At 46.2% G+C, this 144179-nt stretch overlaps 1 long non-coding RNA gene, 6 other non-coding genes and 1 pseudogene across 9 annotated transcripts; 5 read left to right on the top strand and 3 right to left on the bottom strand.

The window, feature by feature from the left end:
- Window positions 1-1980: 1980 nt before the first annotated feature.
- Window positions 1981-2076, top strand: trnai-uau. The gene is made up of 2 exons: window positions 1981-2018; window positions 2041-2076. It is a non-coding gene; the product is annotated as a tRNA-Ile (tRNA).
- An 18554-nt stretch (window positions 2077-20630) lies between these two features.
- Window positions 20631-20702, bottom strand: trnat-cgu. The gene has a single exon. It is a non-coding gene; the product is annotated as a tRNA-Thr (tRNA).
- A 15772-nt stretch (window positions 20703-36474) lies between these two features.
- On the bottom strand, window positions 36475-36546 carry trnat-cgu. Its single transcript has one exon. It is a non-coding gene; the product is annotated as a tRNA-Thr (tRNA).
- A 10044-nt stretch (window positions 36547-46590) lies between these two features.
- trnap-cgg lies at window positions 46591-46681 on the top strand. Its single transcript is given in 2 exon segments — window positions 46591-46626; window positions 46646-46681. It is a non-coding gene; the product is annotated as a tRNA-Pro (tRNA).
- Window positions 46682-59749: 13068 nt separating this feature from the next.
- Window positions 59750-59840, top strand: trnap-cgg. Its single transcript is given in 2 exon segments — window positions 59750-59785; window positions 59805-59840. It is a non-coding gene; the product is annotated as a tRNA-Pro (tRNA).
- A 2288-nt stretch (window positions 59841-62128) lies between these two features.
- On the top strand, window positions 62129-62200 carry trnah-gug. The gene has a single exon. It is a non-coding gene; the product is annotated as a tRNA-His (tRNA).
- A 14759-nt stretch (window positions 62201-76959) lies between these two features.
- LOC119975792 lies at window positions 76960-94957 on the bottom strand. Of its 3 annotated transcripts, none has more exons than XR_005462800.1 (6): window positions 94356-94957; window positions 93239-93356; window positions 83965-84088; window positions 79301-79461; window positions 77434-77546; window positions 76960-77021 (listed from the first exon to the last, which is right to left on the bottom strand). It is a non-coding gene; the product is annotated as an uncharacterized LOC119975792 (long non-coding RNA). The 3 variants fall into 3 exon arrangements; XR_005462801.1 differs by having other exon boundaries at window positions 76960-77018; XR_005462802.1 differs by lacking the exon at window positions 94356-94957 and adding an exon at window positions 93862-94219.
- A 16259-nt stretch (window positions 94958-111216) lies between these two features.
- On the top strand, window positions 111217-143653 carry LOC119975559 (annotated as a pseudogene).
- The last annotated feature ends 526 nt before the right edge of the window (window positions 143654-144179 follow it).

The following is a 144179-nucleotide window of genomic DNA, read 5'->3' as shown; positions in this document are numbered from 1 at the left end:
AGGAATGGAAGTGAAACTTGTTTTTTATTGTCTGCAAAGATTAACCAGCTCGTCTCATGTTGTACGATTTCTTCCAATTTGATCAGATATTAAAAAACAACGTCGCGGTGATCATGAAACCAAGCTAAACCAGATGATCTACAACTATAAAGGTACTATAAACTGTTGGAGTTCAATTCAAACATTTCTGGAAGGAATTAACGGCTCCGGTTAAACTCATCGATATTAAACTGTTACTTAATAGCAGAGAAAATGTGACAACTGTTTCCAGGGTGTGATCCACATTGCGGGCATTGTGTTGACTGAATTGGTGAGATGCCGAGGGTTAAAATCCAATGTGATCTACTTCGTCCTGTCACTTACCACCGAATGTAATTTATTATTAAACTTTCTGCAGAGCATCAGGATATATTGTCTTTTCGCGTGTTTCGCTTCACCAGCACAAACTCTGTGAGCGATGTCATCCAAGACCTTAAAACGGTCATTCTCGGACCTGATGACAACAATGGTGTGAGGAGGCGCAGGTACGCAGTGGACAAACAGCTGAGCGAACCGCTGCTCGGAGCCAATTCCCCATTTGCAGTGTTAATGTAAGCCTAATTATGACAATAATGAAGATAATTAATTACTATTGGCCGCAAGCACCCCACCCCCTCGCCCGCCTCCAACCCTCCCGAGATCTGGAGCCCCACCGTGAGCCGTCTCTCGGAAATGTCCTCCGTTAACTTTCCTGCTGCACGGAACAGTTTCCTGTATTAGTTGGGCACAGTAAGAAGTCTTACAACACCAGGTTAAAGTCCAACAGGTTTGTTTCAAACACGAGCTTTCGGAGCACGGCTCCTGTATTAGTTGCTACAACACACACTTCACTTCCTTGCCCTTGCCCATCACGCGGACACCCCTGTTGCCGTCCAGCGGCTGCTGTCACCGGTGGAGGTCCCTCTACGGAGGAGTTCTCCCCATTACCATCCGATATCTAGGGTGGTGGGTGGTTGCACGCAACAGTCCCACAGAATCGCTTCAGAGACCCAAGATCTTGTGGAGTCCGTGGACCGCGTTTATATAGGTTGTGGTCGGCTGCTGTCCCTATTTTGTAATTTAACAATGATGTTTTGTTTGCACTTCAGCGCCACACTACTCATCTGCAGGCACCTGGCGCGGAGAGGCGCAAGTCGGGAGGAGGAGTTGTAACTGCTCCTGGGCCTGGCAAAGCTTGCCATCAACAAGTCCAGGTAGCAGGCGATCGAGGGGGTTCTCCGTCATGACTGCCTTCCCCTCTTCCACGGCTAACTTCACGGTCGGGTGTCTCTGGAGGGAGAGCCAGCGGCTTCCATGGGCATCCTTGAAACATTCCGTGCACGTTGGAGATCGCAGGTGCTGCCTGTCTTATCGACGCCATTAATCGCATTTTAATTTAATGTCTTAAGTTTCTTTTGCAATTCGTTTTTGTTTATGGTATTTTCCATTTGGAACTGTCCCTTTGTTTTGTCTCTCAGTTAATTTGGTCTAATTTGCTTGGTTATATCTGTTCCACAAAATACTTGGAGGGCAATTAATAGAATGGTTGAGTGGGATTGTTCTCCTTAATATCGCGGCACTGTTTTAAAAATTGTAGTAAGCAAACATACTCCAAACGTGTATACAAACGGAGTATGAAGTATAATAATGAGAGCCAAGGCGGATTAGTGAATCTATGACAATGGTTATCCATCAATGAATGGATTTAACGCATCTTGCTAAAACAAAAAATATGTTGCCTTTTCTTCACGTGATTGTTTTTTTGATCCATTGTCGCTGGTATTATTTTGGTCTTAGGATAAACCCGTCAAAGCATACTTCAGCAATAAACCTATTTTAACATTAGATCTATCACCAGCTCATAGAGACAAAACTAAATTCTGCCCCACATTCTGCACACATTCAGAAGAAAGGTTTTATAATGCAACCTAAAATCTGTATTGAAGCGGGCGCTACCATGTCGCTCCAGTGGCGCAATCGGTTAGCGCGTGGTACTTATATGGCAGTATAACAGCGTATGATATGCCGAGGTTGTGAGTTCAATCCTCACCTGGAGCATTTTTTGACCACAGTAATAACAAATTTATTGTGGGAAATGACATGGGACAATCACGAGCACAAAAAGAATAATAATTTGAAAGGACACAGATAGGTTGGAGCCTTGGGCACAGGAATGGCAAAGGTGAGGTACTGCATTTTAGTATGTCCAACATAGAGTAGAAATATACCGTAAATGGCAAAACTCTGAGCAATATAGATCAGAGAGATCGGGCGTGCAGGTCCACCCATATTTGAAAGTGGCAACACAAGTGGATATGATAGTCAAGAAAGCATATGGAATGCTTGCCTTCATTTGATGGGACATTGGGTATAAAAACTAGCAAGTTATGCTGCAGTTGTCCAGAACACTGATAAGTCCGCACTTGGAATATTGCACGCAATACTGCTCTCCACGCTACCAAAAGTATGTGGCGGCTTTGGAGAGGGGAAAGCAGGTTCACCAGGATGTTGCCTGGTCTGGATGGTGTTCGCTCTGTGGAGAGGCCGAATAGACTCAGAATGTTTTCATTAGAACGACGAGGGTTGAGGGGTGACCTGTTAGAGCTCTACAAGATAATGGGGGGCATGGATAGAGTGGAAGGGCAGGCTTATTTTCCAGCGTTTAGGGGTCAGTAACATGGGGGCATAGGTTTAAGGTTCAGGGGGCAAAGTGTAGAGGAGACGTGCGCGGCAGGACTTTTACACAAAGGGTGGTGAGTGCCTGGAAGTCATTGCCACGGGAGGTTGTGGAAGCAGATACATTAACGACGTTCCAAAGGCATCTTGACAAATGCATGGATAGGATGAGTATAGAGGCATAGGTTTGCTATGTGTCACACGGGAGGGATTAAACTAGTATGGCAGCGGGGTGGGTACCGGAGCAATAGTCAGAAGGTGAAAGCATTCAGGTAGAATTAGGGAATAGGGCCAATATGGCTCTGAGGAAGAGAAGACAGGGAGATGTTGCTAAAAACTGCGGGTCTGGGGGCCTGAAGTGTATACCTTTTAATGGAATAAGTATTACGGGTAAACCAGATCAACGTAGAGCTTGGATTAGTACTTGGAACTATGATGTTGTTGCCATTAGAGGCCTGGTTCAGAGAACGACAGGATTGGCAGCTAAACGTTCCAGGATTTAGATGTTTCAGGCAGGATAGAGGGGGATGTAAAAGGGGTGGAGGAGTTGCGCTACTGGTTCGGGAGGATATCACCTCTGTACTACTGGTGGGTACCTCAGAGGGCAGCGAGGCTATAAGGGCAGAGATCAGGAATAAGAAGGGTGCCGTCACAATGTTAGGGGTTTACTACAGGCTTCCCAACAGCCAGCGGGAGATAGAGGAGCAGTTAGGTAGACAGATTCTGGAAACGAGTAAAAACAACAGGGTTGTTGTGATGGGAGACTTCAAATTCCCAAATATTGACTGGGACTCACTTAGTGCTAGGGGCTTAGACGGGGCAGAGTTTGTAAGGAGCATTCAGGGGGGCTTCTTAAAACAATATGTAGACAGTCCAACTAGGGAAGGGGCTGTACTGCACCTGGTATTGGGGAATGAGCCCGGCCAGATGGCAGAAGTTTCAGTAGGTGAGCATTTCGGGAACAGTGACCACAATTCTGTAAGTTTTAAAGTGCTGCTGGAGAAGGATAAGAGTGGTCCCAGGGTTAATGTGCTAAATTGGGGGAAGGCAAATTATAACAACATTAGGCAGGAACTGAAGAACCTAGATTGGGGGCGGATGTTTGAGGGTAAATCATCATCTGACATGTGGGAGGCTTTCATATGTCAGTTGAAAGGAATTCAGGACCGGCATGTTCCTGTGTGAATGAAGGATAAATATGGCAAATTTCTGGAACCTTGGATAACGAGAGATATTGTAGGCCTCGTCAAAAATAAAAAGGAGGCATTTGTCAGGGCTAGAAGGCTGGAAACAGACAAAGCCTCTGTGGAATGTAAGGAAAGTAGGAAGGAACTTAAGCAAGGAGTCAGGAGGGATAGAAGGGGTCACGAAAAGTCATCGCCAAATAGGGTTAAGGAAAATCCCAAGGCTTTTTACACAGACAGAAAAAGCAAGAGGGTAGCCAGGGAAAGGGTTGGCCCACTGAATGATAAGCACGGGAATCTATGTGTGGAGCCAGAGGAATTGGGCGAGGTACTATATGATTACTTTGCATCAGTATTCATCAAAGAGAAGGAGTTGGTGGATGTTCAGTCTGGAGAAGGGTGTGTAGACAGCCTGGGTCACATTGAGATCCAAAAAGACGAGGTATTTGACGTCTTGAAAAATATTAAGTTAGACAAGTCCCAAGGCCTGATGGGATCTACCCCAGAATACTGGAGGAGGCTCGAAAGGATATTGTTGAGGCCTTGACATAAATCTTTGGATCCTCAATGTCTTCAGGTGATGTCCCAGAGGACTGACGAATAGCCAATGTTGTTCCTTTGTTTAAGAAGGGTAGCAAGGATAATCCAGGGAACTACAGGCTGGTGAGCCTTATGTCAGTGGGAGGGAAATTACTGGAGAGAATTCTTCGAGACAGAATCTACTCCCATTTGGAAGCAAGTGGACGTATTAGTGAGATGATGTGGAGATGCCAGTGTTGGACTGGGGTGAGCACATTAAGAAGTCTTACAACACCAGGTTAAAGTCCAACAGTTTTGTTTCAAACATAAGCTTTCGGAGCACAGCTCCTTCCTCAGGTGAATGGCAACCTCTCCATTCACCTGAGGAAGGAGCTGCGCTCCGAAAGCTCGTGTTTGAAACAAACCAGTTGGACTTTAACCTGGTGTTGTAAGACTTCTTACTGTATTAGTGAGAGGCAGCATGGTTTTGTGAACGGGAGGTCGTGTCTCACTAACTTGATGGAGTTTTTCAAAGACGTCACAAAGATGACTGATGCAGGCAGGGCAGTGGACGTTGTCTATATGGACTTCAGTAATGCCTTTGACAAGGTCCCTCATGGCAGACTGGTACAAAAGGTGAAGTCACACAGGATCAGGGGTGAGCTGGCAAGGTGGATACAGAACTGGCTAAGTCATAGAGTAGCAATGGAAGGGTGGTTTTCTACTTGGAGGGCTGTGACTAGTGGTGTTCCGCAGGGATCAGTGCTGGGACCATTGCTATTCATAGTCTATATAAATGATTTGGAGGAAAATGGAACTAGTCTGATTAGTAAGTTTGCAGACGACACAAAGTTTGGTGGAATTGCGGATAGTGATGAGGACTGTCAGAGGATACAGCAGAATTTACATCATTTGGAGACATGGGCTGAGAGATGGCAGATGGAGTTTAATCCGGACAAATGTGAGGTAATGCATCTAATGCAGGTAGGGAATAAACAGTGAATGGTGGAACCCTCAGGAGTATTGAAAGTCAGAGAGATCTAGGTGTACAGGTCCACATGGCACTGAAAGAGGCAACACAGGTGGAGAAGGTAGTCAAGAAGGCATACGGCATGCTTCCCTTCATTGGCCGGGGCATTGAGTATAAGAATTGGCAAGTCACGTTGCAGCTTTATTGTACCTTAGTTGGGCCACACTTGAAGTATAGTGTTCAATTCTGGTCGCCCCACTACCAGAAGGCTATGGAGTCTTTAGAGAGGGTGCAGAAGAGATTTGCCAGGAGGTTGCCTGGTATGGACGGCATTAGCTATGAGGAGCGGGTGAATAAACTCGGTTTGTTCTCACTGGAACGACGGAGGTTGAGGGGCGACCTGATAGAGGTCTACAAAATTATGAGGGGCATAGACAGAGTGGATACTCATAGGCGTTTCCCCAGGGTAGAGGGTAAATTACTAAGGGCATAGTTTTAAAGTGCGAGGGTAGATGTAAGAGGCAAGTTTTTTACACAGAGGGTAGTGGGTGCCTGGAACCCGTTGCCGGCGGACGGGGTGGAAGCAGGGACGATAGTGACATTTAAGGGGCATCTGGACAAATACATGAATAGGATGGGAATAGAGGGGTACGGACCCAGAGAGTGTAGAAGATTTTTGTTTAGACGGGCAGCATGGTCGGTACGGGCCAGGAGGGCCGAAGGGCGTTCCTGTGCTGTACTTTTCTTTGTTCTTTGTTCTTTATAGGGCAAAAGGAAGTGCTGAGAGTTTTAGCCAATGTTAGTATCATAACTGGTGCAGGCTTGGAGGACCGAAGGGCCTGTTCCTGTGCTCTATGGTTCTTTGTTCTTTGATAATGCCGATTGAGAACGTGTATGTTCTTTGTCAATGTCTGAATTATCAAAATGGATGCTGCGAATTCTCAGCAGCAACTCTGCAGAGAGAAAGGAAAGTCAGCTTATAGGTGGATGAACTTCCTCGCCTGGATCAACCTGCAGCTACATTCAATCTTCCATAATACTTCGTCGCGTGTTGAACATTTTGCTGCTATTTATTCAAATTTATGAGGGAAAAGTCGGGATGGGGAGAGGGTGTGATTAGCTCCTCTCATGTTGTTCCATTTCCTGCTAATTTTTAAGTTTTGCAACAACCATTGGGGAAGGAGTAGGGGAGACTGGGGAAGGTGTGGTGCTTTATGTTGGCCAATTTAAATTGGTTGCAGTCCTGTGGCCTCGATGTATATTCCTTCACTTGAGAGACTTTCATTTCTGTCCCCCGTTACCGTCGCACGGCTTGTGTTCGATGTCTCCAAATCAAACCATCAAAGTTTAAAATCCTAAAATATCAGATAAGATGTTGGTTTGAATCACCGCACGTGTACACATTAGGGGGTCATGTTTAGATGGAACAAATCGGTTCTCGTAATTAATATTCCTGCTCAGCCAATGCACGATCTTGGGTATTAATGCTTCCCAAAATTCTGTCCTTCACGAACTTTCAGTCTGAAGAAACTGTAACACTAACACTTAATAAAGGATTGACTAACACTTTGACACTGGCTGCCAGGCTATCGGTTTTAATCTTGGCTGACTTTGCTGCGCCTATGTTTTCTTGGAGCTGGATTACCGAATAGCAAATCATGGCACAATTCCCCTTACGTCCAAACCATTAAAAAGCAAGGCAAATTTGTTCAAATGCAATTCAAACGGTGAAATTCCAACATTATCAGGCTGCTTTTTGTTCCAGTTAAGACGACTATTGATCAAATTCAGCAAGATACCGAAGCCGGTTTGGAAAGTGGTCAGGCATAAACTCACACTTCTCTTTTTAGAGTAAACGTCCATGATGGTTTTCTATCATTTTCTTCATATAATTTCCGTTGATAAACTATCAGCCTGTGTCTTATGCTTCTCCAAACGTAGCCAGGGGAAATTCTGAATGGAAAAGATAAATCAGACCTAAAGAGCAACGATCCATGCTATACCAGAAATACATTGAATTACTTGATTGTAACTGAAAGCCGAACCACCCATTCAGGGAGCGGTAATAAAATGACGAAGTTCTGTAACTCTCACCAACTCAGGCAGCATCTGAGGAGCGGAAATCGGAGTTCTTCTTTCAGCTTCAAACCCTCAGACTGCATAACTTTGGAAAAATAATATATTTTAAAGGATCGTGAAAGGGAAGTAAAGGAAACATAGCAAAGCGGAAAGCTGTGTTCAGATGAAAGGCAGTGATATGAAGACCTTATGAAGTAAGGGCACAAGTCTGTCATTCTGACATTGAGTCTGTTCCACCATTGATTGATTAGATTTGATGTCACGTGTCCCGAGATACAATGAAAGTATTGTTCTGCGTAGAGTCAAGACAAATCGTTCAATACATGTAAAAAAAACATAGAACATATATAAATACACAATGTAAATACATAATTACAGGCAGCGGGTGAGTGCTACTCAGTAGAGAACGTGTGAAGAGATCAGTTCCGTCCATAAGAGTGTCAGTCAGGAGCCTGGCAACAGCGTGGAAGAAGCTGTTTCTGGAACTTTTAGTGAGGGTTCACAGACTTTTGTATAACCTGCCAGAAGGAAGAGAATTGGAGAGAGAATAACTTGGGTGGTCTTTGATCATGCTACCCGCTTTCCCAAGGCAGTGGGAGGTGTAGTCAGAGCCATTGGATGGGAGGCTGTTCCGCGAGTGATGGTCTGGGCTGTGTTTACGAATCTGTCGTTTCTTACGGTCTTGGGCCAGGCAGTTGCCATACTAGGCTGTAATGCAGTCAGATACAATACATTCGGTGGTGCATCTGTAAAAATTGAAACGAGCGGAACTTCCTATGTTTTCTGAGGAAGTATCGACGCTGTTATGCTTGCCTGGTCATAACGTCGACGTCGGTGGATGTGGACAGATTGTGGATGATGTGCACACCTCAGAATTTGAAGATGTCAACCATCGCCACCTCGGCACGATTAATGCAGAGAGGGGTGTACGATAGTTCGCTTCCTGAAGTCAATGACCAGCTCATTAGTTTAGCTGACGTTCAGGGAGAGATTGTTGTCGTTACACCACGCCACGAGGTTCCCTAACTTCCTCCTGAAATGAAATGAAAACCGCTTATTGTCACGAGTAGGCTTCAATGAAGTTACTGTGAAAAGCCCCTAGTCGCCACATTCCGGCGCCTGTCCGGGGAGGCTGGTACGGGATGTTCTCTGGCTCATCGTTTCTTCGAGATCCGACCCACTGCGGTCGACTCATTTATAATTTAAAAAGTAATTTCTAGGGCAATGTTAAAGGGAATGGTAAATACAGAATTATAGAATTGTAGAGTACCCACATCACAGAGTGAAATTATTCGCACAGTATATAGTTTCCAGTTCTCCAAGGGCAATGGAAAAACAAATAATACTTAGATTTCTCTGAACTAGGTATAAAAAACAATTCAATGAGAATCATAAAAAGTAAACAACCTAAAAACGACCGTAAAATCCGAATATCGATTGTATTGTTGATCTTCACCAGAAAGTCTGAAAAATTGGTTAGATTTGTTGTCACGTGTAACGAGATACAATGAAAGTATTGTTCTGCGTAGAGTCAAGACATATCGTTCAATACATGTAGAAAATATAGGACATATATAAATACACAATGTAAATACATAGTTACAGGCATTCGGTGAGTGCTACTCAGTAGAGAACATGTGTGAAGAGAACAATATCTAAAGTTAAAGAGAACGTGCTGTTCCTCGATCAGGCGGCCGAGGTCTGCAAGATCGGTGTTCAGAGCCAGATTGTCAGTCCCGTAATTTCATTCTTGTTATGGGAGAGGTGTATATCGTTCTCGCGCAACAAACTGCTCAAGGATGCGACTCTGACTTTATATCCATACATCCACTCGAGTGACCCCCATGCTGCCCAGGCCTCTCGCTACCAGTTATATTTTTGTTCTAAGAACATGCAGTCTCACAGAATTGGAAATTCCACAGTTAGATTTTCAGATCATCATTGTCCATTCGGGTTCATGGACCTGAGCGAGTGTTTTCGTGCAGCTGGACATCCGACTCAGAGGATGTAAACGCTCGACATGTGGGGAAGGTCAAAAACGAATAGCTGGCTTGCAATTTTCAAAGGCCCACATGCTTGACGCGCTACCTGTTGGAGCGGGAGTTGAGAATTTGCATCAGTTGCCTGATTGATTTTTTCAAATTATGAGGGACATAGATCGTGCATATGGAAGGAATCTTTCCTCTCAGTAGATGAGTCAATGACCAGGTGCATAGATTTAAGCTAACGGGCTGAAAAATTAAATGGATTTGAGGAAAACCTTTTTATCCAGACGTTGATGAGAATCTTGAAGTAACTGCGTGAAAGAGTGGCAGAGGTCGAATGTTCAGAACATTATATAAACATTTAGATGAGCACTCGAACTCAAGAGCATAGAAAGATTGGGACTCACAACTGGAAGTTGAAATTTTAATAGATAGGTGCTTGCTGCCTGGTGTAGCCGCGATGGGCCGAGTTGCCATTCTTTTTCTGTACATCTCTAATACTCTGGAATTGCTTGATAGAGGTCTTACCGTGAGGAATGAAACAACGAATGATTATCATTCGTTTTGTTTAACTGCATCAAGCTCAGCAGTGTACAGATATAGACTGTCTGAAACGAACCTGTGTTTTGATAAATGCTGCTTCTAGCAAAACCTCTACGCTGCAAGCCCGAATGGCAATCTACAATTGGTTATCAGTTTAACGAAGTCCAGCTGCCCGCTTGACAATCAGAAAAAATGCTTATCTATCTATCTCCATTAACCAGAATATTCTCTATATTTTAGAGTCAACTGGTCAACCTGTCAGCTTCTGTTGCAATATAAAGTTGTTGCTTCCCCTGACATTTGTATTTTTGCGATCGGCCAGATGAGTATAAGGCGAACATCATCGACATAAGGTATTTTCATCAGCAATACTTAAGTTCTTACTAATGGAGAACACAACCAAACCCGTCTGACATTTGACCCAGAAACAATAGGCATAGTCATTTACTGAAAACGCCTAAAGAGAATACACGTCTGTACCAATAATCCAACTGTGATTCAGGCATCATTAGTCGTATTAGTACATTGTAACACAAATCCTATTCGCAATCTTTGCTCCCCGATGTCGGCGCGGGGGAGGGGGCGTCAGCAAAAACAGAGTATTACACCATGCAGGATGAAGTCCTTCTCCGTAAGAGCAATGCAACAAGTCAATGATGCTCAGATATATTTGGAGGCGGTGTCATTGGCAGGTTGATGAACAAGCTGAAAACCCAAATCTGGAATAGAGCAAACAACAATAACTACAAGAGAAGAAGTAACCCATTCGGCCCATCGAGGTGCTCCACCATTTACTCGGATCATTTCTTATCTGATATGATAACCCTCAACTCCAATTGCCCGCATCTCTCCGTAACACTTGTTTCCTTTACTCATTAAAAATATGTCGAACTTAGCCTTGAACATAATTAAAGAAGCAACTTCTACAACCCTCTACGGTAAATAATTTAACAGATTCCCAACCCTCTGAGAGAAATTATTGGTCGTCTTCTCGTTCTACAAGTGGATGTCTCCTCCCTCGGAGAATATGCCCTCTGGTCTTAGAATCCCCATGAGGGAAAAACACCCTCTCTTCATCTACACTGTCAAGACCCTGAGAATCCTATACGTCTCAATAAGGCCATCTCTCATTCTTCTAAACTGTAATCTACCCAACTTACCCAACCAACCCCAACCGACTCAACCACTTCTCATAAAACAGCGCTCAGCACCCGGGGTCAACCTAGGGAACATTTTCAGGACTGCCTCCAATGCCACTATATCTTTCATTAGATATGGGACCAAAACTGTTCACAATATTACAGGGGTCTAACTAGTGCCTTGTATAGTTTTATCAAGACGTACCTTTTTTATATTCCATTCCCGTTTAAATAAAGCCAATATTCTATTTGCCTTCCATATCACCTACTGAACTAGCATGGCAGATTTTTGTGATTGATGCACGAGGACCTCCAAATCCCTTTTTTGCTGCAGTTTTCTGCAGTCCTTCTCCATTCAAAGAATAGCCAGCAGCTTTATTTTTCCTCCCAAAGTTCTTAACTTCAGATTTTCCGATATTACATTCCATCTGCCAGGATTTTCCCCCACTCACCTAATTAGCCTATATTCCTATCTGGCCTCTTTTTGTCATTTCAATCACTTGTCCTCCACCAATTTTTGTATCTCTCGTATACTTGACAATAGTACATTAACCTACCTCGTCCAAGTCATTAAGACATATTCTAAATAATTGTGGACCCAGCATTGATCCCCATGGCACTTCACGAGTTACAGGTTGCCATCCTGAAAATGCCCCCCTCATCCCAAGTCTCCAAATTATTTCAGTTAGACAACCCTATGTCCAGGTAATTATTTCACCACCAACACAATGAGCCCTTAACTTCTTAAACAACCTAGTGTTTGGTACGCTTTTTTGGAAAGCCAATTATCTTGCATCTAATAGTTTCACTGTATCCATCCAGCTAGTTACCTCGTCAAACTTTGCAACAAATTTGTCAGGCATGATATTTCTTTCATGAGGTCATGCTGGCTCTACCTGATTGTATTATGCAGCTCTCGGGCGACACGGTAGCACAGTTGCGTCATAATTCCAGGGTTCTAGGTTCGATTCCTGGCTTGGGTCACTGTCTGCACATTCATCCCGTGTTTGCGTGTGGTTCTTGCGGGTGCTCGGAAAACGGTTCAATTATGTTTTCTCCATAATATTTGAGAAAACGGTTCGGAACTTGTTGCAACCAAACGCACACCGTACTTCTAACAAAACAAGGGAAATTATGTAAAAATGGCGAGGGCACCTGCCTTTTCAACGGAATTATGATGCAAATTTACTGAGTACTGCAACAGCGTTTAGGGGCGGGATGGTCGACGCCGATGCTTCTAACGACATGAGCAACAGGTAATTTAACAGAGAACAATACGTTGAGCCAGTATTTCAAATAAACACGAATAACAATGTCTCACTTGAGATGTGATTCGGTAAATGGAAAGCAATTGCAGGGCTATCCTGATTGTGCGGATAATCAGGATGCAGATGACCTGTAACCCTCGGCGTTTAGAAGAACGAATGACGATCGTACTGGAAAATACTGGATCCTACGAAGACATGACAAATCGGACACGAAGAGGGCGACTTCCTCCATTGAAGAAGATAGAATTTTACTTCAGCAGAGTAGAGATTCATGTAGACAAAACAAATGTCGACGGTAAGTGCACGCATTTCCGGCAAGTCGCGCCGTGCATTTGCAGCACATCAGTGATTTCAGTCGGGCATTCTCCGGGAAGTTACAGGCCAAATTCAGTCACAATATTTGTAGATAGGAAGCCTCTCTTTCTAAGCTTATCCCTGACTGACGCTCAGCTTTACTCCCCCTGAGTTCCCTCTTGCTAGTTCCCGAGCTTGCCTGATCCGCTCCATTTTGTCAGAAATATGTTTCCGAAATACTGCGTACCCTTGGATATTCAATTTCCAGACCCAATTCCCAGACCCGGTTTCCCTGTAATCATGTTTCAGTAATTACCACCAAATCATACCCTTTTGTTTCTACTTGCGCTGTTAAATCATTAAGTTTGTTCCGAATGCTTTGTGCATTTAGATACACAACTTTCTTCTTTTTTCCACTGTTTAATTTCTCTTCTCTTCTATAATTCCTTCATGCATAAAGACATTCACTCGTTCTGTCCGTCACCTCACCTTTATTTTCCGGTAACCAACCACCACATCGCTAACTGTACTCTTATCTCCTCCTTTAATTTGGGTGTTCTAGGTACCCCGAGAACTGAATCCGCCCCCTACCCCACGCCATTCAGTTTAAAACCCTATCTACAGCCCCAGTTACTCAATTCGCGAAACGCGGTCCCAGATTGATTCAAGTGAAGACGTCACAACTGAACAGCAACATTCTTCCCCAGTACTGTTGCCAATGTCCCATGAAATCAAACCCATTTCTCCCACACCAACCGTTGAGCCATGCATTTACCTCACGGGTTTACCTCAATCTTACTGACACTGTGCCAATTCGTTCATTGCTCAGGTAGTTGGTGGGTGGGAGGAGGGGGGGGGGGGGGGGGGGGAGCTTTCGGGTGGTTTAGGTATCTGGTAGTGCAGATGGCTTTGGATTTCTTTGAACTTCGCCATTCTGATGGATAGGGTCAAGGTGGAATTGCTGAGGTGGGATAGACTTCCGCTCTCATTGGCAAGCCGGGGGCAGGAAGTTAGGATGAACATCCTGCCGTGGTTTTTATTTTTATTTCAGTGCCTAGCAGTCTTCACCAAAATGTGTTTTATGGTGGTGGATAGGTTAGTTTCATTGTTTGTGTGGGCAGGGAGGGTGCAGCGATTAGGAGGACGGTGCTTCAGGGGAGATGGTCTGGGGGCCTGGCCCTTCTGAACCTGTTATACAATTATTGCTGAGAGGATGTCGGTGCTGAGCAGGGAAACGGAGGCTTTGTGGGAGGATGGAGATAGGCTCTTGTAAGGGGTGGGGGTTGAGGGCACTGCCAACGGCACTGCTCCCGTTTTCTCCAGAGAGGTACTTATGGAATTGGTTGGTGGTGGCCACACTGAAAATATGGAGGCAATTTCGGCAGCACTTTAGCGTGCGGGCGGGGTCGAAGTTGATAATGATTCAAGGGAACATTGCGTTTGAGCCAGGGAGTATGGACGCAAGTCTTTGGGTATGGGAGGAGTGAGGGGTGATGGAAATGAAGGAAATAGTTTTAGACCCCTGGTCACGGTGTTAAAAAAACGATATTATTAAACTAGCAACATCGCAGAAAATATTTACTAAGACGCTAACGGGACTTGCTGGTTTGAGTTATAAGGAGAGGTTGGATATACTGGGATATTTGTCCCTGGAGCATAGGAGGCTTAGGGATGATCTTATCGTGTTCTATAAAATAACGAGAGGAAGAGATAAGGTAAATCGTCAACGCCTTTTCCCAAAGGCAGGGCAGTTTATAACTAGAGGGTATAGGTTTAAAGTGAGAGGGGAGAGATACAAAATGGTCCAAAAGGGCATTTGTTCCAAAGGGGCATTTGTTTCACACAGAGGGTGACGAGTGTCTGGAACGCGCTGCCAGAGGCAATAGTATAGGCGGGTACGATTTTGTATTTTAAAAAGCATTTGGACAGTTATATGGGTAAAATGAGCATAGAGTGATATGGGCCAAATGCGGGATATTGGGACTAGCTTAGTGGTAAAAACTAGGCGGTATGAACAAGTTGGGCCGAAGGCTTCTTTCCACGTTGGAAACCTCTTTGACCTCTATGATTATGAAATGAAAAATGTTGAATTTTGCCACGAACGACATGCCATGGGAAACTGATAATAAAAAATGTCTGATATGACGTGACAATAAAGTTCAAACAAAACTCAGGACACGCAGCGTCCAGTGATTGTCGACGGCGGAAGGCAGCCGGTTGAAAACCGACAAAATATAATCACTATATTTAGGGCAGGAAATTCGGGAGTACCTTCTGCAGTTTAAAGTGTATACTTTTTCCTTGGCGACTTGGAACAGAGAAATCTTTCTTAAAAGGAACGATGCAGGGATCTCAGCATTTCAACTTCTACCTGAACACTCTCTCTGAGTATATATAACATATGAACTTTTTTGATGTCTGCCTATTTACTTACTTCTTACTATTCAAATATATTGATGCGCAAGACAGATACACCCAAATACTTTGCTTAATAACGCACGTACACACAGACAGGCACACACGTTTATTGAGAGATAACAGTTAGTGACAGTTTTACAGCCACAATCAGCTTGCAAACATTGCAATATTAATCCTAAATATTCGAGTGAAATGATCGGTTTTACAGAATCTCTCATTGTCGGTTATCCCTATCACACGGCACGAATCCAGGGAGCTGTAGTTACACGACATGTGTTGAGTATTTATTTGTTCAAGCAACTCCATGACTACGTTCAACATTATTTGTGTTCACATCGCACTTCTATAAAATTACAACAATGATTCGTTATTCATACATTCCACCAGCGCTGGATTAAAGATTACGCAAAACTTGCCTCCTGAGTTGTTTGCTTTCCTTGCATGGTTGCTTTCTCCCAATCGTGCAATATGATATTCAGCTTTATTTCAATACCGTCAGTATATTCCTTTAACTTCACATTAATTTGAATTTGTACAACTTAAGTTTTTTCAACCAATCGTCCCTTAAAACCATAAGACAAAGGAGCAAAATTTGGCCAATCGACTCTGCTCCGCCATTCAATCATGGTGATATGTTTCTCATCCCCAATCTCCTGCCTTCTTCCCATAACCCCTGTTGAAGAACCGATCTATCTCTGTCTTAAAGACACTCAGTAATTTGACCTCCACAGTCTTCTGCGACAAAGGGTTCCACAGATTCGCCACTTTCTGGCTGAAGAAATTCCTCCACATCTCTGTTTTAAAGGACCGCCCCTTTAGTCTGAGATTGTGTCCTCTGCTTCTCACTTTTCCTATAAGTGGAAACACCCTCTCCACGTCCACTCTATCCTGTAAGCTTTAATAAGATTCTCCCTCATCCTTCTCAACTTCACGACTACAGACCCAGGTCCCTCAACCATTCCTCAAATGACAAGCTCCTCATTCCAGGTATCATTCTTGGGAACCTCCTCTGCACCCTTTCCATGGCCAGCACATCCTTCCTTAGACACTGGGCACAAAACTATTTAAAATATTCCAAATGGGGTCCGACGAGAGCCTTATATGGCCCCAGAAGTACATCCCTGGTCTTGTACTGCAGCCGTCTCGACATGAATGCTTCGACTGCATTTGCCTTCCTAACTGCCGACTGCACCTGCACGTTAAACTTTTTGTAATAAATATTTTTACTCAAGGCATTTTCATATACACGAACAGAAGCAGAAGAACAACCAAACAAGTAAACAAGCAACAACAACTCCCCCCCCCCCCCCCCTCCCCTGACGCCCGCCCCTCCTCACAGACCGCCTTCCGCATTTTAACACCGCACCCTCGACCCCCTCCCTCCTTTGATGACCTCTCAAACCTTAAAGAGAGCAATATACGGCTTCCAACTCCGGGTGAACCCATATGCCGACCGACCCAAGTCGAACTTCACCTTCTCAAGCCTCAGGAATTCTGCAGGTCTCTCACCCACACTCCCGCTTTTGTTGGCTTTGAGTTCTGCCACCCGAGCAAAATCCGTCTCCGGGCTCTTAGGGAGGGAAAGGCCAAAACATCGGCCACTATCATCCCCATGACCCCCGGGTATTCCGACATCCCAAAAATCACCACCTCCACACCCAGCACCTCAGACATAATGCACGATAACCCCTGACATAACCCCCTCAGTCCTGCACGCACCCAGAACACGTGGGCATGATTCGTGAGCCCCCCCCCCCCTTCCCGGCTTGCCCCCCACACCCCCCCCCCCCCCCCACCGCCACACATGTGTACTCTACACACACAAATAACCTGTTCCTCGCCTGCCTCATATGAGCAGATGTAACACTTTGAACGAGGATGCGTTTAACCTCCAGAAAGCCTTTCCCACGTCCCAACTCCCACCTCTCTTCCCAGCTCTTCATCCTATTCCGTCGTAATTTCCCAGACCAGGGCTCGGTCCCACTCTATCCTCCTTTTCATGCAGCACCAGGAAAGGACAGAATCACTCTCCTTCCAAAGTCCCGAACCTGCCGGGACCTAAAGCCATTCCCGCGGGGCAACTCATACACTTCCTCCAAGTCCTCCAACTCTGCAAATTAAACACGATAAACAAATTGCAAAAGCGTTAAATCCCAGCATGCTGCAAAACCTTACATCCCAAAACCTTACATCCAGCCCCACCGGTGCAAACCTATGGTTATTACAGATTGGTGCCCACATTGAGGCGTCCTCCAGCCCCAGATGCTGCCACTACTGCCCCTAAAACCTTCGGGCGGGCACCACCACGGAGTACTCAGCAGAACCGAACAATAAGGGCGCCAGCAACAAAGCCCTTAAACACGCACCCCTACATGGTGCCATCTCTATCCATCCCCACAACCACCCATCCCCCACCACCCATTATCTAACCAAAGCAATATTCGCCAAACCCTGAGGGACATCACTAGTCTCCTGCTGCCATTCTGAAAAATACCCCTTTAGCCCTTCTCTCGGCCTTCTGCCAGTCAGCCAATCATCTATCCAAGCCAGTATCTTACCCTTAACACCATTGGGGTTTAGCTTATTTAATAGCGTCCTAGAACTCACCTTATCAAATGCTTTCTGGAAATCAAAATCGATCACGTCCACTGGTTCCCCTTTGTCAAACTTCCTTGATATCTCCTCAAAGAACTCTAGCAGTTCTAGCAGGTCAGACATGACCTCCGCTTGATCAGGCCGTGCTGACTCATTCCAATTTTATCATGCACTTACAAGTACACCGTAATCTCATCCACAACAATAGACTCTAAAATCTTATCAATGACCTAAGTCAGGCTAACGGGGCAATAATTTCTCGTCTTCTGCCACCCTCCCTTCTTAAACGGGAGTGTTACATTCGCCATTTTCCAATCCTGCGTAACCGCCCCTGCCTCCAGTGATTCCTGAAAACTAGCACCAATGCCTCCACAATCTACTCAGCCATCTCTTTACAGCCCGAGTGTGTAGTGCATCCAGACCTGGTGATCCACCTTCACACCTTTTCGTTTCACCAGAACCTTCTTCTTTGTGATGGCGACTACACACAACTCTGTCCCTGATTCTCCTGAAGTTCTGATATTGCATTGGTGTCTTCCACTGTGAAGACTGATACAAAGTAACTATTCAGTTCCTCTGCCATTTCTTTGTTTCCTATTACTACAGCCTTATTTTCCAGTGGTTCAACGTCTATCTCGCCTCTTTTACCCTTTATATATTGAAAATAAACTCTTGCTATCTTCTTGTATATTAATAGCTAGCTTACACCCATATATCAGCTTCTCACCCAGCACCCCCCCCCCCCCCCCCACCCCCCACTCCGCCCGCTGACAGCTTATTGTTTTTTTTGGTTGTCCTTTCAATGCTTTTAAGTGCTTGGCAGTCCTCTGGCCTTCCACTAACCTCGCCACATTGTGTCTTTGATCTTTCGGTTTTCTGCTGGGCTTAACCTCTTTCGGCAGTCATGGATACCTCGTGCTCCTCTTGGCATGTTCCTCCTACATGGGATGGATTTTTGTTGTGCCTCCCGAATAACTGCCATAAAACCCTGCTCTTGATGTTCCACTGTATTCATTGCCAGGCTCTCCTTCCAATCGTCCATGGCCAGCTCCACCCTCATATCTTCGTAATTGCCTTTATTCAATTGTAATACCGTTACATTTGATTCTACCTTCACCCTCCCAACCTACAGGGTAACCTCTATCGTGTTGTGGTCAGTTAAGGGTTCCATTCACCTTGAGTTCTATAATCAGGGCTGCCTCATTAAACATCACCAAATCCAGAATTACTTGTTCCCTAGTGGGCTCTACCACGAGATGCTCCAAAACAATCATCTGATAGACATTCCACAAACTGATTTTCTTGGGATCGGCTACCAACCCGACTCCTAACGCCGTTGTTTCGCTATTTATGTCTTTCTGGTGGTTTTGTACCGCTGTCAGTGTACTGCAATTTGAAGGATGTATCGAAGGTGGTAGCATGCATCTCTTGAAAACTGGAATTCAATGACTTGTTTTATCCTTTCAAAGGATGCTGACGACATCACAAATCATTTTCTGGATCTGCTAGTGTTCGTGTACAGGATTTCAAAATTCTTCATTCCAATATAGGCAAATATAATGTTGACCGTTATTTCGAAGGTAATGGAGTATAAAAACAATGAAGTCTTGATAAAACTATACAAGACACAAGGGAGACCACACGTGGAACACTGTAAACATATATGGTCACCATACATAAGTAGACATATACTGGCACTGGCATGTACACTAGGTTGATTCCTGGTAAGGAGGGATTTTCTTAAAAGAACAGGTTGCCTGTGGCCACTGGTGTTTCAAATGAGAGGCGGTCTTCTTCATTTATATATGATTCCCACCCTTGGCATGGTAGATGCTGACAATGAGTTTCCTCTTGTAGGATGGTCTGGGATCAGAGTAAGGAGTCACCCTTTTAAAACCGAGATGAGAAGGAGTTTATTCTGTCAGAAGGTAGTGAACCTGTGATATTCTTTACCGTAGGGAGCCGTGGAGGCCGAGTCCTCAAGTGTGTTCATGGCTGAGACAAACAGATGTTTAATTATCAAGTCAAGCAAGGGTTATGATATGGTGTAATGGTAGCACTCTGGGCTTTGAATCAAGCGATCCGAGTTCAAAGTTCAGTGGGACCTTAGCAATAGTTTGCTTCGAGCAGAACGGTAGCACAGTGGTTAGCACTGATGCTTCACAGCTACGGCGTCCCTCGTTCAATCGTGGCTTGGATCAGTCTGTGTAGAGTCTGCCCGTTCTCCACGTGTCTGCGTGGGCTTCCTCCGGGTGCTCTGGTCTTCCTCCCACAAGGACGGAAAGACATGCTGTTCGGTAATTTGGATTATTTGGAGAGGATGTCATTGAACGGCGGAGAAGATCTGATGAGCTTCTGTGTGCTCCAAGTCTCGTGAAGCTGAAGGATATCAGACTCTTCAAATTTTACCCACAGTATGTTCTGCATCTGCTCTTGTACATTTTGGACTTTGACACGAGGGATTTTGATACCGAGTTGCATTCGGTAATTATACCTGAAGCAGATTGTGTGTGGTGAGGGCTGGAAACAGGAACTAAGGATGTCTCATTTCAGTTAATTAACTTATGGCCAAACACAAGCATGTGAAATTGGACGTTTGGCAAATATTAAGCAGGAGCCTTCAGTTTCTGTTTGCCCCCCACCCCCATTAAGGGGCAATTTGGCGTGGTCAATCCACACACCCTGCACATTTTTGCAAAGTGGTGGTGAGACCCATGCAGACACGAAGAGTATGTCCAAACTCCAGGCGGGCAGTGACTCGGGGTCGGTATGGAGGGTGGTCTACGGCATGGTGAGACAGCAGAACTGGGCCACAGTGCCGCACTGAGCCAACAGCTTCGAGTGAAGTGCTTTCTGCAGCGCAAACGTGAAAAGATTAAACCCAGCAGTGCCTGGAATAAAACTAGCCGTTGGGAGAACAACAAATGAGCAACGTCGTTGTTAGGTGTGGACGGGGATCGAACCCGCGATTTTTGGTTTACGAGACCAACGCCTTCCCACTTGGCCACCACACCTTCAATGCATGCGTAGGTTTACTCCTGTGACTACATTCTTGCGTTACGGAAAACAGCACGTTACTCTGAACAGAATAACTTGCATATCAATAATAAATTAGTTCTAGTTATATGGGAAATGCATTTTTGTCATTGATTGAAATTAATATTCATGTTGCATCCGGGCAGAATTGTCACGAACGAATGCCGCCCAGAAAAACGAGCCAAGCAAAGCATGGATACCTTCTTCGAATGACCATTTTGGGGAAACAATCGAAAGCTCTGAAAGGTTGCGCCCAAAGACTGCTATGGGGATGGGGCGGTGTGTGGACGCCTGCCAAGTTGGCGGGATGCAGGGACGAGGTGCGGTTGAAGGCCGGCTTGTGGAATGAGGGGGCTGGAACCCCCAAAGCAAAGTATTGGAACAATAAGTGTGGAAGCTCTCTGATTCTGCGCACTGCAGACGCGAACCGCCTCAGTGAACAAACTCTCCTCGAGCACCGGTCTCTGGCTTCCGCAATCTCATCTCAATTTATTTCACCAAATGTTCGGATTTCCTGGACGCCAAGAAGACTTCCTGATATGCGGTAAGAAAAATGAGTCAGGTAGTTAATTACAACAAAGGCTTCTGCGGCAGTTATCCAATGACATGAAGAAGGAAATCATGCCTCGTATTTCTCTGGTCATTCGTAAACTTTTCCCTACGATGGTTTCAAAGAACAATGAACCAAAATGGCTCAATGTTGTGTTTGGTTCGTGTTTCGACCTTCCGAACAAGGCGGTGCTCCTTCTCCCAGCGTACAAGCAGAAACGTAAGCGGGAGAAACCGGGTAAGAGGGCCGTACAGTGAAGAGCTACTTAGTCTTGGAGACAGTGGAAAGGCCATATTTAAGAACTCAGCGACTAATCTAAACGAGACTGCCACCACCGCCACAGACGACAGCAGCAATTGTGTGGACGACTGCGCACCAAAGAAAGCAGTATGTACGTTACCCAACTGCAAACCATGGCTTCATCGAATTGATCACCAAGATCTTTATTTAACTTACCAGAAATGTAAATCAGCAAATCCACAGTCGAAAGGGAGAATTGTGATGGCAGGCCTATGGTTTCCTTTTAGATTCGATTTTGTTTTCAGGTGAACGGGCTTGAAATTGAGGTCTTAATATGTTAAAGGTATAGGAATGGGCTGATACAAATAATACCTTCTGGTAGGTGAACCAACATGTGATGCCTGACCTGCTGAGTGTTGCCGGTGGTTGCTTCTTATAGATATGCTTTCACTATTTACCGAACAATCCACAACTGAGTTGAAAGGACGCAATTCCTTTATTGTAAAATTCTCACAGACAAGAGCGCTTTTAAGCTTGTCTGCAGTCGTCGCCGAGTGGTTATGGTGGTGGACTATAAATCCATTGGGTCTCTGCACGTAGCATCGAATCCTTCCGTCTACGCATGTTTGTTTTAGCAGCGGCGGTGTGATATTCGCTGGACCAGTGATACAGAGACGCAGGGTAAATCACCAGGGCAGATGGTGGAATTTGAATTCAACAGAAATCTGGAGTAAAAAGTCTAATAATGGCCATGAAACCATTGATAATTGCCCCAAAAAGGGTGCGAAGGAAAGTTAGAAGGAATAAAGCAGGTTATAAGGAGAGAATAAGAACAACAGGTTCGTTCTTTTTGAAGTTAGTTTTAATTTATAGTAGTTAATTAAAACAATGCATTTTGCTCAACGTATTCCTTCTATTCCAGTTATTTTTTGTAAGTGTGTCTGACGAGATGTGTGACTGTCTACTCGTTTTAGACTGTTATCACTCAAGCCTGTGTATTAAGTGAATGCATAAGGAGCCTACACTCTCTTATCTTTTTAAACACTGATCACTTCTCTGCACCTATATCTGTAACAAATTCAGCAAACTATTAAGTACTAACTTTTTTCATTTTTTAAAATATTGGTATGTTGTAATTTTATTTATTAATGTTCCAGATTATCAGCAACTTTTCTATTCTATCGTTTGTTTTAAATGTAAAATCACACCTTCCGAGTAAGCACTGAGATAAATCACATCACCCAAAATGGCTCTAAAAAAAGTCACTGACAGGTCTCTGACTTAACGCAAATTAAATGACGGCTGAGACGATAAGCTCATGATATCAATCATGAGGGCATAAAAATCTATTCCCTATCTTGAACAAATGCGCAGGGGAGATTCTTTAATCTTAGGAAGAGGTCATTAGAGTAGTAATGAAGACCCATTAATGAGAGCGATGGTCCCAGAAATAATAGAAACCTTCGGTGTCAGAAGGAAAGGTAAGTGAAAACAATAAATGCCCATCAATCTCGGGAAACCAACCCTAAATTGACCATGCACCTCTAAATCCTCACCTCATGATTGGCCAATCAGAATGCAACAACATCCTTGACGCTCTTGTTTGTGGATTGCAATGCATCAATAAACAGCAGCTGTCAATGAGAAAGTTGAGCATAATATTTGATTTTACTGAATCTCTCAATGTGGGTTATCCTTACGGTAACGAATCCAGGGAGCTTTAGTTGCAGGGCATGTAGTGAGTATTTATTTGTGCAGGTAACTCCATGGCTACATTCAACATTATTTGTGTTCACATCGCACTTCTATAAAATTACAACAAGAATTCGTTATTCATACATTGCACCAGCCCTGGATTGAAGGATTACACATGGTTGATGTCTCCCAATCATGCAATATGATATTCAGCTTTATTTGAATACCGTCAGTATATTTATTTAACATCCCATTAATTTGCATTTGTACAACATTTTTTTTTCAACAATCGTCCCATAAAACCATGAGACTTGGAGCAAAATTAGGCCACTGGGCTCATCGAGTCTGCTCTGCCACTCAATCATGACTGATATGTTTCTCATCCCCAATCTCCTGCCTTCTCCCCATAACCCCTGTTCAAGAACCGATCTATCTCTGTCTTAAAGACACTCAGTAATTTGACCTCCACAGTCTTTTGCGACAAAGTGTTCCACAGATTCACCACTTTCTGGCTGAAGAAATTCCTCCACATCTCTGTTTTAAAGGACCGCCCCTTTAGTCTGAGATTGTGTCCTCTGCTTCTCACTTTTCCTATAAGTGGAAACACACTCTCCACGTCCACTCTATCCTGTAAGCTTTAATAAGATTCTCCCTCATCCTTCTCAACTTCACGACTACAGACCCAGATCCCTCAACCATTCCTCAAATGACAAGCTCCTCATTCCAGGTATCATTCTTGGGAACCTCCTCTGCACCCTTTCCATGGCCAGCACATCCTTCCTTTGATACTGGGCACAAAACTATTTAAAATCCTCCAAATGGGGTCCGACGAGAGCCTTATTTGGCCCCAGAAGTACATCCGTGGTCTTGTACTGCCGTCTCGACATGAATGCTTCGACTGCATTTGCCTTCCTAACTGTCGACTGCACCTGCACGTTAAACTTTTTGTAATAAATATTTTTACTCAAGGCATTTTCATATACACGAACAGAAGCAGAAGAACAACCAAACAATTAAGTAAACAAGCAACAACATACCCCCCTGCTCCCCTGACGCCCACCCCTGCTCACAGACCGCCTTCCACATTTTAACACCGCACCCCAACCCCCTCCCTCCTTTGATGACCTCTCAAACCTTAAATAAAGCAATATATGGCAACATCCTCTCCTCGTCCACTCTATCCTGTAGGTTTTAATAAGATTCTCCTTCATCCTTCTCAACTTCAACGACTACAGACCCAGAGCCCTCACCCATTCCTCATATGCCAAACTCTTCACTCCAGGTATCATTCTTGGGAACCTCGTCTGCACCCTTTCCAAGGCCAGCACATCCTTCCTTAGATACTGGGCCCAAAACTGCTTAAAATACTCCAACTAGGAGAAGGGCTGGCTTCAATCGAGCGAAGGGGATGTAGTTTGGCATTCTACAGCCGGCTCGCCTCTGGGTCACTTACAAAGACCGGCTGCTCTATTGTGACTGTTCGGAGGAGGCCTGGGCTTTTGTCCAGGCAGAGAACTTGGACTCGAACTGAGGACTGGGGTGCTGGGGAAAAACGTACTTTGTTTGGAGGCTTTGGCCTCCTGGGTATTCTGTCGTTTATATTGGCTGTGTTTGCTGATTGATGTTGCCTGTTCGTTTTCTCTATTTTTGTTTTTTCGGGGTTGTTTTCTGGGCTGTTGTTTATTTACTGTGGTGTTTTTGTTTTTGTTTTTGTCCACTGGTGGGTTGGGAGTAGTTTGGGGTCCCAATGGGTCATGTGTCCGCCTTTTTCCCGCGTGTTGGGTTGAGGGGCGGAGCTCGGGTTGGAAGCGCGGGCTTTCTTCCCGCGCCAGAGGAATTGGGGGCGGGGCCGGTGCTGGTAGGGAGGGATTGGTGGCTGTGTTGCGTGGGGGGGGGGGGGTTGTGGTTATGGCGGGAGTAGCCGGGGTCAGCAGAAGTCAGCTGACTCACAGAAGCATAATGTTAGGGGTAACACAGCTAGGGGGGGCCCTAGCTTGGGGGGGGGGATTTGGGGGGGAAGAGGAAGGGAGGGGGGTATCGATTTGTTGCTGCAGGGACTGTGAGGGAATGGATGGTGAAGGAGGGGGTTGGGAGGGGTGTCTGCCACCGTGGGGAACAGGCTTGGGAGGTTCCCTGGGCGCATGGCGGGTTGAGGAAGAGCTATGGCTGATCAGCGGAGGGGGATGGCCCCCCATGTTCGGCTGATCACATGGAACGTGAGGGAGGTGAATGGTCCGGTGAAGCGATCCCGGGTCTTGGCTCACTTGAGGGGGTTGGGAGTGGATGTGGCTATGCTCCAGGAGATGCACCTCAGGGTTACAGATCAGGTGAGGCTGTGAAAAAGTTGGGTGAGACAGGTGTTTCACTCGGGGCTTCATGAGAAGAACCGTGGGGTGGCAATTTTGGTGGGTAAGAACCTGTTGTTCGTTGCATCCAAAGCGGTGGCGGATAGTGCAGGTAGATATGTGATGGTGAGTGGGAGACTTCAGGGGGAGCGGGTGGTTTTGGTTAATGTTTATGCTCCCAACTGGGATGATGCGGGCTTCATGCGGCGAATGCTGGGCCTGATCCCGGACCTGGAGACAGGGGGATTGATCCTGGGTGGGGACTTTAACACAGTGCTGGATCCGGCTCTGGATCGCACAAAGTCAAGGACGGGCAGGAGGCCGGCAGCGGCCTCGGTGCAGAGGGGGTTCATGGATCAGATGGGGGGGTGGACACTTGGAGGTGTTTGGAGCCGGGGAGATAGGGAGTTCTGCTTTTTCTCCCATGTTCATAAGGCGTACTCCCGGATTGAGATTTTTGTGCTTAGCAGGGCGCTAATCCAGAGAGTAGTGGGGGCGGAGTATTCGACGATAGCCATTTCTGATCATGCCCCACATTTAGTGGATCTGGAGCTGGGGAGGGGAAGGATCAGCGCCCGCTGTGGAGGCTGGAGGTGGGGCTTTTGGCAGATGAGGAAGTGTGCGGGCGGATCCGTAGGGGCATAGAGGGGTATCTAGAAACCAATGATAACGGGGAGGTGCAAGTTGGGGTGGTTTGGGAAGCGCTAAAGGCAGTAGTCAGAGGGGAGCTGATATCTATTCGGGCGCACAGGGAGAGGGGGGAGAGGGCCGAAAGGGAGAGGGTGGTGGAGGAAACGGTAAAGGTGGATAGGAGGTATGCAGACACCCTGGAGGAGGTGCTTTTGAGGAAGCGGCGCAATCTCCAAGCGGAATTTGACATTTTAACCACCCGGAAGGCAGAGGCGCAGTGGAAGAGGGCGCAGGGGGTGGTATATTAGTACGGGGAGAAGGCAAGTCCGATGTTGGCTCACCAGCTCCGAAAGCGGGAGGCATCTAGAGAAATTGGGGGAGCCACGGATGCAGGAGGGAACTTGGTGCGGGATGGAAAGGACATCAATGGGGTGTTCAGATCCCTTTACGAGGGGCTGTACCGGGCGGTGCCCCCCAGGGAAGCAGGTGTGATGGACCGCTTTTTGGATAGGCTGGAGTTCCCAAGAGTAGGGGACGAACGGGTGGAGGGTTTGGGGGCCCCAATCGAGTTGGAGGCATTGGGAAGTATGCAGACAGGGAAAGCGCCGGGGCCTGACGGGTTCCCGGTGGTATTTTACAAGAAATTTTCAGATTTGCTGGGCCCTCTGCTTGTGTGGACCCTGAATGAGGCTAGGGAGGGGGGCTGGCTCTGCCCCCAACGATGTCCAGGGCAATTATCTCTTTGCTCCTGAAGCGGGACAAGGACACCCTTCTGTGTGGGTCTTACAGGCCGATCTCGCTCCTTAATGTAGATGTCAAGTTGTTGGCAAAGGTGCTGTCCAGGAGGGTGGAAGATGTGGTCCCAATGGTGATTCATGAGGATCAAACGGGGTTTGTAAAGGGGAGACAACTGAATGCCAACGTGCCGAGGCTCCTTAATGTCATGATGATGGCGCCATCCATGGATGCGGAGAAAGCTTTTGATAGTGTGGAGTGGAGTTATCTGTGGGAGGTGTTGCAGAAGTTTGGGTTTCGTGAGGGGTTCATCAGCTGGGTGAGGTTGCTGTACAGCTCCCCGGTTGCGAGTGTGGTGACAAATGGGAGGAGGTCGGCGGACTTTCGGCTTTCCAGGGGGATGAGGCAGGGGTGCCCCTTGTCTCCCCTGCTCTTTGCGTTAGCTATTGAGCTCCTGGCCATGGCGCTGAGGCACTCGAAGAGTTGGAGGGGGATTCTGTGGGGGGGAGGGGGGAGGAGTGCCGGTTGTCGCTATACGCAGATGATCTGCTGTTGTATGTCGTGGATCCGGCTTAGGGGATGCCAGAGGTGCTGAAGATACTTGAGGAGTTTGGGGACTTTGCGGGCTATAAGCTCAGTGTGGGGAAAAGTGAGCTGTTTGTCCTGCACCCGGGGGATCAGGAGAGGGAGATAGGTGAACTCACGTTGAAGAGGGCTGAGAGGAGCTTTAGGTATCTTGGGGTCCAGGTGGCTAGGACCTGGGGGGCCATGCATAGGCTTAACTTTTCGTGGCTGGTGGGGCAGATGGAGGAGTTTAGCAGGTGGGGCGCGGTTCCACTTTCATTGGTGGGCAGGGTCCAGTCGATTAAGATGACGGTGCTCCCGAGGTTTTTGTTTCTTTCCCAGTGCCTCCCCATATTGATCCCAAAGGCTTTTATCAGAACGGTGAATAAGTCGATTCTGGGGTGTGTGTGGGCGCGGAAGGCCCCGAGAGTAAGGAGGGTATTTTTGGAGTGAAGAAGGGAGGTAGGGGGCCAGGCACTGCCCAACCTGTGTGGATATTATTGGGCAGCGAATGTGGCGATGATTCGCAGATGGGTGACGGAAGGGGAGGGTGACGCATGGCAGAGATTGGAGGTGGCATCCTGTGCGGGTACGAGTCTAGAGGCTTTGGTGATGGCCCCACTTCCAGTCCCCCCGGCAAAGTACTCCACAAGTCCGGTGGTGGTTGCGTCCCTTAAAATCTGGGGACAGTGGAGGCGGCATAGGGGGAATTGAAGGACTCAGTTTGGGCCCCGATATGGGGCAATCACGTTTTGCGCTGAACCACCACGGAGGGAGCCAAGAACAAAGCACTCATAGACGTACCCCTACACAATGCCATGTCTATCCATCCCCACAACCACCCACCCCCCACAACTCTTTCGCTAACCCAAGAAATATTCGCCATCCAATAATAATTCATCATATTCGGCAATATTTGGATCTAGTAAGGCTTTTTCCATTTAGACAATAGTCTATTGCCCCAATCTTCCCACCAAAGTGCTTAACTTTGCTTTTTCCCACATTGTATTCCTCGTGCGACGTCTTTGCCTACTGTACTTCACTGTCCAAGTCCTTCTGCACCCCCTCCCCCGTTTCCTCAATACTACCTGTCTTTCTGCATATATTTGTATATTCTGAAAGTTTGCAACACTGCCCTCATTTCCTTTTTCCAGATCGTTAATGTATATTGTGAAAGTAATGAAATGAAAATCGCTTATTATCACGAGTAGGCTTCAATGAAGTTAATGTGAAAAGCCCCTAGTCGCCACATTCCGGCGCCTGTTCGGGGAGGCTGTTACGGGAATCGAACCGCGCTGCTGGCCTGCTTGGTCTGCTTTCAAAGCCAGCGACTTAGCCCTGTGCTAAACAGTCCCTGTTGTGTTGTGGTCCCAACACCGAACCCCGAGGTACATCACTCGTCTCCTGCTGCCATTCTGAAAAATACCCCTTTATCCCTTCTCTGCCTTCTGCCAGTCAGCCAATCATCTATCCATGCCAGCATCTTACCCTTAACACCATGGGCGTTCAGCTAATTTAACAGTGTCCTAGAACTCACCTTGTCAAATGCTTTCTGGAAATCAAAATCGATCAAGTCCACTGGTTCCCCTTTGTCTAACTTCCATGATATCTCCTCAAAGAACTCTAGCAGGCTTGTCAGACATGACCTCCGCTTGATCAGGCCGTGCTGACTCATTCCAATTTTATCATGCACTTCCAAGTACTCCGTAATTTCATCCCCAACAGTAGACTCTAAAATCTTATCAATGGCGTAAGTCAGGCTAACGGGACAATAATTTCCCGTCTTCTGCCACCCTCCCTTCTTAAACGGGAGTGTTACATTAGCCATTTTCCAACCTGTGGGACCGTCCCTACCACCAGTGATTCGTGAAAACCAGCACCAATGCCTCCTCAATCTCCTCAGCCATCTCTTTACAACCCTGGGGTGTAGTGCATCCAGACCTGCTGATTTATCCACCTTCACACCTTTGCGTTTCACCAGAACCTTGTTCTTTGTCATGACGACTACACGCAACTGCCCCTGATTCTCCTGAAGTTCTGATATTGCATTGGCGTCTTCCACCATGAAGACTGATACAAAGCAACTATTAAGTTCCTCTGCCATTTCTTTGTTTCCTATTACTACAGCCTCATTTTCCAGTGGTTCAATGTCTATTCTTGCCTCTCTTTTACCCTTTATATATTGCAAATAAACTCTTTTGTATTAAAAGCTATCTTACACCCATATAGCAGCTTCTCACCCAGCCCCCCTCCCCCACTGCACCTCCGAAACCTTTTTTGTTTGGTTGTCCTTTCAATTCTTTTAAGGTCTTGGCATTCCTCTGGCTTTCCACTAACATCACCACCTTGTATCTTTGATCTTTCGGTTTTATGCTGCCCTTAACTTCTTTTGTCAGTCATGGATACCCTGTCCTCCTCTTCGCATGTTCCTCCTACATGGGATGAATTCCTGTTGTGCCTCCCGAATAACTGCCATAAAACCCTGCTTTTGCTGTGCCACTGTATTCACTGCTAGGTTCCCCTTTCAATCAGCTATGGCCAGCTCCTTCCTCATTTCTTCGTAATTGCCTTTACTCAATTGTAATACCGTTACATCTGATTCTACCTTCAACCTCTCAACCTGCAGGGTAACATCTACCGTGTTGTGGTCAGTGTCTGCGAAGGGTTCCATTCACCTTCAGTTCCCTAATCAGGTCTGCCTCATTACACATCACCAAATCCAGTATTACGTCTTCCCTAGTGGGCTCAACCACGAGCTGCTCCAAAAAAAAACCATTTCATAGACATTCCACAATTTGATTTTCTAGGGATTGGCTACCAACCCGACTCGTAACGCCGTTGTTTCGATATTTATGTCTTTATGGCGGTTTTGTCTCTGCTGTCAGAGTACTGACATTTGGAGGATGTATCGAAAGTGGTATCATACATCTCTTGAAAACTCTCACTCAATGAATTGTTTTATCCTTTCAAATGATGCTGAACAGTTCGAACTGGTCGAACAGTTCGGATGGGGCAGTTTTTGTACAGTGTGTGCAGGAGTTTCCAGACACAATATGTGGATAGGCCGACAAGATAGGGGGGCACATTGGATTTTGTATTGGGTACTGAACCAGGCCAAATGTTAGATCTGTTTGTGGGAGGGCACTTTGGAGATAGTGACCACAATTCCGTGTAATTCACTATTGCAATGGAGAGGGACAGGGCCATATGGCAGGGCAAGGTTTATAATTGGGGAGGGGTAATTATGATGCGATTAGGCAAGAATTTGGTAGCACAAGATGGGAACAGAAACTGTCAGGGAAAGGCACAAATGAAAATTGGAGCTTGTTCAATGAACAAATACTGCGTTTGCTTCATAGGTATTTCCCTGTTAGGCAGGAAGGAAATGGCCGTGTGAGGGAACCATGGTTCACAAAAGAGGTTGAATGTCTTGTCAAGAGGAAAAAGGAAGAGTATGTAAGGATGAGAAAACAAGGTTCAGGGTTTCAAGGTACCTTGAGGGTTACAAGGTAGCAAAGAATGAGCTAAAAGAAAAAGGGGCTTATGAGAGCTAGGAGGGAGCATGAGATGTCCTTGGCGGGTCGTATCAAGGTCATTTGATCATTTTGGAAGATGCAGCTTAATCCTGGATAGTCAACACGGATTCTTGAAGTGTAAGTGTTGCCTCACAGATTTTATTGAATTCTTTGAGGGGGTAACTCAGTGTGTAGAATAAGGTAGAGCAGTTGATGTCGTATACATGGATTTTAGTAAGGCGTTTGCCCATGGTCGGTTCATGAAGAAATTAAGGAGGTGTGGGATAGAGGGAAATTTGGCCAATTGGATAAATATCACCCTAGAAGACAGAGGGTGGTGCTGGATGGAAAATGTTCAGACTGGAGACCAGTTACCACGAATCAGTGCTGGGTCCTCTACTATTTGTGATTTTTATCAATGAGTGGAGGAGGAGGCTGAAGGGTGGGTCAGTAAGTTTGCTGATGACACCAAGATTGTGGAGTAATGGATGAGGTGGAGGGCCGTTGTAGGCTGCAAATAGACATTGATAGAATGCAGAGCTGGGCCGAAAAATGGCAGATGGAGTTTATCCCTAATAAGTGCGAGGTGATTCATTTTTGCAGTAAACATTTGAATGTGGATTACAGAGTCAACGGCAGGGTTCTGAGGATGTGGAGGAACAGAGAGATCTTGGGGTTCATGTCCACAGATCTCTGAAGGTTGCCAGTCAAGTGGATAGAGCCGTGAAGAAGGCTTATAGTGTGTTCGCGTTTATTAACGGGGGCTTGGGTTTAAGAGCCACAGGGTTATGCTGCAACTATACATGACCCTGGTGAGACCACATTTGGAGTATTGTGTGCAGTTCTGGTCACCTCATTATAGGAAGGATGTGGAAGCATTGGAAAGGGTGCAAAGAAGATTTACCAGGATGCTGCCTGGTTTGCAGGATAGGTCTTATGAGGAAAGGCTGAGGGAGCTGGGGCTTTTCTGTTTGGAGTGGAGGAGGATGAGAGATGACTTAATAACGGTTTATAGGATGATGAGGGGATAGATAGAGTGGACGTTCAGTGAATATTTCCTCGGGTGGATGTAGCTGTTACAAGGGGGCATAATGATAAGATTCAGGGTGGGAGATATAGGAGGGATATCCGAGGTAGGTTCTTTAATCAGAGAGTGGTTGGGGTGTGGAATGGACTGCCTGCTCTGATAGTGGAGTCGGACACTTTAGGAACTTTCAAGCGGTTATTGGATTGGCACATGGAGCACACCAGAATGACAGGGAGCAGGATAGCTTGATTTTGGTTTTGGACAATGCTCGGCACAACATCGAGAGCCGAAGGGCCTGTTCTGTGCTGTACTGTTCTATGGTCTATGACATCACAAATCATTTTCTGGGTCTGCTAATGTTAGTGAACAGGATCTCAAAATTCTTCATACCAATGTAGGCAAATATAACGTTCACCGTTATTTCGAAGGTAATGGAGTATAAAAACAAGGAAGTCTTGATACAACTATACAAGACACAAGGTAGACCACACTTGGAACACTGTAAACAAGTGTGGTCAACATACATAAGTAGAAACATACTGGCATTGAGGCAGTCCAGAGAATGTTCACTAGGTTGACCTCTGGTATGGAGGGATTTGCTTAAAAGAACAGGTTGCCTGAGCTCACTGGAGCTTCGAACGAGAGGCGGTCCTCATTTGAGGATGTTTGAGGATTCGTCTACTGAGGTAGTATGGGCCGAGGTTAGGAACAAGAGAGGAGAGGTCACTCTGTTAGGAGTTGTCTATAGACCTCTGAATAGTTCCAGAGATGTAGAGGAAAGGATTGCAAAGATGATTCTCGACAGGAGTGAGAGTAACAGGGTCGTTGTTATGGGGGACTTTAACTTTCCAAATATTGACTGGAAATATTATAGTTCGAGTACTATAGATGGGTCAGTTTTTGTGCAGTGTGTGCAGGAGGGTTTTCTGACACAGTATGTAGACAGGCCAACAAGGGGCGAGGCCACATTGGATTTGGTACTAGGTAATTAACCCGGCCAGGTGTTAGATTTAGATGTAGGTGAGTACTTTGGTGATAGTGATCACAATTCGGTTATGTTTACTTTAGCAATGGGCAGGGATAGGTATATACTGCAAGCCAAGAATTATAGCTGGGGGAAAGGCAATTATGATGCTATTCGGCAAGATTTAGGATGTATAGGGTGGAGAAGGAAACTGCAGGGATGGGTACAATAGAAATGTGGAGCTTTTTCAAGGAACAGCTACTGCGTGTCCTTGATAAGTATGTACCTGTCAGGCAGGGAGGAAGTTGTCGAGCAAGGGAACCGTGGTTTACTAAGGAAGTTGAAGCACTTGTCAAGAGGAAGAAGAAGGCTTATGTTAGGATGAGACATGAAGGCTCAGTTAGGGCACTTGAGAGTTACAAGTTAGCCAGGAAGGACCTAAAGGGAGAGTTAAGAAGAGCGAAGAGAGGACACGAAAAGTCGTTGGTGGATAGGATCAAGGAAAACCCAAAGGCTTCCTATTGGTATATCAGGAACAAAAGAATGACTAGAGTAAGATTAGGGCCAATCAAGGATAGTAGTGGAAAGTTGTGTGTGGAATCAGAGGAGATAGGGGAAGCGTTAAATGGATATTTTTCGCCAGTGTTTACACTGGAGAAAGACAATGTTGTCGAGGAGAATACTCAGGTTCAGTCGACCAGGCTAGATGGAATTGAGGTTCACAAGGAGGAGGTGTTAGCAATTTTTGAAAGTGTAAAAATAGATACGTCCTCTGGGCCAGATGGGAATTTTCCTAGGATTCTCTGGGAAGCCAGGGAGGAGATTGCAGAGCCTTTGTCCTTGATCTTTATGTCGTCTTTGTCGACAGGAATAGTGCCAGAAGACTGGAGGATAGCAAATATTGTCCCCTTGTTCATGAACGGGAGTAGAGTCAACCCTGGTAATTATAGACCTGTGAGCCTTACTTCGGTTGTGGGTAAAATGTTGGAAAAGGTTATAAGAGATAGGGTTTATAATCATCTTGAAAAGAACAAGTTGATTAGCGATAGTCAACACGGTTTTGTGAAGGGTAGGTCATGCCTCACAAACCTTATTGAGTTTTTTAAGAAGGTGACCAAACAGGTGGATGAGGGTAAAGCGGTTGATGTGGTGTATATGAATTTCAGTAAGGTGTTTGAAAAGGTTCCACGTGGTAGGCTATTGCAGAAAATAAGGAAGTATGGGATTGAAGGTGATTTAGCGGTTTGGATCAGTAATTGGCTAGCTGAAAGAAGACAGAGGGTGGTGGTTGATGGCAAATGTTCATCCTGGAGTTCAGTTACTAGTGATGTACCGGAAGGATCTGTTTTGGGGCCACTGCTGTTTGTCATTTTTATAAATGACCTGGAAGAGGGTGTAGAAGGATGGGTTAGTAAATTTGCAGATGACACGAAGGTCGGTGGAGTTGTGGATAGTGCTGAAGGATGTTATAGGATACAGAGGGACATAGATAAGCTGCAGAGCTGGGCTGAGTGGTGGCAGATGGAGTTTAATGCGGGAAAGTGTGAGGTGGTTCACTTTGGAAGGAGTAACAGGAATGCAGAGTACTGGGCTAATGGCAAGATTCTTGGTAGTGTAGATGAACAGAGAGATCTCGGCATCCAGGTACATAAATCCCTGAAAGTTGCCACCCAGGTTAATAGGGCTGTTAAGAAGGCATATGGTGTGCTAGCCTTTATCAGTAGGGGGATTGAGTTTCGGAGCCACAAGGTCATGCTGCAGCTGTACATAACTCTGGTGCGGCCACTCCTGGAGTACTGCGTGCAGTTCTGGTCACCACATTATAGGAAGGATGTGGAAGCTTTGGAAAGGGTTCAGAGGAGATTTACTAGGATGTTGCCTGGTATGGAGGGAAGGTCTTACGAGGAAAGGCTCAGGGACTTGAGGTTGTTTTCATTAAAGAGGAGAAGGCTGAGAGGTGACTTAATAGAGACATATACGATAGTCAGAGGGTTAGATAGGGTGGACAGTGAGAGTCTCTTTCCTCGGATGGTGATGACCAACACGAGGGGACATAGCTTTAAATTGAGGGGTAGTAGATATAGGATAGATGTCAGAGGCAGTTTCTTTACTCAGGGAGTAGTAGGGGTGTGGCACGCCCTGCCTGCAACAGTAGTAGACTCGCCAACTTTAAGGGCATTTAAGTGGTCACTGGATAGACATATGGATGAAAATGGAATAGTGTAGGTCAGATAGGCTTCAGATGGTTTCACAGGTCGGCGCAACATCGAGGGCCGAAGGGCCCGTACTGCGCTGTAATGTTCTATGTTCTATGTTCTATATATACATATATATTTCCCACGCTTGGCAGGGTGGAAGCGGACAAGTTGTTTCCTCTTGTAGGATGGTCTGGGATCAAAGTAAGGGGTTGCACTTTTAAAACCGAGATGAGGGGGAGTTTAGTCTGTCAGAAGGTAGTGAACCTGGAATGTTCTTTACCGCAGGAAGCTGTGGAGGCTGAGACTTCAAGTGTGTTCAGGGCTGACACAAGCATATATTTAATTGGTAAGGCAAGCAAGGGTTATGATATTGTGCAATCGTAGCACTCTAGGCTTTGAATCAAGCGATCTGAGTTCAAATCTCGGTGGGACCTCAACAATAATTTGTTTAGGGCAGCACGGTAGCATAGTGGATAGCACTGTTGCTTCACAGCTACAGCGTCCCTGATTCAATTCCCGGCTTGGGTCACTGTCTGAGTCTGCACGTTCTCCGCGTGTCTGCGTGGGCTTCCTCTGGGCGCTCTGGTTTCCTCCCACAAGTCCCGAAAGATATACTGTTGGGTCATTTGGATTATTTGGAAAGGATTATATCTGGTCAGACATGATCTCATTGAACGGCGGAGAAGATTTGATGGGCAGAGTGGCTTCCATATGCTCCAAGTCTCCTGATGAAGCAAATCTGACTCTTCAAATTTCACCCGCAGTATGTTCTACACCTGCTCTTGTACATTTTTGACTTTGACACGAGGGATTTTTGATACCGAGTTGCATTCGGTAATTATACCTGAAGTGTGTGGTGAGGGGTGGAAACAGGAACTAAGGATTTCTCATTTCAGTTAATAAATTAATAACCAAACACAAGCATTTAAATTGGACCAGATGCAAATATTAAGCAGGAGCCTTTAGTTTCCACTTGACCCCCATCCCCATTAAGGGGCAATTTGGCAAGATCAATCCACACACCCCGCACATTTTTCAAAGTGGTGGTGAGAGCCATGCAGACAGGGAGAGTATGTGCAAACTCAAGGTGCACTGTGACTCTGGGTCGGCATCGAAGGCGGGCGTTCGGCATGGTGAGACAGCAGAACTGGGCCACAGTGCGGCTCTGAGCCAACAGCTTCAAGTGAAGTGCTTTCTGCAGCGCAAACGTGAAAAGAAGGTTAAACCCAGCAGTGCGTGGAATAAAACTGGGCGTTGGGAGAACAATAAATGAGCAACGTTGTCGTTAGGTGCGGACGGGGATCGAACCCGCGATTTTTGGTTTACGAGACCAACGCCTTCCCACTTGGCCACCACACCTTCAACACATGGGTATGTTTAGTCCTGTGACTACATTCTTCCGCTACGGAAAACAAGTTACTTTGAACCGAATGACTTGCATATCGATAATAAATGAGTTCCAATTATATGGGAAATACATTTTTGTCATTGATTGAAATTAATATTCATGTAGCATCGGGGCAGAATTGTCACGAACGAATGCCGTCCTGAAAAACGAGGCAAGCAAAGCATGGATACCTTCTTCGAATGACCATTTTGGGGAAACCAGCGAAAGCTTTAATGAAAAATGAAAATCGTTTATTGCCATGAGTAGGCTTCAATTAAGTTACTGTGAAAAGCCCCTAGTCGCCAAATTCCGGCGCCTGTCCGGGGAGGCTGGTACAGGAATGGTGGTAATAGGTTGCACCCAAAGACTGCTATGGGGATGGGCCGGTCTGGGGACGCATTGCCGCGTTCGCGGGGTGCAGGGACGGGGCGCGGTTGAATGCCGGCTTGTGGAATGAGGGGGCCGGAACCCCCAGAGCATAGTATTGGAACAATAAGTGTGGAAGCTCTCTGATTCTGCGCACTGCAGACGCACCCCGCCTCACCTCTCCTCGAGCTCCGGTCTCTGGCTTGCGCAATCCCATCTCATTTTATGTCACCATATGTTCGGATTTCCTAGAAGCCAAGAAGACTTCCTGATATGCGGTAAGAAAGATTAGTCCGGTAGTTAATTACAGCAAAGGCTTCTGGGGCAGTTATCCAACGACGCGCCTCGCATTTCTCTGGTCATTCGTGAACTTTGCCCTTCCAAAGTTTCAAAGAACAATGAGCCAAAATGGCTCAAAGCTGTGTATTGTTCGTGTTTCTGTGTTTTGTCCTTCCAAACAAAACGGTGCTCCTTATCCGTACAAGCAGAAACTTAAGCGGGAGAAACCGGGTAAGAAGGTCATGTAGTGCTGGCCCGAGGAAACAGAAGAGGTACTTTGTCACTGCTGGGAGGCAGTGGACTGGTCCATATTTAAGAACTCAGTGACCAATCTAAAGGAGTATGCCACCACCGTCGCAGATGAGAGCAGCAAATGTGTGGACGACTGTGCACCAAAGAAAGCAGTACGTATGTTCCCAAACTGGATACCATGGCTTAATCGAATTGATCACCAATGTCTTCATTTGAAAATGAAAATTGCTTATTGTCACGAGTAGGTTTCAATGAAGTTACTGTGAAAAGCCCCTAGTCGCCACATTCCGGCGCCTGTCAGGGGAGGCTGGTATGGGAATCGAACCGTGCTGCTGACCTGCTTGATAAGCCAGCGATTTAGCCCAGTGAGCTAAGCCAGCCCCTAGTGAGCTAAACCAGCCTCTCACCAGAAATGTAAATCAGCAAATCTACAGAGTCGAAAGGGAGAATTGTGATGACAGGCCTTTGGTTCCCTTTTAGATTTGATCTTGTTTTCAGGTGAATGGGTTTGAAATGGAAGTCTTAACATGTTAAAGGTATTCGAATGGGCTGATACAAATAATACCTTCTGGTAGGTGAACCAACATGTGATGCCTGACCTGCTGAGTGTTGCCATTGGTTGCTTCTTTTAGATATGCTTTCACTATTTACCGAACAATCCACAACTTAGTTCAAAGGGCACAATTCCTTTATTGTGAAATTCCCACAGACAAGAGCACTTTTAAGTTTATCTGCAGTCATGGGTGAGTGGCTATGGCAATGGACTATAAATGCATTGGGTCTTCACACGTAGCTTCCGCCTTTGCATGTATGTTTTAGCAGTGGAGTTGTGATATTCGCTGGACTACTGATCCAGAGACGCAGGGTAAATCACCAGGGAAGATGGTGGAATTTGAATTCAACAAAAATCTGGAGTAAAAAGTCTAATGATGGGCATGAAACCATTGATAATTGCCCCAAAAGGGCACTATTAGCGAAGGAAAGTTAGAAGGTATGAAAGCAGGTTGGAAGGAGGGAATAAGAATAACATGTTCGTTCTTTTTGAAGTTAGTTTTAATTTATAGTAGTTAATTGAAACAATGCATTTGGCTCAACGTATTCCTTCTATTCCAGTTATTTTGTGTAAGTGTGTCTGACGAGATGTGTGACTGTCTAGTCGTTTTAGACTGTTATCATTCAAGTCTGTGTATTAAGTGAATGCATAAGGAGCCTGCACTCTCATCTTTATAAACACTGAACACTTCCCTGCACCTATATCTGTAACAAATTCGACAAGCTATCAAGTACTATCTTTTTTGCATTTTAAAACATATTGGTATGTTGTAATTTTATTTATTAATGTTCCGGATTATAAGCAATTTTTCTATTCTATCGCTTGTTTAAAATGTAAAATAACACCTGCCAAGTAAGCACTGAGATAAATAACATCACCCAAAATGGCTCTAAAACAGTCACTGACAGGGGTCTGATTTAACGCAAATTAAATGACGGCTGAGACGATAAGCTCATGGCACAATTATGAGGGCATAAAAACCTATTCCCTATCTTGAACAAATGCGCAGGGGTGATTCTTTAATCTTAGCAAGAAGTCATAAGAGTAATAATGAAGACACATTAATGAGAGGGATGGTCCCGGAAATAATTGACACCTTATGGGCTGTCAGGAGAAAAGGTAAGTGAAATCAATAAATGACTATCAATCTCGGGAAAACAATCGCAAATTGACCATGCACCTCTAAAACCTCACCTCATTATTGGCCAATCAGAATGCAGCAACATCCTTGACGCTATTTGTTTTGGATTGCAATACATTAATAAACAGCAGCTTTCAATGCGAAAGTTGAGCATAATATTTGAAAATTAAGTTTGTTTGCAGTGCATGAAGTCTACATCGCAGCAAAGTTATGGGGAGAAAACAGATAACGGGGATCACATACGCCCAATGTAAATCGGAAGGGAAAGCAAAAGTGATAATAGTCTAGTCAAGTCCTTCCATCTTTTTATAAGCATTAACCTTCAACTTATTCCAAACTTCGGCGGACCGGTGGCACAGTGTTTCGCACTGCTGCCTCGCAGCTCCAGCGACCCGATTTCAATTCCGGCCTCCAGTGACTGTGTGGAGTCTGAACGCTCTCCCTATGACTGTCCGGATTCCCTCTGGTTTCATCTCACAGTCCAAAGATGTGCAAGTTAGGTGGATTGGCCGTGCTAAATTCCCCCTTAGTGTCCAAAAAATGTTAGGTGGTGTTACTGATTTAGGAGGAGAAGGTGCCTTAAGAAGGGTGGGCTTTCCAAGGGGCGGGGAAGACTCGATAGGCTGGATGACCACTTTTTGCACTGTAAACTCTATGATCCCTGAGCTACATCACAAAACTGTCTCCTGTTACCCCATGGTTAAGCTCTCAATTGCACAAGTTAAAGTTTCAAGTAAAATCCACTCATACATGGGGAGAATGTATCAACTCCACACAGACAGTGACCCGGGGCCGGATTCGAACCCGGGTCCTCAGCGTCGTAGCCAACAGTGTTAACCACTGCGCCCATGCCACCCTAACTTCCTTGTTTAGTCATTGTACGCTTTTCTCCCATTTAAAATGCCTCTTCCTCTCAGGAATATACTTTAATTAACAGATGTTTAATATCCGCCTGAATATCCGCCATTGTTCCTCAACTGTACAACCATGTGTGCCCAGTCCATTTGGGCCAACTCTATCCTCAGGCCTTTACAATTACCTCTGCCCAACATTAAATCTCCAGTATGGCACTCTTGTCATCTCTTCCAAATATGAATTTGAAATTCTAGTATGTTGTGGTCACTCCTTCCAGAGGATCTTGAATGACAAGATTATTTATCAACCCTTCTTCGTTACACAATACGAAATGTAAAATATTTGTTACATGGTTGGCTCCACAACATATTCCTCTGAGAAACAAATCCTCATGCACACAATGAAATCTCTCTCGGGGCTACCCTTGGTAGTTTGATTAATCCAGTCAATATTCATGTTAATATTACCCACAATTACCATTCTGTCCTTGTCACAAGCCGTCATTATTTTTTGGCTTATACTGTGCCCCATTATTGGAAATATTGCTCGGAGCTTCCAAGTTACTCCGACCAAATAGTTTTTTTTCCTTGTTTTTTGTTTCCACCCATATCGATTCAACTGCGGCATTGCCTGAACTAAAACCTTTTGGCTTATCGAGTCGGAACTGGATCTTGGAAAGAGGACCCTACTGAAGCCCACACATCCAGCCCTTTAACCCTTAACCTTTAACACATCCTTTAACCCCACGGAACATTTTTTGGACACTAAGAGCAATCTAGCTTGGCCAATCCACCGAACGTGCAGATCTTTGGACTGTGGGAAAAACCGAAGCACCCGGAGGAAACCCAGGCCAACACGAGGAGAATGTAAAAACTCCACACAGAGAGTAAACCAAACCTGGACTCGAAGATGGGACCCTGGAGCTGTGAAGGAACAGTGCTGCTGTGCCTCACAAAAATAACTTTTTTCCCTGACTGGAAATGGAACCCAGGTCCCGCGGAATCCTAATCACTAGAACAACAGGGACAACAGTCAGGGCTTTCAAATTCAGGTCTCCCTCTCGGGTAATTTAAGAGCAGTGATGTTTACGCTGCCCCCCAACCAGCACTAACAAAGCTGTCATTGTCACGTGTTGTTTCGGGGAGATTGCTGGACGGTGCACAGTTACCGAAATTCAGCCTTAATTTATTGGCTGCAACAAATTGTATTTGGACCACCGTACATCTCGAAGAATCATATATTCGAGTGCTTCTTTTAAATCCTTTAGTGGGGGAGATACCCAGGAGAGTTGCAGTTAACAATTTCCTTTTTGTCCATCCCATCTCATTGCTCCCCGAGTTCGAGTAGCCTCTTAGTTTTCTGAGCTCTGCTGGATACAAACCTAACCGTTTCAACCATTCCTCAGAAGTCAAAAAACTGAGGCCTGGTATTTGTCTAATAAACTCTCTCTCAACTGTTTCTGACATCTTTACATGTTTCTATAAATAAGGAGACCAATACTGTTCATCAATACTGCAGATGAGGTTTCATTAATGTTCTTTACAACGGAAGCATAATGTCCCTACTTTTGTAATCCTTTTGAAAGCTTGGTTAAAGGTCAACTTGTCTTGTGTGATTCATGCTAGGACACCAAGGTTCCTCGGCAGCTCAGAGCTCTGCATAATTTCACAGAACATCATCTGTGTTCTCATCAAAATTCCGTAATATTGCGGAAAACCTTCCTCATTCATAAATTCAAACCTGGTTGCAATCAAGGCTGACACAGCATTTCATAGAATCATAGATTTCACAGTGCAGGAGGAGGACATTCGGTCCATTGAGTCTGCACCGGCCTTGGAAAGAGCACCCTACTTAAGGTCATACCTCTACTTTATCCCCGTAACGCCACCTAATCTAATGGTAATTTGGCATGGCCAATCCACCTGCACTGCACTTCTTTGGATTGTGGGAGGAAGCCGGATCACTCGGTGGAAACCCACACAGACATGGTGAGAACGTGCAGACTCGCCCGTTGCTAGCTATCCTTGCTCAGAACCGTGCACTACGTCTTTCAAATCCGTCTAAACAATTCAATTTGACATTCTCCCTCATTTCCATCCATTTTTAAGTACATTGTTCTTTTCACCTCCTCAATCATTCCTTTCTGTCTCTGTCTTCGTCATTCACTTTTCAAATACTCTAATATCGGACACGCAGGAGCACTTTATGTGGATGGTGTGATGGCAAATTAGGAAGGCGTTGGTCACTTAATCCAAAGATCGCGAGTTCAATTCCTGCCCGTGTCTTGAGCTTTCATTCGGTTTCTGTGTTTAATTTCAGCGTTTCATTGGTACTCATCCATTCAAAATTGTTTGTTGTGTTTCGCATTCTCCCATGGACAAGCACATCGTGATTTCTTGCATGCTGGGCGAAACAATAAGAATTGAAATCGTTTATTTCCTGCCCCGTTTCTCTGTGTCACTCTTTCAGCGACCCGTTGCTTTTTGCAGGAACTCCTCCAGATCCGGACACAATCCAAGGGTGGTCTACTCACTCCTTGGTGTCGGAAACAGAGGGAATAGACCATCTCCACCTGAGACTGCGACACAGCAGGCAACGACTGTGCCACCCCTTTCTGGGTCTGTGCCACATTAGTCAGTGACTGTGCCATCTCCCTCTGAGATTGGGCAACCTCCCTCGTTGTCTGTGCCACGTCAGCTATCATCTGGGCAATACCAACAACATTCCCAGCCATGGCCTGCTGTGACTGGGCCACGCTCAGGAGTGCTGTTGCACAGTCTATGTGGCTCTTGCACAGTGTTACCTGCGAGACCGCAGCCCTGTCCAAGGACTCGGCCAGCATCTGCACAGAATGCCCCAGGTCTTGGATATGCTGAACCATAGACAAAACCAACGTCCCCAATCCAGCACGCATAACACCCATGCGGTGCTGGCCTGCATGGCACCCATAGTCGGCACCACCACCTGCTCCTGCATGCGGCTGGACTCCTCCAACTGCACCTGCAGGTGCCGGATGCTCGTTGACAACAGTCCTGCCTGGCTCTCTGGCTGCATCTTCAGTATAGATGGGACTCTCCGTTCCAGAAGCCCAAAACGCGTCAGGACAGCAGCCAGTGCCTGGGGATGGTCTGCCCTCCGACCGTCCACCCCCTTGGTGTTCCTACCTCCGCCCGATATACGGGAGCAGCTGTGTGATGCATGCCAGAGAATATCACAGGAGGCTCTTCCAGAAAATGCACAAACCATGTGCGTGCCTCCGGGATGGTGGAGGGTGTTGGAGACAGCTGATGGGAAATCTGTGACATTCACGGACTCTAAATCTGGAATTACTTGAGTCTCCAGTTGAGAGTTCCTGTCCATGCAGCTGCCCTCGTCGCTGCTCGGCATATGTTGGGGGAGAGGTGTCTCAGGCTCTAGCATTGGCTAGGGGCGGGGGACACCGGGTGGACTCGCCTCAACATCAGGAGGTCCTGCAGGAAACAAGACAAGGCAAATGATTAGACCGCAGGCTGGAGTGTGTGGGGTTGGTGGGGGTGAGAACGGTGTGGGTGCCAGTATTCTGAAAGTGAAGGGACAGAGCATGTGCATCGATCGGAATGTTAACGGAGGGCGCAGGTGCATTAGTGTGAAAGGAAAGGATGTGAGCAGGTGTGTCAGTCGAAATGAAGGGAAGGAGCAGCTGCCTCAGTGTGAAAGGAATGGGGGTGAGCAGGTAATAAAAAAAATAATAAAATCTCTTATTGTCACGAGTAGGCTTCAATGAAGTTACTGTGAAAAGCCCCTAGTCCCCACATTCCTGCGCCTGTCCGGGGAGGCTGGTACAGGAATCGAACCGTGCTGCTGGCCTGCTTGGTCTGCTTTAAAAGCCAGCGATTTAGCCTGGTGAGCTAAACCAGCCCCTACATCAGTATGGCACCGAAGGGTGGGAGAAACTGCATTCGTGTGTAATTGTATGGAGGGTGAAGGTACAGTATTGTAAACGTGAAGAGACCAAGCAAGTGCATCAGTGTGAAAATGGAGGGAGGGAGAAAGTGCACTAGTCTGAACTTGAAGTGGGAGTTAGGTGCAGAATTGTGAAGGTAGTGAGCAGCTGCATCAGTACAGCATTAGAGGGAGGGTGATCGATCGTGTATTAGTGTAAAGTGAAGGCAAAGAGCATGTGCACTAGTGTAAAGCTGGACAGTAGGAGGTGCATTAATGTGAAAGTGACGGTGTGGAGCAGATGTATTAGCATTCAACTGGAGGGAGGGAGTAGTTGTAGTATTGAGAAATTGAAGGAAGGGAGCAGGTGTGTCGGTGTGGAATTAGAGGGGCAGAAGATGCATTAGTGTGAAAGTCAAAGTAGGGAGAGGCTGCATCATTTTGAAATCGGAGGGAGAGATCAGATGCAAATTGCATGGAACGTACCAGGTGTATCGCCGTGAAATTGAAGTGATGGAGAAGATATATGAATGTGAAATTTGAAGGAGTGCGAAGGCTTTTCGGCGTGAAATTGAAGGAAGGAAACAGGTGTATCACTATGTAACTGAAGGGAGGGAGAAGGTGTAGTAGAATAAACGTGTAGGGAGTGAGGAGATGCATTAGTATGAAATCAGAGGTGTGGAGATGTATAAGTGCGAAATTGGTTAGAAATGTATTCATGTGTAACTGAAGGCAGACAGCAGGTTTTGCAGTGTGAATGTGAAGTGAGAGCAGCTGCATTAGTATGAAATTGGAAAGAGGAAGCAGGTATATCATTGTGGAATTAAATGGAACGAGCAGGTGCAGCAGTGTGAAAGCGAAGGCAGGGAGAAGGTGTAGCATGGGAGCAGTGAAGGGAAGAAATAGGTGCATCAGTATTAAACTGGACGCAGGGAGCAGCTGCATCAGTATGAAATTGGAGGGAGGGAGAAGGTTCATTAGCATGAAATTGGAGGGAGCAGATCAATTAGTGGGGAATTAATTGGAGGATGTCGGTGCAGTATTATTAAAATGAAGGGAGCAAGCAGGTGCATCAGTGTGAAAATTAGAGGGAGGGAACACGTGCAATCAGAGGAAGGGAGAGGGTGAGTTATTGTGAAAGTAAAGGCAGGGAGCAGGTAAAGGGATGGGGGAGCATTTACATCACTATGAAGTTGAAGAGGTGGTGGTCAGCTGCATCAGCATGAAATCGGGCAGAGGGAGAAGATATCTTAGTGTGAGAGTTAAGGTTAGTAGTAGATGCAACAGCATGACATTGAAGGAAGGAAGGAAGAATGCGTATTTTTGTGATATTGAAGAGAGGGGGCAGATTGATGTGTGTAAAATTCAAAAGAGGGAGAGTGTGCATTAACGAAACATTGCAAGTGGCAAGGTGTATTTCTGTGAAAGAGAAGGGAGGGAGCAGGTGTATTTGTGCGAAAGTGAACGAAGGGGGCACTTGCATCAGTATGAAACTGGAGGGGGAGCACGTGCATTCGTGTGAAATTGTGGGGGCAGCATGTCTATCAACTGGAAGTTGGAGTGGGAACAGATGTATTATTGTGAAAGTGAAACGAAGGAACAGGTGCACCAGAAATAACCTGGAGGGAAAAACAGCGAACTATTATGCAAACAAAACGCAGTTTCTCGGTTAGGATGGGTTGTATCATAAAATTTCCAAGAAAATGCCGTTAACATTCTGCTTTAAGGTTGATGCCGTCTCTCACAGTGCCAGTTAGGTGGTCGCAGAGATGGAAATATGTTGATTGATTTGAAAACACAGATTGTATGCTGGTGGCCCTTCCCTTCGAGACAGTGACCACTGCAAAGTAGGAGCAGAAACACCTCAAGCACGCGTGGCACCGTGGTCGTCTCGTGGTTAGTACTCGGCGTTGTACCCGCAGTAACGTTCGAATCTGAGTCACAACAGCGTTACTGCAAAAGTTTTACACCTTGGGAAACCCGCTGAAAAAAGTCAGCAAAAGTATTGCGTGAAAACTTTATTTGTCACTGAAAACTGATTTATACCTTCAAGATCCAGCCCTCCCAAGTGATTGTGCTGAATGATCCTGACGTAGTACGGAGATCTGCTCCGTGATTTGTCTCCTTTCCGCAACGAGGAGCCCTTTTTTAATTCTTCATCCATTTTATTTTTACTTCGCTGCAATATTACGAAACTAAAACTTACTTTCAATATTTGCGCCGTTTCGTTCGTTCTGCTGCTGCAGTTGTGGCAGGAAGTGCCTGTCCCAGTCTCACCAGTGGGTATACTTAAATCTCGGGTTTAGGTCGCACTCTGGGGTAATTGAAGAGCAGCGCAGTTTTGCCCTGCTCTCCCGTTATCCATCCACCAGCACTGCTGTTTTGGAGAGATTGATGTGAGCAACAATGATCGAAGTTCAGGCTTAATTTATTTGCAAAACTTATTTGGACAAACGCACGTCTCCAAGTACCAATTTCATTGCAATGCGTCTTTGAAGGCCTGCGGTAGGAGGTCGTTGCAGTTACGGTTAACAAAACGAATCGACTGAGTAGAATCAAATTTATGTCCATTCGAGCACGTTGCTTCCGCCCCCATGAAAGATGCACTCTTTCATCGGCCTGGTTTATGCACTGCCCCTTGCGAAAGTTGGCTCGTTGGTCTAGAGGTATGATTCTCGCTTCGGGTACTTCTGTGAACTGAACGTGCGAGAGGCCCCGGGTTCGAATCCCGGGCGAGCCTTTTCGGGATCGGGTTGGGCACGCGGAGCGTCGCAATGAGACTCTGCAGCATCGTACTATTTCGCGCGTGACATTTTAAATTGACAATCGTGTATTTGCTTTCATGAGAATGAGTGAAACTGTTCTGCTGCACGACTATCCAGTTCTGAGAAATTAAAGCTGAGGAAATTCGATGAATTCTGAAATCGACTGTTGAGCTGCAGGTGTCAAAGGGTCAGATTCATTGTTTAGTAAGAGTTGGCAGTTTAGTTGCTGAAGGCAGAATGTGCATGAACGGCAGGTTGTTGAATACGTTCCTGAATTTATTAGGAATATTCACAATGAACTCTTCAGACCCAAGAGGACTGATGACGTGCTTCTCACCGCTGACATCCTGATCCTCGGCCTCCTGTAGTTTTCCGGTGAAGATCAGGGTCCGCTGCAGAGGTACAACTCATATTCCAAAAATATATTGATGTGGAGATGTCGGCTTTGGACTGGGGTGAGCACAGTAAGAAGTCTTACAATACGAGGTTAAAGTCCAAGATGTTTGTTTCAAACACTAGCTTTCGGAGCGCAGCTCCTTCCTCAGGTGAATATATTGCACAGTCTTCCAGAAGAAGCACGAATTTTACAAATCAGATTTTAATACTGCCGGACTTGGCTTTCTCTTATTTTACCCATTCGCGTTTCATTCTCGTTTACGACCTTATGCTGGCGGACATCTGGAAGAGACAAACTAACCGAAGGACTTCATTCTCCGCCGTGAATATTCAATTGTACTTTTTATTTATTCATTCCAGCAAATGAACTTAAAACATACAGGATCATAGAATGAGCACAGCGGAGAATGATGTCTTGTGGACCGTTCTGACGCTTCTAGATTTCTTTCGAGAGCAACGGAAGAATAAAGGAATTTCAAATTTATATGGAGGGAATGTGTTTGCCAGTCCCACTGGAAATGCACCACAAATTCTTTCTTCAGGTGAATCTCTAATACGTTTTGCCCATCCGCAAACAGCCCTTTTTTAGAACCCCGCGCCCCCGTTTCACGTACTTTTAAATCCCTTCACTTCGAACTTCTTACAATTATTTGCGTGCCTTCGAGGTGAAAGCTGAGCTCTCTTGTTACCCAGCATTCTCAGATGCTCAATGAGCTGTTGGATTTTAGCAGTCTTTTGCACTTTTTGTGACAGGGGTATGAAATGACGGCTGCTCGGATTTGTCTTACAATAAAACATATGCATTGACTGAATTGTGTTGTGAAAAGTGTAGTGCACGACAAAATCCTTCACGGAAAAGACAAATCAGTGGGTCATATTTACAAACCGTGTACGCAAATGCACGCAGTATTCAGAATAAGGCCAATGAGCTCACGACACAAATATAGACAAATGGGTATAATTTGGTGGGGAAACGTGGATTTAAAATATGTTTTTGTTTAGGCAATGCGGTAGTGTAGTGAAAATGAAATTGATGGAGAATTAAGACGAAGTTCCGTGTAGAGGTGGGTTTGCAGTCTGGATTATCCAGACCAGTCACATAGAACATTACAGCGCAGTACAGGCCCTTTGGCCCTAGATGTTGCGCCGACCTGTGAAACCACACTAAAGCCCATCCACACTATTCCCTTATCGTTCATATGTCTATCCAATGACCATCTGAATACTCTTAGTGTTGGCGAGTCCACTATTGTTGCTGGCAGGGCATTCCACACCCTCACTACTCTCTAAGTATAGAACCTACCTCTGATATCTGTCCTATAGTTATCTCCCCTCAATTTAAACCTATGTCCCCTCGTGCTGGACATCACCATCCGAGGAAAAAGGCTCTCGATGTCCACCCTATCTAATCCTCTGATCATCTTGTATGCCTCAATTAAGTCACCTCTTAACCTTCTCTCTAACGGAAACAGCCTCAAGTTCCAGAGCCTTCCCTCATAAGATCTTCCCTCCATACCAGGCAACATCCTGGTAAGTCTCCTGAATATGGAAAGGAGTGAACTCTTCCAATAGAGATGGGTTTGAAGTCTTCATTATCCTGCATGGTCGCTTGGGAGGATTATGTCTTGCAGGTCAAAAGAGAAAAGTAGACACAACTGTTGTTGCTGACTTTATTCACAGGGAGCAAAACAGCAACGTTGCCGTGACCCGGATTCGAACCGAGGTTGCTGCGGCCACAATGCAGAGTACTGACCACTATACGATCACGGCGCCACACGTTGACTGATGCATTAGTTTGCGTCTGCTGCCGACCTGTCATTGTCACTGAACCCAGACTTCAAATTTAGAGCGAATTGTTGATGACATTTGCTTGAAAATCTACCAATACAGACCATCGTAACTAAGAAACAATGCTTTGTTTGTGCAATAACTCTCACCGATTTCGTGAGTTTCGGGATCCAGAGTGAGACGAGAGTCAAGCACAACATTCTCGAACACAGCTTTGTCCATTGGGCGGAATCAGACCAATTCCAGGTTTCCAGGTTTCATATTTCTTCAAAGGTTCCACGCTTATGGTTTGTGTGAAGTAATTTTTCGTGGGTTCGGACACCTTTCGGAATGTCGGTGATGTAACTCCACCAAGGACGAATCCATTTATCATTTACGGTGCAGAGTTTCTCGTTCCAAATCTTGGCTGGAAATAAATGTTCTCCGTGGACTTGCAACTCTGCTGCGTTCCAGTAAGGACTCGCGCAGGTATTTTATGAATGCTCAATTAAATTACAATAAAGATAATTTGTGCTTTCATCTAACTCGCCACAAATGTGAGTGCAGATGCAAAATATTCCAGATAATGGAAATCGGACATTGGAACAAAACAAAACTGGAGAAATTCCGCATGCACAGGCATCATCTGTGGAGAGAAAATTAACCGACAATTCAGGTCGATGTCCTTTCATGATGCCAACAGCCAAAAGCAATTTATACTGCTAAGTAACGAATGATGTGTCCAAATGAGTGGCAAATTGTTTTACTAAAAAAGGTGAGTGCAACATAAAGGGATGGAGCAAGAAAGAGGTCGAAGAGAGATGCAGCAAAACAAAACAGAAGAAGTGATGCCAGGGCGAGGAACGACTCTAAAAGACTTGAAAGGATTTTGGCGGGGTAGGATCCCGTTGTTGTGGTCCACATTGGACGTACATCCTTGGCAAGACTAGAAAATAGGACGTGTTTGGGTATTATTAGGAATTAGGAAAAAAAATAAAGAACAGGTCCTCCAGGGTTATAATCTCTTGTTTACTATCCGAGCCACATGTAAATTGGCACAGGAAGGAGAAAATTAGGGAAGTATACACTGGCTACAGGAGTGGTGCAGGAAAGGGAAGCTCCTTTTCATAAGAACATAAGAACTAGGAGCAGGAGTAGGCCATCTGGCCCCTCGAGCCTGCTTCGCCATTCAATTAGATCATGGCTGATCTTTTGTGGACTCAGCTCCACTTTCCGGCCCGAACACCATAACCCTTAATCCCTTTATTCTTCAAAAAACTATCTATCTTTATCTTAAAAGCATGTAATGAAGGAGCCTCAACTGCTTCACTGGTCAAGTATTGGGACAGAAGGGATCTGTACCGTTAGGATGGTCTCCATCTGATCCGATCTGGGACCAGTGTCCCTGCGGAAAGGATACATCGGGTGGTCACAAGGACTTTAAATTAGCAAGTGGGGGTAAGGGAAGGGAAAACTCCAAAAAGTAGAATGGTTAAAGGGTACAGGAGCAGCAGGTCAGCATGTGAGCAGAAGGTAGAGGTTAATGGAACGAACGGGCAGGGCCAATCTAACGACCAGGATAGGAAAATATAAACAATTAAACTTAAGGTGACTGGGGAGTGAAAGTTCGGAATGCGGTTGAATGTTGTCAGAGGTTCATGAAGGAGGTCAGAATGTGTGAAAAGTGTAGTGCAGAAGAAAATCCCATATATGAAAGACAAATGAATGGGGTTGCAGGAGGACCGGGACTGTAAGTTAAATGTCAAAGGGTACTCAGTATCTGGAAAGGATAGACAGATGGAACAGGAGATGTTGTTGCTTTATTGGTTAAAGATGACACCAAGACTGTATTAAGAGATGACATTGGCACTAAGGGCCAAGATGTTGAATCGGTTTGCTGGAAATTAAAAACAAGGGAAAACAAACTCTTTGGTCGAAGTAACTTTCATGCCACGAGCAATATTTCCAAAATGGGAATCAGTATAAACCAAAAATAATGTGGGCTTATGGGAAGGACGAATGGTAATTGTACAATTGTAATAATTGTAACATGCTTATTATTGACTGGATTAATCAAATTGCCAAGAGTAGCACCGGAGAAGATTTCATTGTGTGCATAAGAGATTGTTTCTCAGAACAGTATGTTGTGGAGCTAACCAGGGAGCTGATATTTTAGATTTAGTATTATGCAACGAAGAAGGTTTGATAAATATTCTGGTCATTAAGGAACCTCTGGAACGTGTGATCACAACATACTAGAGTTTCAAATTAAAATTGGGCAGGAGATGAAGTGCCGTGCTGGAGCTTTAGTGTTGGCAGAGATAATTGTACAGGCCTGAGGATTGAGTTGGCCCAACTGACTGGCCAGAAATAATTGAGTGTTGACGCACAACGGCAGATATTCAGGGAGATATTAAACATCTCTCAATTAAAGTATATTCCCGAGACGAAGAGGAATCATAAATGGGAGAAAAGCGTACCATGGCTGAACAAGGAAGTTACGGCAGTACGAGAGCAGGGATTAGCACTTCTGCCTACGGCACTGAGGACCCGGGTTTGATACCGGCTCCGGGTCACTGTTTGTGTGGAGTTTGTACATTCTCCCTATATCTGCGTCGGTTCACTTGTGACTTTAACGCAATTGGGGAAACTAACAGTAAACAGTTTGGTGATGTCGCACAGGGATGGTACAATTTACAGTGCAGAAACAGGCCATTTGGCCTATCATGGCTGCACTGGCCTTGAATAGAGCACCCTTCTTAAGTCACCCTATCCGCATAACCCAGTAACCACGCCTAACCTTTTTTGGGAACTAAGGAGCAATTTATCACAGCCAATCCACCTAAACTGCGCATCTTTGGACTGTGTGAAGAACCGGAGCCAAGAGGAAACCTGCGCAGACATTGGAGAAACTACAAACTCCACACAGTCACCCGAGGCCGGAATTGAACTCGGGTCGCTGGAGCTCTGAAGCAGCAATGCTAACTACTGTGCCACCGTGCCACCATGCCCCCGAAGTTTGGAATAAGTTTAAGATTAATGCTTATAAAAAGAGGGGAGGACATGCCTAGGCTCGTATGACTTTGGCTTTCCCTTCCTGTATATCTTGAGCGTAGGTTGACTCTCGTTATTTGCTTTCTCCCCATAACTTCTGCTGCCCTGCAGACATCAGGCACTGCAAACAAACTTAATTTTCAAATATTATGCTCAAATGTCTCAATAAAAGCTGCTGTTTATTAATGCACTGAAATCCACAAACAAGAGCGTCAAGATGTTGTTTCATTCTGATTGGCCAATAATGAGGTGAGGCTTCAGAGGTGTGTAATCAATTTGCGATTGGCTTCCCGAGATTGGTGGTCATTTATTGATTTTATTTCCCTTTTCTCTTGACTTCCCTCCTGAGGTCTGGGACCATACATCTCATTAATGTGTCTTTATTGTTACTCTCATGACTTCTTCATAAGTTGAAAGAATGTCTCATGATATCATGATGGGCAGCACGCTAACATAGGGCAGCACGGTAGCATCGTGGTTAGCACAATTGCTTCAAAGCTCCAGGGTCCGAGGTTCAATTTCCGGCTTGGGTCATTGTCTGTGTGGCGTCTGCACGTTCTCCCAGTGTGTGCATGGATTTTCTCCGGGTGCACCGGTTTCCTCCCACAATCCAAAGATGTGCAGGTTAGGTGGATTGGCTATGCTAAATTGCCCTTAGTGTTGGGTGGGGTACTGGGTTATGGGGACAGGGTGGAGGTGTACGGTTGGGTAGGGTTCTCTTTCCAAGAGCTGGTGCGGATTCGATGAGCGGAATGGCCTCCTTCTACACTGTAAATTCTTTGAATCTCCTCGGGTCCTCAGTGTCGTAGGCAGCAGTGCTAATCCCTGCTTTCGTACTGCCCTAACCTCCTTGTTTAGCCATAGTACGCTTTTCTCCCATTTACGATTTACCCAAGATGGGGAATAGGCGTTTATGCCCTAATGATTGATATCATGAGTTTATCGTCACAGCCGTCAGAAATTTGTGTCAAGTCAGGCCCTGTCAGCGACTGTTTTTAGAGCCATTTTGAATGATGGTATTTATCTCAGTACTTACTTGGATGGTGTTATTTTACATTTGAAACAAAAAATCGAATGGAAAAGTCGCTTATAATCCATAACATTAATAATTCAAATTACAAAATACCGATATTTTTGTACAAAATTTATTTTAAGGCCACGTTTCAGTGATCCCAACAAATCATTCCCATTTGTCTATATTGTGTCGTCATCCCATTGACCTTATTCTGAATACTGCGTGCATTTAGGCACACGGATTTTTAATATGCCACAGTGATTTGACTTTCCCATGCAAGATTTTTTGTGCACTAAACTTTTCACACATTCGGACCTCCTTCATGAATTTCTGATAACACAGCCTCATCCCCAGCGTTCACTCCCCAGTTGCTGGCCATTTAAAAGTTTATGCTTTCCTACCCCTGCGTATTCGTTCATTCTATTAGACTCTACCTTCTTCTCATATGCTGACCTGCTGTTCCGGTTCCCATTAAGCATTTTACCAGTCTTGCAGTTTTAGGCTTCCCTTATACCCACTTGCTAATTTGAATTCCTTGTCACCACCCGATGTATGCTTTCGACTGGAACCCTCGTCACAGTTCGGTTCAAGTGGAGATCATCCGAACGGTACAGATCCCTCCTGTCCAAATACTTGGCCCATGAAATAGAACCTCCCTTTATCCACGTGTTTACTTTCCTAATTTTCTCATTCCGTTGCCAATTTACATGTGGTTTGGACAGTAAACCAGAGATTACAACCCTTGAAGACCTGTTATTTTTTTTTTGTGCCTAGTCCCTAATGATCCCCTAACAAGTCCTAGTCTTGCTTATGTTGTGTGTCGCAACATGGACCACAACAACTTAGTCCTCCCCCTCCCACTCCAATATCCTTTCAAGTAGGTCAGAGAAGTCCCAGACCCAGGCACCTCTTTTACTGTTTTGCTTTGCTGGATCTCTCTTCGACTTCTTTCATGATCCATTCCGTTATCTTCCACTCAACTTTTTCAGTAAAATAATTTGCGTCTCATTTGGACACATCATTCGTTACTTCTCAGTATAAATTGTGTTTAGCAGTTGGAATCATGAAAAGACATCGATCTGAATTTCATCTTAAGTTTCTCTCCGCAGAAGATGCTTGTAATGCCGAATTTCTCCAGTTTTGCTTTGTTGCAAAGGCTGATTTCCAGCATGTGGGTATTTGGCATGTGCACTCAAATTTGTGCCGAGTGATGAAGGTACAATTTTCCTTCATTGTAATTCAACTGAGCATTCCCAAATTATCTGCATGCAAACTGAGTGGTCGGCAACAGAGTTGTAAATCCACGGAGAATATTTATTTACAACCAAGACTTGGATCGCGAAACTCTGCAACTTCCCAAACGGCAAATGGATTCGTCCTTGGTGGGATTCCACTACCGACGTTCCGAAAGGTATGCGTACCCATGTACAGCGCAGTCTGCTATTTCATCGTTAGGATGGTCTGTATTGGAACATTTCTAATCAAATGTCATTAACAATCCGCTTTCAATTAAATGAAATGAAAATCGCTCATTGTCATGAGTAGGCTTCAATGAAGTTGCTGTGAAAAGCCCCTAGATGTAAATATGTTGGTTGGTTTGAGAATACATACTATAAATTGCTGGCCTATCCCTTCATGATAGTGTCAATGATGGGTCGGCAGCAAACTAGAGGTAACGCTGCAGTGAACTTGTGGCGCCGTGATCTTTTACTAGTTTGTGCTGTGCATTGTGGCGGCAACAACTGCGATTCCAATTCAAAGCACGGCAACGATCCTGCTTTGCTCCCTGTGAAAAAGGTCAGTTACACCATTTGTGTCTTTTTTGTGTGTAAATAATCCTCCCAATTGACTGTGCTGGATATCCAGTCTTCAAACTCAAGTCTGCTCGGTGATTCTTTTTAATTTTTCATACTTTGATACCATGCGGCCTTGCCTAAACAAAAAAATACTTAAAAACCACGTTGCAGTGATCCCCACCAAATCATACCCATTTGGCTACATTTGTGTCGTCAGCTCATTGACCTTATTCTAAATACTGCGTGCATTTAGGTATAAGGTTATTAAGTTTGCCCCACTGATTTGTCTTTCCCATGCAGGATTTTGTTGCGCATTACATTTTTCACGCACTCGGACCTCCTTCATGAAGCTCTGATAATACTCAGCCTCATGCCCAATGCTCACTCGGCAGTTGCCTTGTGGTTTATATTTTTTATACTTTCCTACCCCTGCATAGTTGTTCATTCTATTAGACTGTACCTTTTTCTCACATGCTGACTTGCTGCACTGGTTCCCATTAAGCATTCTACCGTCTTGCAATTTTACGCTTCCCTTATACACACTTGCTAATTTAAAGTCCTTGTGACCACCCGATGTATGCTTTCCACTGGAACAATGGTCCCAGTTCGGTTCAAGTGGAGATAGTCTCAAGGGTACTGATTCGTCCTGTCCAAATACTTGCCCCATGAAATGGAACTCCCTTTCCTGCACCGATCCTTTGGCTACGCGTCTCATTCCTAAGCCAATTTACATGTGGCTCGGATATTAAACCAGAGAACATAGGGGCTGTTTAGCACACTGGGCTAAATCACTGGCTTTGAAAGCAGATCAAGGCAGGCTAGCAGCACGGTTCAATTCCTGTAACAGCTTCCCCAAACAGGCGCTGGAATGTGGCGACTAGGGGCTTTTCACAGTAACTTAATTGAAGCCTACTTGTGACAATACGTGATTTCATTATAACCCTTGAAGACCTGTTTTATTATTTTGATCCTAGTCCTTAATAATCCACTAATAATCCTCAAACAGGTCCTCTTTCCTCGTCTTGCGTATGTTGTACGTCCCAACATGGACCACAACAACTAATTCCTCCTCCTCCCACTGCAGTATCCTTTCAAGTCGGTTAGAGACGTACCTCACCATGGCACCTCTTTTACTGTTTTGCTTTGCTGATTTCTCTTCGACTTCTTTCATGATCTATCTCTATCTTGCACTCAGCATTTTCAATAAATAATTTGCGCCCCTTTTTGTACTTCTGACTATGAATTGCTTTTAGCAGTTGGAATATTGAAAGGATGTCGACCTGAATTGATTAAGTTTCTCTCCACAGATTATGCCTGTACATGCCGAATTTGACCAGTTTTGCTTTGTTGCAAAGTCCGATTTCCAGCATGTGGTATTTGGCATGTGCACTCACATTTGTGCCGAGTTAGATGAAGGTATAATTTCCCTTCATTGTAATTGAACTGAATATTCATAAAATATTTGCGTGGGATCTTACTGGTCGGCAACAGAGTTGCCAATCCACTGAGAATATTTATTTCTAACCAAAGATTGGAAGGAGAAACTCTGCACTGTGCCCTCCTAAACGGTAAGTGGATTCCTCCTTGATGATTTCACACCACCGATATTCCGAAAGGTGTCTGAACCCACGACTAATTACGTCACATAATCCACGACCTTGGAACTCTTGAAGTAATATGAAACGTGAATACATGGAATTGGTTTAATTCCGCCCACAGTCAACAAAGCTGTGTTTAAGAATTTTCTCCTTCACTCTCCTCTCACTCAGTCTCCCGAAGCTGATCATTTCGGCCAGAAGTATTGCGCAAACAAAGAGTTGTTTGTTCTGATGTTCTGTATTGGTAGATTTCCAATCAAATGCCGTTAACAATCCACTTTAAATTTGAAGACTGGGTTTTCGCACATATGTGAATGTTGGTTAGTTTGAGAGCACATACGATAAATTGGTGGCCAATCCCATCATGTCAGTGTCAATGACAGGTGGGCAGCAGGATCCGTGATTTTAATGCATCCGTGAGCATGTGGCGCCATGATCGAAGAATGGTTGGTACTCTGCATTGTGGCCGCAGCAACCTCGGTTCGAATCCGAGTTACAACAACGGATCTATTTTACTTCCTCTGAAAAAAAAGTCAGCAACAACATTTGTGTCTGTTTTTCTCTTTACGCATACAAGACATAATCCTTCAAGTGATTGTGCTGGATAATCCAGACTTCAAACCCATCTCTGCTCGGAAATTATTCTTAATACTCCATCAATTTTATTTTCACTATACTGCGGCATTGCCGAAACAAAAAAATATTTTAAAACCACAGTTCAGTGATCCCCACCACACCATACCCATTTGTCTACATTTGAGTCATCAGCTCATTGACCTTATTCTGAATACTCCGTGCGTATAGCTATAAGGTTTTTAAATATGCCCCACTGATTTGTCTATCCAATGCAGGATTTTGTTGGGGACTACACTTTTCACACACTCGGACCTCCTTCCTGAATCTCTGATAACACTAAGGCTCATCCCCAGCTTTCACTCCTCTGTCGCCTTTCAGTTTATATGTTTTATGCTTCCCTACCCCTGCGTAGTTGTTCATTCTATTAGCGTCTCCCTTCTTCTCACATGCTGACCTGCTGCTCTGGTTTCCATTAAGCATTCTACCAGTCTTGCAGTTTTACGCTTTCCTTATACCCACTTGCAAATTTAAAGTCATTGTGACCACCCAATGTATCCTTTCTACTGGAACACTGGTCCCATGATGGTTCATGTGGAGATTGTACGAACGGTCCTGATCCCTCCTGTCCAAATACTTGCCCCATACTTGCTCCCTTTCCTGCACCGCTCCTTCAGCCACGTGTTTAATTCCCTAACGCTCCCATACCTATGCCAATTTGCATGTGGCTCTGATAGTAAACTAGGGATTAAAACCCTTGAGGCCCTGTTTTTTAAATTTGTTCCTAGTGGTTGAAAATCCACAAACAGGTCCTCTTTCCTAGTCTTGCCTCTTTCCACGTTCCAACATGGACCACAACAACAATATCCTCCCCCTCACTAAAGATAAAATCCTCGAAATTCTCAGCAGATTTGGCAGCATCTGTATGGAGAGAAAAGAGATAACGTTTCCAGACCGATGACTCTTTGTCAAAGCTAACAGACTGAGAAAGTGGGAAACATTTATACTGTGCAGTGAGAATTAAAGTTGAGTCATTGCCACCAAAACCCCGGGAAACTGGGTGCCAATGGCCACAGAAACCAAGGGGGAAAAGTGCTAATGGGAGTCCTCGGAGAGAACAAAAGATGTGAAAGGCCAAACAGCAGCAAAACTAATATCAGAGGGTGAACTGTCGATGTGTGTGATGGGAAAAGGGGAAGCAAAGAGGAGAAAGGATAAGGAAAGAGGGATACGATGGGGGGGGGGGGGGGGGGGGGTTTCAAATATATATTAAGAAAGACAAGAAACAAAGAAATGATAAAAGACAGTAAAAAATAAAATGCGACGAAAGCAAATGGGTCCAGGTGGGTTAGAGCTAATCATCTGAAGTTGTTGAATTCGATGTTGAGGCCAGAAGGCTGGCTGTCGCATGCCTAACCGGAAGTTGAGATGTTGTTCCTTTAGTTTGAATTGAGCATCACTGGAACATTGCAGCAGGCCAAGTACATAATTGTGAGCATGGGATCAGGCTCTTTTGATAAAATGTCAAGCAACTGGAAGGTCAGGGTCCTGAATGTGCACAGACCATAGATGCTCAGCAAAGCGATCACCCAGTCTGCGTTTAGACTCTGGGATATAGAGGAGACCACATTTGGAGCAGCGAATGCATTGGACCAAATTGGAAGAGATGCAAGTGAAATGCTGCTTAACCTGGAGTGCATGTTTTGGGCTTGGGATGTTGCGCTTGGAAGAGGTAAAAGGGCAGGTTTTACACCCACTCCAATATCCTTTCAAGACGGTTAGAGACGTCCATCACCCGGCACCTCTTTAACTGTTTTGTTTTGCTGGATCTCCCTTCGACTTCATTCATGGTCCACCCCTTTAACTTGCACTCAGATTTTTCAATAAAACAATTTGCTCCTCATTTGGACACATCATTCGTTACTTCAGAGAGCACCTTTTAGATTATAATGTTACATCTGCCGATATTGTATTCTATTTCGCATTCCGCCAAACACACTTAACGTATCGTTGTCCCATTCATTACATCACCTCTGCTGCAAATGCCTCCTTCTCCGGTTAACTGAAGCATAATCCCACTACATTTATAATCAATAAACTATACAATCTATCAGCTTTCCTGTTCCTTGCTATGAATGTACAGTGGCCTTTTGTGAATCATACGCTTGGATCCCCAGATCCCTCTGCACCTATGGTTAAGATTGTAATTACGCCGAACTTCATCTGTATTCATAACCCCTCTCCATTTATAATCAATAAACTATGCATTCCATTAGCCTTCCTAATCCCGTACTGTCAATGTGCACGAGCCTTTTGTGAATCCTGCGGTCGGACTCCCAGAGGCCTCTGCACCTCAGAACGCACCATTTAGATAATAACGTCACATTTTCCCACATTATTCTCCATTTAGCATTTAGCCTAATTCGCTTAACCTATCGTTGTCCCATTCATTACATCACTTATGTTGCAAACGCTTACTTCTCCCGTTAAGATTGTAACTACTCCGAACGGCATGTATTCCCAGCAAAACACAGTAAAAATGCAACAAATCTCCATTCTTACATTCCAACCTGTTTGCAGTCAAGGCTGGCACAGTATCTTCCTCCTCAGTTTATTGCTACCCTTGCTCTGAATCGTACACCATGAATTTCAACTTCGTCTAAACAATGCGATTCGCTTCTTCCTTTCTCAACATCCCTTTTTTCAACCAAGCATTTCGCTTCCTTTCTCGCCTTCTCCAATTACTCTTATCTGATTCACTCTGTGTTATAGAAGCGCGGGATCAGCTCAGCACAGTGGCTGGACAGCTGGTTTATATACATAGTTCCTGTCACACTGACAGGTGGCTCGTTGGTCTAGAGGTATGATTCTCGCTTCGGGTGACTTGGTGAAATGAGATTGCGAGAGGTCCCGGGTTCAAATCCCGGACGAGCCCTTTTCTGATCGGATTGAGCTTTGCAGTGGGTATCTTCTCAGCAGCATCGTGCCATTTCGTGCGAAACATTTTAATGTGACAATAGTTTATTTGCTTTCATGAGCGTGAGGGAGACAGTTTTCCTCCACGGGTATCCAGTTCTGAGAAATTGAAGCTGAGGAAATTCGATGGATTCTGAAATCGACAGTTGGGCTGCAGGTGTCAAAGGCGCAGATTCATTGTTTCGTAAACGTTGGGAGAGTAGTTGGTGAAGACAGAATGTGCATTAACGGCAGTTTGTTGAATTCGTTCCTGAATTTAACGGGAATGTTCACAATGAACTCTTCAGAGCCAAGAGGTTCTCGCCGCTGACATCCTGGTCAGTGAAGATGCAGAGGTAGCACCTCATATTTCAAAAATATATTGTAGTCTTCCGGAAGAAGCACAATGTTTACAAATCAGACGTGGCTTACCACGACTTGTCTTTCTCTTATATTACACATTTATGCTTCATTCTCGTTTTCCATTTTATGCTTATGGACATCTGGAAGCGACACAACTTTCCGAATGACTTCATTCTCCGCCGTGAATATTCAATTATACTCATTATTTTTTCATTCAAACAAATCAACTTGAAAAGATACAGGATCATGGAATGGGCACAGCGGTGAATGATGTATCTTGGGCCGTTCTGACGCTTCTACATCTCCGTAAGGGCAACGGAAGAATAAAGGAATTTGAAATGTATATGGTGGCAATGTGATTTGCCAGTCCCCCGGGAAATGCACCACAAACTTTCTTCATAACAATCTCTGATATGTTCTGCCCACCTGCACACCGCCCTTTTTATATAACCCCACGCCTCTGTTCCGTGTACTTTTAAATCCCTTCACTTCTAATTCCATACAATTTTTAGAGTGTCAAACTCTCTTGTTACCCAGCATTCTCCGCTGCTGAATGAGCTCTTGGATTTTAGCAGTATTTTACGCTTTTTGTGACGGGGCATGAAAGGACGGCTGGTCCACTTTGTCGCACAATTCAGCATATGCATTGACTGAATTAGGTTCCCGTTTTGTGAGTTTCAGCGATTGACTGTGCAAGATGTCAACAGTTCAAATTCTCGACTAATACTTTCGAGTTTATATTCTTGGAGCCAAAGTCTCTGTTCCCCTTTTGAAATATATTTTCAATGAATAAGGAAGCTTTGTGTGGTAAGAACACAAATCAGAGTGTCCATCAGAGCAACACAAATGGAAAGTGGAAAGCAAAGGAAACGTTTGATAAATGTTTGCTGACGAATGCGGATTGTGCCCCTGTCCCAATACAGCAGTTCGAATAATCTCCATATTTGCAGGTTTCAGTATCGGGACCATTATGGTCAGGAGAAATCATATCAGAAGAAATATGCAGATTCACAGAGCTGGGAACGCAAGTTTGATTTTGATGTGACCACAATTTATTTGCTTTTCAGGATTTGCAGTAAGCAGCAAATTAAACTTTCAGTCAGTCAGATAATCCAGTTCAGCGGCAATTAGGTCCCAGCATAATCGAGCAAGACTGGAATCAAAAGCAAGTATCAATGTGAGCGGCTAATTTTGCGGTACACGTTGTAGTGGAAGTCCCTGGTGACAGAGCGTGAGTCAACGTCGGATTGTTGGGGAGAAATGATAACCAAAATGTTTTCTTTTGCTGGGACTCGCTTCGACTTCTTTCTTGCTTCATCCCTTCATTTTGCACTCAACTTTTTTAATATAACAATATGCGTCTCATTTCCACACATCATTCGTTACTTGGCAGCAAATGTTGCTTTTGGCTGTTGGAAACATGAAAGGACGTCGACCTGAATTGTCGATTACGTTTCTCTCCACAGATGATGCATGTACATGGCGAATTCTCCAAATTTGCTTTGCTGCAATATCCTATTTCCAGCATCTGAAGTATGTTGCATGTGCACTCACAGTTGTGCCGAGTTAGATGAAGGTACAATTTCCCTTCATTGTAATTCAACTGAGCATTCATAAAATATCTGGCCGTGGCCTTATTGGAATGCAGCAGAGTTGCAAATCCACGGAGGATATTTATTACGCAAACAAAGCGCTGTTTCTTCGCTAGGATGGTATGTATTTGTAGATTTCCAATCAAATGCCATCAATAATCCGCTTTAAGTTTGAAGCCTGGGTTTTCGCACAGATGAAAATAAGTTGATTGGTTTGAGAGCACGCACCATAAGTTTGTAGCCCATTCCTTCATGACAGTGACAATGATAAGTCGACAGCAGGACAGGGCGAAATCAGCAGTGAAGGTGTGGCGCCGTGATCGTATAGTGGTTAGTACTCTGCGTTGTGGCCGCAGCAACCTCGGTTCGAATCCGAGTCACGGCAACTTTGCTGTTTTGCTCTCTGTGATAAATGTCAGCAACACGATTTATGTCTGTTTTTCTCTTTCGACCTGCAAGACATAACTGAGCTGAATAATTCAGACTTCAAATCCATCTCTATTCGGAGATTTTACTCCTTTCCACAAACCTCTCTTAACCCTCCATCAATTTTATTTTCACTTCACTGTGGCATTGCCTAAACTAAAACATATTTTCCATATTAGCGGCAGTTAGTTCTTTCTGCGGCCCTCGCCGTTGGACGGATTACCTGTCCCAATCTCCCCAAAGGTACCTTGGAACCAGTCATAGAATTTAGAGTTTAGAATGCAGTAGGAGACCATTCGGCCCATCGAGTCTGCATTGGCCCTTGGAAAGAGCACCCTCCTTAAGCATACATCTCCAACCTATCCCTGGAACCTCACCGAACATTGTTTGCATACTAAGAGCACTTCAGCATGCCCAATCCACCTAACGCACATTTTTGGACTGTGCGAGGAACCGAAGCACCGGGGATAACCCACGCAGACTCGAGGAGAATGTGCAGACTCCACACAGACAGTGACCCAAGCCCGAAATCGAACCTTGCACCCTGGAGCTGTGAAGCAACAGTGCTGCCTTGCTGCCCCAAAATATCTATTTTTCCCTGACCGGGAATCGAACGCGGGTCACTGCAGTGAAAGTGCTGAATCACAACCTCTAGAACACCAGGGACAGCAGTCAGCGTTTAAAAATTCAATTTTCTCTCTCGGGTAAGTTAAGACCAGTGATGCTCACAGTGATCCCCTCAATCAGCACTAAAAAAGCTTATTCTGCTGTCATTGCCACGTGTTGTTTCGGGGAGATTCCTGGACGGTGCACAGATACCGAAAATTCAGCCTTAATTTATTGGCTGTAACAAATTTATTTGGACCACAGCACATCTCCAATAATTATTACATTCAGGTGCTTCTTTGAAATCCTTTAGTGGGGAGATAGCGAAGAGAGTTGCAGTTAAGAATTACTCTTCGTCTTCTGAACTCTGCTGGATATAAACCTAACTGCTTCAACCATTCCTCGAAAGACAACCAACCCAGTCATGGTATTAATCTAATAAACGTTCACTCAACTATTTCTGACGTATTTACATGTTTCCATAAATATGGAGACCAATACTGTTCACAATACGGCAGATGAGATCTCATTCATGTTCTTTACAACTGAAGCATAATCTCATTTGTAATCATTTAAAAATATTGTTTAAAGACTATTATTATGATTATTAATCAATAAACAATAATATTCTATTAGTTTTCCTCATTACTTGCTGTGCATGTCTACTGGCCTTGTGTGATTCATGCTCCCGACACCCAGATCCCTCAGCAGCTCAGAGCTCTGCAATCTCTCATCATTTAGATAATTGTGCAGAACTTCCCCTGTGTTCTCATCAAAATTCTGTAAAATTGCAGCAAATCTTGCTCATTCATAAATTCCAACCTGCTTGCTGATGTGTTGGGTACTCTGGATCTGTGGAGACTGCGTTGACCTCAGCAGTAACACATACAGGCTACCAACACTTGAAATAGTACAACACTACTTTATTAAGCTAGGAACTATTGAACATACTTTCACTGTGGGTCAACACTATGTTAGATTAAACTGAAGAACTATGCCTATCATGACCAGTCTAGACTATCAGCACATGGTGAAGATCTGTGCTACAAGCTGTGAGGTCTGTCCTTCTCAGCGACTGCATCCCGAATGAGCGGGAAAACTAGTGGCCTCTGGCTTTATAGTGAGTGTGCTCTAACTGGTGATTGGCTGCTGTGTTGTGTGTGTTGATTGGTCTTGCAGTGTGTCAGGTAGTGTGTGTCTGCACTATTATATAATGATGTGTATATTATGACACGCAATCAAGGGTGACACAACATTTCACAGAATCATATAATTTACAGTGCTGGAGGCCATTTGGCCCATCGAGTCGGCAACGGTCCTTAGAAGGAGCAGTATACTTAAGCCCACGCCTCCACCCTATCTTCGTAAGCCAGTAACCCCACCTAAACATTTTGGACACTAACAGAAATTTAGCACGGCCAATACACCAAACCCACACATTTTTGGACTGTGGGAGAAAATTGGAGCACCCAGAGGAAGCTCACGCAGACACGGTCAGAACACGTAAACTCCGCTGAGTTGCTTGCTACCCTTGCTCTGAATTGCACCACGGCATTCAAATCTGTCTAAACAATTCAATTTGATATTCTCCCACCTTTCCATCCGTTTTTTAAAGTCCATTGTTTGTTTCACCTCCTCCAATAAATCCTTTCTATCTTGCTCTTTGTTATCCACTTCCCAAATACTCGAATATAGAACACATAGAACCGCATCATGTGCATGGTGCATTGTCCAAATTGGAAGGTGTTGGTCTTGTTAACCAAAGATTGGGAGTTTGGTTTCTGCTCTTAACAAGAAGTAGTTGTTCAGATTCTAGTGTTATTTCCGCGCTTCATTGGTACTGATCAATTCAAAGATGTTTGTCATGCTCCACATTTGCCCATGGGCAAGCAGAGCGTGATTTATTTCTTGCTGTGCCAAACAATAGAAACTGAAATGGTTCATTTTCTGTCCCTTTTGTCTGTGTCACTCTTTCAGTGACCCGTTGATTTTTGCAGGATTTTCTGCAGCTCCGGATACCACCCACGATGGTCTCTTCACTCTTTGGTGTCAGAAGCACAGGGAATGCACTATCTCCATTTGGGACTGCGCCACATCATAGTGCAACTGTGCCATTTCCTTTTGGGTCTGTGTCACATCAGCCAGTGACTGTGCCATCTCCTTCTGGAACGTGGCAACCTCCCTCTGTCTCTGTGCCACGTGGGTTGCCGGCTGGGCAATGCCACCAACAGTCCCAGCCATGGCCTGCTGAGACTGGGCAATGCTCAGGAGTGCCGTTGCAATGTCCAAGTGGCTCTGGCACAGTGCTACCTGTGAGATGGCAGCTCTGTCCAGGACCTCGGCCAGAGGCTGCACAGACTCCCACAGGTCTTGGACATGCTGATCCATTGACAAAAATCTCGCCCCAATGCCACTGCAGACACCACCGATACGATGCTAGCCTGTGTGGCACACATGGTCGGTACAACTTCCTGCTCTTGCACGCGGTTCGACTCCCTCCAACTGCACCTGGGGGTACAGGATGCTCACCGACAATCCTTATGTAGTTCCTGGCTCTGCGACTGCATCTCCAGTATAGATGGGAATGTCCGTTCCAGAAGTCCAAAACCAGTCTGGATGGCAGCTGGTATCTGGGGACGGCATGCCCACCGTCCATCCATAGATTTCATAGAATTTCATAGAATTTACAGTGCAGAAGGAGGCCATTCGGCCCATAGAGTCTGCACCGGCTCCTGGAAAGAGCACCCTACCCAAGGTTAACACCTCCACCCTATCCCCATAACCCTGTAACCCCACCCAACACTAAGGGCAATTTTGGACACTAAGGGCAATTTATCATGGTAAATCCACCTAACTTGCACATCTTTGGACTGTGGGAGGAAACCGGAGCACCCGGAGGAAACCCACGCACACAGGGGGAGGATGTGCAGACTCCGCACAGACAGTGACCCAAGCCAGAATCGAACCTGGGACCCTGGAGCTGTGAAGGAATTGTGCTATCCACAATGCTACCGTGCTGCCCTTGGTGATCCTACATCCACCCGAAGTACCGGAGCAGCTGTGTGCTACATGTCAGAGAATGTCCCAGGAGCCTCTTCACTAAAATTCACAAACCAGGTGAGTGTTTCTGGGATGATGGAGGGTATTGGAGACAGCTGTCAGGAAAACTATGTCATCCTTGGACTCGAGCTTCAGGGTAACTTGAGTCCCGCATCGAAGGCTCCTGTCCATGCAGCTGTCCTCGTCCATGGCCGGCACATGGTGGGAGGTATGGTCTCAGGCTGTGACACTGGCTGGGGGTGGGGGACACCAGTTGGAGCCACCTCATTACCAGGAGGTCCTGCAAGACACAAGACAATGCTCATGATTAGACCTCGGGCCGTGGGGGCGAGTGGGGGTGATGGGAGTGAGAGTGAGAGAGGGGGTGATAATGGTGTGGGAGTGAGAATGGTGTGGTGGTGAGGGTGGTGCAGGCGTGAGGGTGGGAATGGTGTGTAGGTGAGGATAATGTGGAGGTGAGGGTGGTGTTGATCCGGGTTGACACACGTCACGGTGAGCCACAAATAAGTGGGGTCTCACTACATCGCCAGCAGCAGAGCTCCATCCCAATAACCCCTTTCCTCTGAGCCGCCAACCACATCCAGGGCCCTCTGCTCAGCCATGGTAGGGGCTGCAGGTTTGGTGGTTCCCCTCCAGTTTTCTCCTGCTGTGGTGTTTATGGGTGGCCAACAGTGTGAGACAGTCCGACACATACAGCCAAGGGGCCTGTGGCCAGTGCCCACAGTGAGCAAGGCACCCGGTCATTGTATGGGTGATGGTATGTGCTGCAGGGTGGGGATCCAGCTGCCCTTTGGGTGGAGTGGTGGGCTAGGGTTACGGGTGTGTTGGATGGGGTTGGTGCAGGTCCACAGCGCTGCCTACTCACCCTGGCCCCTCCTGACGAGGTCCTGCAGTTTCTTCCTGCAATATAGGCCAGTCCGGATGGTGTTGATGGTGGCAGTGACTGCGAATGGCCGTGGCTGGCAGCCTCCTTCCGAGACTGGGACAGAGGGTGGCTTACCTCTCCTTCACCACTTCCAGGAGGGTCTCCGGCATGGAGTCTGTGAATCATGGTGCCGCGTGTCTTGTGGCCATCTGGTTGGCTGGGATGATGTCAGTGGGGAATGCCGTGTGTATATTGGGCTGCAGCTTGTCAGCATCCTGAGTGTCACGCGCAAATCTGTCACCAGTTCTTATTGGAATCAATTGTGTTCCAGGTGGCGCAGGTGCTTGCCTCTTAGCAGTCGCTGAATAGGTCCAGATATGGCTCCAGTTTTGCTGTCGAATGGGTGCGATTCTCCGTTGGCCGATGCTGAAATCGGGAAAGGCAATTGGGTGGCGAATGGATTGTGAGAACAAAACCATGGCTAGTGCCAGGTAAACACCAGAATGTCGTCCTCCAGTGCCTCAACGGCAGCGCCAATTCACTCTCGTCCACAGGTACAGTAAATGCCGTGCATGTATCATTAGCGGGCCTGGCCTGGTATTCTCTGGGGTTTCCATGATGATCTGTCTCCGCCGGGAGGAATTACCGATGATGAGTTTCACTTGTGGTTTCAAAAATTAGGAAACAAGTGCCCTGGCCGATGAGGGAGAGAGAGGAGGTAGTGCATGCAGAGTTGCGACTGTGGGCCCACGGATATGCCACGGGTAGGGCTGACTGGAGGGGGAACATCTGCCAGGCCCAGTAGGGCAGCACGGGGTGACAGGAGGTGACCAGTGAATGGACCATGCAGTCGGACTCACCATGCCATGGGACTGGGCTGCCCAGACAGATCATCATTTCCGTGTCCTACAAGGAAGCTATCTTGCTGTACACCCAACTGACCACCCTCTGCGGCCAATGCTTGTGCTGAGTGACATTGGCCACATGGGTGCCCCTACACCACCAACCCCACACCCCACTCCCCAGCCTCCACCCCACCAACCCCTCCATCCCAACACCCCCCTATGCCCACAAACCCTGCATCCCAGTGCGTATGGGGAGTGCAGTGATATTATGCATCTGCAGTTTGTCAGCCTTTCGAGTGTCAATCCCGACTCCATTTCTCATTGTAATTGCTCATGTTCCACGTAGTGCTGGTGTTAGCCCATAAACAGTTGTGGAATTGCTCTGAGATCGGTGCCAATTTTGCTGTCGTTGATGTCCCACGATTTTGTCCCGGCATCAGTACTTAGTCTCTGGAACAGAGAATTCCGCCCAATGTATTGTTCCTAAACTCCCTCGAGGTTCTAGATTTTACTGTGAGTTTCAGCTGAGGTTATATGTTTAGAACATACATTATTTGGTTCAAAGTAACCAATGGAATAATTGGAATATCTATTTATATGGAACGCGAACACACCATGTATGAAGTAACATTTAAATTGTGGCTGTGATAGCAGTGAAGATAACAAAAACTGAACACATTGAGGAATTGTATTAATGTCTTACCTGCGTCCAACATCTTCACTCCTCTAAATCGACAATTAGAAAAAAACTACAATCCCTCTCTGGGTGTGCTTGTCCCTAAATACTAGTGCCTTGTTCTACTTTCTGTAGCTTCTTTTCCAGTCATGTTAATTAGCATGAACAAGCTACAAAGTGAATCCGAGCAGTATCTCCACCAGCAGCGTGCCCCTCCCCAATGAACTCAATGCACTCTATGCTCGGTTTGAGCAGGAAACCAACGATCCACTATCAGGTGCCCCAGCAGCCCATAACACACCCATACCCACCGTCACAGTTTCCAAAGTCAGATCAGCCTTCCTGAAAGTGAATCCTCGAAAGGCGACGGGTCCAGATGGGATCCCTGGTCACGCAATCAGAGCCTGCTTGGACCAGCTGTGTTCACGGACATCTTTAAGGTGTCCCTCTCCACGGTTCTCACCTACTTCAAGAAGACCAAAATCATACCGGTGCAAAAAAAGAACCAGGCAACAAGCCCTTAATGACTACCAACCAGTGGCCCTGACTTCAGTCATAATGAAGTGCTTCGAGAGGTTGGTCTTGAAGCGTAGCACCTCCAAACTCCCAGAATCCACTGCAATTCGCATACCGCTGCAACTGGTCCATGACAGGTGCCATCTCCCTGACCCTACATTCATCCTGAGACCATTTCGACAACAAGGACTCCCACATTAGAATCCTATTTATTGACTACACCTCCGCCTTCAACACCATAATCCCAGCCAAACCCATATCAAAGCTCCAAAACCTAGGACTTGGCATCCCACTCTGCAACTGGATCCTTGACTTTCTGACCCACAGACCATATCAGTAAGAATAAACAACAACACCTGCTCCACAATAGTCCTCTATACTGGGGCCCTGCAAAGCTGCGTACTGAACCCCCTACTATAGCTCCCTGAACGCACACAACTGTGTGGCAAAATTTGATTCCAACTCAATCTACAAGTTTGCTGACGATACAACCATAGTGAGCCGGATCTCGAATAACGATGAGTCAGAATACAGTAGGGAGGTAGAGAATCTAGTGGAGTGATGCAGCGACAAAAATCTATCCCTCAATGCCAGCAAAACAAAAGAGCTGGTGATTGACTTCAGGAAACAAAGTACTGTACACACCCTTGTCAGCATCAATGGTGCCGAGGTGGAGATGATTAGCAGTTTCAAATTCCTAGGAGTAGACATCTCCAAAAATCTGTCCTGCTCCACCCACCAAGAAAGCACAAAAGTGCCTATACATCCTCAGGGAACTAAGGAAATTTGGCATGTCCACATTAACTCTTACCTACTTTTACAGATACACCAGAGAAAGCATCTGGTTGCATCACAGCCTGGTATGGCAACTGCTTGGCCCAAGACTGCAAGAAACCGGAGTGTTGTGAACACAGCCCAGTCCATCACACAAACCTGCCTCCCAACCATTGACTCCATCAATACCATCTGCTGCCTGGAGAAAGCGAGCAAGTCAAAGAGCCTTCCCACCCGGCTTATTCACTCTTCCAACATCATCCATCTGGCAAGAGATATAAAAGTCTTTGAACGCACACAGACTCAAAAACAGCCACTTCCCCACTGTTACCAGACTCCTACACGACCCTCTTGTTGGCTGACCTGATCCAACACCCTTGTATGTTTCCCCCGCTGCCCGTGTTATGTAGTTACATTGTGTACCTTGTGTTGTCCTATTATGTATTTTGTTTTCTTTTATTTTCTTTTGATGTACTTAATGATCTGGTGACCTGCTCAGAGAAATATATTTTTCACAGTACCTTGGTACACGTGACAATAAATAATATCCGAATCCAATTCCTGATACACCAGAACAGCGTCGCTCATCATAAATCTGTAATTGTCCCAATAATGTTACAACATGGAAATGTGATTTTGAAAAGATCTGTTTGTGACAGTGAGAAAAATAAAGTCCTTGTAAGACTTGCCCCACTCAGTCAGAATGGGGTTTCGCAAAGGTGGCAGGTAATGGTATCCATCAAAATTGATTCTAACATGCTTGATCTGATTCAGTATCATAGAATCATAAAATCACAGAATTTACACTGCAGGAGGCCATTCTGCCATCGAGCATACACCGGCCCTCAGAGCACCCCGTTTAAGCCTAGACTTCCAACTTGAAAAGAGCACCCCATTTAAGCCTAGACTTCCAACTGATCCCCATAACCCAGTAACCCCACTGTTGACACTCGGCGAGACGGACGAGTCCCTCAACCTTGAGATGCAGGATGCCTACACATCAGATTCCGAATGGTACATGGAGAACTCACTGACAGAGGTCGCTTCTACCCAATTCTTTGGGAATCCTCCATGAGAGGAAATAGATTCTCTGTGACATCCCTATCAAGTCTATAACCATATTACAATATAATGCTGGGGCTATATGCGACCTTGGGCTCAGAAAGCCCTGTTGGGGAATTCGAAGTTTGACTGCAGTTTTGGGGGTTGTGTAGGCCTGTGTTCCTGCAACATAATGCTGAACGTTTGTATAGGCCTGTGTCCTTACATTGCTGGCGGTACTTACAGGTACTATCTTCCCTCCTACTCTCTCCAAGCTCATCCAGTCTTGAGGCTCTTCTCCTGCTCCCTTGACATTATTTCCTATGAGCATCTGACCACAAAATGTGGTCTCCTTGATGGTTGTCTTTCAATCATATAATAATACAATTTCTACAATGCAGAAGGAGGCCATTCGGCCCATCAAGTCTGCACTGACCCTCTGAAAGAGTACACTACCTAGGCCCTGCGCCACCACCTATTCTCATAACCCCACCTAACATTTTGGACACTCATGGGGAATTTACACTGGCCAATCCACCTGACCTGCACATCTTTGGACTCGGGGAGGAAACCCACGCAGACATGGGGAGAATGTGCAAACTCCATACAGTCAGCTTTCTTTAGGTAATATTCCCCTCTCATTTCCAAATGACGTAATCACCTCGCTCCTCAAATAAAAATCTTTATCTCTGTATCCACGCAAACTACACCCCCAGCTCCAACCTTCCATTGGCCTGCAAACGCCTTGAACATATTGCCATCTTCTAAATTCTTGCCTGCTTTTCCTGCAAATCCATGTTTGAATCCTTGCAGTTTCCTGGCACTACATACTGTCAAAATCAATGTCACAAATCACATCGAATATGCCAGTGAAATGAAATGAAAAATGAAAATCGCTTATTGTCACGAGTAGGCTTCAATGAAGTTACTGTGAAAAGCCCCTAGTTGCCACATTCCGGAGCCTGTCCGGGGAGGCTGGTACGGGAATCGAACCGTGCTGCTGGCCTGCTTTGCAAGCCAGCTATTTAGCCCAATGAGCTAAACCAGCTCCCCGTGTGAGACAGTCACACAACCTTTCCTCCTCCTTTTTCAGCCTATCTGAAGCCTGTGTCATCGTCAGCCACACCCTCCCCCTCCAACCGCTTTGTTGGTCGTTCTGGGTGAGTGTGCTTAACACTCAATTTGGCTCTGTTTCTTTACTGAGCTCTGGAGTCGCCAGGTATCGTTAAGACCGTGTCGCGTCTTTTCGTCCGACGTCACTTCGTCCAACGACACTTCGTCCACGTCTTTTGGTCCAACGTCTTTTTGTCCGCCCGTCTTTTGGTCCAACGTCACTTCGTCCAATTATCCAATTACAAATTAACTCCGTATAAAACCATTTAATTGATAAAATGCAAGTACAATACAGCAAGTGAATTTAGTTGCTAAAATGCAAGTAATTGATAAAATGCAAGTAAAATGAAAGTTGAAAAATGCAGTTTAAAAATCTAAAAATGCAGTTAAAAAAATCTAAAAGTTTACTAATTACTTCAAATTCCCAAAATTACTTAAAATTGATGTAAATTGTAAGCAACATTCCTCAAGAAATCAATTTTTGTTGTAGAATCATATTCAACGACCAATTTTTTGAGGCGTTCAGTTATTTTCTTATATCGCGTACATGAAGTCGACTGATCTCCCCGAAGAATTTGAGCCTTTTTGTCTATTATGAACCCTTCCTCTTCCTTCAGAGTTTTGATTAACCTCCAGATATTCAAATGAGCTCCACCCGCCGAACGCTTTATGGCAGAATGAAACCCCTCAGCAGCATTATTTGTTCTCGGTAGATCTTGTAGAACACGCTGATTAACATTCCATACAGCTGTCGGGAATGTAGGTGTTTCACTCCTCCGTCTGGCACCACGTCCTCTCACAATGCCTATGTAAGTCAAGTCGAAGTAAACGATGAATTCAGCAGGTATTTCTTCATCGTCTATCAAATCTTCATAAGCCTCTTCGACATCTTCAACGGGGAGGAAAGCTAATGCTGAAAAACATCGAATTTTAAGACAGAATTCAGAGTCTGTATTGTATTTTTCTTTGAGGCCTAAATCGGTAATTTTTCGAAACACAGATTGGCTCAAATGAAACAAACATGCCACGACAGATGAATTAAGGAATGATGAATTAATTGCCTTGTGAACTGCAACTTCGAAATCTGCCATGATATCAATCGGATCTGCATTAGGTTGCATAATTTTCAATTGGTCAAAGAATAATTCGTATGTCTGCTTTCTTTTATTCGGCAGTAATGCAAAGACCCGTGGAAAACTGCTTCCTTTAACTTGTACATGAATGCAGAACAGTTGAAACCACTGTTGTGGCACAATCTTGAATGTCCCATCGCATGCCCAATGACGATATGATGCTAAATTCTGAAGAGCACTTTCTGATGCGAATACTAGTAAGCGCTGTTGATCCTCGGCGCCCGAATCGTATCTCAGAAACTGTTCGCCATTGTGAAGTCTACAATATTTGTCAGGTATTTCAAAACCGTGTCTAGCCGCTGGATTAGCGGGAAATCCAGAATTTTTTTTGTCGGCACCTTTGAATATTTCTTGAGACGACGGGCAACCTAAGGAGTTGAGAGCAGGTATTTTCTGATAGCTGCATAAACTTGGCCGCTAGTATGCTACGCGAACTTGCTGCTATGTTTTCCACTGCTTCATGCTTTATTTCTGCAACTGCTTTTCTAGCATTTAACGAATCAACATCAGCTGGATGAAGGTGCTCATTAGAGAAATAAATAATTTTCGGCTCATTGTTTTCCGTTACCGTGTGAATCCGCACTGAACATAGCCTTCTTTTCTCACAATTCCAGTATTCTTTTCCTAGGTTTGGACTGCTCGAATAAAAATCGTAGATATAGTTATTTCCATCAGCTACTTTCCTTTTACTCTTCGTTGACACAATGAACTTTGCCATTTCGGGATGGGCGAATTAAGAAAGAGAACGATAATATCTATCCTTTAACGAGGCTCGTTAAAGGAAAGAGAACGATAATAACTATCCTTTAACGAGGCTCGTTAAAGGAAAGGGACCGGTAATAAAAATCCTTTATTGCATAAAAAGTTAATGTGGGGAGTGAAGTGGAGTGGTACAAGTTACAAAAAGTCAAGTTACAAAAAGTCTTAGACAAAAAAAATTATTAGTAAACTTTTAGATTTTTTAACTGCATTTTTAGATTTTTAAACTGCATTTTTCAACTTGCATTTTACTTGCATTTTATCAATTACTTGCATTTTAGCAACTAAATTCACTTGCTGTATTGTACTTGCATTTTATCAATTGAATGGTTTTATACGGAGTTAATTTGTAATTGGATAATTGGACGAAGTGACGTTGGACCAAAAGACGGGCGGACAAAAAGACGTTGGACCAAAAGACGTGGACGAAGTGTCGTTGGATGAAATGACGTTGGACGAAAAGACATAGCACCCGTTAAGACACCGCCACAAGTTCAAGGTGAAGTTCAAGGCAATAAAACCATACACCAATTAGTAAGTCCAAACAACTGAGTTTATTATAATACAATTATAATAACTACCCATACACATGCTAAAAGGATTAAACTTATTCCGACCGCTAAATAAACTAATACTTATCTCGAAGGAACTGCCGGGTCAGGAAACAAGGCCTCTTGCTCTGCTCTGGTCTGCAGACTTCAGGTTGGCATAAGTTAAAAGGGGTCAGGAGTGTCTATCTCTAGTAGCGATCGTTGTGAGGCACTTATTTGCTGGCGGCTGCTGTCCGAACCCTCTCCTCTCTCTTGTTCAAGGTCTTCTTGGCAAAAGCTGGTCGAGGTGCTGGTCCACGGAGGAGTGCTAGTCAAAGAGAGAGGAGGGGTGGAGGAGAAAACTGAACCATGTGTGGGACCTATCTTTTATAGGTCCCAGGGGATCCACGCCCCTTTGGGCAGACTCCCTTTCCTGCTTGGAATCGATTGGGTCTCTCCCCAATCGATATGTTTGAATCCCCCCAATACTGAGGCTGTTCCTTACCTACTGGGCGGGCCTTCAGGCTCTTTGTTTTCGAACCTTGCTGGTGCCTGAGTGTATGGTATCCTTTACAATGTTGCAGTTGCTTCCCCAATTGTGTCCATTGTCTCTGGAATCGTTCCATTAACATACTAATTATCCCCATTATTGCCTCATTAGTATGCGGAACATTCGTTTCGGTGCTGTCTGCTTTCTTAGCAGGCAGAATCCACACCTGCTAGGTGTAGCCTGCTGGGGCTGCAAACATTGTCCATTTTATCCTGTATGCTTTGCGTTCCTCCATTTTGTATTCAGGGAAATGGCCAACTTCGGTGGCTACAGCTTCCCATCCTCCACCGGTTAATGGAAGTGTCGGGTGTGGGGAGCTGTAATGACCAGGTTCCATTGTGCACTCTTTAACTGTAGTCCAGAGAATTGCCCGTGATGGATACTCCTGTTCCTTTACCCTTGCCATTGATGTCCCTGAAAGATGCTTCCTGCTACTTCTCCTCTACGCATGGCTCCACAGCAACATCATCTGAAAATTCATTCGTTTTCATAAGTATGGTGATAACCCTGAATTGCACCCAGTGGCATTCAATCAATTAAAGTATGTCAAGGAAGAAAGTCACAGAAATGGGAAGGAAAGAACAAAAGCCAGTGACAGCAGTAACATCTCAATGTAATAGAGGACGGAAGGGGACTGAATACCTGCATGAAACTGGCAAAAAAGGGGCGCCATGGTGGCGCAGTAGTTAGCACTGCTGCCTATGGAGGGAGTATGGAGGAGTGTACTTATGAAAGTGGAGGGAGTGGTATCAGTGTGAAGCTGGAAGGAAGGAGCATGTACTTTAGTGCAAAATTAGAGGGAGGGAGCAGGTACATCAGTGTGAAATTGGAGCAAGGGATAAAGATAATCTGGATGAAATTAGGAGGGAAGACACAACCTTGAGCTGGGGGGGTTGGGGGGGGGGGGGGGGGGGGGGGGGGGAGAGGATCAAAGTACCAAAGCATTAAAAGCAGATAACTCTTAAAAGACATAAATGACCTCTGAAATGGCCTAGCAAGCCAGATGTCACAGAAACGTGGTGGCTCTCTGCGAGCTCACCAAACAGATCCTCTTTACATCTCCTATAACCGTACTAATCTTTAAAAATTTAATTCTAACACTAACACCAACATTTCTCTTTTATCTTCCCTTGCAGGTTTGAAGATTCCCGAGGCCCATTGAGTGGCCCTTTTGACCATCTCAATCCGACCCAGCTGCATTCCTGATGATCAGACCCGATTTCGATTAGACCCGGAAGTCAGAGGGCCTGACCCGGCCTAGCTACTGACGCCAGCCCCCAGACCGCACAATCCAATCGCCAGAGCACCCAACCCGGCCCCCAACCAGGAGACCAGGCCCGACCTGATGAGGCCCGACCAGGCCTCCTTCACGACCCGGCCACAGAAGTGACCGAGGAGGGAGCAGAACATGGGACCCAGCCTGGTGGACTGGGAAGTTGTGGGTTGGAAAATGATCTGTTGGAGATGAAGTCTTAAAGCACCAAAGGGATTTGTATTGTTTGTTGAATTAAATTCACTGAGCTAAAATTTAGATGGATGTCATGAGTCAAGCGACCAGGTTCAAGGAACCAAGACCCCAGAGGTGACAGGATGCACAGAAAAGACAGACTGACACAGTTGAAATTATGTATCATGCCATGCTTCAACTAATGAGATGCTCAGTATCAATCTTTATTGTCCAAATAAAGCTTGGCAATTTGCAATCTAAATTGGTCCATATTTCTTGACAAGAATTTTCTTACTCTAGGGTGTACAAGAGAGTCCAAATCCTTACACTGTATTGGGATAATTAAAGTGCACCATAACTATTGTAGTGGGGAAAAGTATCAAGCTATTTGACTTAAGCATACTTCACTCTCCCCCTCATAAGAAGGCAGGCAAAGACTCTTGGGAGTTAAAAACTAGGCCTTTATTAAAATGCTACAGCAGGGGCTAGTGTTATTCCAAGTTGGGAGCACAGATTCACAGAAAGATATGCTTGAGTTTCGATTACAAGAAATTAGCATTTTCCAAACATTTGTTACTTGTGGTGATGGCATGGAAGCACAGTGGTTAGCACTGTTGCATCACAGCATCAGGGTCCCAGTTTTGATTCCTGGCTTGGGTCACTGCCTGTTCGGAGTCTACATGTTCTCCTCATCTCTGTGTGGCTTTCCTCTGCATCCTCCGGTTTCCTCCCACAAGTCCAGAAAGAGGTGCTGATGGGTAATTTGGACATTCTGCATTCTCCTCCCTTGTACCCGAACAGGGGCTGGAGTGTGGCGACTCGGGGATTTTCACAGTACCTTCATTGCAGTGTCGATGTGAGCCTACTTTTGACAATAATAAAGATTATTTTTACTATTAGTCGTCTATGCCCAATTAGAACTATCGATTAAGGTTATATCATGCATAGTATTGGAGAATAATTAACCAATCACATCAAAGGTCCGCATGCTTAATTAAACTATCGAATCAGTACAAAGACACGTATTTTCTCTTGGAATTATTAATATCAGTGGTCCAAAATCTGGTGTGCGGCTATCAATCACCCCCACCCGGGATACTACCTGCTGTTTAATGGCTCCTCTCAAGGTATGGATGCTATCAACCACCTGCTTGTCTGATTCCTCTAAATTATAGCCTGTTTTCCAATGTAAAAATGGTCTGCTGCATCAACAATTCTGGATAGCTCTGTCTCATGCCAAACAGCTTGCTATCTCTGAAAAAGCCATATATTGTTACCTTGTTATTTTTCATGAAGACCATCTGCAGTTTAGCCTTTCTCTATCCATCACCAGCGAAATGTGTCCTGAGACATGCTTCCTGTGGCTAACAACTTCAGCCAAACAGCTTGTCTGTGAAATACAAATTGATACAGAAGTGTTCAACAGCTTCCGCATTTATTAGATAACTTTTTTTTAAACTAATTTCAAATTAATTTCGATACAACAATTTTTTCCCTCATCACTAATTTATACTGCTTGCACTTCTCTGCAATTGCCTTCAGCTTCTTTCTATACATTTTTCCCCTTAGGTGGTGGCCTATGTCATTTTAAAAACCACTTACAGGATGTCGGCATCGCTGTCAAGGCCAGCATTTATTGCCCCTCCCTAGTTGCCCTTCAGAAGGTGGTGGTGAGCTGCCTTTCTTGAACAGAGGTGGTACAAGGTGCAGGTACACCCACAGTGCTGTAAGGCAGGGAATTCCACAATTTTGACCCAGCGACAGTGAAGGAACAGCGGCCAGGTAGCACCGTGGTTAGCACTCTTGCTTCACATCGCCAGGGATCCGGGTTTGATTCCCGGCTTGGGTCACTGTCTGTGCATAGTCTGCACGTTCTCCCTGTGTCTGTGTGGGTTCCCTCTGGGTGCTCCAGTTTCCTCCCACAAGTCCTGAAAGACGTGCTGTTAGGTGAATTGGACATTCTGAATGCTCCCTCAAAGTACCCGAACAGGTGCTGGAGTGTGGTGACTCGCGGATTTTCACAGTAACTTCATTGCAGTGTTAATATAAGCCTACTTGTGACAATAATAAAGATGATTATTTGGTTCCGTCAGGATGGTGAGTGAATTGAAGGAAAAATCCAGGTGATAACGTTCCCTGATATCTACTGCTCTTCTCCTAGATGGTAGTGGTCATGGATTTGGAAGGTGCTTTTTAAGGAACCTAGCTGAGTTCCTGCAGTGCATCTTGTAAATGTTACACATGACTGCCACTATCCATTGGTGGTGGAGGCAGTGAATGATTGCTTGAGGGGTAACAATCAAGCAGGTCACTTTGTTCTGGATGGTGTCGAGCTACCCCAAGGAACTCATGCAGTGATCTCCTGGAGTTGAGATGATTGACCTCCAATCACCACAACCATCGTCCCTTGTGCCAGATATGACTCCAATCAGTAGAGGGTTTCCCCCCTTATTCTATTGAGTCCAATTTTTCTTGGGACTCCTTGATGCCATACTCAGTCAAATGCTGTCACTCTCGCCTCACTTCTGGCATTCAGCTCTTTTGTCCATAATTGAACCAAGAATGTAATGAGATTGCAACCTTTTTGTTCCTTTGCTCTAGCCAAATATATCCTGTCTTGACCCCTCCAGGACATAATCTCTCTCCAGCTCTGCAATGTTCTGATTAATCAATGTTGCCACGCTTGCCACTTTCTTTCCTATCTTTCCTGAACACGTTGCATCCAGGAATATTTAATACCCACTCCAGTCCTTCTTTAAGCCAGATCTCCATTCTCGTCACAATATCATGTGGCTATCTGCTCTCGCAACTCAACCATCTCATTTACTACACTTGACACATTCACATACGTGCACAGTAACCAAAATTTACATGTTACTACTTTTCTCTTTGTGCTGGACGCACCTAATGCCTCAGTATTTCTTAGTCTAGTCATATCTGTCTCTCCTAATATTACATGCACCTTTGTACACCTCTCTGGTATTATTACCTGCCAGCTCCCACACCTTTGCCCAGTTAAACCCTCCCCAACTATCAAATACCCTTGCAAAGAATGAGGTGTCGGCTCCACTGCAAATACTCAGCAAGTCAAGGAGAAACATTTTGGGTTGTTAATCTTCCGTAAACCTACAATAAAACACTTACCAACAGCCGCTAAATAATTTCGATGTAGATTCCACAATTCCCTGCAACCCAGAAACCGCTCTATCCAACAGGCTCATTTGCTGGGGACTGAGGTGAGCATACTCACAGGGTTAGCTGTGGGGCTTCAGGGAGGTGTCTTTGTGACATGGGCTCAGTGAAAACTGAAAGAGAAATCAGCAACAGGTGGGTAGGATGGCCGCTGCACCATCAGGCTAATTAATGGTGTCCCCAACCCTGGCCTGCATAAATTGCATCCAAACATTTTAAAATACTGGAGAAGAGACATTGATAAACACATTTAGTAACTCATTAGAGAAAACTATTGTGCCAGGAGACTAGCAAATGGCTAACATTATACCGATACATAGGATGGCAGATAGAACTATCGACAAGTCAAATGAATGCAAGGTAAATAAATGAAATAAGTTCTCAGGGAAAAAGTAGAAACAAATCTAGAACCATGAATTATAGTAAAGAGTTTCAACAGAGCAAATCTTACATATTTTTTTATCAGCTTCTGAGCTAAAGGGAGCGGGGCATTGAACTTGATCAGCCATGATCATAATGAATAGCGGAGCAGGCTCGAAGGGCCGAATGGTCTCCTCCTACTTCTATTTTTTATGTTTCCATTCAGGAGCAATTTTAGTGTGGCCAATCGATTTATTTTGATAAACAACTTTGTTGAGGCATTTTTGGCATAGTAAACATCAACAATACAAAACAGAGTGCAAAGAGCAATCAACATAGTGCAAAAACCAGCTCTCCTCCTACATGGACCCGCCTAACTACCCCCAGAATCTACGTTGCCCTAACTGCCCCCCCCCCCCCCCAAACCTGCTGACGATTAATTTTCTGCAAAGAGGTCGATAAATGGTTGCCACCTACGAGCGAACAGACAGTGACCCTCTCAGAGTGAACTTCATTTTCTCCAGACCGAGAAAGCTCGCCATATCCGATAGCCAGGCCTCCGACTCCGGGGGCTTTGTGTCCTTCCATGCCAGCAGAATTCATCGCCGGGCTACCAGGGAAGCAAAGGCCAAAATGTCAGCCTCTCTGTCCTCCTGGACTTCCGGGTCATCCGAAACCCCAAAAATTGCCACCTCTGGACTCATCGCCATCCTGGTTTGCAATACCTGGGACATAATTTCCGCGAATCCCTGCCAGTACCCCCTGAGTTTTGGACATGCCCAGAACATGTGCACATGGTTCGCTGGTCCTCCCGAACATCTGGCGCACCTGTCCTCCAATCCAAAGAATTTACTCGTCCGGGCCACTGTCATGTGGGCCCGGTGAACGACCTTGAATTGAATCAGGCTGGGCCGAGCGCATGTTGCGGTTGCGTTTACCCTGCTCAATGACTCCGCCCATAAGCCCTCTTCTGTCTCACCTCCGAGCTCCTCTTCCCACTTTGGCTTCAGCACCTCGGTCTGCACCTCCTCTGCCCCCATGAGCTCTTTGTATATATCTGAGACCCTCCCCTCCCCCACCCATTCATTAGACACTACCCTGTCCTGGATCCCCCTCAGTGGCAGGCGTGGGAAGGATGGGATCGGTCTGCGTAGAAAGTCCCGCACCTGCAAGTACCTGAAAACATTCCCTCTCGCCAGCCCAAATTTCTTCTCTAGCGCCCTCATGCTCGGGTAGCTCCCTTCCAAGAACAGATCCCCCATCCTCTCAATCCCAGCCCTCCGCCATGTTCGGAACCCACCGTCCATATTCCCCGGGGCGAACCGGTGATTGCCGCAAATTGGGGACCAAACTAATGCTCTCACTTCCCCCACATGCCTTTTCCATTGGCCCCAGATCTGCAAAGTCGCCACCACAAGAGGGCTGGTGGAGTATCTTGCCAGCGGGAATGGCATGGACGCCGTAACCAGGGCTGCCAAACTGGTTCCCCTGCACAAAGCGGTCTGCATCCTCCCCCAAACTGACCCCGCACCCACCATCCACTTCCTTATCAGAGCTATGTTGGCCGACCAGTAATAATTACTAAAGTTTGGCAGCGTCAGCCCCCCTTTCCCCGGTTCCTCTTGAGCATCAATCTCCTCACCCGCGGGGACTTTCCCGCCCACACAAATCCCAGAATCATTTCATTGACCTTCTTGAAAATAGACCGCGGAATGAAAATGGGGAGACGCTGGAATACGAAGAAGAATCTTGGGACGATCGTCATTTTAACCATCTGCACTCTCCCCGCTAGTGTCAGTGGGAGCGCATCCCACCTCCAGAACTCAACCCTCATTTGCTCCACCAACCGAGAAAATTTCAACTTGTGCAACTAACTAATTTCGTGGAATTTTGTGAGGACATTACCAGTGCGTCAGATAACGGGGAGCAAATGGATGTCGTATATCTGGTTTCCAGAAAGTCTTTGACAATGTGCCACACAAAATGTGCTAGTGCATGAGTCACAGAAGGTTGGTTTACAAGTGCAACAGGTGATTAAGAAGGCAAATGGAATTTTGTCCTTCATTGCTAGAGGGATGGAGTTTAAGACTAGGGAGGTTATGTTGCAATTGTATAAGGTGTTAGTGAGGCCACACCTGGAGTATTGTGTTCAGTTTTGGTCTCCTTACCTGAGAACAGACGTACTGGCGCTGGAGGGTGCAGAGAAGATTCACTAGGTTAATCCCAGAGCTGATGGAGTTGGATTACAAGGAGAGGTTGAGTAGACTGGGGACTGTACTCGTTGGAATTTAGAAGGATGAGGGGGGATCTTATAGAAACAGATAAAATTATGACGGAAATAGATAGGATAGATGCGGGCAGGTTGTTTCCACTGGCAGGTGAAAGCAGAACTAGGGGGCATAGCCTCAAAGTAAGGGGAAGTAGATTTAGGACTGAGTTTAGGAGGAATTTCTTCACCCAAAGTGTTGTGAATCTATGGAATTCCTTGCCCGGTGAAGCAGTTGAGGCTCCTTCATTAAATGTTTTTAAGAGTAGATAGATAGTTTTTTGAAGAATAAAGAGATTAAGGGTTGTGGTGTTCGGGCCAGAAAGTGAAGCTGAGTCCACAAAAGATCAGCCATGATCTCATTGAATGGCGGAGCAGGCCCGAGGGGCCAGATGGCCTACTCCTGCTCCTAGTTCTTACCGGCCCTTGTCCCGCGCCACCTGTATGCCCAAGTATTTAAAACTGTCCCCTACTAACCTAAACGGCAGCCCCTTCAGCCGACCCTCGTGTTCTTTCGCCTGGACTACAAATAACTAACTTTTTGCCGTGTTCAGTTTATACCCTGAAAATCGGTTGAATTCCCTCAGCGTTCCCATGATTTCATACATCCCAGCCACTGGATCCGTGATGTATAAGAGCAGGTCATCGGTGTACAATGAAACTATGGTGTTTCAGCCCCTACGCACCAGCCCCTTCCAGCCCCATGAAGCTCTCAAGAGCAATTGCCAGCGGATGTATTGCTGGCGCAAACAGCAGTGGGGAGAGGGGGAACCCCTGCCTTGTCCCTTGGTACAGTCTAAAATAGTCAGACGTCGTCCTATTCATCCTTACACTAGTCTCCGGAGCCTGGTACAACAGTCTGACCCAGTCGATAAGGCCCTCCCGGACCCAAATCGTCCCAGCACATCCCATAAGTAGTCCCACTCAACCCGATTGAAAGCCTTCTCGGCATCAATTGCCACAACTACCTCTGCCTCCCTACACTCTGGGGGCATCATGATCACATTCAGCAGCCTTCTTAGGTTGGCCACCAACTGCCTGCCCTTGACGAACCTGGTTTGATCTTCCATAATAACGTTCGGCACACAGTCCTCAATCCTAGCAGCCAAGAGCTTGGCCAGTATTTTAGCATCTACATTGAGCAGAGAGATCGGCCTATAAGATCCACATGCCTCTGGGTCTTTGTCCCGTTTCAATATCAGGTAGATGGTGGCCTGTGACTTCGTCGGGGGTAGAACTCCTCTGTTTCTTGCCTCATTAAAAACCCTAACCAGCACCGGCCGCACTATCTCAGAGAACGTTTTATCAAATTCCACCAGATACCCATCCAGCCCCGGGGCTTTACCCAATTGCCTGGCCCTCAAGCCCCCCAATATTTCTTGGGTCCCAATTGGGGCCCCTAGCCCGTCTACCAACCCCCTACCCACTTTTGGGAAGGTCAGTTCAACCAGAGCGCCTCATCCCCTCAGGCCCCGGAGGGGGTTCCGAGGTGTAAAGCTTACTCTAGAAGTCCCTGAACACCTTGTTCAGCCCTGTCGGATCCCCTCGAGTCTCCCCCCCCCTCCATCGACTACCTTCCCTATTTCCTGGCCGCCTCCCTCTTCCTCAGTTGCTGTGCCAGCATTCTACTGGCTTCCTCCCCATGCTCGTAAATCGCGCCCCTCGCCTTCCTAAGCTGATCCACAGCCTTACCATTGGATAACACCCTAAACTCAGTATGTAGCCTTCATCGTACCCTTAATAGTTCTTCCCTCGGGGTCTCCGCATATCTCCTGTCTATCTGCAAGATCTCCTTTACCAGTCAGTCCGTTTCTACCCGGTCCGTCCTGTCCCTATGCGCTCTAATCGAGATCAGCTCCCCTCTCACCACTGCCTTCAGCGCCTCCCAAAGCACTGCAGCTGAGACTTCCCCTGTGTCATTGACCTGCAGATAGTTTTGCATACATTTCCTCACCACCTCACACACCGCCTCGTCCGCCAACAAACCAACCTCTCGCCTCCATTGAGGGTGCTGAAAGCTTTCCTTGCAGACCTGCAGATCAACGCAGTGTGGAGCATGGTCCGAAATAGCGATCGCCGAATATTCTACGTCTGTCACCCCTGCCAGCAAATCCCTGCTCATGATGAAAAAAAATCAATTTGGGAATACACCTTATGAACATGTGAATAGAATGATAACTCATTCCCTGTCGGCCGACTAGCCCTCCATGGATCAGCCCCCGCCAATTTGCTCCATAAAACCCCTCAGCTCTTTTGCCATTGCCTGCACCTTACCCGTTTTTGAACACAACCGGTCTAGGCCGGGGTCAAGGACTGTGTTAAAATCATCTTCCATAATCAGCCTGTGCGAGTCCAGGTCAGGTATCTTCCCCAGCTGTCTCTTAATAAAAACCACATTGTCCCAATTTGGGGCATATACATTGACCAAAACTACCCTCATCCCCTCAAGCTGCCACTCACCATGACAAATCTGCGTTCCCCCATCCGAAATTGTGCTATCCACCTCGAATTTCACCCATTTAGTAAGCAAAATCGCAACCCCCCCTGATTTTAGTGTCCAGCCCCGAGTGGAGGACTTGGCTAATCTAGCCCTTCCTTAATCTAACCTGGTCAGCTACTTTCAGATGAGTCTCCTTAAGTATTATTACGTCCGCCTTCAGCACCCTCAGATGCACGAACACACGTGCCCTTTTCACAGGCCCGTTTAACCCTCTAACGTTCCAGGTGAAGAGCCTGGTTGAGGGGCACCGTGCCTCACCGATCAGCCAGCTCCTTTCTTGGGGCCGCCCCTAGCCCGTGTCGTGTTTCCCCTGGCCCGTCACCTGGCAGCCCCCACCTCCGACCTTCTCCATGTTACCAAACACAAGTACCCCCCCTCGTCAGCAGAGAACTACCCCCTTCTCCCCCCCCCCGTCAGCAGAGAACTACCTCCTTCGCCCCCCCTTCCCCCCCCCCCCCCCCCCCCCCCCCCCAGCAACAGCACCCTCTAACCTAACCCCTGCCATAAACTAGCTATGTACACACCGCCACCTGGCTTCCGTAGACCAGCTCACCCAGCTAGCCTGGTGACTCTCGACTCCGACGCCAACAGGTCTCCCACCTATTGTTCCCTCTGACCCATCCACCCGCCCATCAACACCACCCCCAAACCAGCCATCCTCGAGAAATTGCTCTGAAAAAAACCCAAAGAAAACCCCGACGCGAGTGCAAATCAAATAAAACAAAATAAGTAATAGGCACTTCCAGCCACCCCGATCAGAACACAAAAAGCCCCCAGCACCAAATAACTTAATTACCCTCTTTTTCAGCGAAAGCTCGAGTACAGAAGAGAAAAGCAAAAACAACACAAGAAAAACATGTAAACATCGCTTTGTGACTTTTCAAACTCAAGCCCACAAAGTCCTCAGTTCGGCACCAGTCCTTCTCTCTTGGCGAAGTCCATCGAGTCCACGGACTCCTCAAAGTAATGGTGCCAGTCCTCGTGCGTGACCAAAAGGGGCGCGGGGTATAGCAACCCAAACATCACCTGCTTCTTCAACAGAATCTCTTTGACTTGCCTGGCCACCTCCACGCTCAGGTCCTGTAGATGCACGAGACATTATTATTCCAATAGCAGCTCCGTGTGCGCTTGGTCCACTGTAGCTCCCACTCCATGTCCAGGAATCTGTGGAATCTGACCAACATCGCTCAGGTGGGGGTTGGGGGCGACCGGGGGGGGGGGGGGGGGGGGGGGGCACTCGCGGCTGCCTCACCAGTGCTCTGTGCGCCGTGTCCACCTCCAACGGGCACGGGAAGACATCATCCCCCAATAGCTTCTGGAACATGTCTGCCATATACGCGGCGGCAGCCTCTCCCTCAGCCCCCTCTGGGAGACCAACGATTCTCAAATTCTGCCGAGAGGACCTATTTTCCAGGTTCTCCACCTTTTCCAGAAGACTTTTTTGTTGGTCTTTCAGCCTCTCCATCTCCACCTCCGTTTGGTGTTTCTCCTGCTCCTCCAGCACCTTTTCCAGCTTCTGGATCGTCCGATCCTGGGCATCCAGCCTGTGCTCCAGGCACCCGATTGATTTCTGAATCGGGTCTAAACTGTCCCGTTTCAGCGCGGTAAAGCCCTCTTGGATGACATTCAGCAGATGCTCCATTGTTGGCTGGGCTGTCTGCACCGGGGTTGGACATCGGCCATATTGTCCTCAGCAGCAGCTTCTGCACTGCCCTTACTGGGGCTGGTTTAGCACAGCTAAATCGCTGGCTTTGAAAGCAGCCCAAGGCAGGCCAGCAGCACAGTTCAATTCCCATACCAGCCTCCCCAAACATGCACCGGAATGTGGCGACTAGGGGCTTTTTACAGTAACTTCATTTGAAGCCTACTTGTGACAATGAGCGATTTTCAATTTCAGTTTTCCCACTTCTTTCTGATTCTTAATTCCATACACCTATATCTGGAGTCAGTGCCTGAGTGCCTATGTCTTTCAGATCCAGCGCTCAAAAGTACAAAAATGTCAGAGAAAAAGGTTCAAAAGTCCAACCGGACTTTGAGAGCCACCAAATGTGCGACTTACTCCCTCATAGCCACCACCGGAAGACAGCGTGGCCAATCCCAAACATCTTTGGATCGTGAGGATGAGACGCATGCAGACAAGAGGAGAGTTTTCAAACTCCACACGGACAGTGGCCCGGGGCCAGGATCGAATACAGGTCCTCGGCGCTGTGAGGCAGCAGTGCTAACCACTGTTCCGCTCCGACAAATCTTACTTGACCAATCTCATTGAATTATTTCAAGATAGAACAGTCAGAGGACAAGGGTAATGCAATGATTCATTCAAATGACCACGATGCACTCAAAAGGCTGCTCGCCACGGCAGTGTGGCCGATAATAGCCAGGAGACCGCGCTCCAGCAATCTACCCGGCTCGCAATACCTCGCGAGATTGAAGGCGGGATCACCTTTCCGCAAATCTGCGTGTTAAAGCAAGATATTTAGTTTCACTTTATTGTGCAGATTCCCGAATTACCCAAGGCCTGGGATCTGTCTCCTTCACCTTGGAAACTTTGCTCTCCAGAAACAGGAACCAGACGGAACTGCACCCGTGGGGGGCCTCCCAGGGGATCAGAGGTTCCAGGTGCATGCCTTTAGAGGTGGGTTGTATCCTGGCACTGCTGGTGCAGTGGAGTGTTGCAGGTGCCGGGGAACCTCCGAAAGTGTGTTGGGTCTTGTGGAGGGAGGGTCAGGGATCGCTTTGGGGGCCTCAGGGATCACGATGCCATTTAAAATAGGAGTCTTGATTTCTTACTACACTGAGGGTTTCCAGTGAGCGGAGCTCCTCAGTGTACAAAATGGGGGTTTTTTGCAGCCTCGGCTGCACGTTCTCCGTCAAAGTCCCTTATTAAATGTGAGTCGCAGTTTGTAGCACCAGGGAACAAGTGGCTAAACGCACTCGCTCTGGGACTTTGTCCTCATTTAGTTAAATTGTGCCCCGACTTTCAAAAGGCTTCAGATAATGCGTCACATTGTCCAACCATATTCATTAGTGCACAATGTGGGGTCGAGGGTCAGATAGCAGAATTGATGGCAAGTGGCTGGTTTAGCTCAGTGGGCTAAATCGCTGTCTTTTAAAGCAGACCAAGCAGGCCAGCAGCACAGTTCGATTCCCGTACCAACCGCCCCATACAGGCGCTGGAATGTGGCGACCAGGGGCTTTTCACAGCAACTTCATTGAAGCCTACTCGTGACAATAAGCGATTTTTTTTTTCAAGTTAGTTTCAAGACAGAAAGCAGAGAGTAACAGTGAGTAGACTAAAACAGAAAGCTAGCTAGAATATAAAAATAGACAGCAAGAGTTTCTACAGATCTGTATAAAGGAAAATTGAAACTAAACTGAGCAGTGGATCTCTCGATTTCTCTGTGGTGTTGCTAATGGCAAATTAAGAAATGAAATGAAAATCACAAGTAGGCTTCAAAAGGAGTTACTGTGAACAGCCTCTCGTCGCCACATTCCGGCACCTGTTCGGGGAGGCTGGTACAGGAATTTTAACCATGCTGCTGGCCTGGCTTGGTCTGTTTGCAAAGCCAACGATTTAGCCCTGTGCTAAACTAGCCCCAGATAATGGGAGATGCACAAAGCAAATATTTTGTGTCTGTCCTCACTGAAGACGACACAAACAACCTCCCAGAAATAAATTTACATCATGGCTTGAAACAGAGTGAGGTGAGATGGGGTTATTGGGTTACGGGGATCAGGTGGAAGTGAGGGCTTAGGTGGGTCGGTGCAGACTCGATGGGCCGAATGGCCTCCTTCTGCACTGTATGTTCCAGGAGGGAAAGATTGTTGAGAAAATCATTCAAACTAGGGGCTGACAAGTCCCCAGGTCCTGATGAACTTCATCGTAGAATCTTAAATGAAGTTGCTGCTGAGATGGTTGATGCATTGGTTTAAATTTTCCAAAATTTCCTAGATTCTGGAACGGTCCCATCAGATTGGAAACAGCAAATGTAACTCCTTTATTTGTGGTTGGGGGTGACCAAAAGTTAGGCAAACATCTGTCATCCATAAGACAGAGCAGCAGATTGGGCCATTAGCCTATCAAATCTGCTCCACCATTCAATCATAGCTGATATTTTCCTCATCTTCATTCTCCTGCCTTCTCCCCATAACCACTTATTAATCAATAACCTATCTATCTCTGTCTTAAAGATACTCAGTGATTTGGCCTCTACAGCCTTCTGCCGCAAAGGGTTCCACAGATTCACCACCTCTGGCTGAAGAAATTCCTCCTCATCTCAGTGTTAAAGGATTGTCCCTTTAGTCTGAGGCTGTGCCCTCCGGTTATAGTTTTTCCTACTAGTGTAAATCTCCCCTCCATGTTCACTCTATCCAGGCCTCTGTATCCTGTAAGCTTCAATAAGATCCACCCCCATCTTTCGAAATGAGGAAAATGCTAAAATCTATAATGGAGCAGGTTATAACAGGTCACTTCGAAAACCGTTATGCAATCAGGCAGAGCCAACATGGTTTTGTGAGAAGGAAATAGTAGTTGACAAAAGTATTGGAGTTCTTTGAGGGAATAACAAGCATCATGGATAAAAGGGAACCTGTAGCTGTGGTACTTGGATTTCCAAAAGGCATTTCACAAGGTGCCACATAAAAGGTCAGTCTGCAAAACCATGGTATGGGAGTAATATATTAGCATCGATAAAAGATAGGTCAGCTAACAGGAAAGAGAGTGTAAGGATAAACGGGTCAATTTTAGGATGGCAAGATGTGACCAGGGGTGTGGTACAGGCATCAGTGCTGACCTCAAAACGTCACAAACTGGGCAGCATGTTGGTGCAGTGGTTAGCATTGCTGCCTCACGGTGCTGAGGTCCCAGGTTCGATCCCTGCTCTGGGTGGAGTTTGCACATTATCCCAGTTTGCATGGGTTTCGCCCCCACAACCCAAAGATGTGCAGGGTAGGTGGATTGGCCATCTAAATTGCCCCTTAATTGGAAAAAAATAATTGGTACTCTAAATTTATATTTTAAAAATGTCACAATCTATTTCAATGGCTTGCATGATTGGATCGAGTGCATGGCTGCAATATTTGCTGGTGATACAAAGACATGTAGAAATGTTAGTTGTGAAGAGGACATAAAGAGTCTAGTCTACAAAGCGATATAGATAAGTTAAGTGAACGGACAAACATTTGGCAGATGGGGTATAATGTGGAAAATTGTTAACTTGACCATTTGACAGGACCGATAAAACAGTATATTTCTTAAATGGGAGAGATTTAATAATTCTTTGATACAGAGGGATTCTGTGTCCTGGTACATGAATCACAAAAAATAAGCATACAAGTGATAAGGAAGGCAAATGGTATGTTGCTGTTATTGTGAGGGAAATGTCATATCATAGAATTTACAGTGCAGGAGGCCATTCGGCCCATCGAGTTTGCATTGGCTCTTGGAAAGAGCACCCTACCCAGGTCCACACCTCCATCCTATCCCCATAACCCAGTAACCCCACCTAACACTAAGGGCAATTTACCATGGTCAATCCACCTAACCTGCACATCTTTTGGATTGTGGGAGGAAACCGGAGCACGCGGAGGAAACCCACGCACACACAGGGAGAATGTGCAGACTCAGCACAGACAGTGACCCAAGCCGGGAATCGAACCTGGGACCCTGGAGCTGTGAAGCAATTGTGCCACAAGGAGGCCATCGGCCCATCGTGTCTGCACCAACCCTCGGAAAGAGAACTCTACGTGGGACCACTCTCTGTAACTATACCCTGGAGACTAAGGGGCAATTTAGCATAGCCACTCCACCTAACCTGCACATCTTTGGACATCTTTATTACCCCAGTTTGCTTTTCCCCAACTCTGATTCATGGCCTAATTTGTTCTCCTAATCTGAACCTCAAATGCAGGTGGAAAGTTTGGTGAGTGATGAGCGATTGTCCTGTGAACCATCAGGAAGATTGTTAAGAGCCTGGAGGGCCAACCACAGAACATGTTCCGCAACCAATTGCAGTTCGCGAGAGGTGGAACCCAAGTTGGTCAGTCTGGTGAGCCAGTGTGAACTGCAGTTCAACAAGTTATCTTTTAAAAGTTAGCAGCAATTTCTTTTCTCAACAAAACATTTTAATATTTGTTTGGATTTTGTTTTCCTGGACTTTCTGCTAATAATAGTAATTGCTTATTAGTCGCCACATTCCGCCGCCTTTACGGTGATGCCGGTACGGGAATTGAACCCGCGCTGCTGGCATTGTTCTGCATTGCAAGCCAGCTATTTAGCCCACTGTGCTAAACCAGCTAGGAGTTTCTCTTGATGTCAGATTTGGATTGGTTACACTCATCAGCTGAGGACAGTAGATTAGCCCTTCAACACTTACTGTTGAGGTTCATGCATGCAGATCAAGCACAGGGGTCACATATTTGAGAGAAAGTGGCAAGTGAAAAATTGAAGTGGGCAAAAGTCAACTGAAAGTCAACTGTTGAAGATGATATTATGAGTTTGGATTTTAACACACGGAGAGAGTGTGATAGACATGGATTTACCCTTTGGAGAAAGAAGAGAGAAATAATTTTCTGGAGAAACTAGAATTGTCATTCTGAATTTCTATGCTGCAATTGTAATGGCCTTTGTAAACTCCTTTTAAAGAAGGGGCAAATTGTTGATGGAGAAATTCAAGACTGTTTCGTTTGGGAAAAATGGATTTCAAGCATGTGTGTGACTGAAAAAGTACTGTGACATACACATTGGATAGAGTGAGAGTGTTCCAATGCACTGACTATGAAAAAAGAGTTTAAATCATTTACACAATCTGAAATAATACTGCATCATTCACAGCAGGCAAACAAACTGTTAAGTGTTTTCTGTGTGGACAGGGCTTCAACGGATTGTTCAGCCTAAATAGACACAAGGACACCCGCACCACGGAGAAACCGTGGAAATGTGAGGACTGTGAGAAAAGATTCAGTTATCCACTCACGGAGGAACCATAATGAAACAGTCACATTCGGGAGTGTCATGTGAGGGTACCTTTAAGAAATGGATGTTTAAGCAATGCGCCTTTAAGAAATAGAGCAGCTCATATTACTTAAGTGATGCTTTTAGTTTCAGTTTGAGAGAGCAGCTGAAAAGTGCCTGGCTGGTTTGCTGAGAGCTGCATGAAGAAAAAGAGCTTGGGTGTGTCTGTGTTTGCAGTGAGCTGGATCTGCTATGATCTCTGCCATGAAAGACTATCTCTGAATAATTTGGGTGATTCAAACTCATAATAGTAATGTATTTAACCTGATGTGTTTCTGTTGTTAAAGATGAAGTATTTTGGAGGTTTGAAGGAACATTTTGAGGGATTATTTAGTGTTGTAGAAATTTAAGGAAATAATTTGGTCAAACATACATGGAGTTTGAAAGGCTCAAACAGAGTAATTTTGATAGGTGGATAATGGCTTTGAAAATAGACCAAACGTATGAAGCTCTCAGAGAAATTATACTTTTGCAGGAGTTTAAAAATTCAATTCCTGATGTAGTGAGAACTCATGTGGAAGAACAGAGGGTTAAAACTGTGAGATTAGCAGCAGAAATGGCAATGATTATGAATTAGTTCATAAATCAAAGATTGGTTTCCGACATCAGTTTCAGCCAGTGAGGGATAGAAACTGGGGACATGAGAAATACTCAAGTGGTAAAGATGAAGGTGATCTGATGGGAGACAATAAAGAGAGTGTACCTCAGATTAAAAATGAAATCCAGGAGGGTGGAAAAGAGATGAAAAGTTTCAAATGTTTTCACTGTAATAAACTAGGCCATGTAAAGTCACAGTGTTGGTGGTTGAAGAAAAGCACTGGGAAGGCTGATGTGGTAAAACAGGATAAGATAGTAGGATTTGTTGGAGTGGTAAAGGAAAGCCCAAGGGAAGCGAAGGAGGTACAAACGATTGTACAGCCTGTTCAAGAAGTAATTGTTAAGAAGATGCCAGATGTCTTTAAAGAATTTACTTGTGTGGGTAAAGTTTACTCATGTGTATCAGGAGGAGCAGGTAAAGAAGTCACAATTTTAAGAGATACAGGGGCCAGTCAATCTTTAATGGTAAGAGATGAAGAATTGTGTGGTTTGGGAAGAATGTTGCCAGAAAAGGTGGTGATATGTGGAATTCAGGGCGAGAGGAGTAACGTTCCATTATGTTTAAAAACTCACGTGTCCATAATTGTAATACCACACCTGGAGAACAAGCCATGTGCTTCAAAAGCAACAATACATTGAAAGGGGAGGTTGGTTGAACTCCTCATTGATACATTTTGGGGTTCTGAAAATGCCTCTCCCATAATACACTTCCGGCACACGAGCGAGTTGTAATCGCACTTTTTAAAGCATTGTCAAACATCCCAAAGCATTTCACAGAAGCACTTATCAGATTTTGACACTATTGTGTAGGGTGATACCAGATGAAGAGGTATAGGGAAGAAATTAACAAGATGTAGCACTGGCCAGCTGTAAAATACAGCACCTAATGGTGAAGTGAAGGAAATCTGGGTAATGAAACAAAACAAAGTGGAAGAATGCGAAGATCTGAGAGTTGTGAGGCTGGAGGAGATGGCAGAAACGGGGAGAAACAAGGCCATGAAGGAATTTGAAGATGGGTAAGAGATTTGTAAAGCTGCACAAATTTCCAGGATGGAATGAGACCATAAAGCAATTTGAACACAATTAGGAATTAGCCAAAAACAAGACTTTGCCAGACTTGGAGTTAGCAAATATATCACACTAACAGAAACTTACTCTTTGGTGTCTGGAAAACAGGAAGACAAAACACTGATGTGGAGATGTTATCAAGGTCACAACTGCAGCTGAATTTCTAGAGTCAACCCCGTCAGTTCACATAATCAAAAGTGAAAACCTGGAAAAAGAGAAATAGATCTTACAACAAGGCCTGGGAAATTGCACATGCTCCCTTGCATAAATTTGCAATCACGGATTTCTGGATCTCCCAAAATCAAGTTGAAGACCAAAAGTGAATCAGATAAATACTAGAACCTGGGGAGATGATGATTTTTTTTGTTTACAAAGTGATTTCTTGTGATTTGGTTTTAACTAACTGAAGACAGAAAGCGCAGATTGAACATTCATAATTTGTAAGGAAATCTGAAAAATAGCTGAAGGGGAAATGTTTCCAGAGCTATTGGGATGGGGTAGTGCGGACTAATTGGATTGTGCATCCAAAGAGTTGGAACAGGCAAAATAGGCTGAGAGGCTGTCTTGTATCATTCATTGATTTTTATACATTCCCTACAGTGCAGAGAACATTTGGCCCAATGATTCTGCACCGACACACTGAAAGAACACCCTACCTAGGCCCACTCTATCCCTATAATCCTACCGATAATCAATTTAGCATCGCTAACCTGCATATCTTTGGATTGTGGGAAAAAAACCGGAGCACCCGGAAAAAACACACGACTGAGCCTGGCTGGCATACCAGACAATGCGAGGGTAGGAATTCAGAGGGAACTGTAGCAGGCTCCACCAGTAACTGCCATCCCGTTCTTTTCTCCCCCTTACTCTGAGATCATAGAATGTACAGTCCAGGAGGAGGCCTTTTGGCCCATCGAGTCTCCGCCGGCCCTTGGAAAGAGCACCCCGTTAATCCCCAACTTCCAACCCATCCCCCGTGACCCAGTAACCCCACATAACCTTTTTGGACACGGAGGACAATTTAGCATGGCTAAGCCACCTAAACTGCACATCTTTGGACTGTGGGAGGAAACCGGAGCAAACACAGGGAGAACATGCAGGCTCCGCACAGAGTGTGACCCAAGCTGGAAATCGAACCTGAGGCCCATGAGCTGTGAAGTAACTGTGCTAACCACTGTGCTACCGAGATGGGGAGAATATTTACCAGGGATTAAGAGATAAGGGACCTCGGCATGAGGATGCTGTTGGATCAGAAATCAGCCATTAAATGGCAGGGCAGTCGAGGTGCTGAAGGCCCTTCTCCTGTTCCTCCGTTGTTGCCAACGGCACCCATGTCACCGCCCTCTGTCAGTGACTTCACAAAGCCCGGGGTCATGGGGTTTACCGCCGCCACAGGGACCTGCAGCCCGAGGAGTTCCTCGTTCGGATGGTCTGCACGATGTCAGACCCAAGGGCCGCAGACCAGAAAACTGGCGGCTACCAACCAATCAGCCCTGCCTCAGTCGGCCTCGCCCACAGCAGCTTGCCCCAGGGCCCAGCACGGCGGCCGCCAGCCCACCCAAAAACACCGATCATCAACCGCCGAAAACGGGCTGTTGCTAAGGCAACGGCGCACGGTTACGGAAAGACGCACGCGCGACCTCTCCGGGACGGACGGACGATGACATCAGCGCATATTCCTGTGCCGAATGATGTCATGGGCGGCAGCTGACTTGCAGACCGAGAAACAACTGAAAATATTCCAAGCTGTGAACCTGGATTTCCTTCCAATGCAAAATCTTGCCGAGAAGCAGGAATGATCATGAAGGGAAAAAATTGTTAATGAAATAATTTCAAATAACAACAGAGATCCAAGAACAAAAATAGAAAGTAAGAAGTCTTACAACACCAGGTTAAACGGGACACCACTGACAGAGTACCCTTCGTCGTCCAGTACTTTCCTGGGGCGGAGAAACTACGACATCTTCTTCGCAGCCTCCAACACATCATCAGCGAGGATGGACATCTTGCCAAGGTCATCCCCACACCCCCACTACTGGCCTTCAAACAACCGCGCAACCTCAAACAAACCATTGTTTGCAGCAAATTACCCAGCCTTCAGAACAGCAACCACAACACCACAAAACCCTGCCAGGGTAATCTCTGCAAGACATGCCAGATCATCGACATGGACACCACCATTACACGTGGAAACACCACCCACCAGGTACGCGGCGCATACTCGTGCGACTCGACCAATGTAGTCTACCTCATACGCTGCAGGAAAGGATGTCCCGAAGCGTGGTACATTGGCGAGACCATGCAGACACTGCGACAACGAATAAACGGGCATCGTGCGACTATCAACAGGCAGGACTGTTCCCTTCCAGTTGGGGAACACTTCAGCAGTCAAGGACATTCAGCCTCTGATCTCCGGGTCAGCATTCTACAAGGAGGCCTTCAGGAGACGCGACAACGCAAAATTGCTGAGCAAAAACTTATAGCTAAGTTCCGCACGCATGAATGCGGACTCAACCGGGATCTGGGATTCATGTCGCATTACATTCGGCCCCCACCAACAAGCCTGGACTTGCAGAGGCCTACCGACTGAACTGGCTTGGGACAATTCACACCTCTTTAACCTGGAGTTACCTCTCTCTCTGCATCTTTGATGATTTGATTGCCTGCAGGTGCTCGCATTCCGGGGCATCTCTGACTGTGTCTATATAAACATTTCTGGAACAAGCCTTTCCATTCACCTGAAGAAGGAGCCGTGCTCCGAAAGCTCGTGTTTGAAACAAACCTGTTGGACTTTAACCTGGTGTTGTAAGACTTCTTACTGTGCTCACCCCAGTCCAACGCCGGCATCTCCACATCAAAAATAGAAAGCACATGGAAAGCAGCAAAGATTGAAAGGAAAATACAGCACTCTTCGCAAAATTTGTTTTTAAAAAAAGGAAAAGTTGACAGATTAGATACAATGATGCTGGAAAGGGGAAAGAAAAGAAACATATGTCTATGATGACATTGAAAATAAAGTAATGCATGTAAGGAATATTGGCAGAATGAGATGTGTGCTGAAGTTCATGGCACTGTCGGTGGTTCCCGCAAGGTGGGAGGTGAAACAGTGCACGAGCAAAAATGTGAGGAGACTCAACAGTGAGTACAGATGGGTGTTTCTGTTGCAGTAGGCATGGCTCCAGGATGCTGTGTTGCATCCCTGGTGTCAGGGTCAAGGATGTCACTGAATGGCTGCAAGGCATCCTGAAGTGGGAGAGCTAACTGACAGAAGTTGTGGTCCACATTGGTAACAGCAACATAGGTAGAAAGAGGGATGACGTCCTGCAACACGTCACGGAGCGAGATAGCCGATTCAAAAATAGGACCTCAAAGGTTGTAATCACAGGATCACTCCTAGTGCCACGTGCCTGTGTGAAAAGGAATAGGACAGAGCAGATGAATGGTGAGGGCAGGGTGGTACAATGGTTAGCACTGCTGTCTCACAGCCACTGCTCATTCCGCATTCCAAAGATGTGCTTATTAGGTGGATTGGCCATGCTAAATTGCCCCCAAGTGTCCAAATGTTAGGTGGGGTTATGGGGGTAGAGTGGGTCTAGGTAGGGTGCTCTTTTGGAGGGGCGGTAATGTGCTCTTTCAGAGGGTCGATGGGCCGAATAGCCTCCTTCTGCACTATAGAACATAGAACATTACAGCGCAGTACAGGCCCTTCGGCCCACGATGTTGCACCATCCTGTGAAACCCTTCTAAAGTCCCTCTACACTATTCCCTTATCGTCCATATGCCTATCCAATGACCATTTGAATGCGTTTAGTGTTGGCGAGTCCACTACTGTTGCAGGCAGGGCATTCCACGCCCTTACTACTCTCTGAGTAAAGAACCTACCTCTGACATCTGTCCTATATCTATCTCTCCTCAATTTAAAGCTATGTCCCCTTGTGCTGGACATCACCATCCGATGAAAAAGGTTCTCGATGTCCACCCTATCTAACCCTCTGATCATCTTGTATGCCTCAATTAAGTCCCCTCTTAACCTTCTTCTCTCTAATGAAAACAGCCTCAAGTCCCTCAAGTCCTCAATAGGGTTTCTATGAATGTGTGGCTTAAGAGATGGTGTAGGGGGACAGCTTTAGATTTCTGTATCACTGGGTCCATTTCTGGGGAAGGTGGGACCTGTAAAGTTGGATGGATTTCACCTGAACTGGAACTGAACTAACATCCTTGCGGGGAATTTTGCTAGAGCTGTTGGAAATGGGATTAAACTAATTTGGCAGGGGGTGGGATATGGAGTGGAGGTAGAGTAGAGGGTGATGCTGTACCTGGTAGAGAAAAACAAACATGAGTCTGGAAGGCAGTGAAGATAGACAAGTGAAGACAAAAGGGAGGAATATGGCAAGGCTGGATGGCATTTATTTTAATGCAAGGAGTCTTGTGAGTAAGGCAGATGGGTTGAAGGTGTTGATAACACATTGGAATGTGATTGTTGCTATCACAGATACGTGTTGCGGGGGACAGGGCTGACAGCTCAGTATGCCGGGGTATAGAATATCAGGCAAGATGGGGCGGGGTATAAAAGATGCGGTGATGTCTCAAAATTGATCCACTATTCAATTACTGCAGGAAGGAAGGATAATATCTTAATAGATTCCACAAATGAGGCCAAAAGGATGGAACATAGAAACAAAAAGGGGGCAATAACATTTCTGGAACTCTACCATTGCCCCCCAAACAGTCAGGGAGAGATAGAAGGGCAGATATGTAGGAAACTCAGAGAAATGCAAAAAATAATAGTGTAAGAATAGGGGACTTCAACTTCCGCAATATTAACTGGGAGAGTCAAAGTCTGAATGGCTTAGAGGGGGCCGAAATGTTTAATGCACCCAGGAGAGCTTTTTATGCCAAAAGGTAGAAAGTCCTACAAGAGAGGGGTGCTGGACCTAGCTTTTGGGAATGAAGCTAGTCAAGTGGAGAAGTTTCAGTGTCGGGTATTTTGGATTTACGGTAGTCATGAAAAGGGACAAAGATGGACCATAAATAAAAGTTCTGAATTGGGCAAAGCCCAATTTTAATAGGATAAGACAGGATCTGGTGAAAGTTGACTGGGAGCAGCAACTTGTTGAAAAATTTACGTCAGAACCATGGGATTCATTCAAAAACAGTGGCGAGAGTACAGGACCAACAAGTCCCCTTAATGGTCAAGGATGGGAGTAGCAAATCCAGAGAACCCTGATGTCAAGGGATATCCAGGGTTGGGTAAGGAAAAAAGGGAAAACAGTGGAAGCCCCAGAGGAGCAAAGAAAGTGCAGTGGATTACTTAATTAAGAGAGTGACCAGGGGCTGGTTTAGCTCACTCGGCTAAATCGCTGGTTTTTAAAGCAGGCCAGCAGCACAGTTCAATTCCCGTACCAGCCTCCCCGGACAGGCGCCGGAATGTGGCGACTGGGGGTTTTTCACAGTAACTTCATTGAAGCCTACTCGTGACAATAAGCGATTTTCATTTCATTTCAAGAGGGAGCAGACAAAACACTGACTGGTAAAATAAACTGACTGGTAAAATAGGGCCGCTGCCCTAGACTCGACATGTATGCTCAAGCCGTCAGAAGTCATGTCAATGCCAGATTCATCACTCGCAATCACAAGGCAGCCTCAAACGTCACCCAAGCACAACGCAACGCCATCCGCACTCTCAAGACCAACCGCAACATCGTCATCAAACCAGCAGACAAAGGAGGGGCCACCGTCATACTGAACAGAACAGACTACTGCAAAGAAGTATACCGACAACTCGACAACCAGGAACACTACAGGCAGTTACCCGCAGATCCAACCAAGGAACACATCCGCCAACTCAGCAGACTGATCAAGACCTTAGATCCAGACCTTCAGAACACCCTACGTGCTCTCATCCCACGTAATCCCCGCATTGGAGATCTCTACTGCCTCCCGAAAATACACAAGGCCAACACACCAGGCCGTCCTATCGTTTCAGGCAATGGGACCCTGTGTGAGAACCTCTCTGGCCACATCGAGGGCATCTTGAAACCCATCGTACAAGGTACACCCAGCTTCTGTCGCGACACGACGGACTTCCTACAGAAACTCAGCACCCATGGACCAGTTGAACCAGGAACATTCCTCGTCACAATGGATGTCTCGGCACTCTACACCAGCATCCCCCATGACGACGGCATTGCTGCAACAGCCTCAGTCCTCAACACCGACAACTGCCAATCTCCAGACGCAATTCTGCAACTCATCCGTTTCATTCTAGACCACAACGTCTTCACCTTCGACAACAAATTCTTCATCCAGACGCATGGAACAGCCATGGGGACCAAATTTGCACCTCAATATGCCAACATCTTCATGCACAAGTTTGAACAGGACTTCCTCACCACACAGGACTTTCAACCGATGCTATACACCAGATACATCGATGACATTTTTTTCCTTTGGACCCACGGCGAGACATCACTGAAACGACTACACGATGACATCAATAAGTTCCATCCCACCATCAAACTCACCATGGACTATTCTCCAAATTCAGTTCCATTCTTGGACACACTCGTCTCCATCAAGGACGGTCACCTCAGCACCTCGCTTTACCGCAAGCCCACAGATAATCTCACGATGCTCCACTTCTCCAGCTTTCACCCGAAACACATTAAAGAAGCCATCCCCTATGGACAAGCCCTCCGTATACACAGGATCTGCTCAGACAAGGAGGAGCGCAACAGACACCTACAGATGCTGAAAGATGCCCTCGTACGAACGGGATATGGCGCTCGACTCATTGATCGACAGTTCCACCGCGCCACAGCAAAAAACCGCACCGACCTCCTCAGAAGACAAACACGGGACACCACTGACAGAGTACCCTTCGTCGTCCAGTACTTTCCTGGGGCGGAGAAACTACGACATCTTCTTCGCAGCCTCCAACACATCATCAGCGAGGATGGACATCTTGCCAAGGTCATCCCCACACCCCCACTACTGGCCTTCAAACAACCGCGCAACCTCAAACAAACCATTGTTTGCAGCAAATTACCCAGCCTTCAGAACAGCAACCACAACACCACAAAACCCTGCCAGGGTAATCTCTGCAAGACATGCCAGATCATCGACATGGACACCACCATTACACGTGGAAACACCACCCACCAGGTACGCGGCGCATACTCGTGCGACTCGACCAATGTAGTCTACCTCATACGCTGCAGGAAAGGATGTCCCGAAGCGTGGTACATTGGCGAGACCATGCAGACACTGCGACAACGAATAAACGGGCATCGTGCGACTATCAACAGGCAGGACTGTTCCCTTCCAGTTGGGGAACACTTCAGCAGTCAAGGACATTCAGCCTCTGATCTCCGGGTCAGCATTCTACAAGGAGGCCTTCAGGAGACGCGACAACGCAAAATTGCTGAGCAAAAACTTATAGCTAAGTTCCGCACGCATGAATGCGGACTCAACCGGGATCTGGGATTCATGTCGCATTACATTCGGCCCCCACCAACAAGCCTGGACTTGCAGAGGCCTACCGACTGAACTGGCTTGGGACAATTCACACCTCTTTAACCTGGAGTTACCTCTCTCTCTGCATCTTTGATGATTTGATTGCCTGCAGGTGCTCGCATTCCGGGGCATCTCTGACTGTGTCTATATAAACATTTCTGGAACAAGCCTTTCCATTCACCTGAAGAAGGAGCCGTGCTCCGAAAGCTCGTGTTTGAAACAAACCTGTTGGACTTTAACCTGGTGTTGTAAGACTTCTTACTGTGGTAAAATAAAGGCAAATCCAAAGGTGTTTTTAAGGCTATTAAGGGCAAAAGCATGACCAGGGAAAGGATCGGGTCCATTAGGAACCAATATAGCAATCTGTGTGAAAATCGCTTATTGTCACAAGTAGGCTTCAAATGAAGTTACTGTGAAAAGCCCCTAGTTGCCACATTCCAGGAGGCTGTTGCAGGATTTGAACTGTGCTGCTGGCTTGCCTTGGTCTGCTTTCAAAGCCAGCGATTAGCCCTGTGAGCTAAACAGCCCCTGCAGAGTTGAAAGACATAGGTGAGGTTTTAAATTAATACTTTGCATCTGTGTTTGCTGTGCAGAAGGATGATGGCGGTACAGAAATCAGGGAGGGGAACTGTGAAGTACTTGAACAAATTAACTTTGAGAGGGAAGAAATATTAATTGATTTACCAGGCTTAAGTGAATAAATCCCCAGGGTAAATGAAATGTATTCAAGACTGCTGTGGGAGGCATGGATTGCAGAGATTCTGACAATTTTCAAATCTTCCCTGGCCATATGAGAGGTAAGAAGTCTAACACGAAAGCTAGTGTTTGAAACAAACCTGTTGGACTTTAACCTGGTGTTGTAAGACTTCTTCCTGTGCTCACCGCAGTGCAATGCCAGCATCTCCACATCATATGAGAGGTGCCAGAGGACTGAAGGATAGCTAATGTGGTATTATTATTCAAGAAGGGATAAACAAGTAAATTACGGGCCAGTGAGTCTAACTTCAGTGAAAGTATTGGAAAATATTCTGAGGGACAGAATGAATCTCCACTTAGAGAGAAAAGGATTAATCAAGGATAGTCAGCATGGCTTTGTCAAAGAGAGATCGTCTTGATCATGTTAGAATGATATTTTGGAGGATGTGATGAGGTGTGTAGATGAGGGTAATGCAGTTGATGTAGTCTACATGGATTTCAGTTAGGCTTTTGACAAGGTATTGCATGGGAGATGAGTCATGAGGTAAAAGGTCATGAGATCCAGGGCAATTTGGCACAAAGGATCCAAAATTGGCTTAGTGGCAGGAGGCATAGTGTGATGGCCAAAGATTGTGTTTGTGACTGGAAGTTTGTGTCCAGTGGTATTCCACTGTGATCGGTGCTGGGTCCCTTGATTTTTGAAGAGAACATTAATGATATGGACATAAATGTAGGAAGTATGATCAGTAAATTTGCAGATGACACAAAAATTGGTGGCGTGGTAAATAGCCAGGGGGAAAGCCTTAGATTACAGGATGATATAGATCGGCTGGTTAGATGGGGAGAATATTGACAAATTGAATTTAACCCTGAAACTTTGAGGTTATGCCTCTTGGGTGGACTACAAGGGAACATACAATGAGTGGTGGGACCCTGGGAAGTACAGAGGACCAGAAATTACCGTGGATGCTGGAATCTGAAACAAAAACAGAAAACACTGGACAATCCCAGCAGGTCTGACAGCATCTGTGGAGAGAGAAGGGAGCTAACATTTAGAGTCTGGATGACTCTTTGTCAAAGCTCAGAGGGACCTTGGTATACATGTCCGTAAGTCATTGGAGACATCAGGACAGGTAGATAATGTTGTTCAGAAAACTTATGAAATACTTGCCTTTTTTAAGCAAGGTATACAATATAAGAACAAGGAGGTTATGATGGAATTGTATAAACCGCTTGTTCAGCCATAGTTGCAGTTTGTTCACCGTACTAAAGGAAGGGTTTGCACTAGAGATGATGCTGATGCTACCTGGGCTGCAGCATTTCAGCTATCAAGAAAGACTGTACAGCTAATATTTGTTTCCACGGAGAAGAGAAGGCTAAGTGATTGAGTGTAAAAAGTATGAGGGGCCATAGATAAGGTAGATAGGATGGAATATTCCCTCTTAGCAGAGGGGTCAATAACCAGGCCGCATTGATTTATGCTAAGGGGGAGGAGATTTAGAGGGAATGTGAGGGAAAATCCTTTTCACCCAGAGGGTGTTTGGGATTTGGAACTCACTGCCTGAAAAGGTGATAGAGACGGGTACCCTTGCAACATTTAAGTCTTTCAATTAGCACTGAAAATGACACAGCAGACAAAGCTATAGGTTGAGTGTTTGAAAATAGGGTTGGAGCAGATAGATGATTGATCGCTGGCGTGGACACAATGGGCCTCTTTCTCTGCTGTAAAAACTCTATTGGAGCTGGAAAGAAGCTATGGGTTCTATGCGGGACAAATCAGGACAGAAATAAAGAGACAACAATGGATAGTAAGTGCATAAAAGATAAAGATGGGACAATATTGTCTAAAGACAATGTAGTGACAAGAAGATGGGCAGAATATGATGACCCAAATCCTGGGACACCTCAAGATTATAGAGGCAAATAATGAACCAAACATTATGATATCAGAGGAAAAGAATGATTTGAAATTGGAGTACAGGAAAAATTCAACTCATAGACAGAGTAACAACAGAACATCTAAAAGCACTTTGAGAAACAGAAATAGAAGTGATAACTGAAATATGATCAATATATTCAAAGTGATGTGCAACATTCATTATTCTTTAGTTTTCCTAAGACACCGAAAGCAATGGAGTGCTATCATTTTAGAACGGTAAGCTGAATGACATATCTGTTAAATTGACCTTGAAACTCATAACAGAAAAAAAACACTGTTGAAGCAGAAATTGGTGAAATGCATCCTGTTTTACACCTGGAGTAAGATCAAAAGAAGAAATATTTAACCCAAGAACTGTATTCAATAAATATTTCAAAGTCAAGAATAATATTTCACAATAAGAAAGCAATTGACTTGTTTGTTACTAAAAGATATTAGATGTGCTGCTGGAATTTATAATGAGTGGGCCATTGGGATCTCTTCTGGGGCAGGTGGGACCTGTACAAGAAGGATGGGTTGCATCTAAACTGGAGGGGCATAAATATCCTGGCTGCGAGGTTTGCTAGTGTCACACGGGATGGTTTAAATTAGTGTGGCAGGGGGGTGGGAACTGGAGAAAAAAGTCAGAAAGTGAAATAATTGAGGGGGAAGTAGAGCAGTGTTTTTCAAACTTTTTTTCCGGGGACCCATTTTTACCAGCTGGCCGACCTTCGGGACCCACGCCGGCCGACCTTCGGGACCCACACAGGCCAACCTTCGGGACCCAAGCCGGCCGACCTTCGGGACCCACACCAGCCGACCTTCGCGACCCATGCTGGCCGACCTTCGCGACCCATCATTTTCTCTTACCCTTGTTTGCTGCTGATAGAATGGAAGAATCGCAATCACTCCCAAAGCACGTGATGGCGATGTTCGGGGCCGTGACATGCACTCTGCCTCCCTCAGGCAGGAAGATTACAAAGAATTTTTTTTCGAATCTTCTGCGTCTCCAATTGCGCAAATTTGCGGTCCTCAGCCGCAGCAGCCGGCTTTTATATTCAATTTTTATTTATTTTTTGCAAATTGTAACAATGTTCTTGCATGGCACGTTTAATCAAAGAGGCCAAAGCCTATGTCATCATCAGACTCTTCAGATTCTTCCTCTTTCAGCTCTTCCTTTTTTTCTTCAGCAGCAACAGCAACCTTTTTAGCCATATAAAAAATATGCAACTGCACTGCGCATGCGTGCCCAATCATTCATGCGCATAGTTTTGCGCACACGCCCCGATGATCGGGCTTGCATGCGCAGTGCGGCCGCATTTTTAAAATATGTTCGGGGCTGCTCGCAGCCGGCATAGTTGCTGCAGCTGCTGCAGTTGTTGTGCGTGGATTTGCGCGATCAGGGGTGCCTCGACTGACTGCTCCGTGACCCTCTCAACACCCCCCCATGACCCACCTGTGGATCGCGTCCCCGACTTTGACAATGCCTGAAATAGAGAATAGGGCCAGTAAGACTCTGAGGCAGGAAGTTGTTGCTGAACCCAGTGGGACTGGTGGTCTGAAGTGCATTTATTTCAATGCGAGAAGTATAACAGGTAAAGCAGATGAACTTAGAGCTTGGATTAGTACTTGGAACTATGATGTTGTTGCCACTACATATACTTGGTTGAGGGAGGGACATGATTGGCAGCTAAACATTCCAGTATTTAGATGTTTCAGGTAGGATAGAAGGGGAAGTAAAAGGGTTGGGGAAGTTGAACTACTGGTTGAGAATATCACAGCTGTACTGTGGGAGGTCACCTCGGAGTCCTCATGTGACAAGGCAATATGGGTAGAGCTCAAGAATAGGAAGGGTCAAGTCACAATGTTGGGGGTTTACTACAAGCCTTCTAACAGCCAGCGGGAGATAGAGGAGCAGATATGTAGGCAGATTTTGGAATGGTGTAAATCAACAGGTTTATTGTGGTGAGTGATTTTAACTTCCCCTATATTGACTGGGAATCACTTATTGCCAGGGGCTTGGATGGGGCAGAGTTTGTAAGGAGCATCCAGGAGGGCTTTTGGAAGCAATATGTAGATAGTCCAACTTGGGACGGGGACATACTTCACCTGCTATTTAAGAATGAGCCTGGCCAGTGGTCGAAGTTTCAGTCGGGCAGCATTTCTGGAACAGTGACCATAATTCAATGTGTTTTAAGGTACTGTTGGATAAAGATACGAGTAGTCCTTGGTGAAAGTGCTAAATTGGGGAAGGCTAATTATAATAATATTCGGCGGGAACTGAAAAAGCTAGGTTGGGGCTGGATGTTTGAGGGTAAATCATCATCTGGCATGTGGGAGGCTTTCAAATGTCAGTTGATAGGAATTCAGATCCGGCATGTTCCTGTGAGGAAGAAGGATAACATGGCATGTTTCAGGAACCGTTGATGACAAGGGATATTGTGAGCCTAGTCAAAAAGAAAAAGGAAGCTAGAAGAAAAGGGCTAGAAGGGAACAGACGAAGCCCATGAAGAATATAAGGAAAATAGGAAGGAATTAAGCAAGCAGTCAGGCAGGCTAAAAGGGGTCATGAACAGTAATCGGCAAAGAAGATTAAGGAAAATCCCAAGGCTTTCTTTATGAATATAAAGAGCAAGAGGATAGCCAGGGAAAGGGTTGGCCCAATCAAGGACAGAGGAGAGAATCTATGCGTGGTGCCACAGGAAATGGGCGAGGTACTAAATGAGTACTTTGCATCAGCATTCACCAAAGAATTTCATAAACATCCCATTAAATGAATCATGGAATCCTAGAATGTTTACCCCATGGAAAGGGGCCACTTGACCCATCGTGTCCACTCCAACCGAATAATGATCCATGCAGCCTAATCCCACTTTCCAGCATTTGGTATGTAGTCTTGCAGTTTATGGCACTGGGCACTTGAGGTGCCTTTTAAATGAGATGAGATTTTTCTTTGCTTCCACTAGCCCGACTTACCTTGGGTAAAGAAAAAAGTCCAAATCTCCAGTCTAAACTTTTTTAGACCAATCCCTTAATGCCCTCTAGTTACTGACATCTCTGTTCAGGTAAATAGGTTCTTCCCATCTACTTGACCCAGGCCGCTCAAAATTTTGTACAACCAATGAAGAGATACTTGAAATGGCAAGCGCAAGAAGAACTCTGTATAAGTGATATCCAGAAAAGAAAATGTCAAAATTTAGGTGTTTCATCAGAGCTGCAAAACTACAGAGGTCTCTTCCATAGGGCAAAAGAAAAGGGGATTCACCTAGGTGTAGCCCATGACAAGACATCACAGAGCGATCCAGACGAGCTACAGTGGATTGTGAGGATGGCAGAAGAGCCAAGAGAGCGTCATAATACCAGAATCACTACAGTACAGGAGGCCATTCGGCCCAACGAGTCTGCACCGACCCTTCAAATGAGCACTCTCCCGATTTACCTTCCCCGTCCACCCCGCCCTATCTCCGTTAACCCAGAACCTGGATATTATGGGGCAATTTAGCATAGCCAATCCACCTAACTTGCACATCTTTGGACTGTGAAAGGAAACCAAAGCACCCGGAGGAAACCCATGAGACACGGGGAGAATGCACAAACTCCAAAAGGCAGGATTTAACACGGGTCATTGGCGCTGTGAGGAACAGTGCTAACCACGATGTCACCGTTCCACCCCATGACAGCAGGTTTCCTGGGACGAGTAGTAGCTACAAGCAGGGCAGAATAGGAGGATCAAAAATTAAAAGAAAAAGGCAGTAAACTACAAATACAACAAACCTGCAATAAATATAGAAACGCATAAACTGCCATATATGTAATGATCAGGCCACTCTCAGAAATTGATAATGGCAGCACCGTAGCACAAGTGACTAGCACTGTGGCTTCACAACGCCAGGGTCCCAGGTTCAATTCCCAGCTGGGTCATTGTCTGTGTGGAGTCTGCACCGTCTCCTGTGTCTGCGTGGGTTTCCTCCGGGTTCTCCGGTTTCCTCCCACAGTCCAATGACGTGCAGGTTAGGTGGATTGGCCATGCTAAATTGCCCTCAGTGTCTGAACGATTAACAGGGGTTATTGGGTTATGGGGATAGGGTGGAAGTGAGAGCTTAAGTTGGTCAGTGCAGACTCGATGGGCCAAATGGCCTCCTTCTGCACTGTATGTTCTATATCTATATTCATAGAAATACTACCGTGCAGAATGAGACCAACTTGAGTGGAAAGCAAAGAAAATGCTTAACACGGAGGGTGTGGAATGGTGCAGCAAGGCAGCGGAAAGTTGTGCTTCCCATTTTGTCCTGGATACATACATCATTCCGAAGATCCATCTTCTGGAATCTTCCAGTCTTTACTGGCAGTCTTTCAAATCTAAATTACGAATACATGGAAATGTAAACTAATTATTTTAGGGGGGGCGGGGCGGGGGGCAGCGCGGCAGGGCGGGGGGGGGGGGGGCAGGGCTGGTGGGTGCGGGGGTTGGGGGGGTGCGGGGGGGGGGGGGTAGGAGTTGCCACTGCATGTGTGGAAGTGTTTTTTGTTGGTTTTATTTATTTTACTGGGGCTTTCAGCGAAGCTTTCGACCTTTTCCGATCTTTGAGGCTCTGTGGTTTTTTTGTTCCCTTTGTCGGGGCCTCAGTGCTCAACATCCGCTCAAGGGCAATTAGGGATGGGCAATAAATGCTGGCCCAGCCAGCGATGCCCATGTCCCATGAATAAAAATAAACTCAATGCTGCAACCAGTCAAGCCACAAACTAGGGGCAGGTAACATTGCTACAGTGACGGTGAAAGATGGCAGTAGGTGCTGCACGCATGCCTTCTTGGTTGTTTTTGGAATTTTGTGGATTGGGAGCTGTTGGCATCTACTCTCTGCAGGACATCCCTAGTACCGGATATTTTGATGTGACTTTCAAGAATGTTGCTGCTTGTTACACCTGCGAATCTTCACGGTGAAGCTGCTGTCATGTGGACCATGTGGTAACCCTCCAACCCCATGTTCTCATCGGGCCTGGTTGAGCTCAGTTGGCTGCTTGTGATGCAGAGCGAGGCCAACAGTGCCGGTTCAATTCCCGTACAGGCTAAGGTTACTCATGAAGGCCTCGACTTCTTCTTAAACGTTTCTCTCACCTGAGGTGTGGTGTATGGTGATTTTCAGGTTGACGAGACTGCAAACTGCATTTGATATCAGCACGCCTTTGGAATTTGGACCAGAAAAAGGCAGGTCAAGGCTTCTCTCCAACCTCCCGAAAGCTTTGCTTTGAGGAAAGCCACAGCTACTTGTATACTCCAGGCAACCCAAAGTTTGTTGTTGCAGCAAATCTGGTCACGTAGAGGCCCCCCACAGCGATACCACTTCCAACAGCGACAAGCAGGAAGGACAGCAGACACAGGACTACAAGCAGACTAACCTATGTGCTGGGGCATGTCATCTCTACAGAACCTGCTGCCATCTCTACAGAACCTGCTGCCCATACCACCTCAATCATGCACAGGCAGCAAAAACCAAGGAGGGTCAAGTCAACAGAATGGTGAGTCTGACAACTGGCAAACAGTCTTGTAAATTTGACCCACCAAGGTGTGCCGTGAACAGAATGGGACATAGGAGGACAAATAGAGGGAAAATAGGATTGAAAGAAGTGAGACAGCAGATTGCCAAATGCCAGCACTGCCCCTGCCAAACTTTCCATTCTCAGCAGACCGAGGAGGACCCAGCAGAAAATCAACTGAGGGATTGGCAGAAGGTAACGAAGACCAAAAAGAAGTAGCCAAAAAGGGATCAAATCACCTTGATGAGCAGAAAGGAAGCAACTGCCATCCCACCTGGATGATAGGGTCTACTGCTCCTCAGACAAAGGAGGGCAAGGGTAGCACCAGAAGAAGTGACAAAGCTTGAGGGAACTGGAGTGCGAGATATCTGAACAAAACATTGGAGACCAGAAAAAGATCAGCTCCAGGAAGCCAGGAGCAGTGAAGTGCTGGGTGCGCCCCAACTCCGGGAAGCCGGGCACAGCATCGCACCCGAGGGGGAGAGCCTTCTACAAAAAAGAACAATTCAAACTTCCCTTCTCGCAAGCCGCACCCCCCTGCCCCCAATGTCACCCGGGTGGAGAACAATTTCAACCAGATGGACCAGGATGATTTCCGAAGTCCTTCACAAGTGAGCGAACACTATGGGTATGGGGAGCAGGCCAAAAAACTTAAACTGTCAAACATAACAGACCCAGTAAGCACCAAAATGTTTTAAAATGTTTTAAAATGGTGATAAAGAATGTGTTCAGTAATGTGCGCAGTGCTAAATCTACAATGCAACCTTGGATTGTCTTGCTAAGGTCAAAGCTGATCTGTTTCCACAGGATTGTGCGCACCTCAGCTCTAATGGGAAATGCTTGCAACAGTGGCACCATGGGCCATTGATCTGGACAGGAGGGAATGACTTGTGTTCCTTGACTTGGGTATTCTGCTTTGGAAAGGAAATCTTCACCTTCTCAATGTCTTTAACAACCCTGCACACCTGAGTGCAACATGGTTACGGCCAAACGGGTCGATCTGTTCCAGGATTGTTTTACTGTTTCTATCCCAAGAGTTGCATTCAGATCTGTGAATATCAAGTCGGTGTTCTTCACTGACCACTGCCTCCTTTTTTAACTAAATGTATCCAATTATTTGTTTTCCAATTGAGGGGCAATTTAGTGTGGCCAATCCACCTAACCTGCACACCTTTTGAGTTGTGGGGGTGAAACCCACACAGACACTGGGAGAATGTGCAAATTCCACACGGTCAGTAACCCGTGTGATCTGTATTCAAACCTGGGTCCTCAGCGCCATAGGCAGCAGTGCTAACCAGAGTGCCATGTGATGCCTCTGCCTCCTATTGTCTGGCAGTCACTTACTTTTAAAATTTTTTTTAGAGTACCCAATTAATTCTTTCCAATTAAGGGGCAATTTAGCGTGGCCAATCCACCTACTCTGCACATCTTTGGGTTGTGGGGACAAAACTCACGCAGACAAAGGGAGAATGCGCAAACTCGACATGGACAGTGACACAGAGCCGGGATCGAACCTGTGACCTTGGCGCCGTGAGCCAGCAGGGCTAACCCACTGCGGCACCATGCTGCCCTCTGACGGTCACTTACAAGGGGACATGGAAGCTGAATGTGAAACTATTGACTCCAGAACACATTGATAGTTCAAGGGGAATTACAAATGTTGAAGAACCCATCTTTGAGTTCCTGTAAACAACGGAGAATATCAAGAGGATTTTAATCCTCACAGGTGGATCCTCAAAGTAGAAGGTGGGTGCGAGACAGTGGGAAATGTCCAGTCTCCAGCAGAACATGCTAAATCTGGCTGCAGTCAATGGAACCCTAGAATTCCTGCAGTGTGGAAGGAGACCATTCAGTCCATTGAGTCGGCACTGAAAGAGCACCCTACCTAGGCCCACTGCCCCGCCCTAACACCACAGCCCCACCTAACCTGTATGAAGGTCAAATTTATCATGGCCAATCCACCTTAGCCGCACAATTTTGGACTGTGGGAGGAAACCTGATCATCCAGAGGAAGCCCAAACAGACATTGAGAGAAAGTGCAAACTCCACACAAGCAGTCACCCAAGACGATAATTGAACCGGTGTCCCCGGTGCTGTGAGACAGCAGCGCTAACCACTAGGCCAACTAATAGGACTTAATGCCAAGAAGGCTTTCCCAAGGGGTGAAGAGCCAAAAGTCTTGCTCAGAGGCCTCCAAAAGCATTTTCCGGTCATTATCCATTCCGTTGCGCAGGATAAGAAGCGCTTGACTTCCTCCTCCTAATGGTGCACATAGAAAGAGCTCTACAATCTGAAGTAAGAAGGCAGCTCAGTGAAGTCAACAGTCTGATATTTTAATACCAGGTTGTATAATGTGAAGTCCATGGACAGCAGGGTCTCCCAATCCGTTCTGTCCTCAATCATGGAGTCTATGCTGGAGAGTCTGGACAAACTGCTAACTCGAGATAAACTGACTAAGACTCTTGAGTACTTCAAGAAGAGTAAAACTCCTGGAAACAAAGTATTCATTCCTGTGAGAATGGTTCAGCCCAGACCTGCTAGAAGTATACAAGATTTTTGTTCTCCCAGCAGCATGTCAGAATTCATGAGGAAAGGTATAATCACCCATCTCAACTCAGAAGGGAGGAAATTGGCGACCCATTTCACTGTTGAATACAGACTAAAAATTCTGCCCAGACCTGCTAGAAGTATACAAGATTTTTGTTCTCCCAGCAGCATGTCAGAATTCATGAGGAAAGGTATAATCACCCATCTCAACTCAGAAGGGAGGAAATTGGCGACCCATTTCACTGTTGAATACAGACTAAAAATTCTGCCCAAGCTCGTCACCAATCAACTCTGCTCTAGAGTTAGTGAACCACCATGACCAGACCTGTGTTGCACCCAGCAAGAAGATCTCTAGTAGCCTTGGAATACTTATGAAGGCAATTTCCTTTGGCTGGGACAAGGAAGTCTACAGCTGCCTCATCCCAGAGCCAGAGATGGCCTTTGACAGAATATTGCACACCCACTTGCTGGATATGCTCTCCAAAATAATATTTGGAGAGGGAATCTGCAATTGAATCCAACTGCTCTATGCAAACATCAGTACTGCAGTATCTTTCAATGGGTGGAAATCAAAAAACTTTCCAACCAAATCTGGAAACAGACAGGGTGCCTTCTCTCCACTGTCCTTTTTCTATCCATGTGTTGCATAGATCCCTTTCCTGAGACAATGAGGAAGGTTTCGTGTATAAAAGAATTGATTATGCCAGGCAGTGGAGGCACTACGTTCAAAGCTTCTATTTACATAGACATCGTCACCGTATTCTGCCAGGATCTGTTATCGGTGCGCAGACAGATCAACATCTGTGACTAGTTCAATGGCCTTATGAGCCAAGGTAAATCATGGCAAGAGTGAAACCATTTTCTTTCGGAATAGGGCATGCTGGCAGGGTTAGACTGCCCAAAGATGCTGGGGTTATGGTTTGGAGGAACTGTGGAATGCACTAGAAAAAGGAGCAAAGACCTATGGTCAAGAAAAAAACTGTCCATATGGGAGCGATGCTCCCTCTCCATTGGGGACAAATTAGGTGTTCAAGTCTGAGGCACTCTGTGTTGCTGTACATAGCTCAGGCCTGGCTCAATCCTCACTCCTGCAAGTGGTGATCACCTGTAGCCATCTGGGATGGCCACTTACAAAGGATCCTGGGAAATATGGCCACCTGCAAAGGACCATGGGAAATATGGTCAACCCAGGACTCAGACAACTAGATGCTATCGAAACCACCAGCTACTCTGCATTCTAATGGCCCATTTCCCCAGAACAAAAGACCTGTACTCTGGTAACAAGCACAGAAACAGACTCATCGGCGCCACTCCCTTTGCTCAGGGAGCCCAAAAAGCCAACGTCAATGACCGCTCAGGACACCCACCGCCATCAAGGCACCCGCCCCTTTATTGGCCCAAATTAAAGGCAGTAATCGAAACCTGCCGAACTATTGGGTCCAACGGTTAAGGACCGCCCAAAGGAGCGCAAAACCCCAGAAGGATAAAGAGAGACACTGCCACGTGTTCAGTCTCTCTTGGCCCCGACCTACACCTAAAACCAAGTGCAGCATCACGACCAGAAGACAAGTTCAAGACCAACGATCGCTACCAGACGGGATGAGCCCAGCAGAAACGGGCAGCACAGTGGCATAGTGGTTAGCACAATTGCTTCACAGCTCCAGGGTCCCAGGGTCGATTCCCGGCTTGGGTCACTGTCTGTGTGGAGTCTGCACATTCTCCCCGTGTGTGCGTGGGTTTCCTCCGGGTGCTCCGGTGTCCTCCCACAGTCCAAAGATGTGCAGGCTAGGTGGATTGGCCATGCTAAATTGCCCAAAGTGTCCAAAATTGCCCTTAGTGTTGGATAGGGTTACTGGGTTATGGGGATAAAGTGGAGGTGTGGGCTTGGGTAGGGTGCTCTTTCCAAGAGCCGGTGCAGACTCGATGGGCCGAATGGCCTCCTTCTGCACTGTAAATTCTATAATTCTATGAAACGAAGTCACTTCTCCAGACCCAGCCACAAAGGCCTTGTTCCACAATAAGCGATTTTCATTTTGTTCCATTTCATTTCATTTTCATAAAGCCGGGTGCCTGAAGTAAGTATAGGTTGTTGTAGTGTTAGGAGTAATTTAGCTTGAACTGTTTTATGTTGCTGTCGAAGTAATTCTTGTGTGTTGAAGTTGAACTGACTAACTGGTTGTTTGGTCTTTGATCGCTATCCGGTAAAACCTTGTGGTGGTATCATTTGATAGCTGGTGACTCTGAAAAGCAATATCGTCATTAATAACTGTCATCAGTATCTAGTTAATTTGGCATGGTTATTGGTGACGCTTGTGTGACAGTATTCCACTCATCAAAAAGAGCAACATTATTGGCGTCTCCGATGCCGATTGGCAACACACCAAAACCTGCTTTATCTGGTGACCAAACATTGACTCTGTTAATGTACAGTCCTCTGGATAATGGAGAAAAACCACAGCCAGCGTCACCCTCATCCTAATGGCCACTTTTTGTGTGTGGCTGCATCAAGCTGTGCATAGTCCCTCACCAAGTGAATACCCAAGTGGCAGTATGTGCTGAGTTTCTACCTGTCCCTGGTGTTGCGAAGGATGGGTCCGGCCATGCGGCTGCAGACCACTCTGAATAGTTGGACCGTGTCATACCCCATGTCACTCGTGGATACATTTGTGCCGAAAACACCCTTTTGTCACAAGTCCCTTAGGCAGTGGTCTGCACATAACATCCTTGAGGCCCTGTGGTGGATCCTCTCAGATGATTCCCTGATCAGACTTTCAAAGTCCTTTGGCAGAATGCCTCATCACTAGAAATTTCAAATGAACACATAGAATGGCAAGTGGGAAGAGAGGCTCTCGTGTTGGATTGTTCCTATACACAAATTGTCTTTGAGGTAGCTATGGTGGGGAAGAGACCACCTCCTTCTTGAATGTGTCTTTGCAAAGAAGGTGTGGAGAGACGCAGTGGTTTGTCTCGAGATTCGTCTCGAGCAGGTCCGTGATGCAGGCCTTCAATCAGCTGTTCCCGGGTTGCACATAAAGTCATCTACTGTAAATGGAGGATGATCAACTTGCCGAAAGGTACGCTTTGGGCTGCCTGAACCTTGTTCGTTTGCCAGTGTAAAGAATTGTCCTTGACCATGAGTTGGACACTCTCACATTACATAGTCCAGTTTGATGGGCTGAGGGATGCACTAAAGCTTGGGGCAGCTGCTGCAAAATTGCACTGGGGAAAGGTCACTGACCCTTCAGCCATAGTGCACCCAGAGAGGGAACATGTGTAAACCCCCTTGAGGGTTTAAATTCACATTGAATGTATACAGTAAATATTACATGTCACAATTGTATTGTAGCACCCTGGAGTGCACCATGATCTATGCAGCAAACTTAAATATCATTGCACTTTCCGCGAGGGCCAGTTGAAATGCTTTTGTCATGTTCTTGCAGATATTTCATGAATAAACTATAGGCTAGATTCTCCGATTTCCCCGTCTTGTATTTCTCGGTGGCACACCATTCGCTGGCAGTGGGACTCTTTACTGCCTTGTTAATGGATGTCCCTTGAAGCCACCCCGCGCTGCCAGGAAACCCGCGAGCAGGGGTTTGCTGCCAGCAGGAAAAGAGAATCCCGATGGCCAGAGAACTCCAGAATATATCTTTGCAAAGCCAAATGGGATCACATAACCTCTCAGAACCTGCTAGGAGAGAGAAAGAGAGTGAGAAACAATGGTCAGTTATGGTGGGAGTGTTGGTAAAGTGAGGGGCATAATAATAATCTTTATTGTCACAAGTAGGCTTACATTAACACTGCAATGAAGTTACTGCCCCTAGTCGCCACATTTGGGTACACAGAGGGCGAATTCAGAACATCCAATTCACCTAATTTCGCGACTTTTGGGACTGCTCACTGAACTGAGACATAGAGAGAACAACATTAGAACAGGAATGAACCGTTTGGCCCTCTGGTCTTGCTCTGCTTCGTGATTTGACCCTGTCCGATCTGGAGTTGATCTTTAGTCCACATGACCTTGATACCCTTTTTCAGCCTTTAAAGTCAACAACCTAGTTTTAATTCTGAGTAGCCCTTGCAGAGAGCTCGCATTAACTCGGCAGGTCAAATGGCCTCCCACTGTGCTGTAACCGTTCTATAATTTTAAGCTATGTCCACTTGTTCCATGTCTAAAGCATTGAATTCTTAAAACCTTGTGATCAGATTCCTCCATTAATCCACAAAATCAAGTGATAACAAGTCAATTTATGTAACCTATCATCGCACATATTCTTTTAGTTGTGGTTTCATTCTGGTCAACCTGCTCTTCCTCCAAGGCCAGAATTCAATACCGTTCTCCAGATGAGCTCCCGAGACAGATTCTGTTCGTCTGGAACATAACTTGAACCCATTTTTATTCTAACCCTCTGGATGAAGGGCAGCATTCCATAAATCAGAGACCATTTGCACCATGGCACCCTAGTCCAATCCTCAGTCAACCCAACACCACCACTAGCTACGGCACCTTTCTGTGCAAGCTTAGATGAGCACCTGCTCTCGTGCCTCTTCTTTTCTCACTGCAAGGGCCCAAAAATTCCATCCAAGTAGACGATTTACACATACGCCTCAATGTAGTCTACTGCATTCACTGTTTACGATGTGGTCTCCTGTACAGTGGGAGTTTGAACTGACTGGGTGACTGCTTTACGGAACATCTGTGCGAAATAACACCATGAAACCTGACCTTCCGGTTGCCTGCCATTTTAATTCTCCACCTTTCTGTCCATGTCCTGTTATGATGTCCCAGTGAAGTTCAATACAAACACCTCAACTTTCAACACAGCTTTCTGGATTCAGCAGCTTCAGATCATAACCTCTGCCTCCATCTTGTTTAATTTGTTTTTTGTTTTTGTCATGTTGCTTTTTAAAAATCCCTTCATATTACATTAAGACAGTGTTATAGACATAGAACATAGAACAGTACAGCACAGAACAGGCCCTTCGGCCCTCAATGTTGTGCCGAGCCATGATCACCCTACTCAAACCCACGTATCCACCCTATACCCGTAACCCAACAACACACCCCCCCCTTAACCTTACTTTTATTAGGACACTACGGGCAATTTAGCATGGCCAATCCACCTAACCCGCACATCTTTGGACTGTGGGAGGAAACCGGAGCACCCGGAGGAAACCCACGCACACAGGGGGAGGACGTGCAGACTCCACACAGACAGTGACCCAGCCGGGAATCGAACCTGGGACCCTGGAGCTGTGAAGCATTTATGCTAACCACCATGCTACCCTGCTGCCCCCTGCCCCCGCTTATGTAGCGATTCACACCTCATTCGGGCACAATTTTCATTTCTTTGCTATACTCATTACTTCTGTGGCTGTGCATCACAAAATCTTTAGAGTCCACCTCCACCACAGAAATTCCTTTTGTTTTTACCCCTTCCACACCATTCCACACAACTGTCCCTCCTAATAGTGTCATCTGCAAATAACATTCAATTTCCTCAACATAGTCATTTATAAGGGGTCTGTGGAGGCACCACTAGTCACAAACCACCAAACAGAAGACAGGGTATCTCCAATCTCTTACCTCTTGTGCTATTTTCATGCCAAGGTAAAAAGATAACTCCATTTCTGGATACCCTCATTTTTGCAAATAATGTCTTTTGTGGAATTGTTACAAATGCCTCCTGGTAATCCATATGAATAATAGCCTCAACACTCCTTTATCTTTCCAGTCGGTAACCTCCAGCTCAACCAAATAGAGCAGGTCTGGGTTACTTTTTGCTAATCTATGGCACCCTCTGATCAGCCAATATCTGTCCTTGTCCTTCAGCAATGCTCTGATGAAGCCTGTCGCAAGCTGGAGGGGCAGCATCTCAACTTCTGATTGGGCATGTTGCAGCCTTCTGGACTCAATGTCCAGTTTGGTAACTTTAGATTTAGAACTTTCTCCTTTATCTTAAAGGAAAGGGCTGTGGGGGGTTAATATTCCATATGTATTTCCCCAATGCTGATCACCCTCTTCCCCAATGCAGATCACCCTCTTTCCCCCCTCACACCAGGCCATCTGTTGTTTGTTCATAAAGTTGCTACTTTTTGTTACAGTTCTTTGCTCTGACACATTCTCCCTCTCAGATCCACCATAGGGTCAATGGCTCAAAATGTTAACTCTGTTTCTCATGACAAATGCTGCCAAACGTGCTGAGATTCCAGCATCTGCAGTATTTTGCTTATTGTAGATCTTGGGAATGCCTTTCTGTTCCACTTCTGATTTATTTTCTTTTTGGAATTCTGCTCTCTGCAGCTCTGATCCTGCCTGCTCTGGCACTTTCTGTGGAGTGACCTTACCTGTAAATAAAGCTGCTTTTGTTTTGTTTTTCCTGTGTCTCTGCAAGTCTCCTGTTGCAAGGCAATGCTACAATTTTCTCTACTTTTTTAAATTTCCTAATCTACTGGCCTTTTAGTAACACAGCTCTTCACTTAAAGAGTTGTAAAACTTCAGAAAAATGTGGTTATGCAAACAGAGTCTCAGACTTGCTGGCTCCAGTCCTAAAGTGAAACCAAAACCCAGACTTTAACTATTTAATGCACAAATGAAATAAATATTACATAGAACATACAATGCAGAAGGAGACCATTCAGCCCATCGAGTCTGCACCAACCCACTTTAGCCCACACTTCCACACTATCCCCATGACCCAATGACCTCTTCTTTTTTTAAATTTAGATTACCCAATTCATTTTTCCCAATTGAGGGGCAATTTAGCGTGTTCAATCCGCCTACTTTGCACATCTTTGGGTTGTGGGGGTGAAATCCATGCAAAGGCGGGGAGAATGTGCATACTCCACACGGACAGTGACCCAGAGCGGGGATCAAAACAGGGATCTCAGTGCCGTGAGACTGCAGTGCTACCACTGTGCCACCGTGCTGCCCCAATAACCCCTCCTTACCTTTTTGGACACTAAGGGCAATTTAGTATGGCCAATCCACCTAATCTGCACGTCTTTGGACTGTGGGAGGAAACCGGAGCACCCGGAAGAAACCCACGCAGACACGGGGAGAACGTGCAGACTCCACACCGACAGTGACCCAGCAGGGAATCGAACCTGGGATCCTGGTGCTATGAAGCTGCAGTGCTAGCCACATGTGCTTCCATGCTGCCCATATAGTAGCACAGTGGGTAGCACCGTTGCTTCACAGCGCCACGGTCCCAAGTTCGATCCCCGGCATGGGTCACTGTCTGTACGGAGTCTGCACATTCTCCCTGTGTCTGCGTGGGTTTCCCCCGGGTGCCATCCGGTTCCCTCCCACAAGTCCCGAAAGACATGCTGTTAGGTAAATTGGACATTCTGAATTCTCCATCTGTGACCCGAACAGGCACCGGAGTGTGGCGACTCGGGGGTTTTCACAGTAACTTCATTGCAGTGTAAATGTAAGCCTACTTGTGACAATAAAGATTATTATTATTATACAAGCCTACTTGTGACAATAATAAAGATCATTATTATTATGTTAATGTTCGTCTCACAGAAATTGTAAAACCCTCGAGGAGGTCATGGTATCAGTACAGTTAGATTTCAGGTGATCTGTTCTGAATATGAGCTCCACCGGTAATGAGGAACAGGGGTTTTCCCCCTTAACTGGGGGAATCAGACCTCTAGTATAAAATCCCGACCTGGAGCAGATATGGGGAGGAGGAGATGACACTTTGGGGAATAGGGAGTGTAATATCAGAAATAAATTAAAACTTTAAAAAAAAACTTAGAGTACACAATTCGTTTTTTCCAATTGAGGGGCAATTTAGCATGGCCAATTCATCTACCCTTCACATCTTTTTTTGGGGTTGTGGAGGTGAGACCCATGCAGACACTGGGGGAATGTGCAAACTCCATACGGACAGTGACCCGGGCCCAGGATCGAACCCTTGCCCTCGGCGGCGTGAGCAGTGCTAACCATTGTGTCACCATGCTGCCTCTAATCATTATTTTCTACCTGCCTGGTCAATGTGTGCTGCTTTAGTGGGGTCAACAGCATCCGACCAATGAGAAGCTGTATTCAGCCACTCAGTGGATGATTATTCCCTCTGGTCAGGATGGAGACAGCTCGTCTGAATGGGAGAGGGTAGCATTAGGGCACTGACTCAACTTATATCGGACAGTGTACAGTGTCACTGAGCCCATAGTTTGGCCCATATCTGATGGTATTCAATGTGACTGGCTATGATTTACAGAAGTTCCTACCATAAAGTTTCTCATTGTGGAGCTGGTATTTTAGGGTTCATGCATGGATGTCTCTTGCGCTCTGTAGAGCTTGGGTTTTTTGGGGTTCATATCCTGAAGTCTCTCTGTATGACGTTGGTGTTTTGGGGTTCATACCCTGACATCTGTGTTTCAGGCTCTCATTCTCTCCGGTATTTCTTTACATCAATAACCCCAAATCCCAGTCTTCCGGAGTTTGTGATTGTTGGTTATGTGGACGATGCAGAGTTTGTGATGTATGACAGCAATCGGAAGGAGATGATTCCTCGACAACACTTGATGGCTGAGGGACCCGAGTATTGGAAGCAGCAGACATAGACTGCACGAGCATGGGAGCAGGCTATGAAAATCAGTATTCAGAACCTCTTGAGCCGGACCAACCAGACAGACGGTGAGTCCTCAGCATCCCCATGTGCAAAGCTTATGCTACAGGTCAAGGAATAGGATGTCAATCTGGGGTGGTGGTGGGGGGGGGGGGGGGGGGGGGGTGGGGGGGGGGGGAGGAGAGGGGGTAGTCCATTAATTATATCAAAGGTGTTGGATCAGGACTGGGAAAAAGCTGAATAAATGTGGGCATAGAGCAGAGAATGGGGTTGCCTGTGTCCTGTGTACCAACATGGGGAACCGGGTGCAGGGGAGGGGATGGAGTGATGGCTGGCAGGATTGCAAGTGGTCCATCTTCCGCAGAGGGTGGAAAATTCCCCATGCACTGGGAATTAGGACAGGCCTTGCCCCAGATATAGATCAGATTGCAGGGTGAACCGCTGTCCCAGAGATATACAATGGTGAAAGGCCAAACATTGACTGTTTCTACCTGGATAACATGTTGACCCCCATGACAAGTCTTGGCATCCTAGCCTTTCCTGCATGCCCCCCACCTCCCACCCACCTGCATGTCTCTCTCCCTCCAACCCCTCCCCATGTCTCTCTTTTCCCCCTGGCTTTCTATTTGTTTCATGCCTCTCGATTCACACCTTTGCCTCAATTCACCCCATGTCTCATATTTTCCCGTGTCTTTCTATTTCCCCATTTCTCTCTTTAACTCCCATGTGACTCTATTCACCACTCGTTTCTCTCTCTATTCCTCCCACTGTGTTTCTGTATTTCATCTGTTTCCCTCTTTTTCTCCATGTGACACCGCATTCCTTTAATGTCTCTCTATTTCCTCTGCCCTCATTCTCTATTCTTCCTGCATCTCTCTGTCACTCCGTCTCTCTTTCCCCTTCCCCATTTTTCATTCCACCCCTGTCCCTCTGTCCAGCATCCTGTCCACGCCCTTCCCCCCGGTCTCTCTATTTATGCCCCCCAGTCTTTGTCCACCCCCTCCATCTCTCTGTGTATCTCCCTTTCTCTCTATCCATCTCTCCACCTGTCCTTTTATGTTTCTCCATCTTTCTGTCCCCCCCCTCTCTCTATCTCTCTTTGTACCTCATTGTGGCAACTTGAGTCCATAAATAAGGTAGTGAAATGGATTTGTCTGAATAAATAATGAAGTTTAATAAAACTTCAGGAAGCAAAAGATAATGAGAGAACGAAAGCCCACACCGGCTCAGAACGAAGAAAGGCTCACACTTGCTCAGAAGGGAGACAGGGTGAGAACATTCAAATACCGAATCTTCTCTTTATACCTTTGACACTTTTTCTGCCCCTCTGGCTCCTAAGACCAAAAGACATAGGAGCAGAATTAGGCCCCTCGGCCCATTGAGTCTGCTCCGCCATTCAATCATGGCAGATATTTTTCTCATTCCATTCTCCTGCCTTCACTACATAACCCCTGATCCCCTCATTGATCAAAAACCTATCTATCTCTGTTTTTAGACACTCAGTGATTTGGCCTCCACAGCCTTAGAACATAGAACATAGAACAGTACAGCACAGAACAGGCCCTTCGGCCCTTGATGTTGTGCCGAGCAATGATCACCCCACTAGCCAACGTATCCATCCTATTCCAGTAACCCAACAACCCCCCCATTAACCTTATTTTTTAGGACACTAAGGGCAATTTAGCATGGCCAATCCACCTAACCCGCACATCTTTGGACTGTGGAAGGAAACCGGAGCACCCGGAGGGAACCCACGCACACACGGGGAGGACGTGCAGCACAGACAGTGACCCAGCCGGGAATCGAACCTGGGACCCTGGAGATGTGAAGCATTTATGCTAACCACCATGCTACCATGCTGCCCCAAAGAGTTCCACAGATTCACCACCCTCTGGCTGAAGAAATTCCACTTCATCTCTGTTTTAAAGGATTGTCCCTTTCGTCAGAGATTGTGTCCTCTAGTTTTTCCCACATGTGAAATAATTCTCTCCACGTCCACTGTATCCAGGCTATGCAGTATCCTGTAAGTTTCAACAAGATCCTCCCTCGTCGTTTCAAATTCCAACAAGTACAGACCCAGAGCCCTCAACCGTTCCTCATACGACAAGCTCTTCATTCCAGAGATCATTCTTGTGAACCTCCTCTGGACCCTTTCCAAGGCTAGCACATCGTTCCTTAGATATGAGGCCCAAAACTGCTCACCATACTCTAAATGAGGTCTGATCAGACCTTACATAGCCTCGGAAGTACATCCTTGGTCTTGTATTCTAGCCCTCTCGACATGAATGCTAACATTGCATTTCCCTTCCTAATTGCCGACTGAACCCTGAGGGTGCGTGCCAGAGTGGAGAGGTGGGGGGGGGGGGAGGGTGCGTGCGGGAAGGAGATGGGGGGCAGGGAAGGTCGAGTGACGGTGAGGGAGCGCGATGGGGAGGAGGGGGTTTGGGGAGGGTGCGTGCCGGGAAGGAGAGGGAGGCAGGGGAGGGCGTATGATGGGGAGGGAGTGCGCCGGGGAGGAGGGGGTTTGGGGAGGGTGCGTGACGGGAAGGAGAGGGGTGGGGAGCAGGGGCGGGCGTGTGATGGGGAGGGAGCAGGGGGGGGTGCATGCCAGGGTAGAGAGGGGGCATGTTGGGGAGGGTGCGTGCTGGGGAGGAGGGGGAGGGTGTTGGCGGTAGAGGGGTTTGGGGAGGGTGCATGACAGGGAGGAGGGGGTGTTGAGGAGAGGGTCCGCCTGGCCATGTGCCAGCTGGCAACAGTCGGGACCATGCAGCCCATGGCACCTGGCTGCGGGAGGGTGCGGGTATGGGCAATGATGACCTGTTGTCTATCCCCCCCAACCCCTGCAGGCCATTATGTTTGGTCGTCACGCAGCGATGTTGGCCGCCATGGCGGGAGCCGCACTTCTACACGTTGCCCTGGGGGAGCTGGGTCAGGAGCATGCCTGGGAGGCGGCGGAGGCTGCAGCAGAGGAGCGTGCCGCAGACAGGCAGGTGGCAGCCGCCCAGGCTAGAGGGCCGCCCACCCAACAGGACGAGGAGAAGAAGGAGGTGGCGGTACCACGGCGATGGAGATGCCCAATGAGGCCCAGTGTACTGGCCCCGCTTGTCGTACCAGGACCTCATGGACCCTGCATTCAGGAGGAGACTCAGGATGAGCCCCTATAACTAATCTGGGTACCGCAGCTGTGCCAACTTACTCAGTGTCTAATTTTCTGGCTTTATGGGCCCTATGACTACATCTAGGTGCCCAGACGGTACAGCAGAATTGGAGGTTGCCTCCAGGCTGGGCCAAGCTGCGGCTTGAGTGACTGAGATGGCGGGCTGCCAGCCTGTCCTGCCTGTGGCCCACCAGATGCACTTGCGACGGAAGAGTGAAGGGGGGGGGGTCCGAGGTGTCACGGTGTTTCGCGTCCTCCCCTACAGGGGGACCCGGAACGAGCCCCAGCACCATCTCCTCCCTCGGGGTGCCCGATGGCCCCCGGGCCTCACACCTGGCACTGGAGGCCTGCTCTGGTATCGACAAGGGTCTGTAAGTTTACAGCCATGGAGCTCAGGGAGTTGGCCAGCCCTGTCTGTGAACTCAGCCGAGTTTTACGACGGCCTCGGAGGCCGCTCCTCGCCTCCTATTCTCCCCTCCCGTCACTGCTAGGAGGAGCGCTCCGTAAATCTCGGCCGTGGGGGCGTCACGCCGAGAATGACGTGGCCGGCGTAACTAATGATGTCAGCCGCGCATGCGCAGGTTGGCTGGCTCCAACCTGCACGCGCAGCTGATGTCATGACGTTGACGGCACGAACCCACGCATACGCGGTGGCTGTCTTTCCCCTCCGTCGCCCCGCAAGATGTGGCGGCTTGATATGGCAGAGCGGCGGAGGGGAAATACTGCATCCGATTTGGACGCCAGCCCGACGATAGGTAGGCACCGATCGCGGGCCTTTTCCCTCCCGAGCACAGTCGTGGTGCTCTTTCCTTTCTAGGCCACCTACAAGCCCCAAACGGGCTTCTCATTCCCGTTTCACGACGGCAGTGACCAAGTGTGTTTGCCGCCGTCGTTAAACGGCCACGAATGGCAGGCCGCTCGGCCCATCCGGGTCGGAGAATCGCCGTTCGCCGTGAAAAACTGCAAGCGGCGATTCTTCCGAGCGGGAGTGGGGGAGAATCGAGGGGGGCATGAATTTTGTCAGAGGCCCCTCCCACAATTCTCCCATGCCACGTGGGGAGCGGAGAATCGCACCCCTCATCTTTAATAATGGACTCTAAAATAAGTCAGGCGAACCGGCCTATAATTTCCCGTTTTCTGCCTCCCTCCCTTCTTAAACAGTGGTGTTATATTAGCCACTTTGCAGTCCTCTGGGACCCTTTCTGCCTCCAGTGATTCCTGAAAGATCATCACCAATGCCTCCACAATCTCCTCTGCTATCTCCTTTAGAACCCTGGGATGTAGTCCATCCAATCCAGGCAATTTATCCACCTTGAGAAATATTCAGTTTCCACAGAACCTTCTCCTTAGTAATGGTCATTGCACTCCCCTCTGTTCCCTGGTTCTCCTGGAGCTCTGGCATCCCCAATGCAAAGTAACAATTCAGTTCTTCTGCCATTTCTTTGCTTCCTATTATTACTTCTCCAGCCAGTTTCCAATGGTCCAATCTCTATTTTTGACACTCTCTTACCTTTTTATATATTGAAAAAAAAACTCTTCCTATCTTCCTTTATATTACCAGCTAGCTTGCACTCATACTTGATCTTCTCCCCTCTTATTGCTTTTTTCGTTGTCCTCTGCTCGCTTTTAAATGCTTCCCAATCCTCTGATGTCCCACTAATCCTCGCCACATTTTAATGCTTTTTCTTTAGCTTTTATGCTGTTCTTGACTTCCCTCATCAGCTATGGATGCCTTGTCCTCCCCTTAGCATGTTTCCTCCTTCTGATGAATTTCTGTTGTGCCTCCCCAAAACTCCAGCCATTGCTATTCCACTGTCTTCCCTGCTTGGCTCATTTACCAATCAACTCTGGCCAGCTCCTCCCTCATGTCTTTGTCGTTACCCTTATTTAATTGCAATACCGTTACATCAGATTGCAGCTTCTCCCTCTCAAACTGCAGGGTAAATTCTATCATATTGTGGTCAATGCTCCCTGAGGGTTTCTTCACCTTAAGTTCCTTAATCAATTCTGCCTCATTACACATCACCAAATCCAGAATTGCCTGTTCCCTAGTCGGCTCTATCACAAGCTGCTCCAAAAAAACATATTTAAACATTCCACAAATTCCTTTTCTTGGGATCCACTGCCAACCTGATTCCCCCTGTCCACCTGCATATTGAATATTGTTTTCTTTACATGCCTTTTCTTTCTCCTGATTTATTTTCTGCCCCATATCCCGACTACTACTGTCCCAGTGGCTTTCTCTGCCGAATCCCCTCCATCTCTCTCTCTCTCTCTCTCCACCCCCTCCTCCCTCCCACATGTCAATGTCTCTCTCTGTCTCCTCTGTGGTGGGTAATCACTGTCTTTGTGAAGCAGACTCTAATTGGCTGTGTGTGTATTTGATTGACAGGAGCCCACACCTATCAGCTGATGTACGGTTGTGTGATGTGGGATAATGGGAGCACCAATGGATTTGAACTGTTCGGCTGGGACGGGAAAGATTACGTCAACTTTGACAAGGATCACATGGTGTGGGTAACTCGTGTGAATTGGGGAGAAGTGAGCAAGAGCGAGTGGGATCAGGCCCCAGGCTTCAACCAGCATGTGAAACGTTACCTGGAGCAGGAGTGCATCGCGTCACTGAAAAAATACCTGAGGGTTGGAGAACAAGAACTGAGACCCTGTGAGTGAGTGAAAGGTGGATTAGCAGTTGGAAAAGCAGGAGTGATCTGAGAGTCCGCAAATGAGGGTGAACTGAGTGTCTATTTTCTAATCAGTTTAGAGGAATTTGTAGCACTGAGATGCATCCAAGGGTGTTGAAGAAAGTGAGAATGAAAATTGCAGGTGCCTTAATCTTTCATTCCTCTCGATTCTTAGAGGAGCTGCCAGAGGATTGGAGAATTGCAAATGCTATGCCCTTCTTCAAAAAAGTTAGAAAGGATAGCCTCAGCAATTACAGGTCAGTCAGTTTCGCATCAGTGGTGGGCAAACTTCTAGAAACAATTATTTGGGATGGAATTACTGGTAACATTGCGAAAATTGAGCAGGAAGATTTCCTGGATTTCTAAAGGGAAAATCCAACTGAAGTAACAGAAAGTTTTTTTTTCCTTAAATTATTTTCCGGGATGTGGGTGTCACTGGTCAGACCAGCATTTATTGTTCAGCCCTTCAGAAGATGGTGATGAGTTGCCTGCTTGAACCGCTGCAATCTTTGAGGTGTAGGTACACCCACTGTGCTGTTAAGGAGGGAGTTCCAGGATGTTTCCCCAGTGACAGTGAAGTAACGGTAATATATTTACAAAGAAGGATGATGAGTGACTTGGAGGGGAACCTCTAGGTGGTGGGGTACCCAGGTATCTATACTGCTCTTGTCTTTCTGGATGATAGTGGTCGTGGGTTTGGAAGATGCTGTCTAAGGACCCTCAGTGAGTTACTGCAGAGAATCCCCTGCTGCCACTACTCATTGGTGGTGGAAGGCGTGAACATTTCTGGAAGGGGGAGCAATCAAGCGGCTGGTTTGTCCTAGATGGTATGGAACGTCTTGATTGTCGTTGGAGCTGCACTCATCCAGGCAAGTGGAGAGTATTGCATTACACTCTTGACTTGTGCATTGTAAATGATGGACAGGCTTTGGAGCTGCACTCATCCAGGCAAGTGGAGAGTATTGCATTACACTCTTGACTTGTGCATTGTAGATGATGGACAGGCTTTGGAGCTGCACTCATCCAGGCAAGTGGAGAGTATTGCATTACATTCTTGACTTGTGCATTGTAAATGATGGACAGGCTTTTGGGGGCCAGGAGGTGAGTTACTTGCCGAAGGATTCCTAGCCTTTGACCTACCCTGGTAGCCACAGTATTAATATGGCTAGTCAGGTTCAGTTTCTGATCAATGGTAACCCCCGGATATTGATTGTGGGGGATTCAGCGATGGCAATGCCAATGAATGTCAAGGGACAGTAGTTAGATCCTCTCTTGTCAGAGATGGTCATTGCCTGGCACTGGTGTGGTGCAAATGTAACTTGCTTCTTGTCAGCCCAAGCTGGATATTGTCCAGGTCTTGCTGCATTTGGACATGGACTGATTTAGTATCTGAAGAGTCAAGTGCTGCTGAACATTGTGCAGTCATCCACAAACATCTCCATTTCAGACCTTATGATGGAAGAGAGGTAACTGATGAAGCAGCTGAAGATGATTGGGCCTAGGACACTACCCTGAGGAATTTGTGCAGATGCCCTGGAGTGGAGGTGGTTGACCTTCAATCACCACAACCATCTTCCTTTGTGCCAGGTATGACTCCAACGAGCAGAGAGTTCCCCCAATTCTCTGGTCAGGATAATACTATTGATGTGGTGTACATGAACGTTCAGAAGGCATTCTATGCCTCAGTGCCACACAACAGACTTGCGAGAAAAATTGTAGCTCATGGTGTAAAAGGGACAGTTGCAACATTGGTACAAAATTGGCTGAATAATGAAAAGCAGAAAATTATGGCCAATGGCTATTTTTTGTGCTGGAGGATTTGCAGTGGTGTTCCTCGGGGTTGTGGTTTGCAAACCTTGCTTTTCCTGATTATATATTCATGATGTAGACAATTTTCAAGTTTGTGGATGACACAAAATTTGGAATTATAACTGTGAAGAGGACAGTGGAGAACTTCAGCAGTTGGTGGAGTGTGCAGTTAGATGGCAGATGAAGCTCAATGGGGAGAAGTGTAAGGCGATGCATTTTCGTAGGAAGAACAGGGAGAAATAATCGAGAAAAACAGTAAAATTCTTACAAGGGTGCAGGAGCAGAAGGACCTGGGTGTATTTGTGCATAGATCAGTGAAGGTGGCAGGACAGGTGGGAGAGCAGTTAATCGAGCAGATAGTATTCTGGCTTTATTAATAGTGGCATAGAGTTCAAGAGCAAGGAGGCTATACGCAGCTTACACAAGAACCAGTTAGGCCTCAGGTGGAATATTGCGTACAGTTCTAGGTGCCACACTATAGGAAGGATGTGACCGGATTGTAATAAGTGCAGGAGGGGTTTACAAGAATTGTTCCAGGGATGAGAACATTCAGTTATGAGGGTAGATAGGAGATGAGGAACTGCTTTTGGTCCTTTTCCCCTTCATAGGGTGGACGTTTGGATGGAAAAAGTGTAGGCGTGCCAGGTGAAATAGTGACTCCTCTGGTGTGGCTGGTGGATGGATCCATGGTGCAGGAGTGGGTCGAGATTAAGGGACCTGGTGGAGCAGAATCTTTCTGCGCCACCGGTCAAGATGTCAGACAGTAAAAGGCCTGTCCTGCCCACCCAGTGATCAGTGGAGCAGTTGGTGGTTTTGTTAAATTAAACCAGCCAGCTGAAAAGAAGCCCAGGAAGACCCAGCCAAGGTGGTAGAGTCTCTTAAAGTGGGTATTGGCATGTGGAACAGAGGCTGGAGTCCCAGGGCCAGGTAATCCAGAAGGTGGAGGAGATGGTGGGGAGCACATTGGCCTCATTGGTGGCTGATGGGAGTGATTCTGCAGACCCAAAAGAGGCTGAAGGAGAAACTGCAGAATCTGGAGAAGCACTCCAGAAGACACAACTTGCGGATCGTGCCAACGCTCGAAGGCATTGATGAAGTAGAGGCTGTCAAGTATGTGCCCGAAGATGTTGGAAAAGCTGATGGGGAGAAGGGGCCGTGAGCCGGTCCCTGGATGTCGCCCAAGGGCACAGGATGCTATGAGGAGGCCACAGGCACGAGCCACTGAGGGCGATGGTGGTGCAGCTGCACCACTACTTGGACAAGGAGTAAATTCTGCAGTGGGCAAGACAGACAAGGACGTGCACCTGGGACATGCACCTGGAAGGGAACTGTGGGATCAGGACCTGGGCACAAAACTGGCAAAGAGATGGGCTGGGTTTAACCGGAACAAGGTTGCCCTCTTCAAGAAGGTGGTGAAGTTTGTAGTGCTATGCCCGATCCACCTCTGGGTGGCATTCCAGAATTGGGAATGCTATTTTGGAGGCTATGGAGTTTTTGAGAGACAATGGACTGGCAGGAGGAGGCGGACATTGAACTTTGGAGGGGTTTCCCCTTGGTCGTTGATGGAGAAATTTTTCTCATTTTCCCCTTCGAAATGTGTTGTCGGAATTGGTGGCAGGGTGCTTGGGGAGCATCAAAGGTGTGTGCACTTTTTTTCTGTTTCTTTGTTTATGGAGGGAGTGGGGATGGGGGAGGGAAGGAAGGGGAATTTGGGGCTGATGGTAGTTTGGAGGCCTTAGGCCCGGGCTGCCATGCTAGCTGGGCAGGTGAGTTAAAGGGAACGCAGTGGGGGTTGGTCAGGTGGTTGGTGTCAGGGAGAGGCTGTTGGTTTGTTGGGTGGAAAGGGGGTGCTGTCAAAGGAGTTGTCGTGGTTCAAAAGGGAGCTATGACGGTGAACATCCAAGGATGGGCCTGGAGGGCCATGTGATGGGGTTGGGGCGTGCCCAAAAAGGAAATGATTGATCAGCAGGAGAGGGGGCGGGGAGCCCCCCAACCAGGCTGGTCACATTGTGAGGGGGCTAATGGGCATGTCAAACGATCACGTGTGTTCGCGTACCTGAGGACTCTGATAGGGGCAGCACGGTAGCATTGTGGGGCAGCACGGTAGCATTGTGGCTAGCACATTTGCTTCACAGCTCCAGCGTCCCAGGTTTGATTCCCGGCTTGGGTTACTGTCTGTGTGGAGTCTGGACAGACAGTGTCTGTGGGTTTCCTCCGGGTGCTCCGGTTTCCTCCCACAGTCCAAAGATGTGCAGGTTAGGTGGATTGGCCATGCTAAATTGCCCTTAGTGTCCAAAATTGCCCTTAGTTTTGGGTGGGGTTACTGGGTTTTGGGGATAGGGTGGAGGTGTGGACCTTGGGTAGGGTGCTCTTTCCAAGAGCCGGTGCAGACTCGATGGGCCGAATGGCCTCCTTCTGCACTGTAAATTCTATAAATTCTATGAATGAAAAGATGGACCTGGCTTTTTTACAAGACGTGTATTTAAAGATCGGGGATCAAACAAGTCTGAGGAAAGGATGGGTAGGGCAGGTGTTTCGTTCGGGTCTGGACACGAATACGACGGGCATGGCGGTGCTGGTGAATGAGCAGGTGGCATTCGATGTGGGGAACATTGCGGCAGATTCAGGGGGGAAGGTTCATGATGGTCAGTGTGAAACTGGAGGGTATGCCAGCATTTTGGGAAATGTTTATGCCCCAAACTGGGATAGTGTGGAGTTCATGAGGTGGTTACTGGGGAAGATTCCAGATCTGGTGTGCAAGTGGGCCATCCGGAGCTATGTGGAACTTAATGATACGGGGGATGTCACAGGCGCCACGCTGTGGGAGGCACTCGAGGCGGTGGTTGGGGGGTGGTTATTTTGATTCCGGGACACAGGGGAAAGGTGGAACGGGACAAGATGGCAAGATTGGTGGAAGAGATTGTGAGGGTGAACAGGAGGTATTCAGAGGCCATGTAGGCAGGAATGTTGAAGGAGAGGGAGTTTTGGCTGGTGTCCATGGGAAAGGCGGTAGGGAAGTTGCAGAAAGAAGACGTTGATGAACACCATCCACCTCCGGGCGGACTCATCAACCCACCCTCTCAAGACGAGCTTGATATTTTCCACATTCGGATTCGGAATCTCCGAGTCCCTCCATCCAAGCAAAATCTATCTCCGGGCTATCAGGGAGGCAAAGGTCAAGACATCGGCCTCTCACTTCCCCTGGTCTCCTGGTTTTCCGACACCCCAAATATGACTATCTCTGGGCTCGAGGCCACCACCTTCACCCCCATTACCTCAGACATTATGTCTGCAAACTGCTGCCAGAAACGCTTCAGTTTTGGGCACACCAAAAACATGTGGATGTGGTTTGCTGACCTCCCCGCACACCACCCAGACCAATCATAGAATTTACAGTACAGAAGGAGGGCATTCAGCCCATCGAGTCTGCACCAGGTCTTGGAAAGAGCACCCTACCCAAGGTCAACAATTCATCCTATCCCCATAACCCCATAACCCAGTAACCCCACCCAACACTAAGGGCAATTTTGGACACTAAGGGCAATTTATCATGGCCAATCCACCTAACCTGCACATCTTTGGACTGTGGGAGGAAACCAGAGCACCCGGAGGAAACCCACGCACACACGGGGAGGATGTGCAGACTCCACACAGACAGTGACCCAAGCCGGAATCGGACCTGGGACCCTGGAGCTGTGAAGCGATTGTGCTATTCACAATGCTACCATGCTGCCCTCCACCCCCTCAAAGAACCTATTCATCCTCGCCAACGTCATATGCACCCTGTGGGCGACTTTAAATTGAATAAGGTTGCGCCTTACACACAACAAGGACGTATTCACCCTCTGCAGAGCCTCCTCCCACGTCCCAGCCATCACCTCCCCCCAACCTCTTCCCCAGCTCCTCCTCCCACTTCCGCTTAATTTCCCCCAACCGGGCCCCCTCCAATCTATCAGCTCCTTATAAACCTCGGACACCTTCTCCTCCCCTACCAACACCTTTTCTTGCAGCCCCAAGAGCGGCAACATGCGAAAGGAAGGCACCTCCCTCCGCCCCCACTTGTAAGTACCTGAAACCATTTCCCCGGGGCAGCTCATATTCCACTTTTAGGTCCTCTAATCTTGCTAAGGTGTCCCTTATGAACAGATCTCCAAGCTGCTCAATCACCCCTGAAACCTCGCATCCAGCCCCCCTAGTAGTCACAGATCGGTGCTCATACTGAGGCACCCTCCAGTCTCAAGTACTGCCTCCACTGCCCCCCTACCCTCTCGGCCGACACAACCCCTGGGCTCACGGAGTACTTGGCCGGCGACAACGGCAGAGGCGCTCTCGACAGTGCCCCTAAACTCGTTATCCTGCAAGAAGTAGCCTCCATTCCGACCCCTCCCTTCCTCACTATCGATGTTAGCCGCCCAGTAGTAATCTATTATATTTGGCAACGACAACTCTCCTCCTCCTCCTCCTCACCACTACTCCAATAAAACCCTCTTGATGCGCACACAAACCCCGAGAACAATGCAGTAACCTTTTCAAAAAATGACTTCAGAAAGACGATCCTGTGGTTCTGAAATATAAACAAGAACCTTGGCAGCACCGTCATCTTCATTGTCTGCACCCACTCCACTAACGACAATGGCAGCACATCCCACCTCTAAAAATCCTCCTTTATCTGCTCCACCAACCGAGTTAAATTTAACTGATGCAGCTATGCCCAACCCCGCGTCACCTGAATGCTTAGATACCGGAAACTCGACTGCACCATCTTGAACGGGGGCTCCCCCAACCTCCTCTCCTGCCTTCTGGTCTCAATCGGGAACTCCTCGTTCTTTCCCGTATTCAGCTTATTTCTGGAAAACTGACCAGAGCCCTCCAAAATCTCCATAATACTGCCAATGCCCCCCAATCAGCCGTAAATATATAGCAGCAGGCCATCCGCATACAGCGAAAAGGTGTGTTTGACCGCGCCCACCTCCCAAACCTGGCACATCCCTCTCCATCCCCCAACACTCCAAGCGCCATTGCCAATGGCTCTATCGCCAAGGCAAAAAGCAGCAGTGAGAGCAGGCACCCCTGCCTTGTCCTATGGTGCAAACCGAAATATTCCAAACTCATCCGGTTCCTTTTGCAACAACCGAACCAAGTTCACAAACCCTTGCCCAACGCAAACCCTCCCAACACCTCCGGGGCATCATAATCACGTTAAGCAATCTCCTCACATTCGACAACAACTGCCTCACCTTCACAAACTCCTTTTGGTCCTCACATATCATCCACGGGACACAGTCCTCAATTCACGAAGCTAACACCTTCGCCAACAACCTAGCACCAGCATCCACATTTAAAATCCATTAACTCCCTCAACCCAAGGGGAGCCCACAATCCCTGCACCAGTTCCTCGCCCACCCTGGGAAATTTCAACTCATCCATGAACCACCACATTCCCTCCCTCTCCCCAGCCGGGGGCTCTGACTCATATAATCTCCTATAAAACTCCTCCAACTCACCATTCACCCCCACCTTACCTGTCCTTCACTCTGCAAATTTTCCTTGCTGCCTCCTGTTTCCTAAGATGTTGGGCAAGCATCCTGCTCGCCTTCTTCACATAAGCGTGCATTGCCACTTGGCCCTTCTTGATTTGAATGGAAGCAATATGCATGGGTCTGGGGAAAATGCAGGGGAAAGGCATTGCCACGTTGCTTGTTTGGAGAGCTGGTGCGGCACAATTGGCAAAATGGCTGGCCTCCATCTGCGCTGTAATATTTCTGTGAATTTGTGTTTCTGATATCAGGTATCCAAATCCAGTTTAAAGCCCTCACACTATTCACACAAACTATAATCTGTTTTACTCTCAGTCGCTCCTCAGATGTTTATTTCTGTGGACAAGGCATCAGCCACTAAACCGACCCAACTCCCCTGTCTCGTCACTGGATTTTACCCTTGCGATATTGAAGTAATCCTCCTGAAAAATGGTGAGCCGATTACAGACGCATATTCCACGGGCACCTTGCCCAACCACAATGGCACCTACCAGCTCAGAAGATGGGTGCAGATAGAGTTGGCGGACAGCGCCACCTATTCCTGTCGGTATAAGCAGCGCAGCAAAGGAGTGGAGGCCAGAGATTGGGGTAAGAAGAATAGCGACTGCGGGCTGTGTCTGTCAGTGAGGTTTTAAAGATGTTTGTAATCACCTCTCCTCATTCTGTCTTTTAAAATTGGACATCTCTGCACTTGGCTGCATTAAACCTCGTTGGCTACCTGCCTGCCTATTTCACTAGTCTGTGTGCCCCCGCTGAAGTCTGCTGCAATCCTTTCTTTTTTTACTGTATTTCTACCACCTGAAAAGTTTGAAATTAATCTTTTGAATACCCAGGTCCAGGTTATCAATATAATCTACAATATGAGATGTGGTCCTAATACCAAACCCTGGGAAATACCATTCTGTACTTGCCTCCAGCCTGAGAAACATGTTTTCTGTCTCGTAGTCAATGTTGTATACACACTGACACTGGACCCTTATTACCACAGCTTTCACTTTTATCAGATCTTTTTGAAAATTGATATACAAAATATCAATTGTTCTATTCTCAACAAGCCTGTCAGACACGATTTGCTTTTACAATTCCAGGCTGGCTGTCAATTTTCTAACCCAGCCTTTACTGAGAGACAATTAATTTTACTTGGATTATTCTAATATTAGAGAAATAATCTAGATAAGGGAAAGCAAAATATTGTGATTTCAGTTTGAATTGTGAAATGTAAAAGGACATATGAATATACTGGGAGTTGTCGCCAGGCTGCCTGCAAACAGTTTTGAAGTGACACACAAAATATTAGGTAAGAGATTAGAAAGGCTTGCAGCAAGGGGGCAGTGTGGGGGTGCAGTGGTTAGCCCTGCTGCTTTGCGGCCCGGAGATCCCAGTCTTGATCCCGGCTCTGGGTCACTGTCCATGTGGTATTTGCTCATTCTCCCCGTGTTTGCATAGGTTTCACCCCCACAACCCAAAGATGTGCAGGCTAGGTCGATTGGCCACGCTAAATTGCCCCTGAATTGGGTACTCTAAATTTATTTAACAAGAGAGAGGCTTGTCGCAAACAAAAGGTTTCTTTTTAACATAGATGAGGAGAAACACAGTAACTGAGGTTAGAAAAATATTGAACCTCTTCATTCAATCTAATTTTCTTCCAAAATGTTGGCGAGCCAACACTAGGTCATGGTGTACTCCATTTAGGATTGAGTAATGAACCAGATACAGTTAACATAACAAAAAAGGAACGTTTATCAAACAGTGATCATAATATGATCACATTCAATGTTGGTTTCAAAAAGGAGAAAGATGCTATTTACTAATATTCTAGGTTTTGGTATGACTCCCCGTACCAGCCTCCCCAAACAGGCGCCGGAATGTGGCGACCAGAGGCTTTTCACAGTAACGTCATTTGAAGCCTACTTGTGACAATAAGCGATTTTCACTAACTTTTAACGGGATGAGACAGAAAACAGAAAACTGGTCAAAATTGTTATCGGGAAAACTTACAGATAAACTGTCAGAAGTTATTGAAAATTAGTTGGGTCATTACAGATCTTGGCCTTCATAAATAGAAGCGCAGAGTACAAAACTGAGAAGTAATGCTGAACCTTTATTAGGATTTTAAAGGATGTAGGTGAGCAAATTGCAGATGTTTTAGCCATTAACTTCCAAAGTTGATCCAATTTGGGAATTGTATGGGTAGTTTGGAAAATTACTTGCGTAGCTCCATCATTTAAGAAAGAAGAGAGAAAGAGTACTTGACTAAATTTGAGCTGATTGGAGAATCACAGCTTGGATTTGCAAAGCAGAGATCTGGTATACCCAATCGAATTGTTTGAGGAATCAGTAGACAGGAGAAAATCCATGAATGTAGTTTATATGAACTTCCATAAAGTTCAGCAGAAGAGTCCTGTGCTAACGGAATTGAATGAATATTTATTGATCTGATTAGGAGACTGGTAAGGCAGTAAAGAACAGAGTAGGAATAAACGTGTCAATGGTTTCTCACAAGGCTCTGTGATGGGGCTTCAGCTGCTCACATTTATTACAGTAGCTTAAATAACAAGGCACAGGTCCTCAGCACACAAATATTGGTGGCATTGTAAGTGGCGTAGACGGAAGCATGAAATTTTTTTTAAAAACTTTGAGGCATTGAGAGAATGTTATTATTCCTGAAAGTTTTCAATGCATAGATATGTGATACCATCCATTTTGGAACAGCTTGGTAGATCAGAGTATTTTCTACATTGTGAATAGCCTTGATTCAGCCACATCCAGAGCACAGTACAAGGACAGCCAAAAGAGTGGAGATATTTGAGACAATCTGAAATGGTGTAGGTCATTCAACTGCTCGTGTGTCTTTCAATTAGATTACGGGTGATCTCTCCCTCAACTCCATGTTCCTTAATACCCTTTGCAGGCAACAAATTTAGAAGTCTCAGGTTTAAAAGGAATCAAGATAGAATGTGTTGGTTTGAGTGGCAGAGTTCCACACCTGCCATTGTTTTGGTGAAGGGCATCACGGTAGCACAAGTGGATAGCACTGTGGCTTCACAGCGCCATGGTCCCAGGTTCGATTCCCCGCTGGGTCACTGTCTGTGTGGAGCCTGCATGTTCTCCCCATGTCTGCGTGGGTTTCCTCCGGGTGCTCCGGTTTCCTCCCACAATCCAGAGACATGCAGGTTAGGTGGATTGGCGATGCTAAATTGCCCTTTGTGACCAAAAAGGTTAGAGGGGGGTTATTGGGTTACGGGGATAGGGTGGAAGTGAGGGCTTAAGTGGGTCGGTGCAGACTCGATGGGCCAAATGATCTGATTGCAACCTCAACTACACATTCCAGTCTACTCCTGGTAACCTGTCACGACCCTCTGAGAAAAGACATTTCTCCTCAACTCTGTCTTAAATGAACGGACGACCCCGAGTTCGACATTTTGAAAAGTGATCCTAAGTTCAAGATTTTCCGACAAGGGGAAACATCCTCTCCACATTCATTATGTCAATAAAAAGCTGATATTAATGTAATCACTATTTCCAAAATGTCCCCATACTGAAACATGCTCCATTTTGTCATTATTCTTTGAGATATGTATTGCTGGAAAGGCCAGCATCTGTTGCCCATCTCTATATCCCTTGAGCGACCAGTAGAAGGTCACCTTCACGAACCACTACAAGCCCACTCACAGTCCCAAGAGGAATGGATTCCCAAGTTTTTGATCCAGTGGCATTGAAGGGGCAGTGATATATTTTCCAGTCTGAATGCGGTTTGAATTGGAGAATAACCTGCAGCTGCTGTTGTTGTCATGCGTCTGCTCTGTTTAATTTTGGACGTGATGGGAATTTGTGAATTTGGAAGCTGCTTATGAAGAACCCTTGGGCCAGAATTCTCCATTGATTCATGCTGAAGGAATTTATGGTCCCACTGCAATGAATGAGTTTTGGCTGAGCACCAAATTCTTCCTTCTTGCTGGAAGTGGTGGCAGGGCAAATGCGGAATGGAGAATCCCAGCCCTGGTGAATTAAATACATAAGACCATAAGACCATAAGACATAGGAGTGGAAGTAAGGCCATTCGGCCCATCGAGTCCACTCCACCATTCAATCATGGTTGATTTCAACTCCATTTACCCGCTCTCTCCCCATAGCCCTTAATTCCTCGAGAAATCAAGAATTTATCAATTTCTGTCTTAAAGACACTCAATGTCCCGGCCTCCACCGCCCTCTGTGGCAATGAATTCCACAGACCTACCACTCTCTGGCTGAAGAAATTTCTCCTCATCTCTGTTCTAAAGTGACTCCCTTTTATTCTAAGGCTGTGCCCCCGCGTCCTAGTCTCCCCTGCTAATGGAAACAACTTCCCTACGTCCATCCTATCCAAGCCATTCATTATCTTGTACGTTTCTATTAGATCTCCCCTCAACCTCCTAAACTCCAATGAATATAATCCCACGATCCTCAGACGTTCATCGTATGTTAGGCCTACCATTCCTGGGATCATCCGTGTGAATCTCCGCTGGACCCGCTCCAGTGCCAGTATGTCCTTCCTGAGGTATGGGGCCCAAAATTGCTCACAGTATTCTAAATGGGGCCTAACTAGTGCTTTATAAAGCCTCAGAAGTACATCCCTGCTTTTATATTCCAAGCCTCTTGAGATAAATGACAACATTACATTTGCTTTCTTAATTACCGACTCAACCTGCAAGTTTACCTTTAGAGAATCCTGGACTAGGACTCCCAAGTCCCTTTGCACTTTAGCATTATGAATTTTGTCACCGTTTAGAAAATAGTCCATGCCTCTATTCTTTTTTCCAAAGTGCAAGACCTCGCACTTGCCCACGTTGAATTTCATCAGCCACTTCTTGGACCATTCTCCTAAACTGTCTAAATCTTTCTGCAGCCTCCCCACCTCCTCAATACTACCTGCCCCTCCACCTATCTTTGTATCATCGGCAAACTTGGCCAGAATGCCCCCAGTCCCGTCATCTAGATCGTTAATATATAAAGAGAACAGCTGTGGCCCCAACACTGAACCCTGCGGGACACCACTTGTCACCGGTTGCCATTCCGAAAAAGAACCTTTTATCCCAACTCTCTGCCTTCTGTCTGACAGCCAATCGTCAATCCATGTTAGTACCTTGCCTCGAATACCATGGGCCCTTATTTTACTCAGCAGTCTCCCGTGAGGCACCTTGTCAAAGGCCTTTTGGAAGTCAAGATAGATAACATCCATTGGCTCTCCTTGGTCTAACCTATTTGTTATCTCTTCAAAGAACTCTAACAGGTTTGTCAGGCACGACCTCCCCTTACTAAATCCATGCTGACTTGTCCTAATCCGACCCTGCACTTCCAAGAATTTAGAAATCTCATCCTTAACGATGGATTCTAGAATTTTGCCAACAACCGAGGTTAGGCTAATTGGCCTATAATTTTCCATCTTTTTTCTTGTTCCCTTCTTGAACAGGGGGGTTACAACAGCGATTTTCCAATCCTCTGGGACTTTCCCTGATTCCAGTGACTTTTGAAAGATCATAACTAACGCCTCCACTATTTCTTCAGCTATCTCCTTTAGAACTCTAGGATGTAGCCCATCTGGGCCCGGAGATTTATCAATTTTCAGACCTTTTAGTTTCTCTAGCACCTTCTCCTTTGTGATGGCAACCATATTCAACTCTGCCCCCTGACTTTCCTGAATTGTTGGGATATTACTCATGTCTTCTACTGTGAAGACTGACGCAAAGTACTTATTAAGTTCCTCAGCTATTTCCTTGTCTCCCATCACTAGATTACCAGCGTCATTTTGGAGCGGCCCAACGTCTACTTTTGCCTCCCGTTTGTTTTTAATGTATTTAAAGAAACTTTTACTATCATTCCTAATGTTACTGGCTAGCCTACCTTCATATTTGATCCTCTCCTTCCTTATTTCTCTCTTTGTTATCCTCTGTTTGTTTTTGTAGCCTTCCCAATCTTCTGAATTCCCACTACTCTTTGCCACATTATAGGCTCTCTCTTTTGCCTTGATGCATTCCCTGACTTCCTTTGTCAGCCATGGCTGCCTAATCCTCCCTCTGATAACCTTTCTTTTCTTTGGGATGAACTTCTGCACTGTGTCCTCAATTACTCCCAGAAACTCCTGCCATTGCTGTTCTACTGTCTTTCCCACTAGGCTCTGCTTCCAGTCGATTTTTGTCAGTTCCTCCCTCATGCGCCTGTAATTACCTTTATTTAACTGTAAAACCTTTACATCTGATTCTACCTTCTTTCTTTCAAATTGCAGACTGAATTCTACCATATTATGATCACTGCTTCCTAAGTGTTCCCTTACTTTAAGGTCTTTTATCAATTCTGGCTCATTACATAACACTAAGTCCAGAATAGCCTGTTCCCTCGTGGGCTCCATCACAAGCTGTTCCAAAAAGCCATCCTGTAAACATTCAATGAATTCCCTTTCTTTGGGTCCACTGGCAACATTATTTACCCAGTCCACCTGCATATTGAAGTCCCCCATGATCACTGTGACCTTGCCTTTCTGACATGCCCTTTCTATTTCGTGGTGCATTTTGTGCCCCTGGTCCTGACCTCTGTCAGGAGGCCTGTACATAACTCCCATTATGGTTTTTTTGCCTTTGTGGTTCCTCAACTCTACCCACACAGACTCCACATCGTCTGACCCTATGTCGTTTAGTGCTATTGATTTAATATCATTTCTAATTAACAAGGCAACCCCGCCCCCTCTACCCACCTCTCTGTCTTTTCGATAGGTTGTAAATCCCTGGATGTTTAACTGCCAGTCCTGAACCCCCTGCAACCACGTCTCTGTGATGCCTACCACATCATACCTGCCAGTCACAATCTGGGCCACAAGCTCATCTACCTTGTTCCGTACACTGCGGGCATTTAAATATAGCACCTTTAATTCCCTATTGACTGTCCCTTTTTGTTTTCTTAGTGTGATGGACCTTGGTTTACTGAGCCTTTCCATACACTGTGTCATATTTTGTGAGATGGGGACTATCGTAACCTCTCCTGAGCTCTGTCTTTTCGTGATTTTTTGTAATCCTAAGGAGCTACGCTTCCCACTGATCCCTTCACCTCTTGGTTCCCTGACTTTCCCTTCCCCCCCAATCTCTAGTTTAAAGTCCTATTGACCACCCTATTTACTCTTTTCGCCAGAACACTGGTCCCAGCTCGGTTCAGGTGGAGACCATCCCAACGGTATAGGTCCCCCCTGTCCCAAAACTGATGCCAGTGTCCCATGAAAAGGAACCCCTCTTTCCCACACCACTCTTTCAGCCACGTGTTAACTTCCCTTATTCTTGCCTCCCTATGCCAATTTGCACGTGGCTCGGGCAGTAATCCGGAGATTATGACCCTTGAGGACCTGTTTTTTAATTTGAATCCTAACTCTTTATAATCTCTAAACAGGTCCTCTTTCCTAGACTTGCCTAAGTTGTTGGTACCGACATGGACCACAACAACTGGATCCTCCCCCTCCCTCTCCAATATCCTTTCAAGCCGGTCAGAGATGTCCCGCACCCTAGCACCGGGCAGGCAACATACCATGCGGGACCCTCGATCCTGCTCACAAAGGATACTATCTATCCCTCTGATAATAGAATCCCCTACAACTACAACTTGCCTATTTACTTCCTCCCCTTGAATGGCCTGCTGAACCATGGTGCCTTGGTCAGCTGACTCATCCTTCCTGCAGCCCATTCGCCATCCACACAGGGAGCAAGTGTCTCGTACCTGTTGGACAGGGTCAAGGGCTGAGGCTCCTGAGTTCCTGACTGCTGGTTCCCTTTACCTGCCTGACTTGCAGTCACACCCTGCTGTCCCTGGCCACTGGCAGGATTTAAACTATTTACTCTGACAGGTGTGACTGCCTCCTGAAACAAAGTGTCCAGGTAAGCCTCCCCCTCCCGGATGTGCCTCAGTGTGTGAAGCTCAGACTCCAGCTCATCAACTCTGAGCCGGAGTTCTTCGAGCAGCCAACACTTACTGCAGATGTGGTCGCTGCAGCTCGCAATGGGATCTGCCAGCTCCCACATCAAGCAGCTTAAGCACATCACCTGACCAGCCATCTCTAATTAATTAATTTGTTTAATTTAAGTTTACGAGTTTTAAATTTGGGGCAGATTGGTTACCAACCAATCAGATCAAGCTTCCCTCTGACGTCACTTTTGAAAAAAAAAGTGGAAAACAGGAAGTTACCGTTAGGTCTGTATACTCACCCAGAGACTGCTCCTCCTCCTCTGAACGGCTCCCGAAACTAGGCCTCGATCCCCGGGTTAAAGTGAGTTTTTATACTCACCCAGAGATTGCTCCTCCTCCTCTGAACGGCTCCCGAAACTAGGCCTCGATCCCTGGGTTAAAGTGAGTTTTTATACTCACCCACAGATTGCTCCTCCTCCTCTGAACGGCTGAAACTAGGCCAACGGACAGAACTTTTTTTTTTGGTTAGAGGAGGCGGATGGGTGGGAGACACTACGTAAGTAGTGTTTCGGGTAAAGCTGTCACTCGAGAACAGCCCCTTCACAAACCACCTTCAACTTACGCTGACCGCACTGCACGTATGCAAATGTCCCCAGAACAGCCAATCAGAAGCTCTGCTCTGCTGCCCTCTGCTCTTGTAGATGGTACACACTGTTGCCACTGTGTCTGTGGTGGAGAGAGTAAAAGTTTAAGATGGTGGACGACATGGATGCCAGGCACACAGGCTACTTTGTCCTGGATGATGTCGAGCGTCTGGAGTGTTGAAGTTGCATTCATCCAGGCAAGTGGTGAATACTCCATCATGGTCCTCACCTATCCAATCTAGATTGTGCATATATTCTAGAGAGTCAGGAAATGAGTGAGTCACTATGGAATTTTCAGCCTTTGACCTGTCCTTGTAGCCACATGATTTATACAGCCATTCTGCTTAAGTTTATGGTCAGTAGCAACTTGAGTTTATATACAGTAAAGGAACCAATTGTATGCAGGTTATTGCTCGTCTGCAGGTATTGGAATGATGCCTCATTTCTGGTTTCATACATGAGTGTTAATTCCACATCAGTTTCAGTATAGGCTCATGAAAGGATAGTGATGGGTGCTAGCAGGTTCATTGGGACAAGAAACAAAGATTAACAGTATTCATTGAAGTTACTTTCAAGCATTGGAATGCGATTATGTAATGGAGGAGCGTTCAAAGAAATAATCTAATTGGACAGTTAGGGAACAATAGGGGAGACATTTCACTGCTAATTCTTTTATAAAACCATTAATTAGTGCATGTAACAGAATAAAACATCCAAGACTGTAAAACAAAAAGTGATGACAAGCTACATAAGGCGATGCTAGGACAGTTGGGCAAAAGCTTGGTCAAACAGTTTAGGATTTAAGGAGCACCGTCATTGAAGAACATGAGTTTCAGAGGTGGAAACCTGAAGTGAGGAAATTCAGAGTTGAGGCCCAGGCATATGAAGGAAAGGACAGCATTGAAGCTTGGGAAATTGGGCCTGCTCAAGTCCGTCAGAAATACTACAGGTCGCTAAATACAGTAGTGAGAAGGAGTGTAAGGAATAAATGTTTGCACTACAATACGAGAGCTTCAGGGAAAATGGGGGACTTCAATTATCCCTTTTGACCTGTGGGAAACTGCCAGCAAAGCACAGAGGATAAGGGGACTGGGGGTTGCACTGGGATTCAGAGTCTAAAAAAGGAAGAGAGGAGCCAGATGGGATTATATGGGGAGTGGGGGGAATTGTAACAATAATATTTTATTAGTGTCACAAGTAGGCTTACATTAACACTGCAATGAAGTTACTGTGAAAATCCCCTAGTTGCCACACCATGGCGGCGCATGTTTGGGTATACTGAGGGAGAATTTAGAATGTCAAATTCGCCTAACAAGCACGTCTTGCAGGATGGTGGCAGGAAGCTGGACTGAAACCACACAGACACGGGGAGAACGTGCAGACTCAGCACAAAGAATGACCCAAGCCGGGAATAGAAACTGGCGCTGTGAAGCAACAGTTCTAACCACTGTGCTACCGTGCCACCCTACTGTGTTACCAAGCCGCCCCTGTGGCTGGAAGGGATGTGAATGGACCGGGGGCTCATACTGAGCAGTATTGGACAGGGGCCCATAAAGCGAGGGGACAGGGGACTCAAATTCAGTGAGAGGATGGAAGAAAGGGAGAATATTGTCTGATGCTTTGTCTCAGTTGAGTAAAATAATACCCTTTAAATGGCGTGGGTATAGCTGGTCATTTCCCCAGTGAAGTTTTGGGAATGAGGTGAGGAAGGGAACTTGATTGCACCTTATGTTCTCTTTCTATCTCTTCTTGGAAGAGAACAAAAATCTAGATACAGCCCAGCAAATTGTAAGTATTCCAATGCTACCAGAGTGGGTCATGTGTCTGAGTGTAGAGATCCCTGTGTACCTGTTCTTCTTTGTCTCAATATTTAGCAGGCTGTAAAATGTCTGTCACAAAAATCTTTCTTTTCCACAGCTGAAGAAAGAATTGAATCGAGCTCGTCAGTCACGGCATGAGACACGATGTTACTCACTGGGGTTTTAACAGCTCTGGAACTGATGCCAAACTAGGTTATTCAACAGCAATAAATCTGGGCTCAGGGTGCCAGAAGGATTTGACAGAGTTTCATCAGTGGCTGTTTGCCATTTCACTGGAATACAATACTTTCCAATTACCTGGATGAGTGTAGCTCCAACACCAAATAAAGCTTGACACTAGTCAGGAGAAAACATCCCGCTTCTTTATCACCCGTTCCACAAAAACATCAATCCATCCACCAACAATGAACAGTGGAAGCAGTGTGTGTATCATCTACAAGATGCACTGCAGGGCTTTACCAGGACTCCTTCAACAGCACCTTTTGAAACCAAGAATTGCTACCAATTAGACAGAGAAGGGCAGCAGACCCATGCAGAGACCACCACCAAGATCCCCTTGAAGCCACACACCATCCTGACTTGGAAATCTATTGCGATTTCTCACTGTCGCTTGGTCAAGATCCTGCAACTCCATCCCTCAGTGGGTGTGGATGTACCTGCACTG

Source organism: Scyliorhinus canicula, chromosome 13 (genome assembly GCF_902713615.1).
Source record: "Scyliorhinus canicula chromosome 13, sScyCan1.1, whole genome shotgun sequence".
Lineage (NCBI taxonomy): Eukaryota > Metazoa > Chordata > Chondrichthyes > Carcharhiniformes > Scyliorhinidae > Scyliorhinus > Scyliorhinus canicula.
Note: the sequence above shows the minus strand (reverse complement) of the source record. Positions and strands in the feature narration are given on the sequence as shown.